At 39.7% G+C, this 102,708-nt stretch overlaps 2 protein-coding genes and 2 non-coding genes across 5 annotated transcripts; 3 read left to right on the forward strand and 1 right to left on the reverse strand.

The window, feature by feature from the left end:
• Window positions 1-32,941: 32,941 nt before the first annotated feature.
• trnap-ugg lies at window positions 32,942-33,013 on the forward strand. The gene has a single exon. It is a non-coding gene; the product is annotated as a tRNA-Pro (tRNA).
• A 6,798-nt stretch (window positions 33,014-39,811) lies between these two features.
• On the forward strand, window positions 39,812-39,883 carry trnap-cgg. Its single transcript has one exon. It is a non-coding gene; the product is annotated as a tRNA-Pro (tRNA).
• Window positions 39,884-47,131: 7,248 nt separating this feature from the next.
• LOC117553393 (ribosomal RNA processing protein 36 homolog) lies at window positions 47,132-53,232 on the reverse strand. Its single transcript, XM_034227294.1, is given in 10 exon segments — window positions 47,132-47,818; window positions 48,022-48,226; window positions 48,969-49,086; window positions 49,386-49,466; window positions 49,590-49,694; window positions 49,782-49,848; window positions 50,631-50,763; window positions 51,630-51,766; window positions 51,768-52,049; window positions 53,094-53,232. Coding segments are annotated over 8 exon segments (1,065 nt in total). The 5' UTR covers window positions 52,031-52,049; window positions 53,094-53,232; the 3' UTR covers window positions 47,132-47,818; window positions 48,022-48,065.
• Window positions 53,233-54,456: 1,224 nt separating this feature from the next.
• On the forward strand, window positions 54,457-98,320 carry LOC117553397 (apoptosis-stimulating of p53 protein 2-like). Of its 2 annotated transcripts, none has more exons than XM_034227299.1 (18): window positions 54,457-54,851; window positions 69,572-69,719; window positions 69,871-69,984; window positions 73,112-73,188; window positions 73,932-74,033; window positions 74,750-74,930; window positions 76,023-76,219; window positions 81,395-81,559; window positions 83,179-83,389; window positions 83,996-84,115; window positions 84,609-84,715; window positions 85,524-85,881; window positions 86,673-87,322; window positions 88,005-88,142; window positions 91,424-91,557; window positions 93,004-93,170; window positions 94,090-94,289; window positions 96,882-98,320. In XM_034227299.1, the coding sequence occupies exons 1-18, from the start codon at window positions 54,843-54,845 to the stop codon at window positions 96,921-96,923; spliced, it is 3,120 nt and encodes a 1,039-aa protein (XP_034083190.1). In that variant the 5' UTR covers window positions 54,457-54,842; the 3' UTR covers window positions 96,924-98,320. The 2 variants fall into 2 exon arrangements, with proteins under 2 accessions (XP_034083190.1, XP_034083191.1); XM_034227300.1 differs by having other exon boundaries at window positions 74,753-74,930.
• The last annotated feature ends 4,388 nt before the right edge of the window (window positions 98,321-102,708 follow it).

Genomic DNA, 102,708 nt, shown 5'->3' on the forward strand with positions numbered 1-102,708 from the left:
CATGTTTTAATGCCAAAGCGTGTGTCCATGTCTGCAGATTGGTGCATAATGATTCATTAAGTACATTCATAAATATCATGAAGCTAAATCACATAAATTGCATGTTTTGTCTCTGAATGCTGACAATGAACTGATGTGCAAGAAATGAAGTCTGAATACAAATCTAAATGTTTCCTCTTGAAACAAACTAAAACATTAATGAACCCACAAACACACGTTCAACTTTGTATTAGTAAATTCACCTGCTACAAATAAATTAAGTTATTTAATAAACCAAGTATCCTTAAGAATATCAAACATACAATATCACTCAATGTCTCATAAAGACACAAACGGATGAAGGCAGTGCTGTGTCTAGTGAAGACCCAACATAAATGGTTTCCTTCTGGTCGTCCCTAAATCAAGGTTGAAGCAGCGAGGAGACGTTTCTGGTGCAGCTCCAAAAGTATGGAACGAATTGCCCCTCCAGGTTAGACTTGCTCCAACTCTGCCTGTTTTTAAATCTCGTTTAAAAACCCACTTCTTTTCCGTGGCATTTACAGACCAGGTGACACTAGTGCTTTTACATTTGGGTTTTTATCTTACTAGTGTTTTGTATTGTTTTTACGTCATGTGAGAGTTTTTCAGTCTGCGGCTTCTGATCTGGTTTCATTGCCTCGTGTTTTACATTTGTTTCATGTCCTGTCTGTTCATGTATTTATGCTGTGTTTGTATACAGTTGTTGATGTACAGCACTGTTCAACTCTGTTGTTTTTAAATGTGCTGTAGAAATAAAATGGATTGGATTGGATTGGATGGCATCATTCAATCTTTTCTCAAAGCATGTGAGATAGCAGGAAAAGCAATTAACGAGATGTTTGAATGTTGCCTTAACTCGAGGGTTGGTATTAAATTGGAACTAAGATAATAAGAAACGTGCAAGAAAACTGTGGTATTTGTGTAAGATTGGGGGTTTAGGGCTTGGAATAAGGTGTATGAGTCCATCATATTAAACATATCAGGGAGGGGTTTTCTGTAATGACTGACTAAGAAGCCTTTGAAAATGTCATCCATCAGTTGGCCTACAGGTTACACCCACTCCACATTCCTTATATCCACTTGAAATGTGAATCACACTTTTACTTTTTTGTATTCCCGTGGGAACGGTTTACCTGGCGTGTCGATCATGTTGTGAGTCACAATCGAGAGCTGACAACATTTTGGTAATTAGTTACCGGTATGCTTTTATTTGTTTTACTTTGTTTGTCCATTTTGTACTTTGCTCAAAGCACATCATGTATTTCTTTCCAGGCAAGGAAATATGCCGTGTCTTATGCCTTTCATCCAAGGATTTGTATTTATTTGTAAGTGAATGAAACACTGAAAGGAGAAAAAACTAATTAATTAAGTACATTTAAAAATAGTAACAAAAAACATAAATAATAATTATAAAAAAATAGCCAAAAATAATTATAAATCTATTAAGTTGAAAATCAATTTAAATTCATAAGGCTATTTATTTTTGTTATTTTTACTCAGTTTTTTTTGGACAACACTGAAGCTTTCTGGCACAGAGGATGAAGATGTATCAGACTTTCACAAACACACAGCACTTGTTTGTAGATATAATAGTATGTGATATGGAAAGGGGACAATATCACCGAACATATCCTGTTAAATAAACAATAATGCATTTAAGGAGTGGTAGGAAATGTTAGAATTGACCCGACTGTGTTCAGCTCGCTGTGGTGAAAACGGAGAGTCATCCAGAGCCGCCGGCTGCGGACGAATCTTTGTGGTTGTTCGAGGAGTTTGTTTCGAAACACCGGCTTCCTCCCCACGCCGTCGACCTGGAGGTCAGAGAGAGAGGAGAGAGTGGGAAGATTTCACACAGAAGGAGGAGCAGAGTTTATTCATTCCTCGTAAAGTGGGATTATACTACAAATGAAGTTTAGCGCAAGTACAGACAGGAAGACCTATCACTCCGTATTGCACATCATGGCAATACTCGCTCCCTGCACTAAATGACAGGGAGCGCCACTCCTCAGCTAACCTATCACTCCCCTCCATTTACAAGCCTAATTATCGCACCTGTTAATCCCTCTATAATCTATGCTCTCCCCTTTCCTATCAGCTGTCTTCCAGGTGTCAACGTGCAACCCTCCTCCACCCCTTCGCCTCCTGCTTTCAACTCAGGGCCAAGCTTAACCTTCTCCCTTCCAACCGGACCTAACCACTTATCACCACCACCAGTATCTAGACCCAGGGGGGTTCATCGGAAACGGTTCTTCCCTTCCCGATTGATATCCTACAAAACCTGGGCCTAATCGCCAAAACACCATTTCATTCACTTGTTATAAACTGTCATCATTATGTTTCATTTATATAATGTGACCGATAATAAATATGTATTCCATACATCACGTCTCTCCTGATTGAACTACTGTCCTATCCGGGAAGACATACAGGGAGGGAGACAGCTGGATGATATTTACCTCGTTAACCTCCCTAATTACAATTAGAAAAAGGTCCAGGGTCAAAGGCGGAGGTGGAAGAATACTCATGTCTTGTACTTATATCAAATACTCAAGTAAAGTACTAGTATCTCAAAATTGTACTTCATTACTTGAGTAAATGTAAGTTGTTTTATCCCATGGTCAAATACACTTTTTCACACAATGACGTAAAAGTGTTAATACAGATAATAGACAAAAATAATACAAAAAATAAGCACTAATAAATCAAAGTGTATCTATGTCAAAACAAATTAAGAAGTCAATGTGAAAGTCTTAAAAAATAAAATATGCACACTAGCTAATGCCCACATAAACCGGATTTAATTACCACCAGTGACGCTCTTAAGATGAGCTCAATGCTGAAATGTCATTGGTTGCAAATTAAAATAGGCTCTTTGGAGAATAACCAAGTGTGCAGTTCCTTTTTTAAGTCTTTTTAAAATAATGACAACCAACAACAAGACCCAGGAAAACGACGTAATATCCTCCATGTGCAGAAACCATAAGGCGTCTTAATGATTGAATGCTTTTCACTTGTTTGCACAGCATTGAAAATATGTATTAAAAGTCGGTTTTAAACTTAGATCCAGCAAATTCAAATGAAATCAGGAACTTTGCTAGTTTGGTGTAATTCAACTTTGTGTATGTCTATGTTGAATAAAAAGGTGTTGTAGAAAAATATGTTACTTCTCCTCAAAGTGAGACATTATAAAATGCATCCTTTTGGTTTCAGCACTGTTACTGATATAGTGATTGAGGAATGACCCGTCATGCGCTCTAATGAGACAGCAGTCCTGCAGACTGAAGCCTCTCTCCTCAGTTTACTGACAGATGCCTCGCTGTCCTCCGTTTGTTTGAAGGAAATGTAATTAGAAGAGGCTGCTCTTTGCTTTGTGAAATGAAGCAGCTCTGTACACATTAGCAGCAGCCCTCACTTGATTTACTGTGACGTGAGTTTAAACCCAGTAATGAGCTTTAAATAAAAGAGTTAATCAGCTGGCTTCAGGGCAATATCTTTTATTCAGAGCAGATTCCACATATCTGATAAAGAGCCCTTTATTCCCTGAGTCTGACACATGAACACTGAAGTGTCTATACGAGGCTTCTGGAGAGAAATCCACTTTCAACACAGATTGTTTGTTACATGTCATTTGTTCTGGATTGATCTGTTTTTAAAATGTATTTTTGTGCTTGGGCAAATACTTTGATGCTTGTTCATTCATAATTAAGGGGTGAAATCTGTCAAATGTCACATTTTTGGAAGTTAAGAAAAATGCGTAAAAATCATTCAAATATTTGTGAATTCATTAGGAACTCGAAAAAAATCACAATCCATGATACTTATCTTACATTGTAATCAAATCAAATAGATAATAATACAGTCTGAAATATACACTGAAATAGAAAAAGGGTAGTTCTTTGTGGTCGGAGTCTGATTTCATAAGATGACTTCAGGGAGATCATTTAAAACAGGGGTGTCAAACTCAAATACACAGTGGGCCAACATTAAAAAATGGGCACTAGTCGAGGGCCGGACTGGTTCAGTGTTTATTGTGAAACTTATTGAAATGAACTTATTGCACATATTAAACCTGGAACTAACAAAGCTTAAATGATTGACTATAAAAACAACATGAAACATTAAATAATCAGTTGCATTCATTTCTTATGGCTCTATCATTTTTCCACAGGCCAACAACAGCTTCAACAAAACAATTCCCCTCAAAGAAAAAACCAAACATGCCCTGTTGTCTCAAGAAAGAAAGTGCAGAAGGAAACATCCATTGAACTCAGTGTGCTGCTCTGTGATGCTAGCTCAGATACTTGGCATCTCATCTTGGGTGCAAGTTCATCAATGTTTGGGCTCAGGCTCTGAGCTGAGGAGACCCTCAGGATGGAGTGAAGGTGTGCGTGCAATATACCGGCGGGCCAGATCTAATAGTAATTAGAAATTATCCTGCGGGCCGAAATTAAATCCACCAAGTGCCTGATTTGAGTTTGAGACTTGTGATTTAAAATAAAAAGTTATTTCATTTGTATTATGTGGTCGTACAACAGGCTTAGTTTTAGATTTATGAGTGTTTTTATTCAAGTTTTATGATGTTTTGATTTGTCCTGAGATAACGAAATTAAAGTGTAATTCTTACAGCATGACAAATCACCATAACTGCAGTTTTCCTTCTTCAGTGGAAACTCGCTGCAGGTCTGAAGACGCACACGGACGATTACTGGTGCTTTTGGGTTTTGTCAAACTGCAGTGTGGTACAGTATTGGTGGGTTCATGTTGCATGTTTTCATGTTCATGTTCCTTCATGTTGCTAAACTCTTGCATATCAGCTGTTATTAATCAGTCTATGGTGGCCTGTGAAGGACAGTTTGCTCATTTAGTCCGCCTGTAAACGGGGTCAAGAACAGAAAATGCACTTATTATCTTTTTAAATGTGTAACCACTATAACTACTGTTGGTGTTAAAATGTGTTGTTTATTTTTGACACTTACTTACACTTCTTATGTTTATAAAATATGTTATTATTTGTATTTTATTGTATATTCTCTAGAACATTTTACATACATTTCCTATGCTTAAATATCCTATTTAATTTAATATTTCTATTGCAAATTCTTACTTTTTATGTTTGTACCATATATATATATTTTTTAACTCATTCCAACAACTGTCACGAAACTTCCCCTCATGATAATTAGAATACATCCCCTTCAGATTTAGATTTTAAAAGCTGTAAAAAGTTATGAGGAAAGTCATTAAAACAGAGATTTGATGAGAATAAGATGCGTCGGTGTATTATGTAAACAGTGCACAGAGAGTGTGTGAATGTAAAATCTGTTCCCTGTGCACCACCAGCTTCAGGTCAGCTGATGTTGACTCTCGCGGTTTGATAAAGTCGTATCAGGAATGTTCTCAGCGTGAGACGCGGAAAACTTGGCAAAGATCGCTCATCAGTTTCTCCTGCAGCCTCTTTCTTCTGGGCAAAAGAAAACACTGACACCGGCTCAGAGGCACGGCTGCAACATTCAGGCCGACAGAATCTGTGTCAGCACTCAGCAGGAGGCCAAGAGGCAGAGCAACTCTAATACTTCTGCCTCTTGTTTGACTTCTTCTTCTTCTGCCTCTTCTTCTTCTTTTAAATGGGTAAAATGTTTCAAATTATATTTAATTGGTAGTCATGAAAATCTGGTTATTTATTTATTTGAAATTGTAATGTTTTTAGGTTTTTCCCAATTATTACACGGGGTGTGTGTTTAGTTGAAACAGACGTAAATCAAATGTGTTTTAAAATCAAAGAAATCTTCTTGTTGATGTTCTTGTTCTTGTTGATGTTCTTGTTGATGTTCTTGTTGATGTTCTTGTTGATGTTCTTGTTCTTGTTGATGTTCTTGTTCATGTTGATGTTGATGTTCTTGTTCTTGTTGATGTTCTTGTTCTTGTTGATGTTCTTGTTCTTGTTGATGTTCTTGTTGATGTTCCTGTTTTTGTTGATGTTCTTGTTGATGTTCTTGTTCTTGTTGATGTTATTGTTCTTGTTGATGTTCTTGTTGATGTTCTTGTTCTTGTTGATGTTCTTGTTCTTGTTATTGTTCTTGTTGATGTTCTTGTTCTTGTTGATGTTCTTGTTCTTGTTGATGTTCTTGTTGATGTTCTTGTTGATGTTCTTGTTGATGTTCTTGTTCTTGTTGATGTTCTTGTTGATGTTCTTGTTGATGTTCTTGTTCTTGTTGATGTTCTTGTTGATGTTCTTGTTGATGTTCTTGTTCTTGTTCTTTGATGTTCTTGTTCTTGTTGATGTTCTTGTTGATGTTCTTGTTCTTGTTCTTGTTGATGTTCTTGTTCTTGTTGATGTTCTTGTTGATGTTCTTGTTCTTGTTCTTGTTGATGTTCTTGTTCTTGTTGATGTTCTTGTTGATGTTCTTGTTGATGTTCTTGTTGATGTTCTTGTTCATGTTCTTGTTCTTGTTGATGTTCTTGTTGATGTTCTTGTTCTTGTTCTTGTTGATGTTCTTGTTGATGTTCTTGTTGATGTTCTTGTTGATGTTCTTGTTCTTGTTGATGTTGATGTTCTTGTTCTTGTTGATGTTCTTGTTGATGTTCCTGTTCTTGTTGATGTTCTTGTTCTTGTTGTTCTTGTTCTTCTTCTTGTTGATGTTCTTGTTCTTGTTCTTCTTCTTGTTGATGTTCTTGTTCTTGTTGATGTTCTTGTTCTTGTTGATGTTCTTGTTCTTGTTGATGTTCTTGTTCTTATTGATGTTCTTGTTGATGTTCTTGTTCATGTTCTTGTTCTTGTTCTTGTTGATGTTCTTGTTCTTGTTGATGTTCTTGTTCTTGTTGATGTTCTTGTTGATGTTCTTGTTCTTGTTCTTGTTGATGTTCTTGTTCTTGTTGATGTTCTTGTTGATGTTCTTGTTCTTGTTGATGTTCTTGTTCTTGTTGATGTTCTTGTTCTTGTTGATGTTCTTGTTGATGTTCTTGTTCTTGTTGATGTTCTTGTTACATTACATTACATTACATTGCATTTAGCTGACACTTTTGTCCAAAGCGACTTACAATAAGTACATTCGACCAGGAAGACACAACCTTGAAGAAAACAGAATCATATAAGTACATCAGGTTTCATAGAGCCAAACATTTCAAGTGCTACTCAACTGGCTTTAGGTAAGCCAGTCCTTTATTAGTATAAAAGTGCTTCGTTAATAGTTCTAACGCTCAAAGTGGAGTCGAAAGAGATGAGTTTTCAGTTTGCGCCGGAAGATGTGCAAGCTATCTGCCGTCCTGATGTCAATGGGGAGCTCATTCCACCATCTTGGAGCCAGGACAGCAAACCCACGTGTTTTAGCCGATGGGAACTTGGGTCCCCCTCGCAGCGAGGGCGCAGCGAGTCGTTGGGCTGATGCAGAGCGTAGTGCACGCGCTGGGGTGTACGGTTTAACCATGTCCTGGATGTAGGAAGGGCCAGATCCATTCGCAGCATGGTAAGCAAGTACCAGTTTCTTGAAGTGGATTCTAGCAGTTATCGGAAGCCAGTGAATGGAGCGGAGGAGCGGGGTGGTGTGGGAAAATTTAGGAAGGTTGAAGACCAGACGAGCCGCTGCATTCTGGATGAGCTGCAGAGGTCGGATGGCACATGCAGGTAGACCAGCCAGGAGGGAGTTGCAGTAATCTAGGCGTGAGATGACGAGAGCCTGGACCAGAACCTGAGTCGCTTTCTGTGTCAGCTGGGGACGTATCTTACTGATGTTGTAAAGCGTGTATCTGCAGCAACGGGTTGTAGCAGCGATGTTTGCAGTGAAGGACAGGTTGTTATCTAGGGTCACACCCAGATTCCTTGCAGTCTGAGTCGGGGAAACAACTGAGGTGCCGATGTTGATTGTTAGGTTAAGAGTGGGACAATCTTTTTCCGGGAGGTAGAGCAGCTCAGTCTTGTCAAGGTTGAGCTTGAGGTGGTGAGCAGACATCCACTGAGAGATGTCAGCTAGACAAGCAGAGATGCGTGCAACGACCTGGGTCTCTGAGCGGGGAAAGGACAGAATTAATTGGGTGTCGTCAGCGTAGCAGTGGTAAGAAAAACCATGCGGGCTAATGACTGATCCGAGCGAGTTTGTGTACAGGGAGAAGAGGAGGGGACCAAGAACAGAGCCCTGAGGGACCCCTGTAGTTAATTGACAAGGGTCGGACTCAGACCCTCTCCAAGTCACCCTGTAGGTACGGTCTTTCAGGTATGAGGTGAGGAGGGAAAGAGCAGAGCCTGAAACTCCATGTTTTTGGAGAGTGCGAAGGAGGATCTGATGATTCACCGTGTCGAATGCAGCAGACAGGTCCAACAGGATGATGACAGAGGAGAGGGATGCAGTTTTGGCAGTGTGCAGTTCCTCCGTGACAGCAATGAGAGCAGTTTCTGTGGAGTGACCTGCCTTGAAACCAGACTGGTGCGGATCCAGAAGGTTGTTCTGATTGAGATAACAGGAGAGTTGTTTAAAGACAGCGCGTTCAAGTGATTTAGACAGGAACGGGAGGAGAGAGACAGGCCTGTAGTTTATAACATCAGACGGGTTGAGAGTGGGTTTCTTTAGGAGAGGGTTTACGCTTGCCTCCTTGAGACTGTTTGGAAAGTGACCAGAAGTTAGAGAAGTGTTGATGAAATGGGTGAGAAACGGTAGAATATCAGGAGCGATAGTCTGAAGGAGGTTTGAAGGGATAGGGTTCAGAGGACAGGTGGTAGGGCGGGCAGAGGTAATGAGGGTAAGAACCTCACTTGGAGAGAGAGGGGGAAAGGAGGTTAGTGTGTTGGTGGAAGGAAGGTCTGGTGACCCAGCGGTGAGTAAAGGTGAGTCAGAAAAAGAAGAGCGAATATCATCAACCTTTTTTTCAAAGTGGGTAACAAAGTCGCTTGACAGAAGTGAGGAGGGGGGAGGGGCTTTTGGAGGGTCCAAGAGGGTGGAGAAGATGGAAAATAGTTTTTTAGGATTGGAATAGGAAGATTGGATCTTATCTTGAAAGAAAGTGCTTTTTGCCTGATGTTCTTGTTCTTGTTGATGTTCTTGTTGATGTTCTTGTTGATGTTCTTGTTGATGTTCTTGTTGATGTTCTTGTTCTTGTTGATGTTCTTGTTCTTGTTCTTGTTCATGTTCTTGTTGATGTTCTTGTTCTTGTTCTTGTTCTTGTTCTTGTTGATGTTCTTGTTCTTGTTCTTGTTCCTGTTCTTGTTGATTTTGATGTTCTTGTTCTTGTTGATGTTGATGTTCTTGTTGATGTTCTTGTTCTTGTTCCTGTTCTTGTTGATGTTGATGTTCTTGTTGTTGTTCTTGTTGATGTTCTTGTTCTTGTTGATGTTCTTGTTCTTGTTGATGTTCTTGTTGATGTTCTTGTTCTTGTTCTTGTTCTTGTTCTTGTTGATGTTCTTGTTGATGTTCTTGTTCTTGTTGATGTTCTTGTTGATGTTCTTGTTCTTGTTGATGTTCTTGTTGATGTTCTTGTTCTTGTTCTTGTTGATATTCTTGTTCTTGTTCTTGTTGATGTTGATGTTCTTGTTCTTGTTCTTGTTGATGTTCTTGTTGATGTTCTTGTTCTTGTTGATGTTGATGTTCTTGTTGATGTGCTTGTTCTTGTTCTTGTTGATGTTCTTGTTCTTGTTCTTGTTCTTGTTCCTGTTCCTGGGGCCTATACTACGAAGCTGGTTCAACCTAACCTGAATATGTTTGAGTTAGCCGGTTGGCCTAATCCAAAACATACGCGCTCTCGCTAAACTGTACTACGACGCTGGTTATCAAGTGGATCGCTCAAGCCAGCCGTTTCCTATCTAGTTAGGTGCGCGTTCACATGAGAGGGGTGGTATTTGGAGCATTCGACCAATCACAAACATGGAGAAGCGTACTGACAGCGCAGCGTCATACTTCCTGAATGAAAAGTGAACTGTAATACTAGTCAAAAATGAAGAAGTTAAACTTTAAACATCCATGACTTAAACACTTTATCCAGGATAAAAGCCACATAGTTGCACCTGCAAGGTGAATACAGCTGGCAAAAGAAAAAGTGTTTGAATGCGTACATTAACAGGTTTATGATATCACTGCCCCGTCTAAAACACGATTTGACTTTAATTACATTTGTCTCGAGTGTTTCGTCAACTTAATGTGTTGCTTAAAATAATACTTCTGCATACAGTAGGCCTATGTGACACTGTGAGTGTTGCACGGCCAGATACGGCTCAGCTGACTGAAGAAAATATATGATAGGCTACATTAAGTGATATGCCGCGGACTGTACTTAATGTTACTCTGATCCGGTTACTTATGTTGTGGTAGATATGTGGTAAGTGTTCTTAACGCTAATGTTATAATAGTCAGATTGCTCTGAAGATGGGAGGTGATATTCTATTAATGTTCACGTTCACACAGTCGGTGATTTTTGCCGGCCGTCTTTCCTGCGACGGCAGCTTTTCTGTATTTCCTTTCTCCTGTAATATGACTTGATCGCTTTAAACTCCGCACACTGAGCTCTGATTGGTCAGCAGGCAGTGCTTTCACTGAGTTGAGCTCTTAGCCTGCAACCTAACCTGGTCCCGACCAGGTTAGCCGCTAATCATAAGTTACCATGGAGATCTAGCCTGCTAAAAAGAGAACCAGCTTCGTAGGACCGGAAAGCCGGAGTTTTCCCTGAATTTAGCCAGCTAAGCGAAAATCCTGCTTCGCAGTATACCCCCCTGTTCTTGTTGATGTTCTTGTTGATGTTCTTGTTGTTGTTGATGTTCTTGTTCTTGTTGTTGTTGATGTTCTTGTTGATGTTCTTGTTGTTGTTCTTGTTGATGTTCTTGTTGTTGTTCTTGTTCTTGTTGTTGTTCTTGTTGATGTTCTTGTTCTTGTTGATGTTCTTGTTGTTGTTCTTGTTGATGTTCTTGTTGTTGTTCTTGTTGATGTTCTTGTTCTTGTTGATGTTCTTGTTGTTGTTCTTGTTGATGTTCTTGTTGTTGTTCTTGTTGATGTTCTTGTTCTTGTTGATGTTCTTGTTCTTGTTGATGTTCTTGTTCTTGTTGATGTTCTTGTTGTTGTTGATGTTCTTGTTGTTGTTGATGTTCTTGTTGTTGTTGATGTTCTTGTTCATGTTCTTGTTGATGTTCTTGTTGATGTTCTTGTTCTTGTTCTTGTTATTGTTGATGTTCTTGTTGATGTTCTTGTTGTTGTTCTTGTTGATGTTCTTGTTCTTGTTGATGTTGTTGTTCTTGTTGATGTTCTTGTTGTTGTTCTTGTTGATGTTCTTGTTGATGTTCTTGTTCTTGTTGATGTTGTTGTTCTTGTTGTTGATGTTCTTGTTGTTGTTCTTGTTGATGTTCTTGTTCTTGTTGTTGTTCTTGTTGATGTTCTTGTTCTTGTTGATGTTCTTGTTGTTGTTCTTGTTGATGTTCTTGTTGTTGTTGTTCTTGTTGATGTTCTTGTTCTTGTTCTTGTTCTTGTTGATGTTCTTGTTCTTGTTGATGTTCTTGTTGATGTTCTTGTTCTTGTTGATGTTCTTGTTCTTGTTCTTATTCTTGTTCTTGTTGATGTTCTTGTTCTTGTTCTTATTCTTATTCTTATTCTTGTTCTTGTTGATGTTCTTGTTGATGTTCTTGTTGATGTTGATGTTCTTGTTGATGTTCTTGTTCTTGTTGATGTTCTTGTTCTTGTTGATGTTCATGTTCTTGTTGATGTTGATGTTCTTGTTGATGTTGATGTTCTTGTTGATGTTCTTGTTGATGTTCTTGTTCTTGTTGATGTTCTTGTTGATGTTCTTGTTCTTGTTGATGTTCTTGTTGATGTTCTTGTTCTTGTTGATGTTCTTGTTGATGTTCTTGTTGATGTTAATGTTCTTGTTGATGTTAATGTTCTTGTTGATGTTCTTGTTGATGTTAATGTTCTTGTTGATGTTCTTGTTCTTGTTGATGTTCTTGTTGATGTTCTTGTTCTTGTTGATGTTCTTGTTCTTGTTCTTGTTCTTGTTGATGTTCTTGTTGATGTTCTTGTTCTTGTTGATGTTCTTGTTCTTGTTGATGTTCTTGTTGATGTTCTTGTTCTTGTTGATGTTCTTGTTCTTGTTCTTGTTCTTGTTCTTTGTTCTCGTTGATGTTCATGTTCTTGTTCTTGTTGATGTTCTTGTTGATGTTCTTGTTCTTGTTCTTGTTCTTGTTGATGTTCTTGTTGATGTTCTTGTTCTTGTTGATGTTCTTGTTCTTGTTCTTCTTGTTCTCGTTGATGTTCATGTTCTTGTTCTTGTTCTTGTTGATGTTCTTGTTGATGTTCTTGTTCTTGTTCTTGTTGATGTTCTTGTTCTTGTTGATGTTCTTGTTCTTGTTCTTGTTGATGTTCTTGTTCTTGTTGATGTTCTTGTTCTTGTTGATGTTCTTGTTGATGTTGTTCATGTTCTTGTTGATGTTCTTGTTCATGTTCTTGTTGATGTTCTTGTTCATGTTCTTGTTCTTGTTCTTGTTGATGTTCTTGTTGATGTTCTTGTTCTTGTTCATGTTCTTGTTGATGTTCTTGTTCTTGTTGATGTTCTTGTTCTTGTTGATGTTCTTGTTCTTGTTGATGTTCTTGTTCTTGTTGATGTTCTTGTTGATGTTCTTGTTCTTGTTGATGTTCTTGTTGATGTTCTTGTTCTTGTTGATGTTCTTGTTGATGTTCTTGTTCTTGTTGATGTTCTTGTTCATGTTCTTGTTCTTGTTGATGTTCTTGTTCTTGTTCTTGTTCATGTTCTTGTTCATGTTCTTGTTCTTGTTGATGTTCTTGTTGATGTTCTTGTTGATGTTCTTGTTGATGTTCTTGTTGATGTTCTTGTTGATGTTCTTGTTGATGTTCTTGTTGATGTTCTTGTTGATGTTCTTGTTGATGTTCTTGTTGATGTTCTTGTTGATGTTATTGTTGATGTTCTTGTTGATGTTCTTGTTCTTGTTCTTGTTGATGTTCTTGTTGATGTTCTTGTTGATGTTCTTGTTGATGTTCTTGTTGATGTTCTTGTTGATGTTCTTGTTCTTGTTGATGTTCTTGTTCTTGTTGATGTTCTTGTTCTTGTTGATGTTATTGTTCTTGTTGATGTTATTGTTGATGTTCTTGTTCATGTTCTTGTTCTTGTTGATGTTCTTGTGTTTGTTCTTGTTCTTGTTGATGTTCTTGTTCTTGTTCTTGTTGATGTTCTTGTGTTTGTTCTTGTTCTTGTTGATGTTCTTGTTCTTGTTGATGTTCTTGTTGATGTTCTTGTTCTTGTTGATGTTCTTGTTCTTGTTGATGTTCTTGTTGATGTTCTTGTTCTTGTTGATGTTCTTGTTGATGTTCTTGTTCTTGTTGATGTTCTTGTTATTGTTCTTGTTGATGTTCTTGTTCTTGTTGATGTTGTTGTTCTTGTTGATGATGTTCTTGTTCTTGTTGATGTTCTTGTTCTTGTTCATGTTGATGTTCATGTTGATGTTCTTGTTCTTGTTCATGTTCTTGTTCATGTTGATGTTCTTGTTCTTGTTGATGTTCTTGTTCATGTTCTTGTTCATGTTGATGTTCTTGTTGATGTTGATGTTCTTGTTCATGTTGATGTTCTTGTTGATGTTCTTGTTCTTGTAGATGTTCTTGTTCTTGTTCTTGTTCATGTTAATGTTCATGTTCTTGTTCTTGTTCATGTTGATGTTCTTGTTGATGTTCTTGTTCATGTTCTTGTTCTTGTTCTTGTTCTTGTTCTTGTTCATGTTAATGTTAATGTTCTTGTTCTTGTTGATGTTCTTGTTCTTGTTGATGTTCTTGTTCTTGTTCTTGTTGATGTTCTTGTTCTTGTTGATGTTCTTGTTCTTGTTCTTGTTGATGTTCTTGTTGATGTTCTTGTTGATGTTCTTGTTCTTGTTGATGTTCTTGTTCTTGTTGATGTTCTTGTTCTTGTTGATGTTCTTGTTGATGTTCTTGTTATTGTTCTTGTTGATGTTCTTGTTATTGTTCTTGTTCTTGTTGATGTTCTTGTTGATGTTCTTGTTCTTGTTGATGTTCTTGTTCTTGTTGATGTTCTTGTTCTTGTTCATGTTCTTGTTCTTGTTGATGTTCTTGTTCTTGTTCTTGTTGATGATGATGTTCATGTTCTTGTTGATGTTCTTGTTCTTGTTGATGTTCTTGTTGATGTTCTTGTTCTTGTTGATGTTGATGTTCTTGTTCATGTTGATGTTCTTGTTGATGTTGATGTTCTTGTTCATGTTGATGTTCTTGTTCATGTTGATGTTCTTGTTGATGTTGATGTTCTTGTTGATGTTGATGTTCTTGTTCTTGTTGATGTTCTTGTTCTTGTTCTTGTTGATGTTCTTGTTCTTGTTCATTGTTGATGTTCTTGTTCTTGTTCATGTTCTTGTTCTGTTTCTTGTTCTTGTTCTTGTTCATGTTCTTGTTCTTGTTCATGTTCATGTTCTTGTTCTTGTTGATGTTCTTGTTCTTGTTGATGTTTCTTTCTTGTTCTTGTTCTTGTTCTTGTTGATGTTCTTGTTCTTGTTGATGTTCTTGTTCATGTTCTTGTTCTTGTTCTTGTTCTTGTTCTTGTTCTTGTTCTTGTTCTTGTTGATGTTCTTGTTCTTGTTGATGTTCTTGTTCTTGTTGATGTTCTTGTTCTTGTTGATGTTCTTGTTCTTGTTGATGTTCTTGTTCTTGTTGATGTTCATGTTGATGTTCTTGTTCTTGTTCATGTTGATGTTCTTGATCTCTTCTTCCTGCACGCTGTTTGTGTCCATCATGAAAACGCTGTGTACAAATAGTTCCCTGCAAACATTTACTTGTAAACTGCACAAAATAAAAGACATTTAATATTGTCATGTTGATGTTATCTTGAAGGTTACATTGGAGTTGTATTCTTTGTACCTATACATATACCAGACTCAATTTAATTGTAAAGTTTGGGATATTTGCAAAAACCAAGCAGCTTATGAAAGAATCAGAATTTAAAACAAAACGGTGTTTACGAAAAACGCCATTCAAGTTTTATCATAATTACTATTTATAATTTGTCCAAGAGATGCTGATGTCAAGTGAACTTTGGCTAGAGGCAAGGAGACAAAGTGTCAAATTGTCAGGGATACAAATAGTTAGGGGTAAACAAATATATATATTAACATTTTATGAAAAATGCAATTTTGACCAAATAAGTAGACCATGTTTGAAAACCATAAGCATACATATTCGCCGATTTCTTAGTGAAAAATCTATTTAAATGTTGATTTCACTGTAATTCTGGGGAAAGTCTAGGTTTGAGTTGGGTTAAATCCCAAATATCAGTCTCTCTTGATCTTTATTTCAAGTAAACAGTCAGTGATGATGGGTGGAAAACCAGTGAGTGATCATATCCTTTCTTTATATTAATGATCTAGTTTCTCACAATGCTTAGACTCATTCAGGGAACACACAGATGTGCCACTAAGTGCATGTTAACCGTAAGAATGTTAATCCATCTGACCTGACTGACTGAATGCTATCTTACTTCTGAGAAAGAAAACGGCACACAATAAACCAACATAAATAACAAATCTGTACACAATGCACCGAATATACCACAGGCTCTTTCTCCACATTGTTCTGGTGTCTCTGACCTTTGTTTCGGTGACAGACTAAGACTATCATTATGCCATTTCCTTGGAAAGGCAAGCCCATATTCCTCAGAGATCCTGTGGTTTGATTAATTGGCTGAATATAATGTAACAGCTGCCAAGAGAGAGACAATCTATTCAAGATCTGTCAGCACTATGTGGATGAACACACATCAAACTTGTTTCAGCATGTAGCATCAAATAAAACGTCTGAAAATATGCAGAGTATTCACTTTCAGATCATGTTTTAATATGTTATTATTGGCAGCCATACAAGGTGGCATATTCTCATATTCTGTCCCTACAACCGGTGGCTTTTCCTATTGTGTTTCTATAACTTTTAACAAGCAAACCAATTGTCTGGTCATTTGCTTTCAATAACCTAAGCCTTATTATTTTCTAAATTTTTTTAGATTTTACTGGCCGACATGATGTTGAAACATGTTGGTTTTCAGTTAGACTTTCTGTTGTACAGATATTATTGTATGTTTATCAAAGGGGCTCTATTGGGCTTTTGGGGGTTTCTGCTTTCCTGTAGTGTGTTATATAGGTTTTTGTGCATGTCAATGGTCTGCAAAGGCTAACTTCCCAGAGTTTCTCTCCAACACACTCCCCCCCTGCCTAAAACCCCTTTGTTTACCTCCAGAACATAGTGACATCACTATGTAACACTCGTGCTTCTATTGGATAGCGTTCCAACACATTGTACGTGATAGGCTAAGGGGCGTGACATCTCTAAGAGGTTGACCAATCCTAACAGAGCCGGCCAGCTAACCAATCAGAGCAGACTGGGCTCTGGTTTCAGACAGAGGGTGAAAAGAGGTGCTGCAGCACAGGCAGTATGAGAAAAATAAAGAGCTTTTTGAACATTAAAGCATGGAGACATGTCACAGTAGAGACACTACATACTGATATGAACCTAAAGGTACCCTTTAAGTTAAGGAATTTATAAGGTGTCTAGCCTAAAGTGTCCTTATAGCAATATTATATATTATAATAAGACATATTCGAGTGCTGCCCTCGTCGTTCTTTTCTTATTATGCGGAATTCTGCAAGTTTGACACATTTCCAACCTGATACTGACTCTAGATTTTCTTCCTAACTGTGTCTGACAGGCGTGAATGAAATGAGAAAAAACGTCTCGACAGAGTTTCAGGTGTGAACATGAATGACTGGAGAGGATCTTACACATCAGATAACCACAACTATCTGCCCTCAAAAACGAGGAGAATATGACAAAATGGGTGAGATTATTGACATGATGAATTGACAGTCTTTCGTCTTCATGAATCATATTTTAAACTGTCTCTAAGGCAACACACACACCTTCCTGACTCCTCCAGTATGTCGGGTTAGGATAAAAATGTTAAGCTAATAAAAAGGGAGAATCGACCTTCTGTCCTTCCTAAGGATGCGTATCTTTCCCAGAATGCACTGTGACGGCAGACACAAGCCCTCTCTGTATGTTGGCGTTCCCACCGTTAGGAATCACATGATGGATGACTGCGTTGGAACCGAGAGCCGCAGACACTCTAACACGAGAATAACCTGAACACAACGCAGACGGTTTCAGTGTTTAACGTCTACAGCTGCTGCCGAGGTGCCCTTCAGCAAGGCATCTTACTTCACCACAGAAGTCTTCAGGGAAACTTATATAATATATTCTATAATATGTTTTTGGGGGATTGGAAGGACATTTATTATCTTGTAAATATACCTTCCTTCATCCTGTCTTGCCTACGTTTATGCCACTTTCCTACATTTCCCAGAATGCCCTTTGAAAATATCTTGTTGCAGACAGTATGTATCATCACATCATCACATGTGTGCAGAGGTGGGAAGTAGTAGAGTACAAAAACGTTGTTAATGTACCTAAGAACATTATTCTGGTATCAGTACTTTACTCCACTACTTATTTTCCTGACGACTTTTTACTTTCTACTTCTTACATGTTGAACTCAAATACCTGTACTTTCTACTTCTTACATGTTGAACTCAAATACCTGTACTTTCTACTTCTCTCATTTTCCAAACAGCTGGTTCCTTTAGTTTGAATGTGTGTTTGGTGCGTGATCATTATTATTTAGAGTCATTGCGTGCCTATTGATTTGAACACGATCCGTGTATCCATCATTTCCTGGTCTTCTCTAAAGAAGAGGGACCAATGGAAACGTTGTCATGTTGCCGTTGTTCAGCATGGAAACATTCATTAGCTAACAATGACATTATTGTTCTATTAATATAAAGGGAGGTCAGGTACTCTTTAAAACAGCTGCTAGTTATGGGTACTTTTTACTTCAGTACATTTCAAAGCCCAAACTTCTTTACTTTTACTTGAGTAAAGAAGTTTAGTCAGTACTTCTACTTTTACCAGAGTATTTTTAAACACGAGCATTTGTACTTCTGCTTGAGTAAAGGATGTGTGGACTTTTGCCATCTCTGATCAATGTAAATCACTTTGGATGAAATCATCAGCTTAAAGAAATGTAATGTAAATATATTTATATAAATACAATGTTACCAAAGTTACATGTATATTACTCCCCAGTTGTACTGACCTCTGATACTCCACGTTGTCGTCGATGGGGGGGAGGCAGGACTTCATGGGATGTCCCGACGCCGACATGGACTTCACGTGACGGGGACGAGTGGAGGTGGTTTTCCCCGTAAAGGATGTGTGTACTTTTGCCATCTCTGCATGTGAGGTTTTGTAAATGTCAGGCAACCACCTGATTCTCTCCGGTTCATCAGGACATGATTTATCCTCTAAAGAGAAACAAAGAGGAATAACAGAAGGAAAGACATGAACGTTGAGAATACCTGCAAGAGTAAAACGAGAGAAAACGCAACAGAATTAGAGATTTAACCAACGATTTATAGATTCATAATCCAAAGGTTCATAGGCTTTATTTGTCATATGGCTATGTGAAGCTGACAATTGAGCGGCCCGACCAAGCAAGAAGGCAGAGGCAGAACGTCCAAAAATACAACCCGGTGTGGGCATTTATTAACTCACACTCATATGATATGACACAGCCTCAATCTTCTGCTCCTGTACGCACAGCCACCAGCTACCACACTACCAGCCTCCTAACAGACAGGGCAACAGAGCCTAAATACACACCCACACTAATCAAACCAACAGGACACAGGTGAGGGGGGAGGAGACAACACAGGGCACCAGGTGCACACAATCAGCAACAGACATGGGGATAGGGGAACACTTTTCAACATAAAATCAGGAAACAGAGACAGACAAACTAAAACACAGACAGATGCACAAACCTACATACTCTTTGCCACCAATGAAGCTACAGAATCCGTAACGGAGGCCAAGATCTATGGCCCCAGAGATCACCTCTGTTACAGGCTACAACGACCAGGTGGAGGGATTATATCTCTTCGCTGGCCTGGGAGCGCCTTGGGATCCCCCAGTTAGAGCTGGTTGATGTCACCAGGGAAAAGAAAGTTTGGGGCTCTCTGCTGGAACTGCTACCCCCGCGACCCGAACACGGATAAGCGGGAGAAGATGGATGGATGGCTACAACGCACTATCATCATATATTTAACCATGATTCAAAAACTGTTCTAACCTAAGATATTAAACCATATATTCTGTATACTTTAAGTATTTTCTTGCCCATCAAGTTATATTTGTTCACTCCCTTAGGACATTTTAAAGCTTCTGATTGTGATTGTTTCTCTGTAAAGATACATCTCAAAAAGACTGCTTGATTAAAGTTCCATTAAAAGTAAAAATAGCTATATTTTTCTGCAAAGTCTATTTTTAGTTTGTATAGGTTTATTTTAATTCAACTTTTATCTGGAGTAAATAAGGCATTTAATGTCTGGCTCTCAGAGTTTACAACCTAACCACTACATTCCTCCGCACTGCATTGCTGCTGATGCTTTGAGAAACATTACCACCTACTTTCACCCGGAGAAAAGGAGACTGAGAGCCGAGTGAACACGGCCGTCTGCAGCGAGCTCTGCTAAATACCTCCAGATGTTTGGCTACTTCAGAGCTCTCTCACACACACACACACACACACACACACACACACACACACACACACACACACACACATGCACACACACACACACACACACACACACACACACACACACACACACACACACACACACACACACACACACACACACACACACACAGACACTTTATAATGTGTGTCACAGACAATCACTTAACAGGCCAGTGTGTTGACATCAAGGGGGAAAAACCTCAGAGGGGGACGTTGGGTTTGAATATGTCAGAGCTAAGAGAGGAGAACGAGGACTGATCTCTTGTTTGACCGACTTTTTTATATACTTGGGTTCAGGACTTGGACTTGCCTTAAATATCTACTCTGGACAGAATATTCTTTACACCAGAAGATCCATGGTTCCCAAGTTGTTTGCATCGTGACTGTTCAAACCAATCCCTTATATCTAGTTGTGACCCCTCTTCAAAGGTTATGGCCTCAGAAAATAAGAGAGATTTCATTTCCCAGATCTTGTTTAGAGGATTTCGTCTGAAGACGTGAATTTATCCGGTATTTCATGAGAAGAGATGGAAAAAGTACATTTTGCAGAACAGAATTTGGAGTAGAAGTAGCCGTGCATGTAGCATGTAGCATGTAGCCTGTTGTACATTTTTGTTGCTACAATTCTTTACTTTATTTTATTTCTCCTTGTTATTTTTCTCTTACGTTTATATCAGTATTTTTATTATCATTTTTTCTAGTATATTTCCCTAAATGAATAAAGTATTCTGATATCTGAAATAAGCATGAAATGAAAATACACAAGTAAAATATTTCTAGTGTTTTGTAAAAATCTAAATGTTGATTATATGTGCCCTTTATTTTTAGTTTGCATTTTGCTATAAATTCCTCATTGATCTGTTTTAAAGTTTAAGGTTTGAGGTTTCCACAGACAACACACAACCACCTCTTGTGAGCTTCACATGTACTCATCAAACTTTTTTGAGCTCTTGCATGTACCGATAGCCAAGAGACATCGGTACAGGTGCTATACGTTCATTTTAGATTTTGAAGCTGCATTCTGGGTCTTTAATTTAGTGACAACTTCTCATCCCCATCATTTCTGGTGTGTGGCTCAGTGGGTAGTGCGCTGATCTTTGAATCAGAGGATAGCAAGTTCGAGTCCCACTGTAGTCAGCATGTCGTTGTGTCCCTGAGACACTTCACCCCAAAGTGCTCCTGTGGGGATTATCCACAGTATTGAGCATGTAAGTCACTTTGGATAAAAGCGTCTAACATGTAATGACATTTCTTGACTTTCTTTGTAGCATGTCTACAGAGAAACAAGACAATGTGTAGCGTGCAATCCATTGTTTTAGTTTATGAGCACATTACATATAACAAAAATATGCTGATTTAATCATTCACTCCCTTTATGAAATGAGTTATGCTAAAACACGAAGAATGAATGTAAATCTTAGCTTTTAGGCAACACCCTAAAAACTGGAGAAACACACACAGCTGTTTCCTGGTCGGCCTGATTCAGACACATTTCTAAAACATTACACATGACACGGTGTGTACATTTACAGCTCAGACGATGTTTGAGAGCCTTAAACTCCAGAGGGGAAGAAAAGCAGAGGAGACAAACGACTGCTTCTTGTCCTGAAAAATCCTCAGTCACAAAACCAGGGATTAGGAACCCAAGTATTTTGTGAGTATCATTTTCCAATTTTGGACAAATACTCCAGAGAAAGGTTTATGTGCGATGATTCAGTCGTTTTATGAAAATAATCTTCTTTGGCAGGTTTTTATTAAACGCCTGATTAAATAAGGAGTGGAACAATAAGGCACGCAAAGTGGACTCAATATCCAAGGAAAGAATAACAACAATCTGTGAATCGATAGCGTAACAACACTCCTCAGACATTCCCAAGCTCATAAACTATGTTTCATACAGACTGTGGTGGAAAAAAGCACCACATGTTCTGCATCGCTCTCCGATTTTTAAGCCCACAGCTTAACAGAATGTCTTCATCTCACATGAGAGAAGTTATTTTCACCTTTATCTGATCAGTTTTTACACATCTTCTTCATCACATTTTTGGTCTCTAAGAAGTGACATAGGGCATCCCTGAGTTGTACTGCAGCCAATCTCTTACTATAATTTGAGGAAATTGTTTGGGGGGGTCCATAGAAGCAGCATTCCTGCATGATAGAAATGTATTTCAGGGCTGGGACAAGGCCTGGGAATGGAGCCAGCTGGCAATGATCCCAACAAAACAATTCTCGTTCATTTCAACTTGTTCAATCTCCTCAACTTCATACAGCTGCGTTACAGTGACAAAGCACCGCTGTCAGACAGTACAGTCCGCAAACAATGACGGATATTATACTTATTTTCTCATTGACTTTAATGCATTTTTTTTAAATCGTCATGCAATGGGATTTCGAGACGTTCCAAGGGCCCAATAAGTGTCATGCAACTCGGTCAGCACATCAGCGATCATGTCAGCTTTCATTCTGAAGGAGGGAAAAAGTGAAACCACAATATTGCAGTTAGGTGGTTTTTTCCACGATAACAGCAAACAGTGTAATGACAGAGGGTTGGTCTTTATTGGTCCTGGCATCACAACACCGATCCCTCGAGAGGAGGAGAGAGCCGTTATTGTCTGAAGAGACTTTAAATTATTCAGCAGGCGGATCCGTGAGGCTGGAAAGACCCCCGCCTCGCTCCTCATTGTCTCAATGTTTGTCGCTTTTCTTTTTGTGCTTTTTTTTTGTTGACTTTTGCTTTGGATGCTGCTAAGTTAAACACTTTGGTCCAGAACAGGACCCTACATTTAGTCAACTACTAGCTCAAATTCCATCACTTTTTATGTTAATATCAAAGTAAACTTTATTGTCAATCGAAATACCGTTTCCCACAATCCCGAATACAAAAACAAATATAAATAAAAATATGTATGCAAATATGTATATACCTATATACACACACAATCAAAAGACATTTATACATATGCACACATTAGAACCTAAATAAAAGCACAACAGTCAATACATAACAGTCACTTCAATATCTTTGAGAATGTACATTAGTGCCAGATTGTCCATAGCGGCGTAAAAAAAAAATGGTCTGGTGTTGGATTTGAGTGTCTGAGTGTGTGGGGTGTTAAAGTCCAGCGGTTCATCCAATGGTTCCCAGGGGATGAACCGCTTAATTAAAAGATTGACAATTTGGGAAATAGGTTTGTTATATTTCATACCCTTCCTGAAGAACACACTGCAGCATTACTGAGGAATGATCCGGCACATAATCCCCTATACCATCAAGATTCAATGTGTTAATTTGGCTAGATTATGTTGTCTTTAAACAGACCAATACTGGCAATTTAAATGAATGAACCCTGCAGTATTAGATTTGATCATTGGTTTTTAATCGGTCTCTCACGTCCCCTAACTTTATAAAGTACAACACTACATTCCTGCATCAAGTCTCTCACTCTTCATCAGCTGGAAACAGTCAATCATTCTTGTTACTTTCACTTTTTCCAGACCACCAGCCTGTACTGTTCTGTGGTTTCCTAAAAGTGTTCTAACAAATGCAGGAAGCGAGATAAATGTGTCATAATCAACATGGGAACACTTCCTTCATTCTGTGGATTTGTTTATTTCTTGGAATCATTATATTCCACTTCTAATCAAACCTTCACATAGAGAGTCTTTTCAGCGCCATGAAGTTGAATTCTGAAAAGGTCAAAGATCCTCGAGGGACGTCATATCAACAGACAGGAAGATGACTCACATTGACCCGTTTAGACCAGTGTTTACCCAAGGGGATTCTGGGATTGGCCATGACACTTGCCATTAAAAACACCATTGTAGTCAGTGTCTTGGTGCTAAATATTGATACAATCTAGTCTTGGCAATTGGTGTAATGGTAGGATTCTTGCTTCAGGTGCAAGTCCTCTCCACACCCTATGAGCAATCTAAGTTTATTTTGCTGGCACCAGAATAAAGCATCAACTATGAGCTCCAGTTATGAGAGGTCTTGGGTTCAAATCCAGGAAAATCCCTTGACAGCACAACACAAATGAGACCCTCTGCTCAGGATTAATAATGTTGATGAATCCACATAGATGAATCCTTACCAGACACAAAAGAAAACTGCTTGCATGATAAAAGCTGGAAATCAGTCTTCAGTGATGACAGAGAAACCACACAAAGGTGATCGTTAAAAAGGCCGGATGTTCCACCTTTTCGATACTCAATAATGAACATCAGGTAACAGTTTTTATTTGAATACCGTGTGTGTCGTCTCCTCTCCTGCCCGGATCACTGTGTCACTTCAGAGGAAAAACTCATAAAAGTGTGCAGCTGAAGTTTACAGTCCTCCCATAATGCCCTGGGGCGAACAATAAGGAGCACAACGGACCGTGGGCTTCAAAGAGCTGACTGTGCAACCTGCAACGTAATTACAAAGCTCCCCTGTTTTTAAAAGCCGTTTGATCACTGCAGATACCTGACGGCAAAATGAAGGGAAAGTTCTCCTCCTCCTCGACATGAGCAAACGAGAGTGTGCAGCCAGCAGCTAAATGCTAATATAATGTAGCGCTTCAATTAAAATGTTTTAGTCCATGATGTTGGACACCATAGAAAACGTCTAGTGGGTCGTTTGAGTTTTATATTAAGGTGATATAACGTTTATTTCGATTTTCTTGATCCAATTAAGAAACGTATTGTTGGCTACACTAATAACATGAACTTGTAACTCTGATGCTAGCCGTGTCTTGTTCACAGGATGCAGTGACTGTCGATGTTTTAATAACTAGGCTTTCAACTAACTTTGAAGTATAATAATCTGCAATAGTATTTGACGCTTAGTGCAACACACATGGCACTAAGAGCATAGCAATCTACTACCATCCACCACCACTCCCTACCACTAGAAGTGGGAGGGAGTGGTGGTGGATGGGTCAAACAAACACCCTTAACACAGGGGCTAGCCGTTTGTGCCTCAGTGAAACCAAAACTATAATTATCTTTACTAACGTTATAATACGTGATGCTACATCTAGCATAATATAATAGCTAGCTGGCTAGTTAGCAAGCTAATAGTAATTGTTGATGCATGTCAAACATAAACTCATAACTTCATCAACTTTTTAAAACATTAAGCGGGTCTTTTGTTGTTTTAATCTACTGATTTTTAGCATATACATTTTAGCCTTTACTGCTAACTCACTAGAGTGGATCCACTTCGCCTGAGTCCGATGGTATCATTAAAAGGTGTTTCATCTATCAACAGCAGCCGTGCAGGGACCTTTGGTTTTATCTGTCCAGGTTTTTCCCAGATACAACAGAAGCAGGCAGCTGGCATCACTTGATCGTAATGAAAAGCTGGTTATTGATTTCTGAAGGTTATCATAGAGGTGACAGCTGTAATGTGATGGAAGTCCATCAGAGGACGCTGTCAATTATTAATAAGCTCTGTTCGACCCCCAGGCCCGTAACATGATCACTATTCATAGAAATGCGTTTCAACCAAGCTCAGGATTGCTTTAAATCGGTCATATCTTTTACTCCATTATGTGGGGTGCGATTGTGCCAACAAAACATGTAATTGCAGAAGATCCTGTCCACTACACTACACTGATTTTGTTTAGCTGATGCTTTTGTTCAAAGTCAACTGCATTCAAACTTGTGGATACATCCCAAATACTGCAGAAACAAATGCGTTGCCTTAGGTTTTGCAATGTTGGTGCTGCTGAATGATGTCTTTATGGTTTCCTCAGAGCTTTGACAGGACAGGACACATTGCACATGTTTCCATCCAAATTCACACCAAAGACAGTACAATTATTTCTATCAGATATTCACATGATCAAGAAGATCCATCTGCTTATTTATATCTTGTTAGCAACATGCCTACCAATAGCAGCCTGGCGAATCCTTTTTATAACTTTCCCTTCTTTGAGATCTCCGTCAACAAGACTATTTTGTTGTCTCTTAGCAAAATGCTCTCTGGTTGGCAACACTTTTATTGTGAAAAGGAGAAAGGGTCAGACAAGGTTGCATTTTAAAGTAAAGCTTATTAGGAACAACTCACGCAGGTTTCAACGGTGGGTTTGCCTTTACACAAGTCAAATATAAATCTAGTTTTAGTCTTGTTAAACACATTCTCTCACACACACACACACACACACACACAGTGCAGTGGTGTGGCGCCTGGTGTGATGTGGTTATCACGGTTGAGATACAGAGGTGTGAATGACTGACAAGTGGAAGTAAGAGGCAGCTGGAAGACAAACTCCTGTGTCAGCTGTCAACATGGTTTCTACACCAACACACACACATTTCTACTTTCACTGTTTAAACATGTAGTGCAAAAACACTTTGAATTCACAGCAGCTGAGGAAGTCATTTCAGAGTCTTTAATTTTAATGAAACTGATACAACTTTCAGAGAGGTGTTGGTCCTTTTTGGCCACAGGGAAACCTAAATATCATCAATGATCAATCAAATTACTAAAATGTTTAAAGCAATTGGGTAAACAATGCTGCAAATAATGTTGTATATATATTCTAAAGTGTTTTATTGCATCAGTTTTCAGTCTTACCTGCACAGAAAGGACTGATTTTGTAAGTAGTGGGACGGACGACATCTGGGGTTTTAGTTTAAAATCTCCCACTCTCTGATAATGCTTCAATTTGTGAGTGTTCTGATTTTTGCTTTTGAGAAAGTAGCCTTATGTTGTTGTCTATTAGCCTGTCTGAGGTTATTGCATGTCAATGAATTTCACTTGGTAAAAAAAGCCATTTTGCAATTTTTAAAAGTCACTTTATCCTGGCTACTGGCCTTTGGATCTTTTTGGTATTTGTGCATAATCCCCTTCACTTCAAATGTTTTTTCTCCAATGACCCCACCTTGTTCAGATGCAATTCGCAGCCCTTTACACAAAATGTAGGTATCTGAAACAAACTATTTTCAGCCAAATTTAGCCGACTTCTTCTTTTACATCTCATCTAGATGTGTGAGGGGATTGTGTGCAGGCAGCTGAGTGTAAACACACACTGTAACATCGAGAGGAAACCTGCACACTGTATCTCAAACAGTAATGGCGGCGTTAGACGATCCCTGCTGCTCTGACTCAATCTCACCTCGCCTGAGACGGCTGCAGATAAGAAGAAGAAGAGGTTTTTTATTTATTTAAAGCATGACATGGGAACGCAGCAGCAGACGCCTGAGTCAGGAGCATAACAAGCTTCTCCTGGACTCGTAAAGACCATTAATGAGTCTGCAGACCACAGCCTCCCACTGCTGTCTTATCAGGGCGTTCTGCGCGGCCTTTAACGTCACGTCGGTCTGTCTGTTATTCTTTACGCCCTTTTGTTTTCTCCTGGTCTGACTAAGATTGCATGCTTTTGTTTGTCAGGTGCAGATCACCCTAAAGCTCTTCATCCAGAGATATAAAAATACTTCTGGGTCCCATGCATTGTTTTTCAAGTGTCTTTGAACAAATATAAAATAAAATCTTCTTGTAATTTGATCGTAAAACTAAGAGTTTTAACTTATTGTTACCCTCAACACCCTCTCACCTACGGGCTTACATTTATTATGAACCTATATGGAGCAAACATTCCTTCTAAGTATAATACACTTCTTAAGTAGGTAGGATGATTGGTTGGTTGGTTGGTTGGTTGGTTGGTTGGTTTGTTTGTTGGTGGATTGATTGGTTGGTTGGTTGGTTAGTAGGTTTGGGGTTGACAACAGAATCATACTCATACTTTATTTGAAGAAGACACTAGTAACATTATTACTTCAATCGATGCCAAGTGAGAGTTTTTAAACTTCAAATAAAAAGCCAGTATAGGAATGTGATCTTTTAAAAGCTTTCGAATAAAGAAGGAAAATGTAGTGTGTGAACATGAAGACTGGGTTTTAAGTGTAAGGACAGAAATCACAAATGCAACCACAAACATTTCACAGGAGATACTTTTACAGTTAGAGGTGTGGTCATCAGTCCGCTTCACTTAACAAAAAAAAGCTGAGCTCACTGAGATGGAAAATATTCAGTAAGACTCAAGAGTTTGTGTGACCTTCAACACTGACTGGCTGCTGCATCACAGTTCATCACTTACATCTGTGAGTCACACTGGAAATGTCAACTGGAAACCTGAGACGGATTAGAAAATAAATTCCTTAAAGTGGGTTTGGAGATTTTGCAAAGAAAAGAAAGAGCAGGGAAGGTGTGTTGAAAATGAGTTCCCACATATCAATAAGACATCTTTTTTTGAAAGCTAGCGGGAGATAATTGCAAAGAATAGTAAGGTTGAAGAAGAGGTGGGAAAAGATTCTTTACTTAAGAGTGACGTGTGGCGCAGTGGAATAGTGCGTTGGTGTTCGGATCAGGGGAGCACAGGTTCAAACCCCACGGCAGTCAGCATGTGGTTGTGTCCCTGAGACACTTCATCCCAAATTGCTCCTGTGGCGATTGCCCACAGTATTGAGTATTTAAGTCGCTTTGGATAAAAGTGTAAAAACAAAATACTATGATCTTACAATCCTCCATCAGTAGAAGTCCTGAATTGAAAACAGTACAGAAATACTATAATCAAAATGTACCAACAGTTTTCAGAATTACCCTTTTCACAGTATTATATTATTATAGAATATTTACACAATACTAGATAAGCAATACAGTACTGCGTTTGCATCATATCATATAAAGTGTTTTTAAAAAGTAGCTAGTATTATGAGTATAAGGTACAATATTTGCCTCCAAATTGTAGTGGAGCATACAGTATTTAGCACGAAATGGAAACACTCAAGTAAAGTACATATATGTCTAAATAGTTCTCAAATACAATACTTGAGTAAATTAACTTTGTTACTTTCCAGTAGAATAATTCCTTACCTTCTATGATGGCATGTCAATTGTTTTGATACAGCCTTTGAGATATACACACATCACTGATATATTTTATTTATATGTGTTCATATTTAAGTGTTTAGGCATTGCAGTAAAAAGCCCTCAAACCTGCAGACAGATACCAAAAAAGGGACATGTTTGACATGTGCACTGAACAGCTAATAAACGTGTCACTCTGCCCTCAGGACGTTTCTCCAGAAGTATTTTAGCTGTATTTGCAGTTTTAACAGCTGAATAGCTCAGAGCTCGGAAGTCTTCAAAATTAAGTGGATAATGTGTCGAAAGAAATCATGTCTAGCGGAGGGTAATAACTCACACGACTGCATTTTCTGCTTAGTTTCACCAAATTCTTACATGCATTTGACTTTAATAAACTACTGAGTCACTTCTGATTTTTCTTCAGATTGTACTGAACTTTCAGCCTTTGAGTCAATCTGCACAAACCTATAAAATATGTTGTGCTAGAAGGTGGTGGGCTCTTCTAAGTGTAATTATTTGTGGATTTCAGCTATTATTCAAAGCTACAGGCAGATACAATTGAGGTTGACTGTCTGGAAGAGAATCAGCTGCAGAGATTTACTCAGAGCTTTCTCCAGATGCATATAAAGAACTCAAGTTATGACGACTGCAGGAAGACAAGGGGTTTCCCATGACTCTGTTAGCGTCCAGTAATATCCTTTACACTCAATGCTGCCAAAAACCTCACATTCCCTCACATGTAATAGTGACACACCCAGTTTACACTCAGCACACAGGGCTGCAGAGCTCTGTTAAAGTTATCAAATGTGTTGTGATCTGGAGAGGAAAGTGTACATGCTGATAGGAAGGCAAAAGAGAGGAACTGTGTGTCTTCTGTGTTGATGTCCTGCTGTGGTTACCATCCCACAATAACATGACTGTGGTCTCTAAGTGGTGAGAGCGAGGCACCAACACAGACAGAGTTCAGTTGGTTCGTTCCCACAGTGCTGTGAGACGCTTCGGAGGAAACAGTTTGTCTAAATGGCCGACGAAAGGGACATATTTCTAGCTGGAAAGTAACTCAAAGTAACTTAAGCCTCCTCTGATGCTGCTACCCGCTGGACTGGACACAACTGAAGGGTTTACTGTCCGTTTTATGAAGTGGGAAAGGAGTCCAACCCATCCAAAAACTTTAAGTTTTCCTTGTTACATTTACCACCATCATAAACTTTTAAGTCTCACTTTGGAATCTAGAGAGGCATAGTTTATGCAGACCAGATGCAAAGAAGAAAAGTTAGACTTGGAGGCTCAATTCAACTCCCGGACGAGCTCATGCTTGTCTTGTTAATTGGTATATTAAGGAACCTATACTTCCCTATCTACCAACTCCAACCCGAGTAAATACTCTCAGCTCAGCTCTCAGTCTATCTTCAGTCAGGGTTCAATCCCTCCCCTCCTGCCAACATGTTGAAGTGTCCTAGGGCAAGATACTTAACCCTAAATTGCTCCCTCAGCCATGTTTGCAGAAGTGAAAAAGATTCTTAGACTTTAATGAATCGGTGGGGTATGTAATTTTGGAGAAACCAGCTCAAGTGCGCTATAATTTGAAAGTACGCAGCCGAAAAAAATCTGCCTCTTCCTTCAGACTTCCTTACAGAACCCCTCCTCCAACACACACAAACTCGCACATGACCAATGAGGAGGCGCGTTCACACCGGAGTACTTTTACCCGTACTTTTCCCGTTTAGTTCCGTTAGTGCCTGGAATTTTGCGTTCACACCAAAAAGAGTACTTAGTTCCGAGAAATGTTACCCCAATTTTTAGTGCCTGCTAGAGAGGTGGTACTATCCTGGGGAGAAAAAAGTACCAATTTCTATTGGCTGGGCGAATTACAAACCACGCCCCGCAAAACTCTGAAAAGTTTTGTGGAAGCCGTAGCGCTGTAAAAAGCACGACCAATCATTTTAACCGGCCCGGCTAAAATAACTGGATGGCCTACCTGCCTGTCAGCCTTCCATCTCGTGCACAAACTTATTGTTTTCGGCTGCGTACTTTCCATTGTATTTGCTGGTATTAGCATTATTAGCATTAGCATTAGCCCCGCGCACCAACGGAGAGAGAATAACTTATGGCAACACAAAAAAAAACATGGGAGCGGTGGAGTGATGAGGAGGTGTCGGCGTTCCGGCGATTTACTCGGAAGTCCCCAACACCGGGGACTTCGGTTGGCAGTATACGCCGTGAAGTGGTTTGCGGCCTGCCAGCAAACCCAAAGCAGAAGACGAAGTGACGTCAGCGGCTTCATTTGCGTAATCTTCCCTCAGGGAACTTATTCCGGTGTGAACGCGATCTGTACTTAGTTCCATGGGGGTACTAAGTGCTGGCACTAAGTGCTAGGCACTAAGTACGGCAAAGTAACTTGGTGTGAAAGCGGCCAATGAGGGCACGAGATAAGTTTGTGCACGAGATGGAAGGCTGACAGGCAGGTAGGCCATCCAGTTATTTTAGCCGGGCCGGTTAAAATGATTGGTCGTGCTTTTTACAGTGCTACGGCTTCCACAAATGTATTTATTGTCAAAGCATTTAAGATATTCAATTCTATCGGGATGTTAAGAGCATTCCATGGAATATAACAAAAAGTGTTTCTGAAATAAATTACATACCCCACCTTTAACTGGTTCCCGTTACAGAAAGAAAAGAAAAAAGTGATCCTAGAGCTGCGTTCACACCGGACACGATGCAATGTTTTGGGGGCGGCACGATTACATGTAAAATCAATGGAGAGACGCAGACAGACGCAAATTCGCTCCGACAGCGAGCATGAAGCAGTGGACGCAAATTCCGCGGCGCGATTGAAGGGGGCCACGACAAACGCTCAAGTTCAATTTTTTCAACTCGAGCGTCATATTCGCGTGACGTGATCTCGCGGTAGCCAATCAGCGATGAGGATCTCAGCCTGCCGTCACTGACGTTCAACCAGAAAACATCAGCCGTTAGCTGTTAGCAGTTAGCACACAGAGCTCACAGCTCCACATATCTGTTCAGAAACTGGACAAAAGTTAAACATGTACAAACCACAGACTGTCTGTGTCATGGCGAATACAGTCGCTGGTTTATTTAATGTCTGTAGGCCGTTGTTATGAATGTGAACGGAACATATACAACGTTGGCTTAGCCTGGTCGATCCAATCTTCATTCAGAAAACAAGCATTTTAAAAGGTTTTTCGCCTGCCGTCTGTCTGCAGACTTGTCAAGCATTAATTCATGGTTTTTACTAACCGGTATCAGTATGTTGTTATTTAGAAACGTGTATTACAATTTAATCACGGTAAAATATGTTCATTTTGTTCAGGGCCGTCCCATCCTACAGGCCGATCATGCAGGCTGCATGGGGCCTCACATTGCGCAAGGGGCCTCGTGCAGGGGTCCTCGGCTTGTGCGCAGTTCTCAGCGCAGTTCTCCGCGCTGAGAACTGCGCTGAGAACTGCGCCGAGAACTGCGCTGAGAACTGCGCCGAGAATTGAGAACTTTTGCCAATTGCCATATCAAAACATCAGCTGCAATTCACGACATGAAGAAGTCATGCATAGCATATAGGCTAATGTAGATGCAGTTATTTCCAGCATTCTTTATTTAACATTCATTCAAGTATTTTATGCCTTTTATCTGCTAATGTACAGGAGGAGGAGTGATAAACTGTCTGCTTACAGAACAGTTACAGTTTACAGCCTAAAAAACATGGAGCATTTTTTCCCCTTTTATTCATTTTTATGTCAATTTGCACATTTCATGGTGATGCTCAGCCTCTCCCCTTAACTCCTAACAGTCATCATCATGTCAACCACAACACAGAGAAATACTGATAGAAATATGTGTGTGGTTGTTGATACATTGCTGACAGAGGGAACTACATTTGAATACAGATTTAAGAAATATCAGTTTTTGAGCATGTAATAAGCATGTTTAGTCCTGACTATATTACAACTATATTATAATAAAATAGTATTTATATTATTGAATTGATTAGTATTATTAGTAGAAGTAATTTATTTGCATTCATTCTATTTTAATCTTTTTGAGGCTATTTGGCAGGAAATGCAGACGTATTCACCTGTAAATGCATACTGAACGACATACATGCACATTTACCATTTACCTCACTGTATAAAAAAGTAACTGTGTTAATAATAATAATAAACAGGAATTATACTACTTCGCAACTGTCGGTGGGGGGGGGGGCCTCATCTCACAATGTCGCTTGGGGCCCCAAGTTGGCCTGGGACGGCCCTGATTTTGTTGTAGTTGCAGCCCCCGAGCGAGCGCGTCTTGTTTGAATGATGCGAGTAAACACAGCTGACAGCCGCGGTGAAACCTATACAGTCTATGGGTGAAACTCGAGCGTTTAGAGCAAAGCGAATATTCGCATCGTGTCCGGTTTGAACGCAGGATAAGACGAACACATTCTTGTTGTGTGATAGCTGTGATACTCCTTGTGGCTCGTTGGTCTAGGGGTATGATTCTCGCTTTGGGTGCGAGAGGTCCCGGGTTCAAATCCCGGACGAGCCCTCGTCTTATGCTGTGTGTCTTAAAATAATGTGTTGTGTCAATAACAAATCGGTTGACAATCGGTTAAACCAGAGCCATATGGTTAAACTAAACAACAATTGCTAATCCTGAGCGCCATTAAAGGACCAAGGCAGCTAAAAAAGAGGACATTTTATTTGGCTGCCCTTTTAAATCTTTAAAATTGGTAGCCTATATTAATACGAATAAACCAACCCTCTTCCCTCTCAACCCTCAAACATGAAACCCAAAGACATGTAGGTGAACTACAGGCAATCTATAAATAGATCAATGAATTTGTTTTCTACTCTTTGACAACCGTGCTTAAAACTGCATCAGCAAAAAGATCACAGTCCCTGCTCTCTGTTTTTGTGTGAATTATGTGAAATGTAGCGCAGAAACACAACAGTGAGTAATTCTGAGAAAGTCTTTCCTCGTTTCAGCGCTCTAATGAACCATCTGGACTGGTTCTCTCTCGTTTATGGAGTCGTGAACAATTATGGCTACAACAAGCAATCCATAAAGACAATTATAGAGCTTTAATACGATGTGTTAAAGTGTTTTCCCAAGGCTGTGTGTGTATGTGTGTGTGTGTGTGTGTGTGTGTGTGTGTGTGTGTGTGTGTGTGTGTGTGTGTGTGTGTGTGTGTGTGTGTGTGTGTGTGTGTGGTGTGTGTGTGTGTGTGTGTGTGTGTGTGTGTGTGTGTGTGTGTGTGTGTGTGTGTGTGTGTGTGTGTGTGTGTGTGTGGGGACACTTTCATTTAAGAAAGAAGATGCCACAATGCCAGAACATAGAGTACATCTTTCATTGTTTTCTCATTCATCCTCTTCTGCTTCATCTTTGTTTTGAAATATTTATAAAATGTGTTTTTTTGTGCTACCTTATATGAACTTGTATGAGATTCAGCCTGACAGAAATGTATCCAAACCTCCAGGGAGAGGCATTAAACCAGAAGTGGTTATTTCTGCTGGGGCCCCTCAGCATTCCCACAGGGGGCCCTGGGAGTCCCTGGAGAACAATTTGAGATTTGATTTCAGGACACCCCAGCATCAGTTTCATGCGTAACACTTTGCACTTTTATATGTTGTTAAATGTTTACAGTTTGTTTTATTGTGTTGGTTTTGTTTCCAGGGTCAAGAATAAACTCTGAAATGTATCTCAACTTTTTGAAGTTAGCGTGGATGAAAGAAATGAAAAGATAAAAGAAGAAAGAAAAGAAAAACATTGACAGATATCAAATGGAGGGGATTTTCCCAATCATTTTTTTGTTTAGCCTTTTCAAAGGAATTGATACCCCTTAACTTTTGAGATTCAGGTCGATGTAAGGATTCTTTGCATAAATAAAGTAAAAAAATGTATTACCTGATTATTAGATGTTAGTTTAGTGGTATGATTATCACTTCAGGTGAGCGAGGTCCCGGGTTCAAATCCCTGATGAGCCCTTTAAAGAACATCTAACACTTTGATGTAGAGAAATGCATACATGCATTTGCTAACATTCGGTCTATATGCTGTAAAATGTATTATCTCTTCGATTTACACACGGCATCTATTGCACGTTTGTCCGTCCTGGAAGAGGGATCCCTCCTCTGTTGCTCTCCCTGAGGTTTCTCCCATTTTTCCCCTTAAATTGTGGGTTTTCTCTGGAAGTTTTTCCTTGTACGATGTGAGGGTCTAAGGACAGAGGGTCTAAGGACAGAGGGTCTAAGGATAGAGGGTGTCGTTTTTCTCATACTGATATTCTGACCAATCTGTGCTGTTGTATTTGCTGTAAAGTGTCTCTACTGTAGGCTATTTTTATTATATGTACAGCACTTTGGCTCGACCAAAAATCGTTTATAAATGTGCTATATAAATAAAACTTGATTTGATTTGATTTGAAACATGAACATTTAAAAAACTACAACTAAAATGAATCAAAGTGTCAGTTAGAGTACACACCTCCATAAAATCTACAATTAAACATACATTAGCACGTTCCCACTTCAACCCATTGCACCTAGTCATTTAAGGTGTGGCACTAGTCTTGCAGCCTTTTTAATTTGGGAAACTGTGTCTACGGTAATACAGTTAACACATTGAGTTAACGACTGAGTGTTGAGTCAGTGGAACAGCTTCTGGGGGCTTGTTTTAAAAACAAACAATTATTCCTTTGAGTGCAAAAAGGTCACGAGTACAAATTCCATATCTGCCCGTGGCAAGAGTTTAAAAGCAGTTCTCTCTCTCAGGTCTAGTCACACTAATACCAAAATATGACTCAAGGGCTGCGAAAACAGAGTCTCCATCTCGTAATGTTGCAGAAAGTCTTAAATAACTTGTGTATCTACTTCATGATTAAGAAACAAACTAAGCAGATTGGATTAAAAAGCAGTCATGAACGGTGACATAAAACCTTTCATTTTTATTTGTCCCGCTCATCAAAACCAAATGTACAATAATTGCCACAAAGCATGACTCTACCATTGAGCGAAAAGGAGCAGGGAGAAGAATACAATCTTATGTGACCTGCCCCTTTCTAAAAAAAACAAAATACAAATAGATGGTCTGCCCTTCATAATAATAATGTTCACAGCCAAACATAACAGTATCTTAGGATACCAAGAGAAACACACAAACAAATACTCATTTCCCACTTGACGGTTAACGGAAAGAAACAAAACACCAAAACATCACATGTATAAGGAAAAGAAAAGTGCAACACCCTCATCTGAGTCCTACTGGAGAAGAAGGTGGAAAGCGAGGCATGATGATAATAATAACAATAACAACAATAACAATGGCAATGGGACCCGCAAATACAGAGGAGACATCACATCAAAGACATGAAAAACATGAAGGACCAGAGTACATAGACTTATTCACATTCTGCTTCATATAGTCCCATCTTTCTTCATTTATACAACTTCTTTAACTGAAAAATACAAATACAATTCTTTAGATCCTTGTGTTGAGAATTCCACAATTGTACACCAACTACCGAAATACACATTTGTTTAAGAGTAGTCCTTGCATATGGATGCTTAAAATTGAATTCCCTTCTGTGGTCTTCCTTGTCTGATCCAAAAACAAACAACTGCTCTTTGCCCTGTGCATTACTGATAATGTCTGCAGCTCAGCTGTCTTTGAGTTTCAAGAGTCCTGACTTAAAGAACAGTCTGTTGGTGTGTTCTCTTGAGTCAGCTTTATGAATTATTCTTACTGCCCTTTTCTGTAATATTGACAATGGCTGTATGTTGCTCATATACGTGTTGCCCCACACTTCTATACAATAAATGAAAAATGGCTAAATGAGTGAACAGTACAACATCCTCAATGCCTTGTAATCTAGCAAATACTTTGCCTTGTTTAGAACAGAAATATTCCTAGACACTTTGGTTTTAACATGTGCTATGTGTGATTTCCATGTCAGGTTTTCATCCAGCGTCACACCTAAGAATCGAAATTGATAGGTTTAACTTGCTGCTTTTTCCTACATCAGGAAAGAAGCGTGCAACATGGATATTCTTTGGGAGTCCGTTTGTGTCCACCTGATGAATGTAAATCAAATAGTCACTCTCTTTTTGCTCCGTTTGTGGTCTCTACCACCTCTTGATGGAAGTGTGCGTCCATTTAGCTGCTAAAAGTGTGGATAGTGTGGCTTTCTAAGGCATTTGTATTGTGTAACAATGAAAGTACGTTTCAGAGAGTTAACCAAAACAGTAAACTCAGGGCCGTCCCTCCCTACAGGCTGACCATGCAGACTGCGTGGGGCCTCACCTTGCGGAGGGGGCCTCACCTTGCGGAGGGTGCCCCAACTGAGCCGAAAATGCGGCGCACCTATGCGCTTATGCGGCGCAATTAGTGTGGCGCAGCACGATTTCGCCGCTGCGATGCTCCACTAGCAAACCCCCGCCCGTCCCCGTCCCCGTCGACGACGCTTGCAAAACAGAGGGCCTCATCACTTTGCGTGGGGCCTCATGTTGGCCAGGGACGGCCCTGAGTAAACTTATGTGTGGGAATGAAGAACAATGAACTAAAACTCTTTATAAAGATCCATAAAGCAAAAGGGAGATGCAGATACAGCTTAAAGACACCCAATACTGTTTATTATAAAATCAAAACACAGATTATAGACGCTTTCAGTGAACTCAATTTGCAATAAGTACACTTTATATTAAAATGTATTAAAACAACGTTATTATATTGATACATTAGTGCATCAGTGCTGGGTCTCAGATTAAACCTGTTGAATTCATATCACTTTGGCTCACGCGGCACTAATAGGGATTAAACCAGCAGCTTTTCATCAGCAGTGACAGGATCACCACTGTTGGCATTTTCACAGTTCCTCTGCATTCAGACCTCCTCCGGCCTACATGTGCCTGACCGACTGCCTCTCTATTCAACCCTCCTCTCATTAATTGTATCACTGCAGTGAAAAGGCATGCTCATAATCTGCTGAACAATGGCCGACAAATCGACCAGGGAGCTCGTTCTTCGACGGCTTGCTGCCAGCTGCACACACCCAGCTTTTCAACCATCGACTCCTCTTATGAAGTGTTGAAGGACTCACACTGCCATCATTCTGCATTGTTTCCCTCCGTCTTCCCAAAGAAAACAGTCACTAAAGTCTCATTTGTTGCCACTTCTCCATGGCGGGCGTGGCGTTGGATGGAGCCCTTTTTGTGTCCGTAAAGGGATTATGAGGGCTTAATTGAGTGTGCTAATTGATGGGACAGTGAATGGAGTGGAGGGGCAGATGTGGTGTGAAACCCCTGGCTCTTTCTAAAGAATACAAATCAGGAGCAGAGGGATCTATTCTCCGCTCTCTATAACACTCAATTATCCCTTTCACACGGGGAGCAGAGGGCCGAGCGAACAGATGGTTTCCACGCTGAGAGATGTATGGAGGCCATCACTGGGCACCTTTTCTTCAGGAGCGATGGGCTTTTTATTGGCTATTCATGACGCCAAGGGTCTCAATAAGAACAATGGACGACTTGAGCGGTCATGAATCGGAAAGTGAGCGAAGGTTTTGGGTTCGGCCCAGGCGAGGCGTCCGTTAGGCTTCAAGCTGAAGAGAAAGGAGAATGAAAACCGTGGAGGGCGTGTTCACCTTGGGACGAGAAGTTCACCGTCTGTCCGTGTTGGCCACTTTGAGTCAAGAACAATAATGTCCAAACTCCACCCAACAATAACATCCATCCAGCTTGAGAAGAAAAACGGTTTCACCTGAAGGGGAAAACTTCAGGGGGAAGTTTGTGTCCAAAGTTGTTTTCATGTCTCCAGGAATTTGTACTCCATCTGGAGTTGAACTTTTTTGCAACCTGTTAATTTCAACATAAAGCAACATGATTGTAGAGTCTGTTTGTGTTCATCTGAGTCAAATACCCCCCCCCCCCCCCCCCCCCCTTTACAGCTCTGTTTTTGGTCTATACTTTAGCTGCTGAAACACCCACTATGTCCACCAGCTAGTCGTGTGTCTGTCTCTCTTTGCTGCTGAGCAGGTGGTGAGGCTTTTTACAGTTTTGTTCTCCTAAAATCAATGCAATGAGGTTACTGAGATCAAACCTGAACTCCATCATGAGTCTGGGAAAAGCTTTGCACTGATTCAAAGGTGCATCTTTGAACAGTGCTTCCCATAAGACACTCCTGCAGCTTATATGTTCAGCTCTCCTTGACAATAAAACGTCATTTGTTGGTGGCAGAGAGAGTGGAGTCTAAACAATGAGAATTCTTCGGTGGCTCAGGTGAAAGCTCAGTCCTGCTTTCTTGAGAAATGTTCCTGCAGCTGACGACACAAACTGCACATCGACCGGTTCAGGTTTTATCTTCGAAATATCTGACTTCACTTTTGCAGAGTATACTGCAGATGTTGAATCCTTCGTCTCTGGATGTTTCACCTTAAAAAGGTTTTATTCTAAGGCCTTACATTTCTCTAGCTAACTTTAACACTGACTTAATTATTGTAATATACTGAATCTTCTTGCTTGTGGAATCCCACAGGTAATCTGAAAATGAAATTGCGTGTGTTTTTTGCTTTTGGTAATTTAAGTTTATGTTGATGCTTGTACTTTTTTACTTTCACTAAAGAACATTTTTTGAGTGCATGACTTCAGAGCAGATCACACACACACACACACACACACACACACACACATACACACACACACACACACACACACACACACACACTCAGCAACACTGAAGAGTCTTTTATAACTTTTACAACAGCAGCAAAACAAAAGAGAAGTTGGAGGGTGATGGAGGGGTTGTGGGTGTTTTGGGTTTGAATGGGTTGTATTAGCTCATGAATTTAAGACCCTGTATTATTACCCCCCCGCCCCCCCTCTATGTGTGGCCCCCACCTTGTCCTGTATTGTTTGGCGGAGGGGATTGTGAGGCGAGCTGATGGGATAACTGCCACCTGTCAGAGAGCAGAGAGAACAGGGTTCATTCGGCGTGGAGAAGCGTTTAAAGAGCTCTGTGTTCTCGTTATACACCGCTAATTGACTTTTAGGAGCGGAGGAGGAGGGGGGAGAGACAAAGAGTGAAACTCAGTGCACACGCAACTGAAAAAAGAGAGCTGATGAAACTTGTTGCAATGAAAAATATTAGGAGGGATTTTAAAGGGGAACTTTTTTGCTTTTGGAGTTTTCCCTTTCCTGTAGTGTGTTAGGTCTGCAAAGTGAAACTGATATCTTCATGTCTGATTCTGGGAAACAAGGAGATGATTTTTCTTAAAATAAAAGTTTATTTACAACTTCTCAATGTAATATGGCTCCTTTAAGTAAATCTGTGAAGCAAGGTGTGTTTCCTTGTGGCTCGTTGGTCTAGGGGTATGATTCTCGCTTCGGGTGCGAGAGGTCCCGGGTTCAAATCCCGGACGAGCCCTCGATGAATATCTCAGACTTTATGTGTTAAAAACTGTAAGATTACAATGGATCAGAAGAGGCCTTTATGACATCCTTCACATAACTGATTCCCATTGCAGAGTGTGTCCTTGAGCTTCAGAGGATTATACCTACTCCTCCATATCCTAGGAGGGTAAAGTGATAACATTTTGGACAGACATTGGTGGCTTGAACATTCACCTTCAACACAACAGCGAGTAATAGTAAGTCTACTTTCTGTATGTTTAATTGACAACACACCATGTACAGTTTGTCACATGAGTGAAACTGTAGTCACATCTTTCTAATTATTTAGATTAAGCTGTTTTTGTCGTTACCCAGCAGCAGCTTTTACTGATCTCCCAGAGGGAAAACATCACAGCGTCTCTCTCCCTGTGAATAGTTACCATCGTTAGACTTCATGCTGTGTTAAAGACATTTTCTATTGTTGTCCTTTATAGTCTGGTTGTTCCTGCTCATAAGAGCTGTAACGACAGCAACACGCCTCGACCACAGCTTCGCTCCGTTAACTGCTATTGTTTTAAGCGCTCGTTTCTATTTCTGTCTGTCGACTTGTTTTACTGTGAAAATGTGGCTTTCCTGACACACAAACACACACACACACACACACACACACACACACACACAAACACACACACACACACATACACACACAGGATTGTGGTCCATTAGGTATAATCTTTATGCAATATTCTACAATTAACTTCTCAAAATAGTCTTGTTTTTGGATAATTTAACTTTTATTTTGACGGATAATCTCATTTAAGATGCAGAGTTTCATTCTCAGTGCAGAAGCCACTCATGTTAAACGTTGGTATGTCATTTCATGCAATATTATTTTTGGACACTTGTTGGCGCTGATTAGATGCACATGTTTGTATTTGGGTATATAGCACACAGTTCTTATTCACTGGCATAATTTGAAAAACTAGTAATGTACAATAACGTCAATAAACTTCAAATTAATCTGGAGATAACAACTTCATTATTTTGTGTTTTTTGTCTGCGTATGATCACTACAACCACCTATCTAAGTCTATCATGGCAACGGGAAAAAGAGGACATTGGGACATGTTAAAAATGCCATTATATCAGTAAGACCTCACATGGATGGACGGATAGTAAATCAGAGTACTCATGCTAGTACTATATGTATGCTGTAGTTAACTTGTGGTCAGTACCTCTTACATTTAATTGTGTAATAATCTGCTGAACAGTTTATCATTAGTGTGTCAGTGTGAGTCTTCTGCTCTTTAGCTCCCTCTGCTGGCGAACCACTGCATGTCCACACAGCTCAGATCTCACCTGCAGAACTACGGGACATACTTTAACTCGATTTGCGCCTCGCATTAAGGGTATGGCTGAGGTCTACAGGTGCAAACAGTCCTGGGCTGATGCAGAGCTCTACTGTGTGTCCCAGGGAGGCAACCTGGTGTCTATCCACACAGTACAGAGGAAGAGGTTTTTGTCAAATTCCTGATACAATTCTCTGACCCTGCTAAGGGAGCAACATGGATCGGACTCAATGGCTGCTTCTCAGGTCGATTAAATGAAATCCTTGCGTCCCTCACTTGCGTCGTTTCCCTGCGTTTAGTCCCTCCCACCAGGGAAGCATGGAGGGACGAAAGGAAACCACGAGAAGCAGGGAAATTAGTTTTAAGAGCAATGGGACGTCCTTTCCTCCGGAGCGTCACGTGAAGCGACGTCTGTTTGTGATGACGCCGCACAGCTGATCGTCTGACAGCAGCTCTGTCCCCGTTATTTCCACACACACCCCCGCCTCTGTTAGTACACATTTACTGACACAAACATTTGTATCATCTGTTGTAGATCCCAATAAATAAAATAAAATAAGAACTCATTCTCAAAAAAGATAAACGCCATTCTTAAAATGTATAAACGAACAATAGTTTGATTAATATTGATTAGAGTGCACAATAGAAATAAAATAATTGAGAGAAGAAAAAGAGATATGTTATCTATCAAAACCCAGTTAGATTAACATTCATTGGATTGCACACTTTGTTTGTTTGTTTGTGTGGATATGTAGCACATTAACATTTTAATAGCACTTAATGACTGACTGAATGGAAATGACAATAAATGAAAATGTGAAACGAAAAAAGTGAACTAAATGAAACATGAATTGAAACAAAACACTGTATAAACTGAGGAGTGACTCCCGTGAGGTTCATGTATTTTCTTCACTCTGCTCTCATGTCAAGAAGCATGAGATCAGTGCATGCACTGCATCGTCCAATCAGTGAGCGATACACAGTAAGGGGGCGGGGCGAGTATCTGAGGATTTCATCGGAGGATGGTCTGGTGGTTCCTCGATTATCGCTCCTCCATTATCGCTCCTCGCTCCTCGATCCTCGGTCCTCCGGCAGAAATAAGAGCCATGGGACGGTACTCAAGATGGCGCAGGCAAATCAACTTCCGGTGAGACCGAGGACCGAGGAGCGAGGAAATGAAAATAGTCGACCTGAGATGCAGCCATTGACATCGCCAAAGAAAGAAGATGGAGGTGGTCTGATGGGCGTGCAGCCCAGTATTTCTTTCGGTATGAAGACCAACTAAGCAACGGCGGAGGTGAAGACTGTGTACTCACCAACTGGTGGGGGACGTGGAATGATGCGCCTTGTTCAGATGCTCTTCCCTCAGTTTGTGCATCTCGCACAACTTGTCCTTAGCAGCTGAGATGTTACGTGTTCACCTGTTTTGTTAACATGATAACAATAAAGACACAGATGTAAAATGATATATGTGTGTGAACAGAAGTCCTTTTGTCTAACCTTTATTTTCATGAATGTTACATATTCACACTGGTCGCTCCAGGGGTTAATCAAAGGAATTATTTCTATACCTTTTTTATATATCATTTAGTAAATAATATTGATGATGCATTATTATTACATTTTAATCCACAGATTTGAGCCGTTGCTTATTATTCCTGGTATTCTACTTATTTGTTTGAACCACACAGCTGCTATCATTCAATGATCACATGTGGTCAGGTATTATGGCACCTGCATGGTGTGTGGATGACCAACGGGCTGAACTTGCTCTTTTCTGTTGACCTAGTCCTGCTTTGGTGATAGTTTCTTTTGTTCAATAAACTTTAACTTTTGCACAGATTTGATTTAGGAATGCTTCAAAGTGATGAGCATAGTCTTAGCGATATGATTTATTGGGAAAAGTACCATCACTCTTTTTCTGGTATTAGGAACAACAGGTGTTTAATGGACAGGGACACTTATCATGTTTATCTTCCACATGGACGTAAACGTACCTAAAATGTACTCAACAGTACTATTTTCTGATAAACAAGACATTCATCCTCTGTTGTTTTAAAGGAAGACTAACGAAAGGAGGGCTTGAGCTATCAGATATAGTTGATTACAGAGTATAATATATATATATATATATATATATATATATATATATATATATATGGCGTGAAACTCAAAAAGTGGCAGCATGGTTACAGACATGTTTATCATCACCTGCGTCTCAGATTTCAATGCAATTCATATCAAATGAATGATTATTGCTTTTTGTTGGGAAACAAAAACAATCTAAATTATTCAAACATTCCATCTTTGTCAGATATATTCGGCCAAGTATTGAAAGGTCTCTTTGGAGCCATGAATTTAACTTAGCCTTGCATTCCTTTAATTTGTTTTCAATGTTCAAAGACTGACTTTGCTACTTGTCTTTAGTAAGGTACATTCCCAGGTATTTTATTTCTGATATGATTGGAATATTACAAATGTCTTTCAGTGGAGTATCATGTATTTTCATTTCATTTCAAACCTTTATTTATACAGATAAATCCCATTGAGATCATTGATCTCTTTTCCAAGGGAGACCTGCTCAATAGTTCCACATGAAACATTAAAACATAAATAGAACAACAAAAGGACATCATACAGCATCATTTACATAATTATCCATATAAACAGGTACCAATAGCTTCCGATTGAGTAGCATCCAACCGAGCTTTAAAAACATTTAGTGGCACCAGATTGTTCAGTTTCCATTTAATTTGCAGACTATTCCAAGACAGAGGAGCTGCGCATCTAAAAGCTGTCTTCCCTAAGACAGTCCTAGCAGTTGGCACATTAATAAAACCACAGCATTCGATCTCAGGCAGTAGCCACTTACAATTTTCCGTGAGATCAGGGAGCAGATATAAGATGGAAGTTTCCCTAACATGGCTTTGTATATAAAAATGTACCAGTGACTGAGCCTCCGTACAGTTAGTGAAAGCAAACCAGCCCTTGCATACAGGGTACAGTGATGGGTTAATGCTTTACAGTTTGTCACAAATCTCAGTGCACTGTGATACGCAGCATCTAACTTGACCAGGCAATTGGCAGGTGCATTCATATACATCAAATCACCATAGTCCAGCACAGGTAAAAAGGTCACAGTGACTAGCCTTTTCCTGGCCTCAAGCGAGAAACAGGACTTGTTCCTGTAGAAGAAACCTAGCCTAACCCTCAGCTTTTTAAGCAGGTTATTGACATGAAGTTTAAAAGTGAGACAATCATCAAGCCAGATACCCAGGCATTTGTAACAGGCAACCACTTCAAGTTTGATTCCTTACGTAGTTACAATATCTACAACAGGCTCTGGTGTCTTTTTAGCTTTAGAAAAGAGCATTACCTTGGTTTTCTCAACATTTAAAAGAAGCTTAAGCTCAGCGAGCGGAGTCTGAATAATGTTAAAAACAGCCTGTAATTTAACACCAGCCTCCTTAATGGAGGGAGCTGCACAGTACATCACGGTATCATCCGCATAAAAATGTAAAGTAGCTTCATCCACATTTTAACCTAAACTGTTGTAGATGGAGAATAAAAGTGGACCTAAAACAGAACCTTGAGGAACACCATTAGAAATGTTTAACCACTCAGAATACAGCCCTTCAAAGTGAACACATTGGGACCTTTCAGAGAGGTAGTTCACAAACCACCCTACTGCATGGCTGGACATGCCAATACTGAGTAGCCTCTGCTTTAAGATGCGATGATCGACGGTGTCAAACGCTTTTGAAAGGTCAATAAATAGAGCTGCACAACTCTGCTTATTATCTAAAATACTCGTAATATCATTCACCACTTTCATTGTGGCAGTGATGGTGCTATGTTGCTTTCTGAAGCCTGACTGATGTTTAGACAGGATGTCATTTGTACATAAAAACTCCTTTACCTGTTCACTCACTAGGCGTTCAAGAACCTTAGCCAGAACTGACAATTTAGAGATGGGCCTATAGTTATTTAATAAGGTGGCCTCCCCTCCTTTTAGCAAAGGCAGGACATAAGCTGACTTCCACCATTTTGGAATTGTGTTAGTGCTGAGGGAGAGGTTAAAAAGAGTAGTGAGAGGTGGAGCAATACAATCTGCAGCTATCTTTATAAAGAAAGGTTGTAAATGTATGGCAAGAAGTTCAATTTTTTTCATATTTAAAGTCAACCCTGACGCTTTGGAGAATCTTTCAATTGGAGTAATAGCTGTTGGAATCTGATGTTTATCCTTTAGGAATAATGTTGTGTCATCTGCAAGCTGGCTAATGAGAACACTTGTAAGGTTTTTATGTCATCACAATTTTGTATGTAAATCGCTAACATTTCTCTAACTATGAAGTACGGAGAGAGGACAACCCTGAGGAACATTACCCTTAAAGCTAGGGGTGGTGATGACACAGCTGCTAATATCCTGATAAAGACCACTGACCATATTTCTGAATGTAACTCCAAAGTCAAGATGTTTAAGTACTGAGAGGATAAAAGGATGCTCCAAGAAGAGGATAAATCCATCCTTTTCTATCTGGTTTCTGTATTCAATAATGTCCATTACCAGCCTAATGTTATTGTGAATTGATCTGCCTTTTAGGAAACCAGATTGTGTTTCTGCAATAACTTTGGAGATTCCAATTTGAAGACGGGCAGTGAAAATGTAGGTGAACAGTTTGTGGTCAGAGTTCCTAAGAGTAATGGGTCTTCTGTTTTCAATTATTCTTGGGTCTTTGCCAGGTTTTGGAATTGAGACTATAATTCCATGTTTCATTGTGGGTGGGAGCATACATGTTTCATCATTCAACCTATAGACACATTTATTTAAGTGTTTTAATAAATCTGTCATAATGAGTTAAGGTAAATTACACATTTTAAGTGTTAAATACACTTGTTTAAAAGGTAGCTTGGATATTATCAAATATGAATGTTTAATGTTGGCCATGAGGGTTGTGCAATAAGTCACCATTGTCAGGAGGCGTGTGGTGCAGTGGGTTGTGCATTGGTGTTCGGATCAGGGGGTCATAGGTTACATTACATTACATTGCATTTAGCTGACGCTTTTGTCCAAAGCGACTTACAATAAGTACATTCGACCAGGAAGACACAACCTTGAAGAAAACAGAATCATATAAGTATATCAGGTTTCATAGAGCCAAACATTTCAAGTGCTACTCAACTGGCTTTAGGTAATCCAGTCCTTTATTAGTATAAAAGTGCTTCGTTAATCGTTCTAACGCTCGAAGTGGAGTCAGGTTCAAACCCGCATGTCGTTGTGTCCCTGGGCAAGACACTTCACCCCAAATTGCTCCTGTGGAGATTGTCCACAGTATTGAGTATGTAAGTCGCTTTGGATAAAAGCATCTAACAAGTGACATGTAATGTAATGTATGTGCTTCTGTGTATTGTGTTTGTTCAAACGGTGTATGACTGATGATATGTGTATGTCTCTTAATGTACTATGTTTGTATATGTACATTTATGCGGAACTGCAGGACGGAGTCCAGAACAAATGTCCTTACGGGGACAATAAAGTATATCGTATCGAATGCTGTAAACATTGTTGTCTTGTCTTCTTAAGGCTTTTGTATGAAGCAACCTGAGACACTGGCAATAGAAACCCGGGAATTCAAAACATTACATTTAAACTTATTTCTCAGTAGTCTGAGCTTTAATTCTGTTTGACGGGCGATTCCAGATTTATTCTGTAGGGCATTAGAGTTTATATTGTTTTAGGAATTAAAAATACAATTCAAGTTTAAATTAAAAGTTTAAAATAATAATGACCCTAATATAGTAATTATTTAATTTATATGTGTTTAGTATTTATTTTTAATTTCAGTTCTACTACAGTCAGACGGTCCCTAAACGCAACCGAGTTCACGGTAGTTGTTAAGTGGGTCAGTTGCGAAAGAACACAAAAACCAACATACATATAATGTTTTATTTAAAAAGAGTTTCACATATAACAGCATTTCTGAGGATAAGCAGATTGTTTCCAGTGACTGCATCTGAACAGCTGTGACCGCACCAACAGATGGAAACCTGGAAAGGTAGTTTCTGTGTGAAACTAAATCAAACTGAAAGATTTATAAAATGTCTACTTTTAAAAATCCCTAACAAATTGACAATAATTGATCTGCTGGGAAACAACCATCAAATTGTTTAATTAAAAGTTTAAAAGTACTTTTTTCAGTCAATTTCTTTAGAGAGATTATCTTTACCAGTCAAATTTAGTAATTTGATGAGCGAAGACTGAACAATCTCACTGGTGGTGCATTCAGGGACTCTCCAACGACTGACATTTCAGTATTTGTTTTACTTTTATACAATGACAACTGTGCAAACGCCACTCTCGTCTGAAAAAGAAACTTGAGATGTAGTAGAAAGTCCTAAAAAGAAAATAGCAGATATCAGTTTTCAAGGTTGAAATTAAACGTACACTGCTTTGCAACTTCAGACCTTGAATGTTCAGATGTCCCACAATCATTGAATGCCCCAAACACATTTCCCAATAGAGGAAAACGTAACTTTGACAGTGGAACAAATGTGTGTGTGATGCAAGAGCTGAAGCCAGTCCTTCATCCACCATGATGAACAAACCGCTGCGGCGCCACCTGCAGGCGGAGACGCTTCATTACAGTCTTTTGAATCTTTGGCCGTTCGAGTAAAGCTGCTGCAGAGCCACTATTTCAAGTACACTACGTCATCGAGTGGCGCCGAAGGACTGTTTAGATGCCCAGCATTCGGCGCCACTCGATGACGTAGTATACTTGAAATAGTGGCTCTGCAGCAGCTTTACTGGACATTGAGAAACGACCTTTGTATTCCCGTCCAGCTGCTCGTCGTTCTTCTTCAGGTGTTTTAGTGTCCCTGAAAGCTTTGGCTCTGCAGCTCTCGGGGGGGCAGCTTCCTGCGGTCTTTCCCGGCGTTCCTCTTCCTCTTCTTGCTCAGGAAGTTGTCCAGTTTTCCGGTCTTCTTCAGCTCCTGGTATTTCTCAGCCAGCTGCAGCTTCTTCTTCTCAGCTGGAACAGAACAACAAAGAGGCCTTTCAGTAAATTAAGCATCCACTAATCCGACACTTGTTACGCTCAAAGATATTACTAAAAGATCCAATATCCCAGGTTATATTATTATGTTGATTATATGTATTTATCTGAAAGATTTCCATACTTCTATTTGTAATGCTCGGAGTCACTGAGGTCATTTTGTTTCACATTCTTCCTATTTATAATATTTTCAAACAAAAACAAGTTTTAGAATTGCTAAATATTTGGTATTACTGCAAACAATTTTACCGTTATTCTATCAAATATTTTAATATCTTTGTACATTATTTATACCTTTTAAAAATCAGCAAGGTTTCTGCTGTTAAATCTTATTTTTGTTTATTTTGTTATTCTTTTAAGTGCAGTGTTTATTAAAAAGGCAATGCTGCAACTAAGGACTATTTTCATTAATGTTTGTCATTTAAAACATTTTTTATTAATCTTTTTAGTAAATAAAATGTCTTATTTCTCAGAGCTCAAGGCCACATGTTATTTTGTAACAACCAACGGTCAATAAAAAATACATTTATTCACTTTATAATGATATAAAATTGGATTTTTGAGTTATAAATTACTCTAGAGCCCAGTCTGCTCTGAAATAAAAACTTCAAATACATTCTTGAATAGCAACAAAAACCTAGTTCCAGCTGTTGGTGGTGTAAATGAAGACATCAGGTGTAAACAGAAACAGTTATTATTGTAATGAAGTCTCTCTTACAGTTCTTGAGGAAGAACGGTCGGTCGCCCTGACTCGCTCTCTCTCTCTGCTGCCTCTTGAACTGCAGCTCTCTCTCTCTCTGCTCCTCTTGACTCTTCCTCGCTCGCTCCTGGTTCTCCTGCAGAGAGAGAGACATCGATCAAACATTTAACAACTACAACTTTTAATTCGCTTTTATTGTGAAACACCAGCCAGGAAGTGTTGAGTTTCTTTATAGGCAAATTAACATCGATCTAATAATAGGTCAACTGAGAGGACAGTATGACACGACTGCTTTTAAGGATGGAGTTACTGTTGTGGATGTTATTGTTGATTTGTGCAAAATGTCTTACCATTAAAAGACCTTACAATAACTTCTAATGGTTGGTTCAAACCAGCGGTGAGCGCTTGATGAAACCCTTGGTGTGTCAGACTCACCATCCTCTTCAGGAGGAACTGCAGCTTCTCCTTCTTCTGGACGTTGGTCGGCTTCATCCTCTTCAGTTGCTTCTTGACGATCTGCAGACAAACAACACCATAACTTTGAGTCTCACGTCGTGCCGAGAAACAGCTTCAACGCCAGTTTGCAGGACGTGCTCTAACAGCAGGAACTAAATCAGTGTGATCATGAAGCTCTCTCACCTCCTTCTCTCTCTGTTTGATGTCATTGATGAATTTATACGTCTCCACAAAAATCTCCGGTTTGTATTCTCCAGACAGGTCGTCAAACCGAGGGTCTCTTGACGTCTGAGTAACATAAGAAAAGGACAGGAACAGATTGAAGTATTCATAATAACACAGACTGAATGCAATCTGCAGGTTTCGTATACTCACCGGTTTCTTGGCGGAGACGACCTTACGGAGGAACGGAGCTCGTCTCTTGGCTGAAATCTCCATCGGTCTGAAACACATACAAACAAACACACTGTTAAAACCAACTGGGAGTAAATTACAGGGGACCTATCATGCAAAATGCACTTTTTTATGTCTTTTATTAAATATGTGTCCCCGGTGTGTCGGGGAACTCACGCAGCGTCAGAAAATAAAACCCTCTCTCTTTTCCTCCGTACCCAAATCTCTAAAAACGGGGCTGCAACGGAGCTGATCCAGATTTGCGTCCGATATGACGTAATATCTGAAATGTGGACCCACGGCCCTATCAGAAAGTTGCTATCAGAAACAATGTCCGACTGTTTTGGACGTAATATGGTCGGTGTTACATTAGCATCGCTAACACTCAGAGCTAACCTGTGCTGGAGAGCATGTGTGTGAAGAAGCAGGAAGTAAAAAGGAACTCACCTTGTGGTATAACCGGCAAGAGAGAAAGCCTTTGAGCTCCATACTGTTTCAGAGAGAATCCTTGATAATCCATGATATGGCGTTTCATCACGGCAGCATTTAGTTTAGACAGTAGCTGCCGGGTCCCGCATGAGCTCAGACCCCTCCTTTCTTTTAATCAATTATTTTATTTTTTTAAGCTTTATACATAAAATCAGCACTTTTGAAACAGGAAGTGAAATAGAGGGATATGAGGCATGGCTAGAATGGGCGATCTGTTTGGTATTTTGAGCAAAACACTTCATAGACATATATCTGAGACCTATGCTATTGCCTACAAATAGCATGATAGGTGACCTTTAAAGCCGGAGCAGCATTCTGTGGTTACAAACTGAGACTGCTCACCTGTTCTTGTTCAGGCGTTTCTTTTTGCTCGGCCCTTTCGTCTTCTGGCTGCCGTACGCCACCTCGTTGTACACTTTGGTTCCCACTTTGTTCTGAAGCTTCATGATCTCCTCAAAGGACATGTTGGAGAGTTCTGCGAGGGAAAGAGAACAGAGGGAGTAATGAAGGCATCAGTCTTTACTCTTACTGTGCTTCGTATGTCAAACCTAAAGCATGTGGGACAATACGGCTTGATCCAACCTGCATATCAATTTAAGTTCTCCTTTCATTTTTAACCATTTAGCCAGTGTTTCCGCCAGACCAGGGCTGAGAGGGCGGGGGGGGGGGGTTTGACTAGAGCCGTCCCTTATAGATACTGTCTTTTTACGTTAGTGAGCCGGATTTGGCTCGGCTCTCTTAAAGCGCCGGCTGTTTCGGCTCCCACACGGCTCTCAAACGGCTCTTCATGTTACCACAGTTTACCACGGAGCCTCAGTTTCGCCGCTGCGAGGCTCCGGCGCTCGCAGCTCACGCGCGTGCTCCACTAAAACCCCCCCGCTCATCGCGTCCAAATCGCGCACGCTCCGTGTTGTCCTGTAGCAGGCACCTTCGATGTCGGGGAAACGGTCTTCAATACTCCGAACACAATCCCACCAGACTCCTTTGCCCCTCCAACAGAGGGATGTCCTTGTCTTTTTTCCTTTTCGTCATTTCAAGCGATAAAAACTCTCGATCTTCTCTCGAATTATTAATATTTTTGGACGCCCTCGGCTCGAGTTCAGGGTGTCCCGAGCTGAATAAGGGCGTCAAATGACGGCAAGACGTCCCCCTGGCGGAAACGCTGCATTTAGCTGGAGCAGGAAAAAAAACCTAAGGACTTGAATAACAACGCTCAAAGTCAACGCTCAATGTTTAAGTTAATGAACAGTTGACGCAAAGTGTCTGACTGTCCTTCACACTGAATACATTTAATCTTGTGTAGAAGCAGCGTCAAGGTTAATATGATGGAGACAAACTCACCTTTCTTAATGTCTTCTCTCGTCTGGATCTCACTGCTACCACCAGCTTCTTCTGCATCTTCATCTCCATCTTCCTCATCAGCATCATCATCATCATCATCAGAGGCTTCACTGTCTTCATCCTGCTCTTCCTCCCCCCCCCTCAGCAGCCTCCTCTTCATCACCACCATCAGATGCTTTCTCAGCAACGTCTGCTCCTTCTTCCTCTTCATCGGTCCCACCAGCAGGCCCTTCTTCCTCATCATCACTGGACTCTTCCTCTCCTTGGTGGAAAGACTCTCCCACCTCAGTTCCTCCTCTCTTAGTGAGCAGAGCGAAGTTCCTCTCCACGTCAGAGTCTTCATCGTCACTGCTGTTCGCCGCCATATTCTTCTTCTGCGGCTGCTTCCCTTTCCCCGTCATCTCAGTTTCTGGAAGACAGCTGTGGGAAACAAGAGGAGAATTGATGGTAGTTTGAGACTGGAAATGTGCTAGATGCTCATCTGCTGTGGTGGAATAAAACTAGGTTTATTTACTCAATTACAAATGAGAGATACTCAAACTTTACTTGAGTTATTATTATATGATATGCAGCTTTACACTATACTATGCTAATACATCCCAGAGGTACATATTGAATGATTTACAACACTACATTTGTCTGACAGCTTGAGTTACTTTTCAAGATGACATTGTTTCATCCACTTCCTGTCCAGTGAAATCCATGTATCTCCAGATGTCAGACATTTCAAACACAACATCTAAAACAAACAAGTGCATTCAAAAGATAAAGGTACATCTAAATCTAAAAGTTACAAGACATACAAATGTATCTCCAGATGTGTTTAGTTTAATAGCTTGTTGTGCTCATGAGTGGCAGATCGTTTACCATCTTAGCTCCAAATAAGTTTAAAACCATATTTTTTTTCTAATAATTTCACTACTGATACATTTTCCATGATAATTAACCTCACACTATTTGGTAAAAGCCAATCGTAATAAATGCAGGTATCTAGCAGGGCAAGGGCTCCATACAAAAAACAGCATTTCTATTACTTCCTAGATTATTTAAATGTGTACAAAATATGGTTAAGTCTCACTTTAGATATGATAGGGTATTAAAAGGAGTTACACTTGGATTCGGGTTAGTGTAAACCCAATAATGAGGCATTTCCTTTTCAGAAATGTTCATTTTATGACTTATTATCTTGAGCACTAAAAACGTAACGTTAGAAATGGTCTATGTCACGTATTCGTATGCCGAATTAACACCTAGGTAAGGAAACGTATAAGCTCCCAAAAAGTCGTTTTATTAACAAAATGCGTTGACTAAGAGGGACATTTTTAATATTTAAAGCAGCAGATTCTCAATTCAGTTTGACATGTTTTCTTCAGTAGCGAAAGACAAGAAAGCGAATCGGACCGAAGCGAGGCCAACTTGTACTCAACATGAAAGCGAAACACTATTAAATAAATGTGTATTTACCTGGATATTAAGTCGTTAAATCCCTGTTTAGCTGAGCTCTATTATCCACGTGTGTACATGTCGGCTGCGAGTTTCACTCCGGTGAGATAAACAGAGAAGTTCCGGTTTCAAAATAAAGGTTTCACTGAGTTGTTACGTGTTTTTGGAGCAGATAACAGAATACATGTGCTGCAGTTTTATCCAGATAGGTTTATTACCAGTGCCTGTAGTGGTTAAGTACTGTTTTGTGACCAGTAAGATGTAATGTTTTACAACAGATTTTTTTACGCTTTTATTTTGAAGGCAGTAATAATTACTGGCTGCGCAGTGCTGCCCTCTGCTGAAAAATACACAGCTTCAACTTCACTCAGAATCAGGGTTTTTTTTTACACATACAAGCAATTGGTGCTATATTGGTGCTAACATTAGGAAACACAGTTGTAAGAGGACCAACATTATAACTATAATAAAAAGAAAATGTTACAAAAAACTATGTAACACACATTATGTACACAGAATATGAATAAACAAAAACGAAGTATAGTGATTATGACAAAGTACAGTTTATTAGATGTCAAAGTGGAGGGTTGTGGAGATTGTGGAAGAGGTAGTGTTATACAGAACTGTAATTGCAATTGCACACACACACACGCACACACACACACACACACACACACACACACACACACACACACACACACACACACACACACACACACACACACGCTGAGAAAGGAGGAGGAGTTTGTTTCCGTTGCCAGGCGATCCTGGTGACGAGTTGCGTCAAATCGAACATATTAAAACCGGAACATCGATATCAAGTCCTTCAAAATAAAAGCGGGTAAACTGCAGAGCACAGAAACATCTACATAAATGACAAACATATTTTCAGACATGATGAGAGTCTGAAAGCCTAAACTGTGTCAATCAATTATTTTGATTCCACATTTATATGAAAATAAATGGCTTTTTAATTTGTTTTGTATTTTCCACATTATCCATCATTTTCCATCATAATTCAGAAATAGTAAAGACAAATATGAACTACCCTGTAAACTCATTGTTAGCGTAAATGTATTCTCTGATTATATATTTTCTTAGTATTCATTTCGTTGAGTATTTTATTATTTTCATGCCTTTTTTATAACATTATAGAGAAACTTCCTGAATGTATTTCAACAACAGAATCACATTCTTTAAATGTTTATCCTTATGTGAAAATGTATCTGTGCTATCCTGTAGTTTAATGTTATTCCTGTTGCTGCTTCAATAAAGTATACAGTATCTCATCTTCGAGACAAATGGTTCTTTTATTCTGAAATCTCTCACCGGAAGAGGTATTCCCCTCCCTGGTGTGTGTTGACTGAATGGTTGTGACCCAAACACACTCACACACAGTCAGACGGATCGTGGTCGTTGAGCAGGATTACCGCTCAGCAGGAGAGCTGCTCTTTGTGTTCTGCTCCCATCATCTAAACTAACACACACTTATTCCTGCGAGCTGTCTCCTGCTAAATCTCCTCCGAAAACATCCTCTTTTTATTAATTATCCCACCTGTCCTCCAGAGGGATTGGACCTGCAGAGGGAAAGGCCCGCTGGGTCACTGCAACAGGTCGAGGAGGAAATATAAATATAAATAATAATAATAATAATGAGGATGCATGTGGTGTAAATGAAGCGAACAGAGGAGGAACACACACTTCAGAGGAGTAGGATGCTTTGATGGTTTCTGCTGCAGACTGGGTGCGACAGAGAGGAAAACTGCCAACATGATGCCGGTGAGTGAGAAAACACATTTAGTTATCCACTCATACATGTGGGCTCTGTAACTGTCTCTATGGGACACCTTCCCCATCACTGCCATGCAGGGGCAGTAACCTGAAGTGTATTTAGTGTTAATTCCACTGCTTTCCCAACAAAATCCCTTCAATTTGAGCCTATATTATAAATGAGAACCTCGTATCCTTACTAGGTAACATGTAAAAGAATGCAGTGTCTCTAATGTTTTACATGATGATTTAATCCCAGATTGAGCGTCAGTGAAAATGTTATTGAATGATTTGCATTGTCTTCATTTACTTGTATTCTGACAATACTGTGTTATCAAAGTGTTGAGGTCTGCAGCCGCCCTTTAGAGCACTGAGGTCATGTCCTTTTCAATTTATTTTGAGAAGTGTATGAGTCAACTTGAGAATGAGTGATGGCGTTTATTCACATGTAGGTTTGTTGATAGGCTGATTACAGGATGTATAGACTGAGTTTACTTAACTGGACTGCTTTAAAGAAAGAATAATAACCAAAGTAGGAATATTTGGTTTTTCTCTAGCATGCTTTAAACAGCATTTAGACATTTCAGTGGAATACAATAGACAGAAAACAAACAATAGAGACTGAACTTCCTTAACTGTCATCAAGGAGCATCCATTACAGTCAACTTTACCTAAATAATAACCTAAACATTAACAGCTATGGTTCTTTAAACTCAACCTTATGACTGAACACCTCACTTGTTCTGGTGGAGTCTTTACAGAGCAATACATAGATTTAGGAAATGTAATCACACCTAATTTCTGGAATAAACACATTTTATCTGATGGTCTCATCCACAGTGAAGTAAAACCATCACTTCCCGGATCAATAACATGAGTGATCGCAGCACTTTACCCAAGGTAATGATCTGATAAGGGAGACAGACTTGTGTTTGTGACCTGCTGTGACTTCACCGTCGTTCAACAAATGTCACGACCAGACGCTGTGTGTGAATCAGAACTAATAATAGAACAGCATTGTGCCATTGTCTCAGTATGGAGGTCCTCCCCTGGTTTCAACATGTTGTTGACCTTTTTATCCACACTGCAGTGCTGCGAAGTCCTCTGAGTCACTGCAGCTGAACAGTTTGACATGTGGCTCCTGGTTTGAGTCTTCGTCTCACTCCTCTGTCCTGCCTGTCCATGCTGAGAGTCTGTAATGATGCTACATTGTTGGAGACATCTTCTCCTTTCTTTTAGCCTCACTGCACCAACAAGTCAATGTTTTAAGCTTTAGGTGTGTCTGGTGCTCACCTGTACCGCCCAGAAACATCTTGTTTAAAACATAAATATGCGCTGAAAGCATGAAGTGTATGTCGTGAAGCGTAAAGGCTTTGATTAGTTTATCTTGGTATCTGGGATGTTGTGTTAAAATCTGTTGTCACAATGACAATAGTATACAGTGTTGTCCCAGAAATAACTGCGATATTTGTCACTTTAAGACCATTTTCCGCCACAGATAGTAATATCAAAGTTGCCTTATAATGCAAATACACCTTTTGAAAGAGCAATGCACTTTAAAAACAATTGTACAGGCTACGCCCCGATATTAACATAAACACAAAACAAACCAGAACCAAAATGACTTGAATTAAAGGACAAGATGTGTTATTCAATATTTTGTCTTATAGCCAACAAGTTCCCACTGAATGGTATATCTTTGAAACACACATCTGTACTTTTATTTTATTTTAAAACGGCTGAAACAGCTGCTCACTGTTGTTTTTAACAAACGAACAGGAGGAAATCGTTGTGCGGATTAATCCACATTTGGTGCTGTAGTGAGTATTTGTGGCGGCAGGATGGTGTGTGTGGGATTGTGTTTTTTAATAGATTTTGGACAACAATGGAGCTCTTCGGTGCTAGACATAAGAAATATATTTGATACACGCATAACACTTCTAAGAGTTTACATTAACTATTGGTCTGAGTCTGAACGTGGGATTAGTTGATGAGAAGAAAGGAAATATAGAATATGCTCTATAAGCCCTGAACCCGTCACGGAGGGCAACACAAGGGTTGGAGGGTTTTTCAAAACGTCTTCAATCAAAGTCCAGTCCAGTATATTCAGCTTATCCAGAGGTCTTTTAAAGATAATCACACACGTGTCTTCACAAACATTTGCCCAGATCTACATGAACTTTAAACGCTAGAAGTCTGGGTACTCGTTTTTGTCAGAATCAGTCTTTAGAGGTACGCATGTGGAGATTTGTGTCACTGAAACTCAATGCAACTTGCATGGCACCAACAATACAGAGAGAACACTGAGAGAAAAACACTGCTGTTGATTCCATGTTTAGGCAATTGAACTCTATGCTATGTCAGAACAACCATGTTTGAAACATCACAATTACGCCCCAAAGTGAAATAGTTGGGATGCATTTGTGGCAGCAAATTAAATCTGTAGAGATGTGAACTGTCCAATGAGGCCTGAATGTCTTGAGAATCTAAAACGTTTAATTCAAAGGCAGCGTTGGATAACATTGTGTGTAACGATCGATCTATCCAGATTGATATTGATTCAATCAAAGTGAAAGCATCAATACATATCATACACAATTGCTCCTGTGGGGATTGCCCACAGCATCGAGTATGTAAGTCGCTTTGGATAAAAGCGTCTAACAAGTGACATGTAATGTAATATCATCCTTAAGTTATGCTTTTATTTAGAAATGCCATCGTCTGTCGCTGACTCCCATTAGAGCAAACCTGTTTCTTACAGAGCCCAGTAATAAAAGTGTCAAATCCTATTTTATTTCCTTTTTGTGAGTTGATATAAATCTCAGTGATTGTGTTAAATGTTCATATGATAGTGTTTCATATCGATCGCAGCCTCCTGAATTGAATCAAATCGAAATGGCAGACTTTCTGAAATCAGCAAATATTGTTTCGTTTCCCAAAGAATAGCTTTAATATCTTCATTGTGCTGGAAGTTGTTATTCATCCCTACAGATAACACAGTTTGGTATTCAGCTGCGTGATCTTTCCCACGCATGTTAAATGATAAATGAGGAACATGATGAGATGTAGGAGGAAGGTCTGTTGAGGAACCTCGGAGCGCAACGAGGAAGCATTGAGCTTCTCTTTCCAGCATTACACGCCTTATTGTTATTCAGACTGTACTGTGTGACCTCCACACAATGACTGACATTCACAGTGCTGTCAGAAGTGCTGACAAAAGATTACAAAAATACTCGTGTCTAAAAATGAAGGTGGAAATGATACTGCAATAAAATCTTTCACATGCTTTCCTTTAAAACGCAGCCCACCCTGATCATTATACTCATCATCTTACAGGCAGTGGAGCTCGCCTTGCTGCTTGGTAACTGTTGCCACAGTGACCAGAAAAACACACACACACACACACACACACACACACACACACACACACACACACACACACCCTCTCACATGCTGTTCAAGGTCGTGCAGGACCAGCATTGTGTCTGTATTCCTCATGCATAACGGAACTACAGCAGGGAAGTTGTAGCCTTCGTGTTCATTCACAGAATCCGGCCGATGCTGACGTTTATTTTTCACTCCTGACCGAAAGAAACCTCATATTTCGTTCCCGTGTTGGTGAGGATGCTGCACGAGCTACACAACAGGAAACACCGAACAGATCCTGACCACTGGCGGTGGATCTAAATTGCTTTCACACCTGAAGCGGTTTGGTTTGGTCCTCTGTTTTATTCAGGTTGTTTAGCATGGTTTGAAAGAGGTTCATTGGACTGTGGTTTGGTCCAATCAATATAAAACCTCCTTGAACCCCTAACTAAACAAGAAACATGTTTTTTCTCCAGTTTCTTTTTGTGATTATTCATAATAACACGTCTTCTAGGTGAAGTCATGACTAATAAAACCTAGTCAGCCATTTTCTTGCTGAATCGTTTTGACACAAAGTGTACTTGCTCTTTGAGAATATGAACGTGTGAAAAAAGGCAACTGCATGTACCATTAGAAACCATAAAGGACACACATTTTATTAACAATCGGTCGTAATTAGTGGCGTCTTATTTAAGAAAAAGGCTGATGTGGATCACAACATTACACAAGCATATTATATTTTGGTTTGAGTAAAATAAAATGGCGGCTGTGGCTCAGTGGAAGAGTGCTCGACTTTGAATCGGGATAGCAAGTTCGAGTCCCACTGCAGTCAGCATGTCGTTGTGTCCCTGGGCAAGACCCTTCACCCCAAATGTCTCCTGTGGGGATTGCCCACAGTACTGAATGTATTTAAGTCGCTTTGGATAAAAGCGTCTAACAAGTGACATGTAATGTAGTAAATAACCCAACAGTAATACAACAAAAAGAACCCTTATACCGGGTCGTACGGGTTAATTGGTTGATTTCAATTTAAATAATTGATTGAAGTTGACCCATTAGTGAGCTGGTTTCATATTGATTCAGTGATTTGTATAGGAGGTCATTTGGTTCACTTCAACCTCGGTGCTGTAATCAGAGAAAATTGGGAACTTCTTACGGCAATCTTTAACTTGATAGAAAAACAAATCGAACAAACTGGTGCTGTAATACGATTTGGTGGAACCACCGATCCTGGCAGTTGTATTGAGATGAAATTGAGCGGTGTCCGCCTCATCTCTGGCTGCAACACTATATTATATATACTATATATTTCTAGACAGAATTATGATTACCTACTTTTTTACACGGACCGTATCCAGCGCAGAATCAAATCACAACAACTGGATCGCACATGCGGGATATTAATACTTTCCACCTGAGAACCACCACATTATCCTAGTGATTTGGCTAAGGCTAACATATTACATTGTGTATTCAATGCAACAGTACGTTTTAACCATATAAAACCTGCATTAGCTGGATACACAACACGGATGTATACTGTAGCTTTTAAGGTTTGCATTAGCTGAAAAACTGTAAACAGTAGACCTGACTTACCATTCATTATGCAACTTCAAATTGAATACAAACGATTCATATTGTAGCTGGTTTAAATGAACAAAGTAGTGCACAGTAGAGAGAAAACTGCAAATGCGTGCTTAATTTAATGAATGTTTAATACCACTGCTTAACCAGATTGGATTAATGTGTTAATGCGTCTAAATCATAAATGATGGGGAGGCTTCTTCATCCCACTCTGCTGACATGATATGAATGCAGCTTTAATCTGTTCAGCACAACATTAGGCACGTCAGTTTAATGCGGTAATGAACATGTTGGTGTTTGTCTGATAGACTTGGAGGCATCTCATTAGAAAAGGCAGCAGGGAAGCTGAACGTTAATTGTTTTAATCAGTCGCTTAGTGGTGAACCTTTGTACACAAACACACAGTGACTACCCAGACTTTAAAAACACAAGCTAATTAGAGACTATTGTGTAAATGGTCCCAATGTGCAACTGTAATGCACAGCAGGCGACCAATCAGGAAGGGTTTCAGAGCTCAGTGTCAACAATAGTTCAGTACAAGCTTCCTGTGTTTATGTTGTTGAATGAGGGAGTATCCTGAACTCTGTGTGTGTGTGTGTGTGTGTGTGTGTGTGTGTGTGTGTGTGTGTGTGTGTGTGTGTGTGTGTGTGTGTGTGTGTGTGTGTGTGTGTGTGTGTGTGTGTGTGTGTGTGTGTGTGTGTGTGTGGTGTGTGTGTGTGTGTGTGTGTGTGTGTGTGTGTGTGTGTGTGTGTGTGTGTGTGTGTGTGTGTGTGTGTGTGTGTGTGTGTGTGTGTGTGTGTGTGTGTGTGTGTGTGTGTGTGTGTGTGTGTGTGTGTGTGTGTGTGTGTGTGTGTGTGTGTGTGTGTGTGTGTGTGTGTGTGTGTGTGGGTGTGTGTGTTGTGTGTGTTGTGTGTGTGTGTGTGTGTGGTGTGTGTGTGTGTGTGTGTGTGTGTGTGTGTGTGTGTGTGTGTGTGTGTGTGTGTGTGTGTGTGTGGTTAATCCAATATTGGTGTGTCACGTGATTCTGTCGGCCATATGGCTCCAGCCGCCTACAAAACATTTGGGATGTGACCTGCAGCGTGTGCCAGCTGCCGCCGCGATCCCCCGAGCAGAAACAAGACGTTACATTGAATTAAAAATTATATTTATTTATTAATTTCATCAAATTAATTTATGTTGCAACACTGTTTGATGAGTTTCCTCCAAAAACACTAAGTGTTATATTTGTTTTTGTCTGATAATGTTTAGGTCAGATCTATTAGTTACACTCTTCTACAGTTAAAAAACACGTTAAATTAGATAAGAGTATTTATTTGTCATCCCTAGAGTGGTAATTCAGTTATTGCCACAGTAGAGTCATTCATAGCTGAGTTTACACCAGAATGACTGTATATGATATGTTATGAAGAAACTCTGACACATTTCACATCAAATGCATCACATTATTTCTGATGTGTTTTTTCACCAGGCCAACCAATTACTTACTGGTCTGCAGAAAAAGCCAACGTTTTAATCTCGACATGTTGATTAAGATCCCAAACTCTCAGACCTGCCATAGTCTGCCATCAGTGTGAGAATACGTAATATCAAATTATATCAAAGTGCTTTCTAAACGCAGCCATCTACAGTTAACCACACACAAGGAATATTGAACACAGTGATTTTGAAACATGCACAAAATATAATGGAAAATATTGCTTTGATAAGGGTCGAACAGAAACAGATGCTTATTAAATGATCTCTTTAAAAAGATGCATCATCATCATCATCATCATGAGCTGGTGGGATTACGGGGACGTCTCTGGTTGTTTTGAAAGAGCTGTTGATGTTTTCAGACAGAACATTAATGCTTCATTAATGTCCTCCCTCTCAGCAGAGGGTGTGTGGGCTGCTGGACGGCATTAAGCTGCGTGATGCTGCGCTAATTCCTGCTGGATTAAGAGCCGGGAGTTTAACGAAGCCTCGGACTGATGACAGACAGACAGGCGGACAGACAGACAGACAGACAGACAGACAGATAGATAGATAGATAGATAGATAGACAGATAGATAGATAGATAGACAGATAGATAGATAGATAGATAGATAGACAGACAGACAGATAGATAGACAGATAGATAGACAGACAGATAGATAGATAGATAGATAGATAGACAGACAGACAGATAGATAGACAGATAGATAGATAGACAGACAGATAGACAGATAGACAGACAGATAGATAGACAGATAGATAGATAGATAGACAGATAGATAGATAGATAGATAGATAGACAGACAGATAGATAGACAGATAGATAGATAGATAGACAGACAGATAGATAGATAGATAGACAGACAGACAGATAGATAGACAGATAGATAGATAGACAGACAGACAGACAGACAGATAGATAGATAGATAGATAGATAGACAGACAGATATATAGATAGATAGACAGATAGATAGATAGATAGACAGATAGATAGATAGACAGATAGATAGATAGATAGATAGATAGATAGATAGATAGATAAGACAGACAGACAGACAGACAGACAGACAGACTCTCTGGTGTTTTATATCTTGTGTTTCAGCTTCCGGTCGTTAGATTAAATGTCACCTGTTTCTGGATGTTGATCTGCGTCTCTTTATCTCTGTATATATTGTCGATAAGAGGATCTTAAAGCAAAACTTAAAGGGTCACTGATGGCTGGATTAAGATCAGGCACGTCATCTCGCTTCATCGCCTACTTTAACCGCATCAATGAGAAGTAGAAGAAAAGGAAACGAGCAGATTAGGGTGGTTGTAGTAAGGCTGAATGTATTGTTATTAGACAAATGTCAGGGCATTATATTTTTGGGATATTGTAATAGATGTGTCTTCTCTTGTTTTTAAAGGCAGCATTAAAGTCATCCTCTGAAATTAACCAGACCGTTCGAGCCGTTCTGATATTTGCATCTCCACACTTTCACAATTCAAAAACTCACCTTTTCAGAACTGCTTTTAATCTGTAATTCATGTTGGTGTTTTACATATTTCAAGTGTGTTGTTTTAACTGTGTTTTTATACATGTTTACTCTCTGTCTTTGAGTTTCAAGAGAAGCGATCTATAAATAATGCATTATTATTAGTCATTATATCCACATTACTGATGATTATTTACCAAAAGCCCCATTCTATAACATCTATAACATCTATAACATCTATAATATTGTTGCGATATCAATAGATTATTTAATAAAATAATATCTTGATGTTTGATTTTCTCCTTGTTCGCTGCCAAGCCCTAGGATGTACAATAAGCTGTGACTGATCACACATAAATGCGTACAACTCCTAAATCAACGTATTGTTTTTATCATTGGATAAAACTAAGTTGAATGATAACGTTAGCGCCCTAAATGTATGTAATATGCAGAGTTTCCATATTTACATCTTAATTTTAGCATAAATTGTCCACAAATGTTTTTCACATGTTAGTAGTTTAGTTGTTTTTGCCTTAAAACAATGTTCAAAAATGTTAGAACTTGGAGATTTTCCAGTGTTTCCTCAACGAAATCAAGAAAAGTGTTTGCCAATATCACATTATGCTAAATACACTAATGAAGTTTTGCTTTTTTAATAAGCAAGGTTGAAAGGAGATGTTTGAAATAGTTTTAAATGGCTCTGCAGCGTAATATTTGTATTTAAACTGCACAACAATGCATTAACAACACTAACACAATCCTAGCTCCAATAACAAGCTTAAAGGTCCCATGTCATGCTTTTCTGGTTATTACCCGTCCCCTTGTGTGTTATGAAGGTTTCTCTGCATGTAAACGGTCTGCAGAGTCACTAACCCTCAAAGTACACCCTGTAGTGAGTAAAACTCTAACACAGAAAAGACCTGTCTGTGCTGCCTCAGAACGCCTCGTTGGGGATTTCTCTTTTTCCATTGTTTACTTCTTGGGTATAGTGACGTATTTGGGTATAGTGACGTAACATAATTTGGACCAATCCGTGGAGCCGTTACGTTTGGACCAATCCGCGGACACACACACTCGGCTGGGTTTCGCTGTCTCGCAGACCGCCACTGGGCTCACAGGGAGGGGGGGGGTGCAGGAGCTCCAACAAGCTGTTTAGGACAGAGAGTGAACACACATACTATACAGAGATGCTGTGAGAAACCAATGTGAGTTTGGAAAATTGCACAATATAAATCTATTCTAGTAGACCTCAACAATGGAATTATGATCGGTAGAAATGGCCATGACATGGGCCCTTTAAGGGTCGGACCTCTTGACCCAGTACTGTCCGGTAAAATCTATTTATTTTGTATTTCTTAATTCATTTTCGAGCCCACAGAGCTCTCTGACGGTTATTCGCTGCTGGCTTAAATTCAGTGATGTGTCACTAAACGGTCGGTTGGGTCGACCTCATGACTCCAGCCGTGACCTTTGACACACTTTCATATAGGATTAACAATGTGCATGCAATTAGCATGTTAGCACGTAGCTCCGTGTTTCTGTAAGATAAAGTCTTAAATCAGACACGCAGCGTGACTTTTAATGTTCTGGTGGATTTCTGAATAATATCACAAAGCAAAACCTCTTGAGTCAAGTCCTCCAGCGGTTTCACTTTAAAGTCAGAAATGAAAAAGGAGAAATAAATGTTTATTCAGGATGCTTTCAGATACTTTTAAATCTCTGGTGTGAACTATATGACATCTGTATCATGTTAATACTTTGAAGAGCTAACGCAGGACCAGCAGGATGTGGCTTTTCATTTAAATGTAATTACTCTTATAAAATCCAGACCAGCTTTTATTGATTTCTGTTGGTATTACGAGTTTTTATTCATCACAAAGTCATGTGTTGCTCTGTTTATTATCTGTGTTTATTGTAGTTTATTGTAGTTGATCCTTTGAGTGTATGAAAAATGTTTTACAACTAAAGTTTGATTCGATTTTTTTAACGGGTCACAATTGAAAAAAGCACATTATGTTTTTTTTTTAACATAGTTCTGTCTTTTCAATTCCATTACTTTTTATATATATATATATGTTTATTTTTTTAAGACACCAGTGCCTTGATTGACGAGACAGAGTTCAATAGGGGGGGACGGAGGGGATGACACATGGTAAACGCTCCCAGGCCGGATAATTCCCCTAACATTTCAGTCAGAAATGGAGTCCTAAAAATTAAAGTTAAGTTAAACAACATCTTTTTGTTCCACACACACCTTCAGCCTGTACTCGGGCATATTGTTTTTCTATAACCAGCCTCACTGACGACAGGAGGTCCCCCCCAGCCCCCCCCCTGTTGTCGTCCTGAGGGACAGACCTCTCCTCGCTGCGCTCTGATTGGCTGCCGGGTTTCTTGTTCGACCTCAGTTTGGTGACTGACGGTAGTGACCCATTTCATCTGCATCAACCTGCTCCATTTTCCTCCAGAGCTGCATGTAGGACAGCTAATTCCTCTCTGCCACTTAGTCTCTGTTGATTTAATTATTTTTAAAGAAGGAGGGACTTTACACGGAGATAAAAACATTGGTTCAATTACTTCAGCTGACGCTTTAGCACGAGGAATCTCCTCTGAATCTCCTCTGCAGACCATCAAATCATGACAATAACAATATTGCATCTTATTTAAAGAGCACCTTTAATAGCACTCAAAAACACATTATATTTACAATTTTAACTTATTATTATACACTTATACTATGGTATTAAGTGGTGCCCTCTCTTAATATAGCACTTAATTTCCCTTTGCTTCTCAGAGTCCATAGTGAATCCCTTTCAGTTTAAATGTGACGGATCTCAGAAAGTTAATATTACCTTAAAAAACCTCTCAGAGTATTTAGGATTTGAAAAGCCAATCAGCATTGCTCTCACTGTTGTTGGCTCTCCATGCCAACTTCTCTCTGCCAGTTCTCTGTTAAAGAAATATGTTTTCAGGAATAAACAAACCCGCTCCAATTCCTCCTCCTTTCATGCAGTCGTCATGAATTTTTTGTCCTTATTCTGAATACTTTTTTAGCCATATTAGAGACTTTGAGTTAAATACCTCAACAAATATTTGATGGATTGCTGCAAAATCTTGTTTAGATATTCATGCTCCCAACAATATGACATGTACATATACTTCCTTTGACATTTTTATGGTTTTCAATACAAATTCTGACCATTATGGATGGATTTGATTACTTTAAATACATCTTTCATATAGTACAATTAGAAACATTTTAGACTGAAGTCTCTTGTTTAACTTTTAAAGTAACTTAACATTAAATCCACCTTTTCAGTGAGTAAATTAGGAACACAATTACTTTATTATATTCTCAACTAAACGTGCCTCTATAGCAGGGGTAGGCAAGTAAGTTTGGCCGTGGGCCAATTTTTTGCTGAGCCGCAAAATGGTGGGCCAGAACATAATCAAAGCCTAATTCAAGGAATTGATTTTGGTAAGAGGGCGCAGCGCCCCTGTTCCCCGGCTCAGAAAAAACTCTCCCCATCAACACTCTGATGCACAGTCAGATCCGCTGATTGGTTCACTGATGATATAGGCGCCCAATCCAGAGCCTCTGGCTAGACCCGCCCAAAGGGAGGCTCGTCCTCTCTAGCCCCATTTCAGTCCCAAAGCCAGGGCTATTATCTGTATTTTAACAGACTTATCTTTTAAATTGAGGTGTATTTATTGTTCTCTTCAAAGTAAAATTTTTCTCTGAAATTAGGGAGGATGGTCCTCCCTTTCCTCAATGGACGAGCCTCCACTGAGTAAAGTAGAGTTATTAACTAGGTAGCAGTGTTATTTAACATAAGTATTGTCAAGTTCTCTGGGTTTTTGGCATTTATTTGAGTGTTTGCCCACATTTGAGAGGCTTGAGGGACAACTGGAATCCTTTTTCCTTTTCTTTATTTCAACTTTTCAAGGACACATTAGGATTCTTTCAGGTTGAAAACCTTTAAAAAATACCAAAGGACAAAATAAATCAATTACACAATGTATTTAATAGTTAAATAAGTACTTTAATTGACCTGGTTCCCCACAACCACACATTTGCCATATGTGCTCTATCGAAATCAGTCGAAAGTCGCAACGGCTCATTTCAAAATAAACGTGGATTTGCGTAAAAAAATAGTTTTTTGGGGATCGGGTGTTTTGTTTGATTTTAAATAAACAAAGTCTTGGCTTTCAGAATATGTTACATATACATTTTTATTTCCAAAATCACACGATAAATACATGTTTGAAGCTTGTAAAGGGAAGATGACAGCTCTCCCTCGCCACTCTGCTCTTCCACAGCGACGCTTCCCCTCCCTCCGCTGACATTATGAATGTAAGCGGATATTTCGGGACAGAATTTATTTTGACAAATTTGAAACTTACCGGTCATGTTTCAATAATAATAATAATAATTGTGTAGCAGAGTTTCCGTTAGCAGGTAATCACCGGACTATGACCGGATATGCTGATGTTTAAAACTCAGTTAATGGGGCTCATTTTTATATTGCTTCAGGTTATAATCGTAACAGATCGAAAAATTCAGATTCATTTTTCCATAAATGATTCCACAAACAATCGATCGGCGGCTAACGACTGATGTGCGACTGTCGGTCCTATGTTGTAAAAAAAAAAAAAATCAAAATAATATTTTATTTTTGATTCTCAAAATTACGGGCCAAATATTATTGCTGGTGGGCCAACAATGGCCCGCGGGCCGCCTGTTGCCGACCCATGCTCTATAGTATTCATCACAACCACATTTCTTTGCCTCATACATCCATATTAAAAGGTTCATTAAACATTATGTTCACAGCTGTCTGGATTACAACCTCACAAAGAGGGTGGGAATAATTCAGAGTGAATATGTAGACAAGTTAGAGTTGAGGTCTGAAGTTTAATGTAGTTGTTATACTGAAACCTTTCATCACTTTGTTTGTAGATACATGGTTTCCTGACAATATTGACAATGCCTCCATTGTGGTGGAAAGACACCAGATTTATTTTAGGCTGGATGGAAGCAGCTCAAAGACAGACCAGAAGGAGCTGAAGGCACAAAATAAAAACACAGCGTCTCTTTCACAACTTTAGAAACCATGAAGGACAATTTACATTTATCGGTTTTCTACCACAAAGCCAAAGCCACTTGTCCCTGTATTTATTCACCCATGCATTAGAAACTAGATGTACCTGCTTTTTTATTTCACTTCAGTGGTTCCCGAAATAGAGGTTTTATTCATAAGCTTCATTTCAACCTGAGCCGACAGCGTCTGCATGTAAATGAGGTTGCAGTCAGTTTGAGAAAGGTCAAAGAAGGCTGCTCATTTTCAAATGACACCAAGTGGAACGAGGTTAATACGAAGACGAGGATTTAATTGAGCACAGGACAGTCAGATTGAAGGTTGGAGTCCACATAAAGAGCATTTGTATGCAGCCATTGAGCAAATAATCTCGAAAACACCACCCTCTCTGGATAAATAACACATTGAGCACTGCCTCCTGCAGGTTGGCGGTTGTGGGAGGAGATCTGGATCTTGGCCTGATAGCAGATACCCTGCTGGAGTAACAGATGGCCCGCTGCATCATGGGAGTTATGTCCACACATATCTGTTATAGTCTTAAATAGCACAGGAAGCCATAGAGGTGAAGAGCGCAGGTTGAGCGAATCACATCAATCATCAATCAATGTTTATTTATATAGCCCAATATCACAAATGTTACATTTGTCTCAGTGGACTTCACAGTGTGTACAGAATATCAGTATGACACTACGACACCCTCTGTCCTTAGACCCTCACATCGTACAAGGAAAAACTTCCGGAGAAAACCCACAGTTTAAAGGGGAACATGGGAGAAACCTCAGGGAGGGCAACAGAGGAGGGATCCCTCTCCCAGGACGGACTCAGATCCAGAACTCAGGATAGAGGATCCAGGACACACATAACCACAGCAACAGGATCAGCCTTGACTCAGGATCCCGGCGTAGATAGACACCAAAAAGAAATATGGGGGAAGCTGGGTTATTCGGAACATGAGAGTACACAGGTACAGACAGACAGAAGGAGGAAGTAAGGTCCCCCCCGACAGTCTAAGCCTATAGCAGCTAAACTAACGTGTCTATACACTCCCTTAGTTGAGGGAAAGGGGTAGCAAGTGAGAAGTAAGGAACAAAGGTGGTCACACACAGGTTTAACTATCAACACAATCTGACAGAGAACGTGCAAATGTTTTTAAAGGCACAGGGAACAGGTTTTATTTTGTTTGCCGTCCTGCGTGTCGCCCATTTATTAACATTATTTATTGGTTCAAATGCTGTGTTAGAAGACTATTTTGTTCATTTGAAAACGTATCCAAATTGTGAACACTGCTGATCCTGGACATCTTTTTTGGGTGTGATTGACCGTTGTTGGTCTACTCGGTTTTAACAGGAGTTGACATGGTTCCGATCAAATGTAATCTGCAATATCATTTGCCAAACATTCACAATTATTTTGGCCAACGAGAAATGCTCACTGATGGATTTCAACAATCTTGTGCACAAAATGAAGTAGAAGATTTGCTTTTGTACGAATATAGAGAGCCTTAAATATCTTTATTTCAACTCATGACCAATGGGAGTAAAAACACTGTTGTATTTATATATGTTTGTATCTATATAAATAGAGAGTCTAGAGAATCTTGGAATCCACTGATCATTTCTCAAAAGAAAAATCTTCTCAGTGTTGCGAATGCTCAAACCTTTGATGCCGAAATCTGTGCCAAAAATATGATTCCACCTTAACTTTTGTATCATGTGTCTGCTGTGTGTGTGTAGATGTTCCTCACCGTGTACCTCAGCAACAACGACCAGCACTTCAACGAGGTCCCCATCACGCCGGAGACGCTGTGCAGGGACGTGGTGGAGCTCTGCAAGGAGCCCGGGGAGGGCGAGTGCTACCTGGCCGAGATGTGGAGGGGCTCCGGTGAGTTTAACTATTAAATCCTCTAAACACTGAGAGCTAAACACCACTAGATACATGTTTGAACAGTCGACATAAATGCACATTAACTTCCAGGTTTATGATCTTTTCTGCGTTCCCAGATTAACAGTATATGTTGTGTTTTTCTAATCAGAACATATCGTTGGAGATGGGGAGCGGATGTTCGAGGTTTTGCAGAAATGCGGGCAGCAGAGGGGGGAGGTCCGTTACCTCCTGCGTCACCAAAGCGCTCCAGGGCGAGAGTCAGGTATGAAAACACACAGGGTTTAACACAGTGGGATTTGACTGTGTTTCTACATGGTAAACCGGTGAGGCATTGTCGCTGCCTCCCCCTCTGGTTGCTCCAGGGTTATCCTCCAAACTCCTCACAAATTGCGATAAACAGCCGGTGACTCCCTGTGTGTCCAATAGGTGATATGAGGCTGGAGGACAGCGGGTAGTTCACAGAGATAAACGCTGCAGGAAAGGGGACAGGCTGAAGAGAAAACGAGGACATTAAAAACACATGCAGTACCGTTCAAAAGTTTGTAATTTCGTGCCAGAAAATCTTTATTGGGTAAAAGTCAGATGGACACTTATATGTTTGAATTGTGTTTCATGCTTTAAGGTTGGAAAAAGTCCTCTTAAACAATAGATGTGATTTTGTAAGAAAGGTTGGTTTTCTACATGGAATAGAAAATGTTGTTCAATGGTTCAAAGACTGTCAATTGAAAAGGCAAAACGAGAGAAAGTCACCTCTGAGTAACAGTTCGATAAGAGCAGAGGAAACCAGAAGTCATTGGTTAAATAAACTGGAAAATAAGCTGAATTATTCATGTTTTGTACTCTTTTAAAATAGTAAATTATTGAGCATACACACTGATATAACAGCTGATTGCAAGCATTTGAACAGTATTGTGTATATGAACTTGTACTTTTAAAGTGCAGCACACAGTTATACTTGTTTATTGTGGGTGAATGTCACAAAAGGGGTTTGACGGTTTCTGGTTTTATCCCACGCAGCATACGGCCTAACTCTCAATGTCGTACTACAACATCTGCATCATGTGTTGCTTCAGTCCTGTAAAGTGAAAGAGGATTGATCTTGCGGGGGATGTGAGGTGGAGCAAGGACTTGGCAGCTTTCTCTGATCACCCCTTTAAATTATGGAGGTTGTGGTTAACGACCAGCTGTGATTGGTCGAGGTCAAACGTGTAATCCGTTATTTCTCTCGGCCAAGTCACAGCAAGACTTCCTGACTCAGTTCAGTGTAAATGTAAATACTATATGTAAATTGATGCATTGTACTTTTAGTGTATAATTGTTGTTTTGTAGTCTTTATTTGAATTAAATTGGTTTGAAATCATAGGTTCAAGAAATCTAAAAACAGGTTTAAAATCCAGATTCAGGGAATTTAAAAAAGAAAGGGACGTCTCTCAAGGTCTCGGGAAGGCTTTGATAGACAGGTTTATTCATGTATTTTATACCTGTGTTATTCATGATTTCTGTTTACTTTATTATCTTTGCTTTTTAGTTTTAAATGTCATTTTATTATGTGTTTCTGCTGCACTATTTCTTAATGCTCTTAATGACTTTTATTTGTTGTAAAGCACTTTGAATGACCTTGTGTTGAAAGGTGCCATATAAATAAACTGGCCTTGCCCATGTCCTTATTTAATATACTCAAATGTTTATTTATTGAGTACTCGGTGTATTAGCAGATGCACTTCGCTCAGAGTACAAACTCATGTTTTTAAGTAAAGTATAGGTTAATTACAACAAAGAAACAAAATCAAATTGAATTAATAGAAATGTAAACAGTAGAATATTTCAATTATAAATAAAAGCTGATAACTGGTCTCTGGTTTCAGACAGAGGGTGAAAAGAGGTGGGACAGGCAGTATAAGAAAAAAAGAGACCTTTTTGAACATTAAAGCATGGAGACATGTCACAGTAGAGGCACAAAATACAAATATGAACCTGAAGATGTGCATGATAGTCACCCTTTAAAAGTGCAGGAGTGAAGTATAGAGGAATATATCAAACGGGCAGAAAATGTGAGAATCTACCGCCAACCAGACTGTGAAGCTAAACCAGATCACTGAACAATGAGTATAATCTCCTGCCTTCAGTATTTAAAGTAATCCAGTTTTTATGCATTTCGAGGTTTTGCCACATGGTGCAGATCAAGAGCAGGATGTTCAGTCGTGTAAAAGGTTCAGTGTGTCATAAAGTAGATCTGTAATCAGCTTATGACTGAAGGGAATCCATTGTGCATGTTCTGGACTGGGATCCGGTTTTTATGTCATTGTAAAAAAAAATCCCTTCTAAGTTTTTTGTGAGTAGTGGCTCCATCAGCTCATTTTTACCCTTGATCTCCACAAAGTTGTTATTCCTAAAATACTGTAAAACCACTGGATACAAATAATACCAAAGAGGATAAAGCTGGTATTATTCTATTGCTTCTTATTGTCAATAAATCCCATGAACAGAGACCCAAATGTTAGTGTCTCTCAATACTGTCTGACTTATGGCTCTTATCTACAAGCACATGAGTTCCTACTGAAGAAGTAAATGATGTGGTCATTGTAGTTTTTTGCAATGCATTATATAGGGCTATTTTCAGCTGCATATGAATCCACCGTTGCTCTCTGGAAAGTAATGTCGGGACAAAGCATACAACCCAGATTACTGAGGCTGAATTTAAACTGATTTCTAGCAACTGGTTTATTTTCACCAATGACGAGCTCTTTTTTTTGTGTTTTGAGCTGCAAGAAGTTTACGTCTCCAAGGACTAGGACAGGTAGATTCCTAGGACGGTGTGTGTCATCACCATAGGTCATCACCCATGATTAGAGATGAATTACAACACAAGTTGATGGGAAGTTCATTAGTTTTGCAGATATTTGTTCATAAGCCAAAGCATTTCAGAAGGAAAAAGTTTGATATGATGACAGTGCTAGATAAAAAGTCAGAGGATTGCTATTGAAGGGCCCTATCCTGCTAATTCTGAGGTTCATATTTGTATTTTGTGCCTTCACTGTGACATGTCAAAAAAAAAACCTGCCTGAAAGGGAGACTGAGAAAAATAAAGTGAATCTGAAAATGATTATAAAGAGTGTATGGGAAACAAAAACGTTGGGATTGTAGCCTTTGCAGACCATTTACATGCAAAACAAAACTATATAACACACTACAAGGAAGGTAAACCCCCAAAAAGCATTAGAGGGCCTCTTTAAACCCATCTGTCAAATTATATCTGTACCAACATGCACTGTTCTCAATCCAATAATTTATAAAACATTTCAGTGGGCTGATCAACACTACCTATCGACTATAGAGCCACACAGCTAACTTGGCTAACATTAGCATCAACACTGTGTTTTCTTATCCAGGTGGATCCAGAGCTACAGATCAGATGATGAAGAGGAACCAGGTGAAAGCTTCTGTGGAGAGATGTCTGGAGAACGGGGTGAGTCCCTATTATGTAAGGTCTAATGAGAACCCTGGTTTTGTGCGTCTAGTTGGGAAAGGGTTAGCCTAGCTTAGCACACATACTGATAGCAGGGGGAAACTGCTAGCCTAGATCCATCAACAGAGGAGTGAAAACAACCTTCAAACACCTCCAAGTCTGTCAAATTGACATGCTTTACAGTATATATGCAGTCTATTTCTAAAGTTAGTAGGATTGTGTTTTTTAATACATTTGAAACAGAGTGGAATAAGAATTGCTAAATGGACACATGGCGGTTTTAGCAACAGTTAGCTTTGGAGCTATTGCAGGAAGAATTGGCGCTTAACTTGCTAACTAACTAACAAGTCAAAGTATTTACTGCACACTGCCAACAAAAAAGTGAAATAACATACAAACACACACTAGAGCCTCCATCATCTGTGCTGTTATTTTAATTATCACAGTCAGTCATGTCTTTGTGGGAAGCCTGCACCGACCTTATGCATCTCTGAAAGTTTGTTTATGTAGATTTGAAGGTGAACTCTGACGTGTGTGTGTGTGTGTGTGTGTGTGTGTGTGTGTGTGTGTGTGTGTGTGTGTGTGTGTGTGTGTGTGTGTGTGTGTGTGTGTGTGTGTGTGTGTGTGTGTGTGTGTGTGTGTGTGTGTGTGTGTGTGTGTGTGTGTGTGTGTGTGTGTGTGTGTGTGTGTGTGTGTGTGTGTGTGTGTGTGTGTGTGTGTGTGTGTGTGTGTGTGTGTTGCAGGTCTCAGCTCCTCGTCTGGACATGACGCTGAGCGACCTGCAGGATCTGGCAACCCGACAGCAGCTGCAGATTAATGCCCAACAGCAACTGCTGGCCTCCAAAGTACGAAACACCCAACACACACAGTGCTGCCACACTTCTAATGCTGCTATTACTGCTACTGCTAATGATGGAGTGTGCTGGAATGAGTCCTAAAACCTGGTTATGAGTTAGCATTTGTTGCGCTTCTAGTGTCCTCGTCTCAATGTTTTTTTTAACAGGTTTTTGGTTGGATGCCTGATATAAGCTCTGTGGTTACAAGTTTAAGAGATTTTCAGATTGTGTGTACCACAATGAATACGTAATTAAATACTCAAAAAGATATGTCATCACTGCAGCACTTAATATCACCAAATAGACAACCCATCAGATACTGCTGATCTCTGCACATTTTCTGCTGTTATGTTGTGGCCAAAATTACCTCTTGACTACCTTTTGTTCTCTCAGTTATACTTAACCCTAGTGTACACATAACGGCTCTAAAATACTTACACTGAAGTCACCATTAGATCGTCTCATATCTTCAATATCTTCTTTCAAAACCTTCCTCTTTTTTCGTTCAACTTTGTGAACTTTTCATGTGAAATACAAAATATTTAATTGACTGAAACTGAAACTATTTGAACAATTATTAAATACAAATATAACAATGCAGCACTTAGTCAACAGACTCTTTGTACTAATTTAGTTGTGACTGGACTCTAGTGCTCTCTGCTCCACAGGCTTCACCTTGCATGCATTGATTTTAAACCTGACTGTATTTGCTGTGTGTTCTGGAGCAGGAGCAGCGGCTGCGTCACCTGAAGCTGACGGACCAGCGGCAGCAGCAGCAGGAAACGTCTGAACAGGACCGCCTGCAGCAGCTCAGAGAGAACGCTCACAACCAGGAGGCCAAACTGAGGAGGGTCCGAGCCATCAGGGGCCAGGTGGAGCAGAAACGCCTCAGCAACAGCAAGCTGGGTCAGTGTGGTGGAGGAATGAGTGACTTAACAGAAACACACCAACATGTTGCTTAAAATCAGTTTTAAAGACTGGGACAATTGTACATTCTCAAAATGCACCACTTAGAACTAACTCAACAATGCAGAGATTATTTTTCTATAATTTATTATCAATGTTTTGGGCAATACTAAGCCTGAGACCTTTTTGCTCAGAAAAACTAACGTCAAAAGTAACAAATAAAATAATAAAAATCTTGATCTCTAACTGCTTTTAGCATTTCATTCTTCTATACCTGCATTTGTTTTGCCACCCGCAAAAAACAAAACTACAAGTAAATATGTTTCTTTTAAACTTGTATTGTGATTAATCAGATTAAATATTTCTATCTATTGACAGCACTAGTTTCTATGTTAAAAGTAGTATTAATGGCATTTTGAATTGTGCTTTTAAAGAGGAACATAGACAGTTTCCTGTAGAATGAAGTCGTCTAATGTATAAAAGATAGAAAATGCATAATAATACTGGGAGGAGGCGTGTTCACAGAGGGTGTTCATGACTTAAATCACATCATTTGTGAGTAAAATGTTCTGCCTCTGAACAGTAGACGTAATCAAACAGGAAATGAGACATACTTTAGCCACAGTGAAGGTTCTGGTAAGAAAGACAAGTAAGTAATTTATTCTACAGAATCTGAGCAACATCAAGTATATGAGTATCACTCCATAACTATATCCAGATAACTGCACCCATCTGCTTTGAATCCTGCATTAAAGCATGCGTAATGTGGCCACAGATTCAGTCAAAATAAAAATGGGGCCGTGCAAATCAAATGGCAAGCAAACAATAATATATACGAAAAATATTCCTGGAAATAAGATATCCTAAAAGTCCTGCTTTTATTTAATCAATACTGAAAACTATGCATCATATCTCCAGTAGTTAGTATATAATTAAACAGAGTCCTCTCATTCATACATGGTTTCTCTCTGTGTGGGCGGAGGAGATCGAGCAGATGACGAAACTATGTATCATATCTACATTAGTAGTTATTCATATAAATAAATCCAGTCTTCTTATTCATACGTGGCTGTTCTCTCGTGTTTGTCGTAGTGGAGGAGATCGAGCAGATGACGGGGCTCTTCCAGCAGAAGCAGGTGGAGCTGATGGTCGCCGTGTCGAGGGTGGAGGAGCTGAGCGACCAGCTGGATACTCTGAGGAGCAACAGACATGAGCCTCCTCTTCCTCCTCCTCATCATCACACCACCTCCTCCGCTGCAGAGCTGGAGAGGCTTTATAAAGAGCTGCAGGTGAGGCCTCGGCTAATATGGCCTCTGGTTGTGTTGGGCAGCTGCATTAGCACCACCGTTTAACATTCAATAGATCATTTGAGAGCACCGGGATGAATGTGAGACTCGCCTGGTTGAAGCATCAGAATAATAACATACTGAGCATTATTGCTGACGTTTTCTCAATGAAAGGACTTTGAGTAGGATTTAGTGACGTCTAGTAGTGAGGCTTCAGATTGAATTCATCTGAAAACCCCTCCAAGCATGTCGGAGAAACTACGGTGGCCTTGAGGTACATTTGTGGTGCATTCGTGAAACCAAATTCAACATTGTTTGTTTTGTTTTTCGTTATGGGGGTTTCTTTTCTCCTTAACCCTCTGGAGTCTAAGGGTATTTTCTCGATTTTTAGATGTTTTCTTAAATCACCTTTTAAATGTATTTCCTCTAACATGGCACCCCATGTGTTACATATCAAAATGTTCAGGACAATCTCTGTATTTCTATATATGCAAATTACTCACCTTAGAGCATTGTTTGATGAGATAAGTAGCTCAAAAGCTTAAAATTTGACATCCGATTTTCGGAAAATCTTCAAAACTTTTGTGAAAACACAAATTTACTTATGTGATCGAATTGTTTTGGTGTTTTAGATTTGGTTACCAAAGTCTTAGGATCACAAAAGCAGTGAAATATTTGAATTACACTGTATATAAATGTGTTATTCGTGTCTAAAATGAAAAAAATTAAATTCAAATTTTGAGTAAAATAGGTGTTTATCACTCTACTTTCACCACAGCAGGGACTGAGATACATCAGGACTGAATAATGACTTCATATTACATACCAAGGTTCATGTGATGTGTACAAATACAAATTGAGCATTCAACCTTTTTTTTCAACCAACAATTTATTATAAATATGTTTTTTTCAACCAACTATTTATATAAATATAAGAAACTAGAAAATCTAACTATTTACAATATTGAACATCAGAACTTTCAACCAACTATTCATTATAAATGTCAAGACAGTGTCAAGGTCTTTATCTGTCTTCCAAGACAGTGGGTCTGGCTGCTGTGAAGATGGGGGTGATGGTGCATGGGCTGCTGTGTAGGTGAGGTGTACAAGTGCTATACGAGACCTCCACCAGACCTCCTTGCTGGCTGGGTTGAAGGTGATGGCTGTGGTGGAGCCTTTGTGCTGAGGTGTATCTTGACCTGGTGGCAGCCGCAGATGGAGGTGGAGGCAGCTGTAGTGATGCTGGTCTGCTGGTCCTTGGTGGTGATGGCTCTGGTGAAGGCCCTTGAGCCACAGGTAGATCTTGACCTGGGGGCCGGCACAGATGGATGTTCTGGCTGCTGGATAAACATCGCCTGTGGGCCACTAGGCCCAGACAGCTGTGAAACATCTCTGTAAAACAAATTAAAATGTAGGACAATAATTACAACTAATTTCATTGAAATAAAGTTCAAGTAAAATGTTGCTCAAGCACAAATAACAATGCACACATAAAAAGAAAGTTTGGGAGGTTGGAGAAGGAGTCTCTCTCGATCTCTCTCTCTCTTTCACACACACACACACACACACATACACACACACACACACACACACACACACACACACACACACACACACACACAGGTATTTCCAGTTACTTTACATGACACACATAGGCTACATCTGATTACAAAGTCTCATCTGTACAGGACTGTAAAATAATAACAGGCACACATATAAATAAATCTATGACAAAGTCTCATCTGTACAGAACAGTATGATAAAATAATCAATGGCAAAAACATGTCACTGTAAATGTCTCCGTTGTGGGACGAATAAATGATTAATTTAATCCTCTACACATGTAATCTCACTTTTACACACCAAAATAACGTTAACACAGAGTAAACGTTTGCTAATGGAGAGTCTATTTTGTCCAATAAAAAGTTCATGACTATCGATAAAAAATATATATCAATAAACCTATTGTTCATTTTCGCGGTATTCCCCACACATTGCCAGTACACTATTACTGTAATATTTACACTTACCCATGCCCAAATGGATCCTTGCTGTTGTCTTTGTATTCTTCTTCTTCAGAAGAGTCGAAGACTTCAGGTTCTGAGGCTCTATCTTCACTGCTGCTAGCGAAATAAATCTCTAGCGAAGTCGGCAACTGTAAAGTTTTTTTTAGCCGTTGACTATCCTGGCCAAAATTACAGGGGGCGCTTCAAAATCCGGCAGCTCTAACAACTGCACTGCCGGATATGGAAGCCCCTCTTTAGTTTTTCACCTGCAGGGCCCAGAGTGAAATGCTTTTGTGAGCATAAACTAGAGGGGAACAGCAAGCACCAGTGTGATTTTGGTGAGTCTGTGACAATCCTGGAGAAAGATATAGGGGGGGTTCCAAATCCGGCAGGAGAAATACCTGCTCTGAACATGTTATAGAGAACAGTGCAGATCTTTCCTATTGACACCAATAATACACTTTATTTTAGGTCACCTTTCAAAGCATTCAATGTCACCTTAAAATACAATTTAAAAAAAAAAATATGAGTGGCATTACAATACAAACATGTGTTGAGTAGGGATATATAAAAATGATATTCAAAGGAGAAATTCAAGTGAGTGAAGCCAGTTTGAACACATTATCTTTTAGGCTTGATTGAAAATAACACAGTGTCTGACATGATCATGTGATATAATTACTGTTATATCATTGCTTACTATTCGTGGTTATCAGACACTTAAACAACAGAGAAGGTTTTAAGAAATAGGACTATTGACAAATCACATATTATCCTGTCATTGTCTGTTATAACAGAACGGAATATAACAGAGTGGGACTACTCAAAAACGGAAGTTTATTCCAATACGAAGATTGTGACAGATCTGAAAAACGTGTCCTTAAAACGAGCCTCCTCGCAATTATATGCACATTATTTATTCAGCCGTTTGCTGTTTAATCTGATATATATAATTCAAAAGAGAGAAAAAAGCTTTGAAAAGGGTGAAAAAACGGCGAACGCTCAATACAGGCGATGACGTCACCTTTGCGCGTCCCCGCGAACAGGGCTTCAATCCACGGCAAGGCTTCAACCTACGGCATAACACCGGCCGAGATTTCCTTGACGGACACACGAATCCACCAATCCCACACAGTGTAAAGTCAAGCTGCTTTGAGCGGCCATATTGGCTGCTGTGCCCTGGTTACAGTCTTGATTGATTGATTGATTGAAAAGTTTATTAACAGCTTGTATATTGGGTACAGTACAGCACAGCTCAAAACATACAATTGTTAAGGGGATGCAGACCAGAGAAAGACTTTCGTCTTGTTTACATCAGGGTCCCCCATTTCCAATTCATCATATCATTTAAGACATATAAGACATATTTGACATACAGATGGCTTATTTACAATTTACATACAGGTGGTTTTTTTACATACAGATTGCTTGTTTACAATTTTCATTTTAGATTTCGTTCTAATACATCCTAACCGGACATTTAAGACATACCAAGTCTACAGATATACAGTTAGTAACAGAGTCTAAAATGCGAGTATATACATAGATGGGGGGGGGGGGAAGCTGTCCATTGAACGACAGGTTGAGATTTGTACCATTACCGGGGCCAGTTTTGCAATGCTCTCCCCCGAAGGTGCTCTTTAAGAGAGGTTTTGAAGGTAAGTATAGTTTTACTTTCCTTTACAGTTGTGGGAAGAGCGTTCCACCTTGATGTGGCATAATTGCGAAACGTGTATTCCCCCTTTTTTGTGCCAAATCTGGGTTTCACATGATTTGTGGAGCTCCCTCTGGTGTTATGATCATGGTATTCCTTGACCTTTGGGAAGAATTTTGACATGTACATGGGTACCATAGAGGTGTAGTGGATCTTGTAGACCAGGCCCATTGCAAGTAGCTGTACTCTGTCGTCTACTCTAAGCCATCCTAGGTTGTCAAAGTGGGCAGAGGTGAGGTGGGTTCTAGATGAAAGGTCAAGCAGTAGTCTGACCAGTTTATTTTGCGATGTTTGCATTTTTATTTTTAGCGCCTTGGAGGTGCTATGGTACCATGACGTGCAAGCATAGTCATAGTACCCTTGAATGAGTGCTCCTGCCAGAGTTTTCAGGGTGTTCTTGTTTACCAGAGAGGAGATCCGGTATAGGAATCTAGTTCTTTGATTGACTTTTTTTATTACATTGGATGCCATTTTGTCACAGGAGAGGTTTGCCTCAAGAATAGATCCTAGGTATGTAATTTCCTTCTTACTTGTGACAATAATGTCGCCCACTGCAACTGAGAAGTCGTCGGATTTGCTGAGATTATGTTTCGAACCGAAGAGAATGGACTCTGTTTTACCCAGGTGTAATGATAATTTATTATCGGCGAGCCAGGTGCAGATTCTGCCGAGCTCGGAGCTGAGGGTTTTTTCAACCTGCAACCTGTTCCTGTCAGAGACCAGCAGGGCTGAGTCGTCCGCGAACAGGAACAAGTTGCAGTCACATGCTGATGACATGTCATTTACATAAATTAGGAACAGTAACGGACCTAATATGCTTCCTTGTCTCACAGGAGATACCGCTGGAAAGCTACTCTTCCAGCGATTCCGCGGATATCTGAATCATATTTATACTCCTTATAATCGAAAATATATGATTAATTACGTAAAATTATGCGCACCACCGACTCCAGAGGGTTAAAATAGTCTAAATTATATATTTAAAACAAGACTTCACAATGAGACTGAAGAGTTGTGAGAAATCCTAATTAAACATTAAGCTGTACAAACTTCACTTGAAGAGAGGATCCACGTTGATGCAGATTTCACAAGAAAAGCCTCTTCTAGGCACACATAACTCTCATATTAATAATTTTTGATAGTGACACTGGAGTTTTAGCACACTAGCTTATAGGACAACGACAAGCTATTTTAGCTAATTTGTATTTAGCAGGAAAACTACGCTGACTAGCTAACTAATATTCAGTTTAATATTTTATATTCATGTATATATTCTACTTTCTTGTGTATTCCTTGTCTTTTAATATTTATTGTACAATGCCATGTCTTTTTATGCTGCTGCAACACAAAAATGTCCAAAATTGGGATCAATAAAGTATCTTATCTTATCTTAACCTTGCAACATTAGCCTCCTCACTTCCCACCTGTTTTTCACTGAGCTCCTCTCTAACCCTCCAGATGAGGAACAAGCTGAACGCGGATCAGAGCGGCCGGCTGCAGCAGCAGAGAGACAGCCTGAACAAGAGGAACCTGGAGGTCGCAGCGATGGACCGACGGCTGGCCGAGCTCCGGCAGCGACTCTGGAAGAAGAAAGCCGCCCTGCAGCAGAAAGAGAACCTGCCGGTGAGTGCAGCGAAAAACTGGACTTTCTAGTAGTGGTGGGCGATACCACAAAATCTGGATTCGATCCGATACCAAGTATTTCAGGGCCAGTATCGCCGATACCGATATCGATACCGATACTTTTTTTAATGAAAAGCGTCTTATGTACTTTCATATAGGGGAGAGCTGCATGACATGATTTTTTAGCTGAAATCATCATAAATCGACTAAATCTTCTTTATTCATTTTCATGAATAAAGACAGGACAGTTTTTATAGACAAATACACGTTTTACTTTTGCAAATTTAAAGTGCAAACATGAAAAATAACAATACAAAGTGGCCAAAGTAGCGAACTGTCTTCTTGCACACATCACAGTTCGCTAAGTTTTAATGGCCAGTTGTGAAATTGCTCCACACAACGCTGCTCTTTCTCTCAGCCATCATGCGCGTGTGTGTGTTGCACTCGCGAGTCGCTGGCTGCTGCTGTCCTGCCCTGCTGGCTGCTGTCAGTCAGCTTGATAATCGGCGTTCAGGCAGGGAGCCTCGAGGAGAAGAGGACAGCAGTGGAGAGAGAAGAAAAGAGCATATACTTGTGTTCGTCTGCACATCGTTTTTTGAAGAAATTGACGAGTAGAGGAGACGAGAAAAAAAGTATAACAGTATCGATCCTATTGGCTCTAGTATCGATATTTTGAAACGTAACGTAATATCGGAAGTATCGATATTTTGGGATCGATCCGCCCACCCCTACTTTCTAGAGCAGCGGTTCCCAACCTGTGGGCCGCCAAATAATTTGCAAAACATTATGATTTGTTTGGAAACATTTGAACCTCCTTTCCTTTCTCTTTCTCGATCCTCCTTAGCAACGGTCATTACAGTCCTTGACAGCGGTCTGTACTACTGGATTAACAACATGTCGCATGTTCTGAATTGACCAATCAGAACTTTATTTAGCCTCCGTAGTGTGAATTATGGTTGAATGTGGGCCGCGAAAGATTTTTAGATTCTTAAGTGGGCCCCGAGTTGAAAAAGGTTGGGAACCGCTGTTCTAAAGAGATTCTGTTGATCCTTTCTACTGGAGGGACTTCAAATGAGCGGGAAATCAGGATAAGCCTCATTTGCTAAATTAGCTAACTTCAAGTAACCAATGTGTTGAGATAACTTTCGACATGGTTTCTGAAAATAGTGAAACAGTTCTGTCACAATTATCCAGAAAGAGCCCAAAGGAGCCAATAAAAAAGAAAGAAGTTTTAATCAACCAACCAAACCAAAAACATTATTAAGAATTAAGAAATGTAGATGACATTTTACATTTTCCCAATCAGATAATCATTTATTTGACTCATCATTTAAAACAAATTGTATTTGTAATGTAACTAAAGCTGTCATTTTAATGTAGTGGAGTAAAAATACAACATTTCTCTCTGAAATATAGTCAAATAAAAGTAGTAGGTGGAGTGAGAAAAATAATCATTTCAGTTCATTGCAATACCTTTTTAAATGTGTGCTTAAGTCCACTTTTTGAACTCTACTTTGGTTGCAGCATCAATTTGTAAAGGCCTTTTTTCATCTCTGCACGTATTATACTTAACAACGACCAAAATGTCTGCAGCTCTCAAATATTTATGTTTCCTGCAGGTGCCTTCAGACGGAGGGGCCCCTCAGCACGCTGTGGGCTCCAGAGTGGCGGCGGTGGGGCCGTACATCCAGTCCTCCGGCTCCCATGGGCCTCCGGTGCCGGCCCGGCACGAGGTTCTGGTGAAGCCGGCTTACCCGGACGGCACCGCCACATTACCCATGCCCGACTCGTCTCTGAAGCCGCCTCCCAGACCCCTCAAACCCGCCTCAGGTACAGCAGTTACAAAAGACAGAAAAAGAGGATATTTATTTTATTTAAAGGTCTCCTATTATACTGTTTTTCATCAATATATTATAGGTCTCAGATATATACAGAACAACTGAAGTGTTTGGCTCCAAACACCAAACAGTTCATTGCAGCATTACCCATAATCCCCTCTGTTTTTCCCCTCTGCTGATTCTCTGTCTGTTACTTTACATGAAAACAAGGAGCCCCTCCCCACGCCCCTCTGAGAGATATTTGGTTACAAATAACTCAATGGTGCTCTAGGAGGAGATTCAGGTGATAAGGGGGGGGGGGGGGTACCTTGGTTGCTGATTGGCTAATGGTTACACAAGACAAAACATCGTCATGACATCATAAAGTGACCACAATCTGATCAGCTCATTTTCAGACAGGTTTTTATAGAAATGGATCAGGACAAAAAGAGAAAATCTTTGTTCCTGAAACTTTCAGAGTCTCTCTACACAGAGGGGACACATGCTGATGTATACAAATAGGTGACCTTTAAATCTAAATTTCCATGCAAATTAAAGCATATTTTTGACACAGGTTTACCAAGAGTGTTGTCGATACAAGTTTCTCTTCCTTTTCTAGGTTTCAGCTCATCAAAAGTAACCAAACTCTCAGACTGGAGCGGCTCTCTGTCTGAGTCCAGTGGAGGCTACAGCTCCTCCACGCTGCCTCGCATGTCCAGCCTCAGCTGCCACCACTCAGGTCAGTGCCTTAGTACACATCGAGGTACTAGTACTCTACTTGAGTATACTTCTCTATACTACTTCTCTACATCTCAAAGGGAAAATGTGTACTTCTTAATAGTTACTTTTCAATTATACATTATATATATTCTTCATGTTCTTCCTGTCCAGTGAAAAACGTGTCTCTCCTACATTTTTGTGATGAACTGAAGGTGGAAAATTATCCTACTTTTTGAGCTAAATAAAGTATTTGAAATCCCTCTTGGATCAACTGTTAGATGTATCGTCACAAAGCTGAAAACAGGGCTGTTTTTCTTAGAAACTCATAAGAAGTTGACTTTTTAGAGATACCTGGTTCTCATAGTACTTTTACTTCAGTAGAGAATTTCAACAGCGTGTTGAGAAATGTGAAACTGTGTAAAACGTTGGTGTGGATGATGAGGATAAGGAGGATGATGGTGATGGTGATGATGATGATGATGATGATGATGACCTTTTTATCCCTCTTGTAGGAGGTAAGATTCTCACAGATCAGAGGAGCCTCTCAGGGTCTGACATCCCGCCTCCTGTCCCCTCACGAACCAATCACATCACTGAGAACCTGCTCAGGGACAATCAGGTATCATCTGACTTACATTTATCACTTTAACAAACTTTATGATTATTTATAGTTTGAGAAGGTAAAATCAAAGAAGTATTACCAGGATGATTGTGTTGAAATATATTAAACCAGGAACTCTCAGTTAGGTACGGACTATAATGATAGGTTCAACTGTTCTTTATTTTGGATACTTTTTACTTTTTTTTAATTTCGGATCAACCTCTCATTTAATTTGGAAATCAGATCTCGGATCAGCAGAATTCCCGGAATAATATAATACTCTAAAATAAGCAGTTTGAAATGTAATTCAATATATTACTAATAAAACTTAACCCGTGAGTAACATTTTGAAATTAAGGATGTATTTTAGTAGAGTAACGCCTTTCAAGGTCCAAGGTTTTTATTTTGTCATCTGAACATAGCTACAGTTATGACGATGAAAATCTTAGGTCACAGGCTCACTCCAACAGTGCAACACAATAAAACAGATAAACAGAAACATATAGTGCAAGTCAATAGTAAATACAAAAATAAAAATAGTTAAAAAAGTGAAATAGTGAAAACAGTGCAATAAGTCTATATGCAATATATTAGATACATAATTTCTAAGTAGCAGCCAGATGAATGTTGTGAATGTTGTTTCAAAGTTCAGGTGTTTAACAGTCTTATTGCCTGTGGGATGAAACTACTTTTACTCTACTTTTACTTGTATATGTTTCCCACTACTTAATCGAAATAAGTTATGACGTTATGTCATCATCACTGATTTCGGTTCATTTCAATAAGAAATATAAGATTGACTCCTTTTTCCGGTTTTCTCCTCCAGGCTTCTGGTAAAGGTCTTTCCAAGATGGCGGCGCCTCCTCCAATTCCCATTAAGCCCAAACCGTTCTCCACGTCGGGCCCCCCCACCTTCTCGAAGCCCCCGTACAGCACAGGGACGTTCCCCGGTAAGGTGCGGGGGGGCGGGGGCCACCTCTCCAGCCACAGCAACACTCTGCCGCTGCCCAACAAGCATGAGGTCGCCGCCGTGCGACCCTACGCCCCCGACCCCTCGGAGGCCCCCGCCCCACCGCTTCAGAAACCTCAGACTCTGGCGGCCTCGTATATTTACTCCATGTACACAACGCAGGGGAAGGGATACCAGCCGGGGGGGGGGACGCTGCCCAGGACCAAGCCCAGAGGTGAGGAAACGACAGACAATTACTGTTTTGTTATTACTTTGACTTTAAAGTCATGCAGGAGCACTTAATCTGGTTGGGTTTATACATGTAGGAAATGTACCTGCAGGGTTCCTGCTTTTGAGTTGGATTCTGAGTGGTTGAATGCACTTGTTGTAAGTTGGGGAAAAATACATTTAATTAAACTATTTTTAAGTGGTTTCTTTTTTTTCATTGACTGGTCAGTTAAAAACTAGTGGTAGAGTCTAGAGCCCTTTACATTGTGGCACCTTAGGTTTCAATGTAGTCATTACCTAAATATAGAGAAATCCTTATGATAAAGTTCACCATTTTGTTCTGGTTTCCACATGTCCCGTTCTTGAAATGACTTTACATTAGGGACTCTTTGAGGGAATGTCCACCTCGATACAAGGAGGAAGAGATTACATTTGGTGGATGTCTAATGGGATCCAGTGATGATAAGTTGGACTAAAATGAATGTACACTTTGGTTATTCTATTTTAAGATCTTTTCTGCATTTTCTAGGCATTTATTCATAAAAGTATGTTTCCTTAAGATTGAGTCTGTGTCAGTTATACAGTTAGAGCTACTACAACTCCCTCAAATATTATTATTAACTCTTGATTATTTTCTCCCAACTTACAAGAACTATAAAAACTCGAAGAAGATTTACAGTTAACAGAATAAAGCAGGAAGTCTTCATATTGGAGTAACTGTATGCAGACGATGTGTTACATACTTGCTGTTTCTTCACTAATACTTCCTGTTGTGTCCCCCCCCCCCCCCCCTCACAGCGTATGGGAAACCTGTCCTCCCAGCGAACGGGGGGCAGCAGTTTCCCCCCTCAGACATCATGAACTCTGGGTTGTGTTTCCCCGACGGCGGCGAGACCGACATCAGTTACGAAGTCGTCGTTGCAGACGTTGGAGTTGGAGACCGAGCCAATCCGCGACCTCTGAGCCCCACCAAGCTCCTCCCCTTCCTGTCCAACCCCCACAGGAACCCCAGCGGCCTGCACCACGCGCCCCGACCCCTGAAGAAACGCAGCTCCATCACAGAGCCCGAGGGCCCGGCCGGTCCCAACATCCAGAAGCTGCTCTACCAGAAAACCACTCTGGCCGCTATGGAAACCATCCCCATGGAGACAGTGGGTCCAGGAGGGCTGTTAGTTCAGCCTCACGAAGACGGCGTTGAATTTATGTCCAAATATGACGACAACAACCTGGAAGAAAGCCTAACCCCGCCTCCTTTACCTCCTCGCTCACCAATCACGCCTCCAGAGGACAGAGAGGACGAAGAGGAGGTGTGTCGATCTTCATCCGTCCACAAGGAGTTCCCCCCATACCCTCCTCCACCTTACCCCACCTGTGTGGAGGCGGATCAGGGGGAGGACGTTACAAATATGAAGCCGCCGGAGGTCACGGGTCAGGTGCCGTCGCCCCCGGTGAGAGGCTCATTTGTTTATATAATACATCCATTTTGATTGATGCTTCACTACCCAGTACAAAGTCAAAGTCAACGTTATTGTCAATCTTTCAGTTTGTGTGTACAGACAGATATATACAAAATATGTATATACCTCTATATATATCAACACACACATTTATACATAAAGACATAAACGAACACTTGATTAGCCTTAAAGTTCTAAAGTTGTACTAAAAGCCAAATCCAGAGTTATTTCCCCCTCTTGTTGCAGCTGATTGGAGGAGAGGCTTACGGAAACGAAAGTGCGCATGCTCTATGTGCCCAGTGATGAATGAATGAAAACTGTCGGATGATCTTCGGTATTTTCTTGAGAGTCGGGCCTTTTTGACGTCATGCGATCCTCGTCTCCAACGCTGCTCTTTTCATTTATCAATGGTTGCTTCATAGTGACATCACTATGTAACATTTGCACTTCTATTGGCTAGCGCTTATTGTACGTGTACGCTAAGGGGCGGGACAGCTCTTGTTGACCAATCACAACAGAAAAAGGGTTGCTGCAGCACAGTATGAGAAAAATAGAGATATTTTTGAACATTAAAGCATGGAGACATGTCAGAGTCGAGACACAAAACACAAATCAAACCTGAAAATAAGCATATTATGTCCTCTCTAAAAGCCTTTACTTGTCCCTCTCTCAGGGTAAGAGGACGATCCTCCGTAAACCCGGCTCGGAGCGGATCGATCACAGCATGCGGGTGAAGTTCAACCCTCTGGCTCTGCTGCTGGACGCGTCTCTGGAGGGCGAGTACGACCTGGTGCAGAGGGTCATCTACGACGTGAGTCCCACTCCCGTCGGGGTCTTTTTTGTGATTTAACATAATTTATTTTGTACTTGAGGTTAGATTGAGTATAACAGCGAATGATCTACAGGCAGTACATACAGAGGTCAGAAGTAGTGGAGTACAAATACTTTGTTACTGTACTTGAGTACATGTTTCTGGTATCAGTACTTTACTCCACTACTTATTTTTCTGATGACTTTTTACTTCTTACATTTTGAACCCAAATACCTGTACTTTCTACTTCTTACATTTTGAACACAAATACCTGTACTTTCTACTTCTTACATGTTGAACACAAATACCTGTACTTTCTACTTCTTACATGTTGAACACAAATACCTGTACTTTCTACTTCTTACATTTTGAACACAAATACCTGTACTTTCTACTTCTTACATGTTGAACACAAATACCTGTACTTTCTACTTCTTACATGTTGAACACAAATACCTGTACTTTCTACTTCTTACATGTTGAACACAAATACCTGTACTTTCTACTTCTTACATGTTGAACTCAAATACCTGTACTTTCTACTTCTTACATGTTGAACACAAATACCTGTACTTTCTACTTCTTACATGTTGAACCCAAATACCTGTACTTTCTACTTCTTACATGTTGAACTCAAATACCTGTACTTTCTACTTCTTACATGTTGAACTCAAATACCTGTACTTTCTACTTCTTACATGTTGAACACAAATATCTGTACTTTCTACTTCTTACATGTTGAACACAAATACCTGTACTTTCTACTTCTTACATGTTGAACACAAATACCTGTACTTTCTACTTCTTACATGTTGAACTCAAATACCTGTACTTTCTACTTCTTACATGTTAAACACAAATACCTGTACTTTCTACTTCTTACATGTTGAACACAAATACCTGTACTTTCTACTTCTTACATGTTAAACACAAATACCTGTACTTTCTACTTCTTACATTTTGAACACAAATACCTGTACTTTCTACTTCTTACATTTTGAACACAAATACCTGTACTTTCTACTTCTTACATGTTGAACCCAAATACCTGTACTTTCTACTTCTTACATGTTGAACCCAAATACCTGTACTTTCTACTTCTTACATGTTGAACACAAATACCTGTACTTTCTACTTCATACATGTTGAACTCAAATACCTGTACTTTCTACTTCTTACATTTTGAACACAAATACCTGTACTTTCTACTTCTTACATTTTGAACACAAATACCTGTACTTTCTACTTCTTACATGTTGAACACAAATACCTGTACTTTCTACTTCTTACATGTTGAACACAAATACCTGTACTTTCTACTTCTTACATGTTGAACACAAATACCTGTACTTTCTACTTCTTACATGTTGAACACAAATACCTGAACTTTCTACTTCTTACATGTTGAACACAAATACCTGTACTTTCTACTTCTCACATGTTGAACACAAATACCTGTACTTTCTACTTCTTACATGTTGAACACAAATACCTGTACTTTCTACTTCTTACATGTTGAACACAAATACCTGTACTTTCTACTTCTTACATGTTGAACTCAAATACCTGTACTTTCTACTTCTTACATGTTGAACACAAATACCTGAACTTTCTACTTCTTACATGTTGAACTCAAATACCTGTACTTTCTACTTCTTACATGTTGAACTCAAATACCTGTACTTTCTACTTCTTACATGTTGAACACAAATACCTGTACTTTCTACTTCTTACATGTAGAACACAAATACCTGTACTTTCTACTTCTTACATGTTGAACACAAATACCTGTACTTTCTACTTCTTACATGTTGAACTCAAATACCTGTACTTTCTACTTCTTACATGTTGAACACAAATACCTGTACTTTCTACTTCTTACATGTTGAACACAAATACCTGTACTTTCTACTTCTTACATGTTGAACACAAATACCTGTACTTTCTACTTCTTACATGTAGAACACAAATACCTGTACTTTCTACTTCTTACATGTTGAACTCAAATACCTGTACTTTCTACTTCTTACATGTAGAACACAAATACCTGTACTTTCTACTTCTTACATGTTGAACACAAATACCTGTACTTTCTACTTCTTACATGTTGAACTCAAATACCTGTACTTTCTACTTCTTACATGTAGAACACAAATACCTGTACTTTCTACTTCTTACATGTAGAACACAAATACCTGTACTTTCTACTTCTTACATGTTGAACACAAATACCTGTACTTTCTACTTCTCACATGTTGAACTCAAATACCTGTACTTTCTACTTCTTACATGTTGAACTCAAATACCTGTACTTTCTACTTCTTACATGTTGAACTCAAATACCTGTACTTTCTACTTCTTACATGTTGAACTCAAATACCTGTACTTTCTACTTCTCACATGTTGAACACAAATACCTGTACTTTCTACTTCATACATGTTGAACTCAAATACCTGTACTTTCTACTTCTTACATGTTGAACTCAAATACCTGTACTTTCTACTTCTTACATGTTGAACTCAAATACCTGTACTTTCTACTTCTCACATGTTGAACTCAAATACCTGTACTTTCTACTTCTCACATGTTGAACACAAATACCTGTACTTTCTACTTCTCTCATTTTCCAAACAGCTGGTTCCTTTAGTCTGAATGTGTGTTTGGTGGCGTGATCATTATTCTTCAGAGTCATTGCGTGCCTATTGATTTGAACACGATCCGTGTATCCATCATTTCCTGGTCTTCTCTAAAGAAGAGGGACCAATGGAAACGTTGTCATGTTGCCGTTGTTCAGCATGGAAACATTCATTAGCTAACAATGACATTATTGTTCTATTAATATAAAGGGAGGTCAGGTACTCTTTAAAAGCAGCTGCTAGTTATGGGTACTTTTTACTGAAGTACATTTCAAAGCCTCTTTACTTTGACTTGAGTAAAGAAGTTTAGTCAGTACTTCTACTTTAACCAGAGTATTTTTAAACACTAGTATCTGTACTTCTACTTGAGTAAAGGATGTGTGTACTTTTGACATCTGTAATAATTGACATCATGGCAGTTAAACATGTTGGTTTGTGGTTGATGATGCTGTATTTAAATGTGTTTTTTCTGGTACAATTGAATGTGACTTTTAAAATCTATTAAAATGTTCATTTGTATTTTTAGGGTAACAATTTAGACGATGTGACTGCTGGGAATGTTTGGAACATGTTGTGTTTCAAATGTATTGAATATTGCGCTGAAATGAATGACTCCAATGCGTCCTCCCCTGTGCGTCCTGCAGGTGGAGGACCCCAGCATGCCGAACGATGAGGGAATCACCGCGCTGCACAACGCCGTCTGTGCCGGACACACGGAGATCGTCAAGTTTCTGGTTCAGTTTGGAGTCAACGCCAACGCTGCCGACAGCGACGGGTGGTGAGTGTTATCAGAAACAAAATCACTGTCATCTTCAGTCAAATCAGAAGGTGTTAACTTTAGTCCAAGAAATATATTAGATTTAGAAGTTATTATTCCTTTACAGCAGCTGACATCTCATGCATGCTTATTTCCATTTGAGTGGTCATTAATCCGTTGCTACTTTTCATGAAGGTAGCAGCATTATAGAGAGATTTGGTTCCTAATGTTCATCCTCCTCAAAGCTCTGAAATGCTCCTTTACACTGGAAACAATGCTTCAAAAACAAGTAAAAGATAATGAATGCAAGGAGTTTCCATCTGTAACAAGTAAACAAATCTACAAATAGATCAAGTGGGCGGTTTTGGCGCAGTGGTTAGAGCGTTGATCATCAGATTAAGGGGCCGTTGGTGAACTGCGTCCGGCCGTTGTGTCCTTGGGCAAGACACTCTACCCGCGTTTGCTCCTGTGGGTAATGTCCACAGTATTGACATTTGCATGTCTAATATGTGTAATATGTAATTGTAAAGCGCTTTGAGCACCTGTAAAAGCGCTCTAATTAAAAAATGTAATCCATTATTATTATTATTATTAAGTGAAAATTCGCTCGCTAAGATTTCCCGATATATAATGCGATATTTAATTAAATGAGATCTTGAAATTAGCTGGGAAAACAGTTTTGAACTATAAATGCTGTGTTACAAAAGAAGCCAAAAATGATCAAAAATAGTATTTTCCGCTCAAAAGTAGTTTTAGATTTTTCACCTGACATGTGATCCCCTTCATTTCAGGCGCATTTATCTTATTTCAAGTTGTATAATTGTGACTCTTACTAGAAATAAGATTACAAATAGTTATTTAAGAGAAAATGTGACTTTTGAGTTAGCTGGAGTGTTATTTCTGCATCTGAGGAAACCCTGCATCTATTTGAATCTCCGCACAAATCTTCAGAGTCGAGGCGAAGGTGCAGACCTCTGGGTTTAAAGGTCACCTATTATGCAAAATCCACTTGTTCATGTCTCTTCTACATCAACATGTGTCCCCTCTAAAATATAATAACCTGTCTGAAAATGAGCTGATCAGATTTTGGCCACTTTATGATGTCATAACGATGTTTTGTCTTGTGTAACCATTAGCCAATCAGCAACCAAGGTAACCCCCCCCCCCCACCTTATCACCTGAATCTCCTCCTAGAGCACCATTGAGTTCTTTGTAACCAAATCTCTCTCAGAGGGGCGTGGGGAGGGGCTCCTTATTTTCATCTAAAGTAACAGACAGAGAATCAGCACTTTGGAAACAGGGCTGAAACAGAGGGGATTATGGGTAATGCTGCAATGATCTGTTTGGTGTTTCAGCCAATCAGAGACATGTTCTGTGTATATCCGAGACCTATAATATATTGATGAAAAACAGTAGAATAGGAAGACAATTTAAGTTGTTTCCCATACTCCTCCCCTCCCCTCTCAGGACCCCCCTCCACTGCGCCGCCTCCTGTAACAACGTGCAGGTCTGTAAGTTCCTGGTGGAGTCGGGCACGGCGGTGTTCGCCACCACGTACAGCGACATGCAGACGGCTGCCAACAAATGTGAGGAGATGGAGGACGGATACGCCCAGTGCTCGCAGTTCCTCTACGGTGAGAAAACAATTCACTGCAGGATAGTTAGAATGGTTCAATGCTAACATGCTAACAGCAAATAGAATAGGACAGAGCTGCAGAAAAGTGGATTTTAGCTACAGCAATAGAATATATATGATTCTGAAATGGGCAATTATACAGCGAGATTACTTTCACTTTTGGTACTTCAAGTATATTTTGATGCCAGTACTTTTTTGGTTTTACTTAAGTAAGATTATGACTTTCACTTGTAATAGAGTATTTTTACTATTCTGTATCACTACTTGTACTTGTAGGTTTACTCGTCGTCCCCAGGGTCTGACCCAAATCTGCTGAGGCAGCTTTTAGTTTTTATGCTCCGCAGATTTGGAACAAACTTCCTTTCTTTTAGATCAAGGCTGAAAACCTCGTTCTTTAATGCTGCTTTTCCAGAGGTCCTTTAACGATGTTTTTATGTTTCATCACTGCGCTCCTTGCAGCATTATGTGTATTAACAATGTCTATTTTTAACTAATTTCTCTTTTATGGATTATCTTTTTGTTCAATTAATGTTGTTAGTAATTATGAGGTGTTATTGCTGTTTTGTAAAGCACTTTGAATTGTGTCTGCAACGTGCTTTATAAATAAACTAACCTTCACCTTAACCGCTGCTTCCAGGTGGTTTCAGGGGTTACTCCACCAAACTTTTAATACTACTCTCTGACCGAAAGCAAATAATAATAAAGAGATATATATGATATCAGTCACCTCTGTGGAAACATTGGTATAACTGCCTTTTTAAATTTATATTTGAGTGTTGTATGTCTTTTAAAAATGGACCTAGAGTCTCTTCAATAAAGATGATGATGATGATGATGATGATGATGATGATGATGATGATGATGATGATATAGCTCCAACAGTTCATTCCCCTCCTCTGTGTTCGTATCCCTCGCAGGCGTCCAGGAGAAGATGGGCGTGATGAACCGCGGCGTGGTCTACGCTCTGTGGGACTACGAGGCGCAGAGCGAGGACGAGCTGGGCTTCAGCGAGGGCGACTGCATGACGGTGCTGCGGCGGGACGAGGAGGCGGAGACCGACTGGTGGTGGGCCAGGTGTGCAGACCACGAGGGGTACATCCCCCGAAACATGCTGGGGGTGAGGAACTGCACTGAGATCATCTGCTAATAGATTAGATTGCCTTATTGTCATTACATAATGCAAGCAGAGTGTAATGAAATGAAGAGGGTCCAACCAGAGTGCAAACAGTCAGTTATATACACATCTATCAGCAGTCTGTACACAATAAATGCACTATACAAATATACAAGTAAAGTTATATAGATGTAAAATGTATAAATACAAATAAATGAGGCATATATACAGCAGTATATGTGACCCGCTCTATCGAAATCAGTCGGAAGTCGCAACGGCTCATTTCAAAATAAACGTGGATTTGCGTAAAAAACTAGTTTTTCGGGGTTCGGTGTTTTGTTTGATTTTAAATAAACAAAGTCTTGGCTTTCAGAATATAAAACTTTTATTTCCAAAATCACACGATAAATACATGTTTGAAGCTTGTAAAGGGAAGATGACAGCTCTCACTCGCACCCTGCTGTTCCGCAGCGCCTCCCCCCCTCCCTCCGGCTGACATTATGAATGTAAGGCATATAGTAATCATAGATAACACGGCAGGGTCCGTTACAGTTTGTTTTCATCTGATTTCAAATAAACAAAGTCTTGGCTTTCAGAATATTAAACTTGTTTCGACAAATTCAGATGATAAATACAGCTTTGAAGCTTCGGCATAATTACAAGCGGAGAACGGAGTAGCTTGACGTCACAGCAGGCGTAACAACAGCCGGTGTTTCTCCTGAGGGTTTTCCCCGGGAAACAAACACAATACACACAAACGCAAAAATACACAAACACACACTCGCGAGCTTCCCCCAGACCAGCGATCCAAACGAAAATATTTTCCCTCCGTACTACTTTGATAATTTGCTAATAATCAATCAGATCGATGGATTCCAGAGAAGAGGAAACTGACAGTCTTTATATAATGTGACATATTCCGCTTAATATTTGGAGTACAAAAACAATCCTGATATCATGAGAAAGCTGGGAACCTCCTCTTTCCAGCAGTGTATACAACTCAAAATGTGTCTTCGGGTCAGTGCGACTGATTTCGATGGAGCAGGTCACAAATGTGTAAAGATCAACGCGCTTCAGCATGTCTAATAGAAGACATATACTGTATATAGAATATAGACATAAAGCAGTTTATGCAAATGATTTTAAGCTGAAGCTATTAGGAGATTATATTTTCAGATTGTAACCCTTCTGCGAATTGTATAGATTTAATTCCTTTTCATAGAATAGTAACAATGTTGTCAAAGAAAATAGACATGCAGAAGACTGTAGGTCTTTATGGTGGACTACTAGTCAAAGTTACTGTCACTTTCAGTTTAAAGGTCCCATGTCATGCTTTTCCGGTTATTACCCGTCCCCTTGTGTGTTATGAAGGTTTTTCTGCATGTAAACGGTCTGCAGAGTCAAAACCCTCAAAGTACACCCTGTAGCGAGTAAAACTCTAACACAGAAAATACCTGTCTATGCTGCCCCAGAACGCCTCGTTGGAGATTTCTCTTTTTCCATTGTTTGCTTCCTGGGTACTGTGACGTGCCCATACCCAAATGGACCAATCCGTGGAGCCGTTACGTTACGTCCGCGGAGCTGTTACGTTAACACACACACACTCAATCTTTTCTCAGCTGCAGCTCTGCCGATTTCTCCTCCCTGAGACGGCGGGACGCAGCGAGGCTGTGAGTCGGTGTGTGAGCACACCGGTTTCGGGCTGGGTTTCGCTTTGTCTCGCTGTCTCACAGACGGCCACTGGGCTCACAGGGAGGAGGGGGGGCAGAAGCTCCAACAAACCATTTGATAGAGAGTGAATACTCATACTATACAGAGATGCTGTATGAGAAACCAATGTGAGTTTGGAACATTGCACAATATACATTTATTTTAATAGACCTCAACAATGGAATTATGATCAGTAGAAATGGCCATGACATGGGACCTTTAAGTACATTTCGAAGCCTGTAATTATTTCCAATGATGTTTCCTGGAAATATCTATATATTTAGGCCTAATAATAGGGAAATAAAAACATTTGGCACCAACAATGTTTAAGTCTAAAAACCCACATGTGCAGATTTGACCAGGTTCATGACATTCACACATACATTTTCTGACATATTTGATGACCGTCATGTCTGTGAAAACTGATCAATTATAATTCCACAGTTGCATAATATAGGATATAATAGGATTTATTATTTTCTAAATCAGTCATTTTCATTTGTATACAATGTTTATGTGCATGTCAATGGTCTGCAAAGGCTAACATCCCAAAGTTTTCCTCCAGAGGGACTTTCTATCCCACACAAATAAAGAGCTTTTTGAACATTAAGGCATGGAGACATGTCACAGTAGAGACACACAATATAATATGAACCTGGAAATGAGTTTCATCGGGCCCCTTTAAAAGAAAATGGATAATGACTTTCGTCTCTGTCCATTCATCTCTACAGGAGATTGACCCAGTTTCCTTGTGTGTAATTTCCATGGGTTCAATCGAGTTTCAAATCAGCTCTGAGAATCCTGTTACTCAACAGTCTTATTTCAGTGTTTCAATGTTATCTTAATGGTTATTTAATGGGAACTATTTTCCCTTTTATTTCCCAGCTGTATCTGAGGATCAAGCCGCGGCAGAGGAGCCTCGCCTAACGTACGGCCGACAAATCTTCAGAAGAACCAAAACGTTGTGAGAAGGGGTTTCAAAACCTCTGGACTCAAGGTGGTTGGTGAAAAGAAAAGAAAAAGAGAGACAGATGTTTCCTGAACTGCCATTAAAACCTGTTTTGGTTTTTCAACTTCAGCACAAAGAATGTCACGATGAACTGCCGAAGACACAGAAGATACAACAAAAGCTTCCTGTGGTGATAATGAACAGATTTAGACTTTGACAATGCGTGAAATTCATTTTGTTTTCTGTCACAAAGCCTCAAAATGTGAAGATTTGTTCAGGTTCATCTTGTACATCCTTATTTCTTATTTAAGATTTCATTTTATTTTATTAAATAGCGACAGTCGACATGAAGAGAAAAGGAGGACCAACAATTGTCCCAAAGCTTGAATTCAAATACAGGAAGTGGCACTTAAACCAAAAGTCCACCATTTATTTATTTTTCGACTTTTTTGAAGTATTTAAAATTACGATCCCTTGATTTTAATAAAGCATCCACTAGTTTGAACAAATGAAGCAAATATTTAAATGATGACACACATTTAAGAGGTGTTGTTTGTATTGTATGTAGCCCCAAAGTCCCCCCAAAATGATTTATAAATGTGTGGACAAGACAATCACTTGTGAACGACATCATAATTTGAGGGGACAAAAAACTTGTAGTTACAAAATAGAAACTTGTTCGAACACGAAAGTAAATAGTGTGAAAATGGAAGCTACTAGTTCTAACCGGATAATACAGAATTAAAATAACCCTTTGTTTCTTTGGGGCTCTGTCGTACAAATAATGATTATCTTGGTCATGTGTTTTTTTTTCTTCACATTTGCGAATTCAATCAAATCTTAGACAATTACATGGGTTCAAAGTTAGTTGATATTTACGTTCCCCGATCTTTGTGTTGAAGAAAAGCACTTGTTTTAAAAGACAATAACATTGTTTTATTGTCTTTTAAATTGTATTTATATTAGTGTTTTTTTTACAACTGTTTGTCACCTAACAACTTAAGCCAGATACATTTATCTTTCATTTATTTTATCAATTCTGATCCCATATCAATCTTTTTTGTTAGAACCGAGGACTTTTCTACAAACGCCTGAAATGTGGAAGCTCTGTGTTTTCTTTTGGATAATTACATTTTCCAAAATAAAAGCCTGATCTGCTCAAATCACGTCCAAAGCTCAGTAAATCAGAGGATGCACGTTTTAATGTTTGATTCAGCCAGGCTAGCAGTTTCCACCTGCTTCCTGTCTTTGTGCTAAGCTAAGCTAAACACACGTTGGACCTTTCTCTGCTCTGGAAACACAGATATGAAACTGATATCTTCATGTCTGGGAAATACAAAGATGATTTTTCTAAATAAAATGATATTTACAACTTCTCAATGTGTCTTTGTTAACCCAAGAAATATAAATAATTTAAAGAGGTACCTTTATGCTTGTTGGTGTGTTCCCTTTCCTATAGTGTGTTGTATAGGTTTTAGTGCATGTAAAGGGGCTGCAAAGGCTAACATCCCTGTCCCCCCCTTTGCCTGAAACGCCTCCATTGGACTCCTTTGTTTACTTCCCTAACATAGTGACATCAATATGTAACACTGGTGCTTCTATTGGCTAGCGCTCCAACACATTGTACGTGATAAGGGTTGAGGGGCGTGACATCTCTAAGCGGTTGGCCAATCACAACAGAGCCGGCCAGCTAACCAATCAGAGCAGACTGTGCTCTGGTTTCAGACAGAGGGTGAAAAGAGGTGCTGCAGCACAGGCAGTATGAGAACAATAAAGAGCTTTTTGAACATTGAAGCATGGAGACATGTCACAGTAGAGACACTACATACTGATATACACCTGAACATCAGCAGGAGAGGACTCTTTAAAGTAGAGACATTCCATACTGATATACACCTGAACATCAGCAGGAGAGGACTCTTTAAAGTAGAGACACTACATACTGATATACACCTGAACATCAGCAGGAGAGGACTCTTTAAAGTAGAGACATTCCATACTGATATACACCTGAACATCAGCAGGAGAGGACTCTTTAAAGTAGAGACACTACATACTGATATACACCTGAACATCAGCAGGAGAGGACTCTTTAAAGTAGAGACACTACATACTGATATACACCTGAACATCAGCAGGAGAGGACTCTTTAAAGTAGAGACACGACATACTGATTTACACCTGAACATCAGCAGGAGAGGACTCTTTAAAGTAGAGACACTCCATACTGATATACACCTGAACATCAGCAGGAGAGGACTCTTTAAAGTAGAGACACAACATACTGATATACACCTGCACATCAGCAGGAGAGGACTCTTTAAAGTAGAGACACAACATACTGATATACACCTGAACATCAGCAGGAGAGGACTCTTTAAAGTAGAGACACTACATACTGATATACACCTGAACATCAGCAGGAGAGGACTCTTTAAAGTAGAGACACTACATACTGATATACACCTGAACATCAGCAGGAGAGGACTCTTTAAAGTAGAGACACTACATACTGATATACACCTGAACATCAGCAGGAGAGGACTCTTTAAAGTAGAGACAGTCCATACTGATATACACCTGAACATCTGCAGGAGAGGACTCTTTAAAGTAGAGACACTACATACTGATATACACCTGAACATCAGCAGGAGAGGACTCTTTAAAGTAGAGACACTACATACTGATATACACCTGAACATCAGCAGGAGAGGACTCTTTAAAGTAGAGACACGACATACTGATATACACCTGAACATCAGCAGGAGAGGACTCTTTAAAGTAGAGACATTCCATACTGATATACACCTGAACATCAGCAGGAGAGGACTCTTTAAAGTAGAGACACTACACACTGATATACACCTGAACATCAGCAGGAGAGGACTCTTTAAAGTAGAGACACTCCATACTGATATACACCTGAACATCAGCAGGAGAGGACTCTTTAAAGTAGAGACACTACATACTGATATACACCTGCACATCAGCAGGAGAGGACTCTTTAAAGTAGAGACACTACATACTGATATATACCTGAACATCAGCAGGAGAGGACTCTTTAAAGTAGAGACACTACATGCTGATATGAACCTGAACATCAGCAGGAGAGGACTCTTTAAAGTAGAGACACGACATACTGATATACACCTGCACATCAGCAGGAGAGGACTCTTTAAAGTAGAGACACAACATACTGATATACACCTGCACATCAGCAGGAGAGGACTCTTTAAAGTAGAGACACTACATACTGATATACACCTGAACATCAGCAGGAGAGGACTCTTTAAAGTAGAGACACTACATACTGATATACACCTGAACATCAGCAGGAGAGGACTCTTTAAAGTAGAGACACTACATACTGATATACACCTGAACATCAACAGGAGAGGACTCTTTAAAGTAGAGACACTACATACTGATATACACCTGAACATCAGCAGGAGAGGACTCTTTAAAGAAATATCAGAAGGAATATGTTTCAGTCATGTTGTTTCAATGGTTTATTTATTAGTTTGAGGGACTGTCAGGAAAAACAAACTGATAAATCCACTCCTTCATGTTGAAATGTCCAGCGTCCTCGTCTTCATCGTTCTGCAGAATCAGCAGATCAACACCGCCGTCAACACACATGCAGAACCAGAATACAAAGTGCAAAGTCAACAATATTTTGACAGTAAGCCGTTTCAAATGCTACCCAGGATCCATGGAAAGTACATTCGATATTTAGATTTACAATTGCACAGAACCTCAGAAAAATAAAATAAAATCCACACTGTATATTGTTTTATACTTTAAATGAAAATATTAGAGTTTATTCTGCCAGTCAGAGAGCATGCAGGTTATGAGTCGCTGCAATAAGCTGCCTGGTACATCAAACCCTACTAAAACATCAACGGATAGACGGAACAAACCGGAAACCAAAATGCAAATATTTCCGTGTCAGCCATTTGTAAATGCAGATACTGAACAACAGTTCAAAAAGCAACTTGAGTTTAAGAGCTGAACGGACGGCAGGAATTTGTACAAAGTGAACATAAGGCTGTAAAGTAGAAAACCAACGCTTTTTCTCCAAAACCACTTCTCAGCTGCATTGTTTCATTCCCCATAAATAACGGATGCTTAAAACCTCCTACGACATTTCATCAATAAGTCAACCTCCCAAAATGGTGATTATTGTGGAAAAAAGACTGGTTTCTAAGAGCCTATAAATGATCCAGATGAACGGACAGAAAGGATTCAACAAAATGATTAAAAGTGAATAAAGTGCAAAAGAACGGAGTAAATGAAATGAGCTAGTAGGGTCTCTTTTAGATTGCAGTATATAATGATATACTTCTTTAAAAAATCCTGTTGAATCTCATCAGTCTGAACTCTTGTGGTTTGTTCGGAGCACTGCAGGTGTCAGGAGTCATTTTGATTTAAAGGTCCCGTGTCATGGCCATTTCTACTGATCATAATTCCATTGTTGAGGTCTACTAGAATAGATTTACATTGTTCAATGTTCCAAACTCACATTGGTTTCTCACAGCATCTCTGTATAGTATGTGTATTCACTCTCTGTCCTAAACGGCTTGTTGGAGCTCCTGCCCCCCCCCCCCCTCCTGGATGTCCAACCTGCCTGTCAGCCTTCCATCTGTGCACAAACTTATCTCGTGCCCTCATTGGTCATGTGCGCGTTCGTGTGTGTTGGAGGAGGGGCTCTGTAAGGAAGTCTGAAGGAAGTGGCAGATTTGTTCCGGCTGTGTAATTTCAAATTCTAGCGCACTCGAGCTGCTTTCTTCAGAATTACCTACCCCACCTTTAGAGTATTGATGACGTTAGAAAGTATTTAGCAGATTAATGAAACTAAAAGTAAAGTAAATACCAGTAGCTTCAAACACCTCAGTATTAAAATCCACCTTTAAGTGCATTTCATATTCCTACATTAACTTGGTGCTGATCATAATATACAATATCCACACAAACTGTCAGAAAATGACCCCTGACCCCACCTCGCTCTGCGGATTACGGTGTTTTGCAGTTTACGGGCTGAAACATGCAAAGCCATCATTACTGTATGATCCTAAATGTTTGATGGGACGACACCTCAGAAAAAAGAATCCAACTCCGAATGGAAATAATCCCCCTCTTCAGATTTCAAATAAAGTCTTAGGGTACATTCAGAGCTCAGCACAGATCCAGAGTCACATCGTCTTCTTCATCCCTCCTCAAACACCCCCTCCCAAAATAAATAATCCTTCAGTCTTCTCATGACAGCCGCACGAGAAAAAGAGCGTCCTAAATCAAAACCGTGGCACAACATCAGATTAAGCATCCGGGTTTAAACCCACTGAGGTCAGGCAGCTTTAACTCAAGACACAAGCGTCTGCTGTGAAGAAGAAGAAGAAGAAGAAGAAGAAGAAGAAGAAGATGATGATGATGATGATGATGATGATGGCTGACTCTTTGACAGAAGTGTAGATCCAGGAGGGGGGGATTAATACGGTGACATGTGGCGGGGGGAGTGAAGCCGCTCAGCTTCGATGACGTCTGAGCGGTCAGAGTTCTCACGTAGCTCAACATCTGTCAGATCGGGGGTTTAATGCTCCTGCTGGTTCTGGTCGTGGTTCTGGTTCTGGTCGTGGTTCTGGGAAGGGGGAAGTAGGCGGGTCACGTGACCAATGCCCTTGGTGACCCCCTCCCTGAAGAGGAGTTTAGCGCCCAGACGCAGGTACTCGGGATGTTTGATGAAGCAGAAACGAACCACGGCTCTCT

Source organism: Gymnodraco acuticeps, unplaced genomic scaffold, assembly GCF_902827175.1.
Source record: "Gymnodraco acuticeps unplaced genomic scaffold, fGymAcu1.1, whole genome shotgun sequence".
NCBI classification, from domain to species: Eukaryota; Metazoa; Chordata; class Actinopteri; order Perciformes; family Bathydraconidae; genus Gymnodraco; species Gymnodraco acuticeps.

What these genes read in the sequence shown, in the direction of transcription:
- LOC117553397 (XM_034227299.1), top strand. An exon ending in CGAGATGTGGAGGGGCTCCG is followed by an intron (nt 69,720 to 69,870) that starts GTGAGTTTAACT and finishes TTTTCTAATCAG; the next exon opens with AACATATCGTTGGAGATGGG. An exon ending in GCTGCCGACAGCGACGGGTG is followed by an intron (nt 91,558 to 93,003) that starts GTGAGTGTTATC and finishes CTCCCCTCTCAG; the next exon opens with GACCCCCCTCCACTGCGCCG.